We start from the raw sequence: 144,179 nt of genomic DNA, 5'->3' as shown, positions 1-144,179 counted from the left end.
ATTTTGAATATTTCTTTCAATAAAACGTCTGCTCCTCAGATGAATGACTGGTCTTTAACTGTCTTTATGATCACAGTACCAAGATTCAGACTTGGCGCATAGAAAATATTCAAAAGATAGAGATGGAGGAAGAAATGAGATGATCAGGGAAGAAAGGTGGAAACGCAGAGCGAGAAAAAAAGCCTCTGCCACGGTCTGTGCTTTGTCTGATTCTTTATTTATCAAATTAAATGAAAAATCTTTAAGGCACAGAATCTCTTAAACATCAATAGACTACATTTTATGAATTCCTAGCTTTTAGGAAGAATTCATCTTATTTTTTTTTAAAGCTTGACTTTAATTAATAAGCCCTGAAACCAATAGGGGATCTCTGAAAAGCAGCAGTAAACTGTAATCAAACAATAGCCTAGAAAGCATTAATTTTAGAAACCACAGGCCTTTCTGTATTTCCATTAAAATAAATACTATGATCTGGTGTTTTTCTAGTAGTTTTCAAAGTCAAATTGGCTTAAACTTCAGGGGAAAAAAATTATCTCTCACCACACAAAATACATTTTATATTTATTTTTTTTCAGTTCAGCAAAATGTAATTTAGATTATTTTTTCAGAGGAAACCTTAGATCTAGATTCTTACATAATTATCTAGAAAGATCTAAATAAAACCCAACTTTGCCTGATACAGTGAACTGTTTAGCAATTGCAGTCTCAATACCATATTTTTTTAAGACACATTTTATTTGCTGAAAATTGCTCATACCCCCAGGGTTAGCGAATACATCCCTCTAAAGAAAGATACCATTTCCAGAGTAAAATAATTTGCTGTTCTTTTCAAATCCTTATATTTAATACATAAATTTTGCTTTTTTAACCTGAGCTTTTAACTGGCCCAGATGTGACATATTGTAGTTCAATCACTTGATATTTAAATATTATTATTTAGTATTTAAAATTTAAAATTTAAAATATTATATATTAATATCAGATAATATATATGTTATATATTATATATTAACATTAAAATTACATACTATACATGCAGTGCTCATTAGACCTATACTTTTTAGATTTATTAGATTTAGATCTAATATTTTTTAAAGTTGTGATAGTGCCTTATTTATTAGAACCTTAGACATTTGCTATATCTAAAAGTAAATAACCTAGATTCGACTACAGCTTAATTAACTAGGTAGATTCTTCTGTGGTCCATGATATCAACATTCGTTGATAAACCACTATTATCAATCGTATCAAACCTCTGTCATTTTTTCCCCTGGGCTTCTGAAAAACCAAATACAAAGTATCCTCCTATACTACTGAGCAGAATTAGTCCTAAAGATCTTCTAAGCTGAAAGAGAAAATATAAAACTTACGGTTTCAGGAACTTGAAATTGAGATAAAAATGCCAAGAGAATTAGTATCCAATTAGTAGTTTTCTTTTTTTAATAACAGTAAAAATTAATACAACATAATTTGTTAGTGAGAATTTAGCTTTAGGGCAAGCTTTGGCATCTGCAGTAAATTTATAGTTTGACGGGGAAGCTATCTGATGTAAAAACATTGGGATTCAGAACAAAAGGTCAAGAAGGAATTCTTGAGAAGTCTTGAGTGCAAACGAGTGGTTTTATTAAAGCATAGAGCTAAGATCAGTGGGAAGGAAGAGCTACACTGAGGTTGTGAGGAGTGGCTGATTATATACTTTCAAGTTGAGAGGGGATTAGGGAGAGTACAAACCTCCAAGGTATTCTAGAAACCAGGTTTCCAGGACACTGAGGGGCTAGCTATTGTTATGAAAAAGTCATTTATTACTGACTCATAAAAACTCAGTCCTGAGACCCTTCAAATGTGTATGGGAGCCATACTCTTCGAGAATGGTTGCTAACATATATCTTGGGAGGCAGAGATAAAGGAAGTTTCTCTCCTCCTACTTGAAGGACTTGTCAAGGGGCTGTAAGAAGTAAGGAAATTTAATGTTTTTCTTTTGCTTTTGTTTCCTACATTCACTATCTACTTTGGATACTGCTGTGAAATTTGTGCCCCACCAAGATTGATGTCTTGAAGCTCTAACCCCAAAAGTGATGGTATTTGAAGGTAGGGCCTTTGGGAAGTAATGAAGGTTTAGAGGAAGTCCTGAGAGTGGAGCCACCTTGATGAAATTAGTGCCCATATGCCAATAAGATCCTGGAGACCTCCATCTCTCCAATATGGGAGGATGCAGCAAGAAACCATCTGCAAATCAGCAGGAGAGTTCTCACTTGATGCCAAATCTCCCAGCACCTTGGTCTTGGACTTGACATACTCTGAGAACTATGAGAAATGAACATTCATTATTTAAGACAACCAATCTATGGGATTTTGTCATAACAGCCTGAAGAAAGACAGATACCTGAAAAGCAAGTACCCCTTGGTGAGAAATATTGGTCTGTTCCTTAACCTGATTTTAGTGTTCTCTGATTCAGTGTCTCTTAACTCGAACTAGTGTTTCTAAAATTCCTCTGAATCTGTTACCCCTATACCCTTATTTGAACTCTCTTCATATTAACCATTTTCTTTTCTAAGTTTTCTGTTTGACATCATTCATTTATTTCTTTCTCTTGTTCCTTTTTCCTTCCTTCCATCCTTCCTCCTGTATTTTGTTCCTCTGTCTTTTCCCTGGCGGCTTTCCTTGGCTTTCTTCACTTGGAGTAGTCATCTCAATGGAAGTAGAGGAGCATTTTAAATCTCCAAGTGGATGTGAACATTTATATTCATCATAAGAGGGTGCAAGTAGTGCATATGTTCAAATAAAATTGAGGAATGCTGATGGAGATTCTACAGGCTTGCTTCATCTCTGTTTTCTCTGAAGAAGCTCCAGTTCCAATATTATGATACTCCACACTGCATCTTAAGGGCTACCTCACTTCTATATGCCCAAATCCTTGTCTTTCTATTAAAATAAAATGGAAATTTTAAGGAAACCAAGTGATGAGACTGAACAAAGTTCTTTTCATTTTTTTATTGATTATCAAATGCAACAACAAAGAAAACTCTAATATGATATGTACAGTTTTTAGCCCTCTGACTGAAAAGGGAATCTTAATCATCTGAATACTCCTCTTCCTGAAGCAGGTCATCAGCAAATGAGGGAAAATGACAATAAAGGGAAGGCCTTGATTTTACAAAGAGGTTCCTCAGGTTCTGCAGGCCTACTGTTAAAGAAATGGAGATGGAGAAGTTCTGGCCCATTTAATTATGTTTCCTGGGGCAGAAATTGTGGGCACATGGTGAAATTCAATTATATTCTCTGCCCAAGATAAAATCCAATTATAACCTCTACCCAATGGTAAAATCCCATCAGTTTTCTTTTGCTTCATTTAGGATACAAAGAGACAACTTTTTCTATAATCTATTTATAGAGGCATACACATTTACAAAAGAAAAAAAAAGGATCTTAAGTAGGATATTTGCATTTGTTAGTCATTCTCCTCATTCTCCTTCTGGGCAGACATTCAGCCTTTCTTAACTTGAAAAGTGCTTAGCAAATTTGGCTGCCTTTTATTAACATTAATGGTCACAAACCACTGAAATCCCCTGCCCAGTGATGAAATCCTATCAGTTTTCTTTTGCTTCATTTAGAATACAAAAAGATGAATTTCTCTATAATCTATTGATATAGGTACACACATTTTAAGAAGAAATTAAAGATTGCTCTAAGAAGGAAAAAATATCACCATGTAGTATCTGATGTCTCTCAGAAATCATTTGTGAACTTTTTGTAAGGATCCATTATAATGTAATGACTCTTGCCTTACTGTTCAGTTAGAGAAAAGATATTTAGAAAATGTTAGATTCTTCAAGCCAACATTTTTTTAAAGGAATATGCTAAAATTTCTATCAGATGATACTTATACAACTGTGTCTTATGTAAGCCATGTTTCTTATGATTTTTTTTAATCTATCTGCTCCTCATTAACCCTTCAACAAACAATATGCATTATGGGCAATAAAAAATTTCTGTTGAGAAATTTGGTATAGAAAAAAATTTAAATATGCTAAAATACAGGCCCATCTCTATATGTCTACTGATACAGTTTTGGAATATAGGTGAGGCTTTTTGGGGCAAGGTCAAGAGTGGACTACCAAGAATGAATTCTTTGCAGATATGGTAAAGGGGAGACAAGGAAAAGGAGGTTTCAAAAGGATTTTCATATGATAAAGAGGACCTACAAGATACTGGAGGCCATTGTCAAGTTAAAGATTGTTTTCTTTCCAGAGAGGCATTAGCATTAAGACAATGGGAACTTCCCAAAGAATGTCACACATATCCCACCTGGGCAAAGGTCCTTTGTGTGGTGGCAGCTCAGGCTTGGTCCTCAGCTAGCCCTCTCTTCCCCATCAATTACCGTATATAGAAATTCCTAAGGAAACCACTGAAACATCATAAATGATGAATATTTTAACAAAGTTGCAGGGTATGATAGGTTGAATAATGCCTCCTAAGAATTTCTATAACTTCAAAACCTATAAATATGTTACCCTATATAGCAAAAGCAAACTTGCATATATATAATTAAATTGAAGATCCAGAAATGAGAGTGTACTCTGGATTATCCAGGTGGACCCAACATAATTATAAGGGTCCTTATAATAGGGACCCAAAGAGGTCATAATCAGAGAGGAGATGTTAGGATGGAAACAAAATCAGGAAGAGGAGAAGATGGTATGCTGCTGGTTTAGGAGTTTGAGGAAGGGGCCATGAGCCAAGGAATGTAAGTGACCTCTAGAAACTGAAAATGGCAAGGAAAAAATTGTTCTCTAGAGCCTCCAGATGGAGAGCAGCACTGCAGACCTATTTTAAACTTCTGACTTCTAGAACTATAAAAAGTACACTTGTATTCTTTTAAGCCTCCAACTGCATGAATTTTACAGCATAAATAAGAAACCAATATGCAGAATATAAGATCAATATATAAAAATCAGTTATATTTCTATATATCAACAATGAACAATGTGAAAATGAATTTAAGAAGAAAATTCCATCAACAGGATAAAATAATTTTAATAAAATGAATTCAAAATGTATACTCTAAAAAGTAAAAAATACTATTGAAAGAATTAAAGAACTAACTAAATGGAAGGAAACTTCATGTTCATGGATCACAAAACTTACTATTGCTAACATGGTAACATTTCCCAAATAGATCCATCAATCAATGCATCACTATAAAAAAAAAAAAAGGTGGCTAATTTTCAGAAATTCAGAAATTCTAAATACATATGGGAATATAAGGCACACAAGCTAGCCAAAACAATATTGAAAAAGAACAAAGCTAGAATAAACACACTTACTGATTTCTTTTTCTTTCTTTCTCTTTCTTTCTTTTTCTTTCTTTCTTTCTCTTTCTTTCTTTCTTTTTTTTTTTTTTGAAGATTTTATTTATTTATTCATGAGATAGAGAGAGGCAGAGGGAGAAGCAAGCTCCATGCAGGGAGCCTAATGTGGGACTCGATCGCAGGACTCCAGGATCCCGCTCTGGGCTGAAGGCAGGCACAAAACCGCTGAGCCATCCAGGGATCCCCACACTTACTGATCTCAAAATTTACAACAAAGCTACAATAATCAAGATAGTCTGGTACTGACAAAGGACAGATATGTAGACAATGATAAAGAATTGAGATTCCAGAAATTAACCTTCACATTTACAGTCAGGTAATTTTTTTTTTTTATGATCAGTTGATTTTTTTAAAGATTTTATTTATTTATTCATGAGAGACACAGAGAGATTGGCAGAGACATATATATAGAGAGAAGTAGGCTTTCTGCAGGTACCTCAACCACTGAGGTACCCAGGTGCTACTAATCAGTTGATTTTTGATAATGGTATCAAGAAAGTCCAATGAGACAAAAAAAACTTTTCAACAAATGGTGATAGAATAGCTCAAAGGAATTGGGATCCCTGGGTGGCGCAGCGGTTTGGCGCCTGCCTTTGGCCCAGGGCGCGATCCTGGAGACCCGGGATCGAATCCCACATAGGGCTCCCGGTGCATGGAGCCTGCTTCTCCCTCTGCCTATGTCTCTGCCTCTCTGTCTCTCTCTGTGTGACTATCATAAATAAATAAAAATTAAAAAAAAAAAAAAGGAATGAAGTTAAACTTCCTCACACCGTACACAAATTTTAAACAAAGATGAATCAAATACATAAATATAAAATCTAAAACTATAAAGCACTTAGAAGAAAACATAAGGGTAAATCTTTTGACCTTAAGTTGGGCAAAGCCTTTCTAGATATGACACTAAAAGTACAAGTAAGAAAAGACAAATTGATCAAAATTTGAAACTTCTGTGTTTCAAAAGATACCATGAAGAGAAGGAAAAGGGCCCACAGAATGGTAAAAAATATTTGCAAATCTGATGTGGGACATTTAACTAAAATATATAAAGAACATTTCTGACTCAACAATAAAAACTAAATAACCCAATTAAATAATAGGCCAATAGTCTAAACACACATCTCTTCACAGAAGATGAACAAATGACCAATAAGCACAAGAAACAATACTCAATATTATTATCCATGGGGTAAATTAAAATTAAAATCATAACATACCAGTTCAACCATGCTGGTATGGCTTTAATAAAAATTACAGATATCAACAAGGGTTGATCACGATGCAGAGAAATTGAATCCTTATAAACTGCTAGTGGGGTTGTAAAATGGCTGATAGTTCCTCAAAATGTTAAACATATAACTATTATATGATGCATCAATTCTACTCTTAGGTCTATATCCAGAGAAATGAATACTCATGTCCACACAAAACTCATATGCAAATTATCACTCTACACTATTTTTCATGACAGCCATGTGAAAACAATCCAAATGTCTGTCAACTGATTAATGGAGAAATAAATGTGATACATCTGTAAAGTGTAATTGCATTCAGCTATAAAAAGGAATAAAATGCTGATACTGGAACATGGATGAACCTTGAAAACATTAGGTTAAGTGAAAGAAACATATCAGATAAGTCTACATGTCATATGATTCTGTTTATACGAGATGTCTGGAATGGACATTGAATAGATGATTGATAATTTAGGGGTGGAACTTGTGGTAAGGGAAAAGGGGGGAGTGCCTGCAAGTGGGTACAGGGTTTCTTTGAAAATGAGGAAAATGTTCTAAAATTAATTGTGGAAAGTTTCACAACTGTATAAATGTGCTAAAAATCATTGTTTTGTATATATTTTAAATTGGTGATGTGTGCAATATGTGAATTATATCTCAATAAAGCTCTCCTTCTCTCTCTCTCTCTCTCTCTCTCTCTCACACACACACACACACCCTAGCAGGAGAGGGAGAAAATACCTAAGAAAGTAAAGAACAAAAACATGAATATTAAAACTTGAGCATCTGGGCAGCCCTGGTAGCCTGGTGGTTTAGTGCTGCCTTCAGCCTAGGGTATGATCCTGGAGACCTGGGATCGAGTCCCACGTTGGGCTCCCTGCATGGAGCCTGCTTCTCCCTCTGCCTCTCCCTCTCTGACTCTCCCTCTCTCTCTCTGTGTCTGTCATGAATAAATAAATTTTAAAAATCTTTAAAAAAAAAAACAAAAAACTTGAGCACTGTAGCTCTGGTCATTTAGATCTTGTTCTATAGGTCTTAGGTATAGACCATCTATTTCATATGTCATCTCCTTGATTCAAGGATCTTGTTGAAATCCATCTACTCCAAAAGATAACTTGAATCCAAAACAGTCCCCAAATCATTATTTTGAAGTCTCTGATTGGGGTTGCTTTCCAGGGATTCAAAGGTTATTTATGTCTCATTAATTTAAAGACTTTGATCCAAGGATCAATACATTGGAGGTTTACTGCTGTGCTAGCTGTTAACATTGGATCATAAGAACTTTTCCATTGGAGCTCTAGGGCTTTTGCTCATTTCTCTTTCAGAGCACCTATTCTTCAGGTTTAAGGTCATGCAAAGGTTTTTAAGATCATAATGGAAGTCTGCTCATACCTGTGGATTATAAGTCTGGATATGTCACAAAAGTTCCTTGTGACATTTGACCATGTCTGCTTGCAATAGGTTGGAGACTACAATTAGAAGTCATATTCCTGGATGAGTATGTAGACTAGCCTGTTATTCAGCATAACAGAAGAGTCAATGAACCCCAAAGAAATTAGTAACATTGCCAATACCCTTAGGTTATGGAATTTTTAAGGATTCTCTAAGAACTTTCCTTATTTTAGTTTCTGAATCCCACTTTTTTCTTTCTTAAATATTGAATCTAATATATAAAGTAAAGTTTCTGAGGGTGTGATTCCAGTAAAACAAGTATTCCCATCACTTTAAAGATGGGTAAGAATTCTGCAGCCTGAGAACACAAAATTAAGTGATATTTTTGTGGTCAATTCAATGGTGGTCAATTTCATGTAAAAAAAAATTAAGATTCCACTTAAGGTTCTCCAGAGCTGCCAAGAAATTATCATGAAGAGCTCCTGAACTAATTACACTTGAACTCTACTACATACATGGCATTTGGAGTATCATGGAGCCGGGATGTTACTGGGTACTACAATGCACCATGATGATCAGTCATAGCATTTCCTTTAGCTTTCATGTTCTTTTTTTGGTTGAAGTTTTGGTATAAGTTTCTATATTTAAAATCACTATCTACTAAGAAAGCATTAGAGTATCTAAATGTCGTCTAACTTTGGGTTTTTTTTTTTTTTTTTTTTACTTTTTGGGGTTTTTGATGAGCTCAGTAATATTTTTTTTTATTTCCAAAAGCACCCCAAATCTTAGACTAATCCACTGGCATGCATCCCATCCGTATATATATTAACCATCTAATATCTAACTAACTGGCAAGTTCTGGTGAGTGAAATGAATTAATGCCATTTGTCATTTTTTGACCTCTAGAATGGAGTGAGTTGATATTTTTCTCTTTCAGTCTTAAAATATCTAGATTCATCTAGAATTAGATCTAATTCGAATTAATCTAGATTTTTCTGTTAAAGATAGAGTTCTAATAAATCTGGGATCTAGATAGTTCCTATATTGAACCTAAGCAGTCATGAGTTTCCCCTTCTTCTGTTAATGAAAGAAGAGCAGGATTAAATGTATTACAACAATGAATAGAAGTATGTGAGGAAGAAAGTAATAGAATTTCACAGGAGATAAGCCTGAGAAATGTTATGAATTATCTGCAACAAAATTTGCATAGCATGAGGGACCATTAGATATAAGACTTTAAAGCCAAGGACCAAGTGACCAGAAGATGCACTAGCTTAGCTGATTCTCTTATTGTGCTAAAGCAAGGTAGGTGGGCTTTTGCTACTGAGGCAAGAAGAATGCTGTGGTAAACTGTGGTCTTAGATGTTTCCTGTAAAGCTAACACTTCACCTGAAGAGCTTGTCCTGACTACCCAACATGAATAGCTAAAAGATCTTATGATAATAAGGTAGGCAGAGGAAGGTGTAGTTGAAGAACTAATTTTAAATTGCAAAATCCATGCATATTTTTAGTTTCCAAAAAGAAGTGTTAGCGAGTGAAAACTTGGTTGAGCAATACAGAACTGTAGCAATTTCAAAAACAGCAGGGATCCATTTTTTGTAGTAGTTAGTGAGACCCAGGTACATTTTTAAATGTCCCTTAACGATTGACCTTAAGAGAGTTTTTAAAAGATTAACAAGGTTATAATCAGTTGAGAAAAAGAGATTGACCTTCTTTAGATAAATCTACCCAGAGTCAAGCACTTGGTCTGTAACTTTTCTTTGAAAATTTTACATTTTTTAAACCATCTTGGAAAGCACCTCTTCTCTAGAACACAGCAGAAGATCATGATTGGATAAGGGTACAATTACAGGGAAATTTAAGCTTCTTAAGATTCTGGTTAAGGACAACTTAGAGTAGGAGGGTGTTGCAGTAAACCCCCGAGACCTAATGTCCAGGTATATTGCTGAGCTTCTAATGAAAATGTAAATAGGTATCTAGGGACAGTTAAGAATGCAGAACAGAAATCTACAACTAGAAAATATAGAGCCTCAAATGGGACCAAAAAATAAGTTTAATTCTATAGGTATATGAGAGATAACCATATTCATAAAAATTGTACATCCTCTCATATACAGTGTAATGATTAGGAGATGATGAGTATTATAAGGATGGGTACAGAGTATGATATCCCTTCTGCTGCTGCTTTTGATTTTTGTTTTTAGACTTTCTTTAGCTTCTGGTATTAAAGGATATTGTAAAGGCTTGGTTATTAGAGGTTTGGATGGAATAATATGAGTTTGATGGATCTACTGTGTATATATTTGTACACAAGGAGTACTGCACCTCAATGAAATCTTCAATTTGAATTTGGTATAGATACAAGGATACTGATAAGTCAACATGCAAATTTACTGTTACCTACTTAAGGGAGGAGACCTCAGGGACTAGGAGGAGGTGCCTAAAAGGAGAGATTTTAATGGAGCAATATCATTTGCACGTAGATCACTTCCTATTAATTTAGCAGGAGGAGAAACAAATATCTCTCAGCTAAATGTCCAAGGACGGTGGTTGCTGACTGTAACATGAAGAGAGTTAAAGGTTGTTAGGAATTGGGCCCTGAATTGCTCATTGTCACCAGGACATAGCTTGTGTAATAGTGGCGAGGTTTAAGGTTAATTTAGAGAAACTTCCCTTTTGAGTTGAGGATAAAGTGAGATACTGTGCATTTGATTTCTCACCAGATTATTGGCTCCTGACTCTGCAAAAAGACCACCAGCATAGTCTGTTGATTAAGCAATATTGAATTCATTAGACTTATTGCAATAGGGACAATAGGGGTAAGACATCAGGAAAGAAATTTATGAAATCTTGGCAAGTGGATTCAAATAGATTAAGGTAGATATTTCCAGGTGGGTGTCTTAATCCACTTGGGCTACTCTAACAAATTACCACAGACTAAGTGGCTGAAACAACAATTTATCTCTCATAGTTCTGGAGGCTGGATGTCCAGGATCAGTGTATCTGCATTGTGCAGGTCTGGACAGAGCCCTCTTTTGGTTTGCAGACTGCTGACTTCTTGGATCTCCCCATGTGGCAGAGAGCAAGGAAGGGAAGGTAGCACTCCCCTGGCTTCTAAGGGCTCTAATCCCAACATAAGGCCTCCACTCTCCTGGTCTAGTCACCTCCCAAAGGCTCCACCTCCTAACACCATCTCACTGGAGGTTAGATTTTCAACATATGAATTGGGAACGGAATCCATTGTAGTAGGGAACTGATTAGGATTTGTAACAACATAGTTTGTCTCTATGCATACAACAAGGGATTGAGCTGTGCCTTCATAATTGAACTGGTCAGCGCTTTGCCCCGCTGAGCAAATTCGTGTTGGTAGGGAAGTTATTTGCCCATAGATTTACATGCTTACTTAGGTAAATCAGTTTTCAGAAATTTCTTGAAGTGAACAGTATAGTTTTTTATTAGTCTTATCTTCTGGGTAAGAATTTCATGAAACAAAGAATTCTCAGTCTTGATAGTTAATAGATGTAGACTCAAGTGTTCTCAGTTCTCGTTTGCATTCTTCTCTATTTAATAATAATTACATGAAAGTTGAAGTAGAAATTGATTACCATACTTAAACATTATATTCTACTGACAGTGATGGAGGCATTAATATCTGGTATGTGATCTATACAAGTAAAAATTCACCAAAGAGTGCTTTAAATTTAGTATATTTCAATAAACTCTGCAAGGTTTAACCACCATGACCTACTTGTATTTATCTACAATAGTTTCAGAACCATTTGTAAACTCCTTATGGAACTTAGGATACAGCTTTGACAGTTAAAGTTTTGTGGTTTTATTATAGCTAGATATAAGCAAATAATATACTTTGATTAGAGAAGTTGCACAGCTTCTTTGAATTGGTTTAGTACCCAAATACACAAATGTACCTGTTACGTTAAGATTTTTTCGTTTTTAAATGCATATATGGTTACATATACATGTAATGTTGAAAAGATTTATGGTTAAGGTAGAAGACACTAATCAGAACATATTTTATCAGTAAAGTTAGTTCTTAACAAACTCTATCCACTCTCCAAATCCTATTTCAAATACTACTCAAGACTACAGCATTCCCACAACGTAGTTAATACCTCCAACCTTCATGAAAGTTTCTTCTCTTAGCATGTGGGACCTCACACTTATTGTGTTTATTCTCTCACTGACTTTCCTTCTAAGTCTCTCTGACTCCATCTCTTCTAAACTATCTTAAGTAGAGATTGGAGTATGCTCTCAGGCTTTTTACATACAATGCTTCCTTCTCTTTCAGAGATGGATTTACTTTATATGGGAGTCTCTTCCCAGTGACAGAGACCCAGTAATATGTTCACAGGGTTATACAGTTTTTGTCAAATTTGCAAAAGTAAGATGTTTAAAGCATTACCAGATAATTGTTGTCTCTTCCCAGTATGATTTCCCCTATAATTTTTGTTCTATTTGAGGTTCCTGGAGTAGCCAAGCACATTTTAGTGGTATAGCTAAGGGGAAGAAGGCTGAAATTACAAAGCAAATTACGTAAGAGTAATCACCCCCTTTCCTACAGTTTTGTTTTCTCTGGTTTCAGTTATCTGGGGTTAATTGTGGCCTGGAAGCAGATCTTCCTCCTTCTGACATATTAATAGAAGGTCAAAAGTAGCCTAGCACTATATCACAATGCCTGTGTCATTCAGCTCACTTCATCTCATCAGGCATTTTGCCATCTCACATCATCACAAAAAGGATGAGAAAGGTACTATAAGATATTTTGGGAGAGAGAGAGAAATCATATTCACGTAACTTTCATTACAGCACATTGTTATAATTGCTCTATTTTATTATAGTTAATGTTGATATGCTAATATCTTACTGTGCCTAACTTACAAATTAAATTGTATCATAGGTGTGTATGTATAGGGAAAAATATGGCATAAACAGATTTTGGTACTGTTCATGGTTTCCAGCATCCACTGGGAGTCTTGGAACATATCCCCTACTGATAGTGGGGGACTACCATAATTTGATTTTAAATTTTAAATTTATGTTTTGTTGATTGTGGTTGAGGGACTAAAATCTAGCTAAGATTTGGGAACTCTTAGTTGGGAAAATACCATTTACCTGCAATTTGGACACATTTTGGACTATTTCAAAAATACAAGTACAGATTCCTGATTTGAACTTATCTAAAAGACATCTCTTTTGTCATATTTAAATTTACTTATTGAAGAAGTGACAAAATTCAGATAAAATTAAAAGAATAGGAAAATCTGTAAAGATGGTTAATGAAATCAATAGAGATTATTCTGACTTCAACAAGTGAATTGCAGCAAGAAATGTTTCATATTCTTCATTCAAGAAATGTTTGCATTCTAAAAGCAAACATAAATTTCAAGTTGAAATAAAAATTTGGATTTTGTTTAATAATCTAGTTAATGAAAAACAATGAATCATACAAACACATAACACCTCCACTGACAAAGATAACATAAAATATATGACCTATTGCTTATAATAAGACATCGACAGCCAATTGATTACTGAAATATTAATTCAGAGTAGGCTAGCCACTGCAGAAGAGTAGTGAATGTTGTTCTAAGGATCTCAAGATCTATGTTCCACCCAGAGCAATATCCCTTCACCTGCTGGCCAACTTATTGTCTGTCCCTATTTATAATGCTGAAATACAAACAAAATAGACTGCTTAGGATATTGAGAATTTATGGAAAATAGATGAAGTATTTTGAACTCTTTAAAAATGACTGGACTCGATATTGTGGCAGGGATTTGATCATATCAGTTTAATTGGTTGTTTGTATCTGGATATATCCTAGACAATGGGTCAGCTAAATTTTCTGTAAACTGTGAAAGTCAATATTTTATGCTTTATGAGCTATAAGGCCACTGTAATGTGAAAGCATCTATAGCCAATATGCAAATAAACAAGCTTGACTGTGTTCCAAAAATACTTCACTTATAGACACTGAAATTTAAATATCATACAACTTTTATGTGTCATAGAATATTAATCTTTAAAAAAAATGTTGTCATTTAAAAGTATTAAAACGATTCTTAGTGTGTAATTCATTCAAAATCAGGCAACAGATTTGATTTGAGAGCCATGGTGTGCCAACCCCTATTATAGGGCAAAATAAATAACTAAATAAATAAATATTGGGGAAAAATATTTAGTGCAAATGAAAATATGAAATGCTCTGATATCTTATAGCTCATATATAAAAAAGCATTTGAGATTTATTTTTCCACATATAAATACAATTCTGAAAATTACAAGTAAAAGCTGGTGAAGCTTGGGGAACCTGGGTAGCTCAGTTAGTTAAGTGTCTGAATCTTGGCTTGGGCTTAGGTTATGATCTCATGGTCAGTTGTGAGATCCAGCTGCAAAGTTCTCCTTGCTCAGAGCAAAGCCTACTTCAAATTCTCTCTCCCTCACCCTCCCTCTCTTCTTCTGCTACTCCCTTCCCCACCCTCCAAACTCACACATACTCTCTCTTAGATACATAGATAAAAACCTTTAAAAAACGTGGGGGAGGGAATGAAGCTAAAAGAAACTTAAAAAAAAATTTGTTTTAAATTATTGTTTAAGTTCCTTAATCATGTTAGAGGAAAATTACATTTCCTCTTCCCATATAAAAAAATAGTTCAAAATTGTTGTCATATGAATATGTGATTAAAAAGTATATAGCTAAAATATGGGGGGAGGGTGGTATAATAGAGGTGGTTAATTAATAAAAATCTTATTTTTGTGGATTTTATGATGTTTGCAGTATTTTATTTAACACCTAAAATTATAATTAGGGTGGATTCTAAATAATTTCTAAGTAACTATGCATTCTAATATTCTAAATTCATTCTAAACATTCACATTAACTTAAATTTTAATTTATGATTATATAGTCCCTTCTTAAGAAAGTTTCTATATGTTTAAAGATTTAGGCATCATAAAACTTATACCTATTTGTACATGATCTTATTTAAGCTATAGGAATATGTATTTTTTCATGCCTTCAAAATTTGTATTTCTAGCCCTGACATTACCCTAAACTCCATATGTATGGAAATATATATATATTTCTTTTCATAGTATTTGTGACTAGTTGGAGAGAATTAGTGCAGACTGATAAGGGATAATTTATGGAATCAATATAAGTACTAACAAGACGACTAGAGAGGGGTGACTGGGTGGCTCGGTGGTTGAGCATCTGCCTTCAACTCAGGGCGTGATCCCAGGGTCCTGGGATCCAGCTCCACATTGGGCTCCCCGCAGGGAGCATGCTTCTCCCTCTGCCTATGTCTCTGACTCTCTGTGCGCTTCATGAATAAATAAATAAAAACTTAAAAAAAAAAAAAGATGACTAGAGAGAGGAGGATACAAAAAAAATTATACTAATTTATAGTATAAATTAGTAGTAGAGATTAAAGCCAAATTCTGTGCAAGGTCCATGTGATCTCATTAATATCTGTGGCATTTGAATCTGGATCAGAAATAAACCACTTAGAATGGAAAATGGGCTTGACAACCCTTCTTCTAGAAGTTCTCTGAGCCCTGGGAAGACTGCCTCTGGATGTCATTATCCATCACAAGTAATTATTAACTGTCATAGAATATTCAGGAACCCAGACACATCCCTGATTTGCAGATTCCATAGGATAAATCTTGAATCTGGTCCAATATTGGGCTTTATTTTAAAACCAAGTTCTCTGATAAACTCCAGAATTCTGTGATGGTGTTAAATAAGACAGACAAGAGAGTAGTATACTGGACTAAGTCCAGTAGAATGAACCTAACAAGAAAGTAGGGCCAGGACCTTGACAGGAGCAGAGGATCTGGGTACTGTATGAGGCCAAACCTGAACATTTCTTTTCTTTTCTTTTTTTTTTTTTTTGAACATTTTAAAAAAATATTTTATTTACTTATTTCAGAGAGAGAGAGCACAAACAGGGGAAGTGAGAGAGAGAAGGGAGAAGCAGGAGAAGCCGGCTCTCCACTGAGCACGGAGCCTAATGTGGGGCTCCATCCCAGGACCCTGAGATCATGACCTGAATTGAAGGCAGATGCTTAAGCAACTAAGCCACCCAGGCACCCCTTTTTTGAACATTTTCAAATCTAGGCCTTCCCACCCCATTTGCCCATCTCTTAGAATGCTTGAGTATTCTGAGGACAAGAAAGTCAAGGTAAAAAGAAAGGACTATGTCACTAAGGTCTCCCAAATACTGAGAAGCCCTGTATTAGGGCTGCTGTAATAAAATATCACAGACTGTGTGATGTAAACTTATTTTATCTCCACTGTGGAAATAGAAGTCCAAGATCAAAGTGTTTGCAGGTTTGGTTTCTTCTGAGGTCTCTCTCTTTGGCTTGTAGACAGCTGCCTTTATCCTGTGTCCCCACACGGTCATCCCTCTATGTGTGTCTATGTCCAAATCTCTTCTTATAAATCCATAAGTCATACTGGATTTAGATCCACCATAACAACACTATTTTAACTTAATTACCTCTTTAAGGTACCTATCTTCAAACACAATCACTTTCTCAGATACTGGTAGTATAGGCTTCAAAATATGAATTTGTTGGAGGGAACACAATTCAGCCTGTAACCAGATCCTGTAAGTGGGTAAGGAGGATCAGAGGAAGCCCTCTTGCTATGGCAGCAGAGGAAGAGCAGCAGAAACCACTGACAGCACAGGAGTCTGCAGAGTACGGGCAGTGAACTGTGGACAGTTGAAGATCAGCTATTCGTGGAAAGCAAGCATATATCGAACTCACAGGCAACACAGAAATAGTAACTGGTGGAGCAAAAGAAAGGCAAAAGATGTAAACACGAAAGCATCAGGACCAGCTCAGGAGCAGCTCTGATCACATGGTAGGATCTACATCCAGCTTCTCCCAGAGGGAATTATAAAGTAGAAATGCTAGAGGAGGCCAAGCTTCCACGCAATCAAGCAAGCACGATGCTCAAAGCACTGAGATTTGGAGTATGACTATAACTGCAACACGTTTCTATTCAAGGGTGTGTGAGGCTGGGGAATCTGAGTTACCTACACTTTTGCATATAGTCATTCTTAACAGATGGGCTTCTTTTGTGCTCTTGTGATGCTAGCAGCATATTTCCCAAGTTCTGTAAATTGACTCAGGTTCTGCAAGTCCAAATTTTGTTTTCTTTGCTAATAAGTTCCCACAGAATTTGTCAAAATGAGATAACCAAAAATAAATTTCTTATGTTGGAATTGCAAAAATTAATCAAAGTACTTTATATTTCATGGCTCATATGTAATTAAATAGGAAGTCTGGTCCTAGTTGGGTTTTTCTTTTCCAGAGTAGTGAGTTAGCATCAGCATTGAAATGATCACCTTAAGATTTTCATTGGGGTTATAAAGTCTTTTAAAAGGGCTAGATTATATAGGTGCATGCTTGATTTCAATAAACTTTTCAATAATTGAAAACTACATTTAATTTTTTAAAATTTTTAAAAATTTATTTGCTTGATAGAGTGAGAGAAAGAGCACAGAGGGAGAAGGGGAAGTGGACTTCTCACTGAGCAGAGAGTTAGATGTGGGACTCAATCCCAGGACTCTGAGATCATGATTGAGCCAAAGGCAAATGCTTAATCGATTGAGCCACCCAGGTGCCTCTAAAAACCTACATTCAAAAAACTGGTATATTAACCTGAAAAACATGGACATACTTTCAATTCTGTGTAAAGCCAGTCTGGCATCCCTAGCATGATTTAATGTTAATCATGTCACTTTAATATTGAATTTTCCAATATTATTCACTACTGAGACTACTTTTTTGTGCCCAAAGACTGTCCTGAAGAGTCGGAATAATGTAATAATCAAAGACAATGGCTCCAGACACAGAATGTCTGTATGAATCCCAGCCCTGCTTAACCTCATGGAATTTCTGTGAAGATTAGGTGAGATAATATTGTAAACTACCTGACATGTAGTGAATGTTCAATAAATTTTAGCTGTTAATATAATGAAGAAGGAGAAGGAGAAGGATGAAAAATGAGGATGAAAAAGTCACTGGTTTATGATGAGTTTCTTTAAAGTGACTCTTACAGTCAGAGGATGGAGGTAGGAAGCCAGGATGCTGATTCCCAAACTTGGTCCTTGCTCTTTGCTAACAAGCATATACACCTGCAGAGGTGTCATCAGGTATGAGATATCTCGCTCTTATAGGCAATTGCCATGATATTCTCTGGAATATCTTCAAGTGATCAAGCAAGTGTCCAAATGCCCTCTGGAACAATCCATCTGAGGAACTTGTAATTACTGACAGATGGTATTCTTGCAGTGTCTATAACACCACATATTTAATGCACTACATTTCAATTCATTTCTTTGTACAATGTTTGAGGTGTGGGAATATGGGTAGGAATAGCTCAGAAATATGTGGATAGATTTAAATATGTCTGTATCAGTCTCTGGATTTCTTAAACAACGACCTATCATCCATATTCAATCAGAAAACCATAATTAAGGCATAAACTTTGAGCTGTTTCAGTAAATCACAGTCTGTATGCCAACTTCATCCCCACTTCTAACCAGGCACTCACAAATTCGGGCACTCCCTGATTTAGTGGGATACATCCATAATGTCAGTGGCTCAAGTTGTAACAATTTGTGGTAGTAAAACACGTATAAAGGTAAGCATCTCCCCCAGAAATTGAAGCTGCCTCCCTGACCTCATTATCTCTGTAATCCAGTGAGAAAACCAGACTGCATGATAAGCTGCATTTTGTGTTATTTTACATTTATTACCTGTATAAATAGATTCATCTGCATGGATTGTGTCTGTGAACTATTTTTTAGTAGCATTATACAATACACTATATTTAGGTATATTATACAATATGTAACTAAAGTGACACTCAGGATTGCTTTCTATGATATAGTTATGGAAAAGGTGTATATGGTTGCCATCTGTGTTCAAAGATAACATAACTCATTCCTGGCAATTCTGTAAAACAACTAAAATGAAACCCAAGGACAGTCACTCCTCTTTGTGTGCCATCGAGCACCTGCAAAATCAGTAATGACAACATGCACCAGGAGCAACCAAAGCTACTGAAGCAGAAAAGAACTTAATTAGCCCATCCTATTATCTCAAAACCTCTGAAAAAGAGCTTTTATGTGATCTCTCCTGATTTGCAAATCATGTTTTTCTTTTTAATTAAAACATTACTTAAAGAAAAACACTGCGTGCACATGGGCACACACACACACACAATTTTACTACCAAGTGCAAATCCGGAAGAAGTAGCCAGTGCTGCTTCCAGCAGGCCACCATATTGCAGGGGCAGCAGGCCCAGCAGGCATTACTCTCTAGCAGTAAATACCACCCTCCTCCCCACTGGGAAAATGACCCAACCAGCAGGAACAAAATCATGCTCTCTCAGCATCACCTCATCCAATTCTATCATCTCTCTCCGCATTTTTACCACTGCCTAAGCCTAAGTTGTCTTTTGAAAATTCCTTTCTTTACATTTACCTCTAACAAAGATGTCCTTTGAATCTTATCAAACTTAGCTGCCAAATATAAATTTGGGTGCATCCAAGGCAAATATTTGTTGGAATATAAGCCTATGACTGATTATTTAAACACAACAATTCTGTATGGCATGATCCAGTTTTTCTGTCCTTCTACTGCTTTACTGATATGATTTATTAAATATTGTACAAGCCCAGATGTCCCACCAAAATAAAACTCATCTGACTGAGAAGAAAACACTGACTTGTAGAAAAGGTACTTTAGGAAATGGTTAACTACCTTTAAAAAAATATTTTGCTTTAGAAAAGGATCTGGCATGCTGAAGTTTAAGTATATAGAACAAAGAAAAGCAGAGGTCCTCCTGATTAGAAATAAAGTCTATGTAGACATGTGTGCATTGCCCCTGGAAATAATTGGCCCAGCAAAACTGGTAGAGGAGTTTCTTACTCTTCCCTGGAGAATTTGTTTCTGTTCTTTTCTTCAGTTTCAGCTTTTATATTTTTGTATAGATAGATACATCTGCATAGATTGTGTCTGTGAACTAATTTTTAGTAGCATTATACAGTTTCAATTTTTGTATTTTGGGGGGACCTGCATTACCTTTTTCATATTTTCTTCCTACTTTGATTTTCCCGAAGCCAATGTAGGCAATTTCTTTTTCTTTTTCATCATCAATCTGACCTATCACCTCTAGTAACCATGTAACCATGTTTGTTCTTTATTGTTGGAGTCTGTTTCTTGGTTTGTCTCTCTTTGTCCTTTGTTTTTTGTTCTGTTTCTTAAAATTCTACCTATGAGTGAGATCATATGGTATTTGTCTTTCTCTGACTGACTTATTTAGCTTAGCTTTGTACTCTCTAGATGCACCCATGTTGTTTCAAGTGGCAAGACTTCATTGTTTTTTATGACTGAATAATGTCCCATTGTGTATATAAACCATGTCTTCTTTATCCACTCATCTATCGATGGATACCTGGTTTGCTTCCATAGTTTGGCTATTGTAATAGAGGAGATTTCAGTGATAGCAATGGTGGCGATCATGCTGGAAGAGGAGTGGAAAGAACAGGCAAAGTCCTCCACTCCTCTCTCTGCTCCAGCTCTTGCCTTCCCAGCCCAGCACTGATCCTCCTAGGGACACTTCCTTTCACTGCCTTGATGCATCCTGATCCTGATTCCATCTTCTATACCCCATTCCCTATACCAAAATGACATTAGAATATGTGTGCCCTTATTTTTCCCACAAGGTTGAAAGGGGAAAAAAGGGAAAAGAGAGGAAGAAGGAAGACAGAACTGATTCTGGTTACCTATTATTACTATTTGGTAAACATAAATCTTAACCCCCTCCCCCCCACAAAATCAAAAGACCCCTGTACATGCTCAGGACAAAACCATAAAGGAGTGACAAACTCTGGGTCCTCAGAAAACAATAATGAGTTCTGGCTCTGAAGAGACCATGGGCACAGGCTTTAACACTGATCAGACGCTTTGTCTATACCAACTCACTGTCCTACCAACAAGATGTCTTTATGTTGCATACTGTAAGAAAAATATGAAGGAGAAGGGGGATATTTGAAAAAAAAAAATTGACCCGCAGGGAAACCTGAGTGGAGCATCAGCGGTTGAGCATCTGCCTTCTGCTCAGGGTCTGATCCCGAGTCTAGGGATCCAGTCCTGCATTGCGCTTCTCTGCAGGGAGCCTGCTTCTCCCTCTGCCTATGTCTCTGCCTCTGTCTGTGTGGCTTTCATGAATAAATAAATAAAAATTTTTTAAAAAATTGACCTGCATTTTGGTGCTGGTTTGGAAATAAAATCACTATACATAATGTGATTTCAATGCAAAAATAGTCTTTAAAAGCTACCATTGGACCACACCTCATTCACAAATTGTTGACTATGTACAGTTGATCTTCTGTTCATTCACTGATCACTGTTATATGGCACAAGGTAGGTGATAATGACCAGAACACACAAGATCTCATCCCCAAGGAAGGAAGATGACACAAGTGACCTCAAATGGGGTCTAAGTGAGTTGTTGAAGTCCCAGGGAACATCACTTGGTAGAAGAAAGTGATTTATGTTGCTGGCTTTATACCTTGGACATATAAAAGAAAGGTCCCACTAGAAAAATAATACTGATAAAAAAAAATGTGTGTTCTCTTGAGGATTCTACTTCACACAGGAAATATACAACCCTGATAACTCCCCTTTTATTGTATCATATCTATTCTACCATTTAATTCATCAGTTAAGTTTTAATTTTTTTCCACTTCAGGTTGTGTATTATAGAATCTTAAATAATATTAGGCAATATAGAAATTTGCAAATTTCTCTTTTCGTAGAATTGTTCTTAAAATTCATAAAAAGATTTTTGTGACATAATTTTCTAAGTAGAATGTTGACTCACAGAACACATAGGCTTCTGAGGCTTATTTTTCTCTCAAACCTTCACAAATTCTGACTATTAGGATAATATTTTTTTCTCATCTTTGTTTTCCCTCATCTCCCACCAAATATAACAGAAAAGCAATGAAGCCACCCTTGTCAGGGTGATTTATAATACGTAACTATTGCTTCCAACTGATTTTTGTTCCATATTCTTTAAAATATCAATACTGATGTAGATTTATATGGCACCACAGGGTTTTCTTGAGTGTGAAACTTCTACTTCTGTTTGCATTGTCCTAGATGATGACAAATAGAAGCAGAAAAATGTTCACCTTTAGCCTAGAAGGCTAACCTATAGCCTGCATAGTTTCGATAAGAATCAAATATGTACTGGTTGCTACCTTTTTAAAGGGTCTCATGACTGCCTATACATCTCACCAACAGTTAATATTGCATGATAAGCACTAGAGAAATTTTACAAAAGTAGTTTTATGAGTAGAAATTTAACAAGACTTTTACGATCTAATACTCCCTGCACATCTCCTCCCTCTTAAGCCCTAAGCATATAGCCACCAGCCTCATACAGTGAAAGTACAGCTCTTTGTGGCACAGGTCCTGTTCCCTACTTTAACAAAAGCTCCTTTTTGCACCGAAGATATCTCAAGAATTCTTTCTTGACTGTTTGCTCATGGACCTACATCACTAGTTAAGACCAGAATGCATTATTCCCAAGTATCTTTTTAAAACACATATCAATACCATTGATAAACTTCACCACATTGGAATCTAAAACCTTAATTTGATTTGATTCTAGACTCATTAGATTCCAGGTTGTTTCAGACTGTGTCCATCACTAAACTGCTGGTTGGTCCTTTAACCAGTTTCAGAACAAATCTGGTTACACAGCCTGTAGTAGCCATCAGAGCACGAGACCAGCTGACACCTTAAAGGAGCAGACCCTAGGCCTGGCTCAAGGCCTTACTGGGGCTTTGCTTCATCTTTACTTTGGCAAGACAGCTTCCTAATGCTCTCAGTTTCTTCATGAGTATAATCATGTTAGCCACAGCCACCTCACCATCTGCTGAAGGAAACAACATAAAATAATAGATTACTCTCTGAGTCATTAATCAAAGCCTTAAAAACCTTTTTTTTTTCTTCCCTTGGGCTAGCCATAATGAAATTATTCTCTTACGTTAAAATTTATTTTTCTGCAAATGAGGGTAAATTTAAATTATAAAATACTGGTTGCTATAGAGTTTGTATGCACATCTCAGAACTGAAACTGCACTTGATTACTTGCAAGCTAAGCAATCCAGATTCTATGTCTTCACTTTTCTGTTTCCTTCTAAGTAAAAAGCAGAGGATAACTAAGTGAAATGACCAGCCCTTAACAAATGCTACTTCCTTCCCTCCCTGTGGTGTCCTATCTCTTCTTTCTCTCTCCCTTCCTCTGCTGTCTCTCCACTCCTTCAAAAAAGCATGTTGATTTCTTAAATTCTGCTGAATTAGTATGATCCACAATGTTTTGGGAAACTTGCCATTTAAAATAAAACAGGTGAAGGCAAACCATAAGAGACTCTTAACTAGGGAAAAACTGAGAGTTGCTAGAGGGGAGGTGAGTGGAGAACTAGGGTAACTGGGTGATGCGCACTAAGGGAGGTACATGATGCAATGAGCACTGGGTGTTAGATGCAACTGATGACTCACTAAATTCTGCCCATGAATAAGAATACTAATAATACACTAAATTGAAATTAAATTAAAAAAGTTTTAAAGATTCAAATTTGGACAACTCAAATTTATAAGTAAATAAAACTGTATTATTGTCTAAATAAATGAATACATAAATAAATAAAATTCTTAAGGGAATGGGATCTCTTCACCTGGCAATGACAGTTCCCAACTATCTTCAGCAATTGAATATTCCTTTTATTAAAAGGATCAGGTGTAAAATGTTTGTAAATTGAACATACAGTTATTCTTTAGGTCAAAGAAAAAAACAGTCAAATAAATAAGGCATTGATTTCAGAAATGTAGTCCTTTTTATCATATTTACATGTTTTGTAAATGTCATAGGAAAGAATTCACTCAGAAAGCTAGTGCAAAATCTGTCATTTGGGCTATGCCCCATTTGGGCTAGTCATTTTTAAAAAATATTATTTATTTATTTATTTGAGAGAGAGAGAGAACAGAGGGAGAGGGAAAGAGAGAAGCAGACTCCCCACTGAGTGGAGAGCCCAATGTGGGGCTCAATCCCAGGACCCTGAGATCATGACCTGAGCTGAAGGCAAACACTTAACCAACTGGGCCACCCAGGTGCCCCAGGGCTAGTCATTTTAAGGGAACTTAGGAGTCCATCTATTCAAAAACATTCCCTAGCTCCCTCCCTTTCTCTTACCCATACAATATACTAGGTGCTGGGTCTGAGGTAGGTACATGCTTGATGTAAATTTTTAAAGCCCACACAATGTGAACCACTGATACCCTCAATCTCACAGACCAACCAGGGACAAACAGACAAGTAGTCAAATAAAACACACATATGATGTACTTGGCAGAAGTAAGCATCTGGACACTCAGCCCATAATGAACAAGAAGGATGGTCAAGGGAGGCTTCCTGAGGGAGATGACATGTGTATTGATTCTTAAAGGACAAGTAGGAGTAAGATAGGAAGAGAAGTAGCATAAAGACCTTACAGATAGACAAAACAGTGTATGAAGCAAAATAATCGGAGACTGTTTTGAGACTAAGACAGGAATGGAAGCCTGGAGAGGATAAGCCTAACTAAGCCATTGGGATTTATCTTCAGGACAGGGAGGTGATTAAGAGATAGAATAGTGCTAGCCCAAAAAGGGAGAAAGATCCTGGTGCATGTATGCGTATGAGTGTGGTAGTTTTCTTTTTCTACTTGTTTTTTAATTGTGGTAAAAATCAACATTAAATTTACCCTCTTTATGCTTTTCAAAAATACAGCTAAGTAGTGTGAAGTATATTTGCACTGTTGTGCAATAAATGTCTGGAACTTTTTCATCAAAACTGAATTCTCTCTACCTGTTCAACAACAGACCACAAGAGAAACTTAAACAGAGAAGTTTATTTCTTACAGGCCCTGGAGCAAGTACATGACATTCCTCAAAAGGCCACATGGGGGTGTTGAGGCAGAGTGCAGACCAAGAGAGAGGCAGGACCTGGGAACATGTGTTTATTAGGGTGGCGTGCTTTGGGGTTGCTGGATTAGGGCCAGATGGGTCAATTTAAATAAACCAAGAGAGTGCTGCATGGGAGGCTCCCAGGGTTTATAAGTGACCCATAGAGCATATAACACTGGAAGATGGTGAGACTCTTTATCACAAGGCTGCTGGGGAAGTCATGTCAGGAACTTACATTTACTGGTGACTCTGTGGGCTGCTGTGCATGCACTTGCATGAAGGGCTTGGGGTCAGTTTAAGGTGCTCCCGAGCCACTTAAGGAAAGTAAATGGATGACGAGACAGCAATACCAAGGAGTAGTTTAGCTAAACTCTCCATACATATGGGAGCATTTGACAGGATTTCTTTCATTTTGAAGGCTAATATTCTGTTGTATGTATATGCACACCACATTTTCTTTATCCTTTTATCCATTGGTGGACATTTGGGCTGCTTCCATCTCACGGCTGTTCTGAATAATTCTGTAGTAAAAATGTGCTCATTGAATTCTTTTGACTACTACCCAGAAATGTAATTGCTAGATTATATGGTAATTCTATTTTTTTTTTTTTTGTGGAATCACCATACGGTTTTCCATAATAGCTACACCATTTTATTTTTATTTTATTTTATTATTTATTTTATTTTGCACCATTTCATAGTCCCACCACCAGGGCATAAAGGTTCTAATTTTTTCACCCATTCATCAGTTGATGTACACTTAAGTTGTTTCCATACTTTGGCTATTGTAAATAATGCTGCAATGAACATGAAGGTCCAGGTATTTCTTTAAGATATTGGTTTCTTTATTATAAATGTATACACAGAAATGGAATTGCTGGATTGTATTTCGTTTTTTAACTTTTTTGAAAAATTTCCATACTATTTTCCATAGTGACTATACCGATCTATATCCTCTCTCACAGTGCACAAGGATCCCTTTACTTCATATCTATGGCAGTATTTGTTATCTCTTATCTTTCTGATAAACCATTCTAACAGGTGTGAGGTGAGATCTCATAGTGGTTTTGATTTGCATTTCCCTGATGATTAGTGACGACGAGCATCTTCACATGTACCTGTTGCTCATTTGTATATCTTTGAAGAAATGTCTATTTAGGTCCTTTGCCCATTTTCTTCATTCTGTTTTCCTATTAAGTTGCATGAGTTCTTTATATATTTTGGAAATTAACCCCTTATCAGATATATGACTTGCAAATACTGTCTCCCATTTGTAGGTTGCCTTTTCATTTTGTTGGTTTTCTTTGCTGTACAGAAGCTTTTTATTTTGATACAGTCTCACTTGTTTAGCTTTGTTTTGTTACTTTTGCCTTTGGTATCTAATCTAAAAAATCATTACCAAGGACAATATCAAAAGGATTATCCCCTGTGTTCTCTTCTATGAGATTTACAGTTTTAGGTCTTATGTTTAAGTCTTTAATCCACTTTGAGTTGATTTTTGAGTATGGTATGAGATAGGGAACCAGTTTCATTCTTTTGTATGTGGCTGTCCAGTTTTCCCAGCACCACTTATTTATGGGACTATCCTTTCCCCATTATATATTCTTAGCTTTTTGTCATAAATCAATTGACCATATATGTATGGGTTTATTTCTGGACACTATATTTTGTTTCATTATTTTATGTGTCTGTTTTTATGTCATTACTATATAACTTTGGAGTGTAGTTTGAATTCAAGAACTGTGATATTTCCAGTTTTGTTTTGTTTTGTTTTTTTTATTTCAAGATTGTGCTGGCTACCTGGGGTCTTATCATTTCATACAAATTTTATGATTGTTTTATTTCTATGAAAAATGCCACTGGAATTTTAATAGATATTACATTGAATCTGTATACTCCTTTATGTAATATGGACATTTTACAATATTAATTACTCCAATTCATAAGGATGGAATATCTTTCCATTTCGTTGTGTCTTGTTCAATCTCTTTCACCATTGTCTTATAGTTTTCTGAGTATAGATCTTTCATCTTTTGGTTAACTTTACTCCTAGGTATTTTTTTCCACATAATTATAAATGGGATTGTTTTCTTAATTTTTCTTTCTAATGGTTTATTGTCAGTGTTTGGAAATGCAACTGATTTTTATATATTAATTTTGTATCCTGCAACTTTACAGAATCTTTCTTTCTTTCTTTCTTTCTTTCTTTCTTTCTTTCTTTCTTTTTTTTTTGTCTTTAGGGTTTTCTTTTTTTTTTTAAGATTTTATTTATTTATTCATGAGAGATACAGAGAGAGGGGCAGGCAGAGACATAGGCAAAGGGAGAAGCAGGCTCCATGCAGGGAGTCCGATGCGGGACTCCATCCCTGGACCGTGGGATCACGCCCTGAGCCAAAGGCAGATGTTCAACCGCTGAGCCACCCAGGCGTCCCTCTTTAGGATTTTCTATATCATATCACCAGTAAGTAGAGACAGTTTTATATCTTCCTTTCTTATTTGAATGACTTTAATTTCTTTCTCTTGCCTAATTTCTCTGGTTAGGACTTTCAGCGCTGTTAAACAAAAGTAGTGAGAGTAGCATCATTGTCTGGTTCCTGATCTTACAAGAATGCTTTCAGCTTTTCAGCATTGAGTATGATATAATCTGTTGACTCATCATATAGGGCATTTATTGTTTTGAAGTCTATTTTCTCTATACCCAGATACCACTACATACCTATTTTGGCTAAAGTCTGGAACACTGACAATGCCAAATTCTTGGGAGGGTGTAGGGCAAGAACGCTCCTACATTGCTAGCAGGTATGCAAAATGGTGCAGTCACTTAGCTTGCAGTGTCTTGAGACAGTGTTCTTATCATATAATCAGATAATATAATATCATATAATATAGAAGTCATTGCTTGGAATTTGCCCAAAGGAATTGAAAACTATGTCCACACAATAAATCTGCATACACAATATTTGTAGAAGATTTATTCATGATTGCCAAAACCTGGAAGCAGCCAAGATATCCTTCAATAGATGAATAGATAAGTAAATGGCACATCTAGATAATGGAATATTATTTAACTCTAAAGAGAAATGACCTATCAAACCATAAACAACATGTAGGGAATATAAATGTATATTGCTAAGTGAAAGAAGCCAATATTAAAAAGATGGCATACTATATAATTCCACTTATAAGACATTCCAAAAAAGGTGAAACTATGGAGACAGTAAAAAGATCAATGGTTCTCAGGGGTTGAGAAAGAGGGGGAATGAATAGATGGAGCACAGTGGATTTTGGAGGGCAGTGAAAATATCCTGTATGATGCCCTAACAGTGGATACACATGATTATACATTTGTCCAAACCCATGGAAAATACACCACCAAGAGGGAGCCCTAAACAAACTCTGGACTTTTGGTGATGATAATATATCATTCTAGGTTCATCAATTGTAACAAACTAAACCATTTTTGTGGGGGATGTTGATAGAGAAGAGGTATGCATATGTCTAGGTAGGGAACATATGGAAAATCTCATACCTTCCTCTCAGTTTTGCTGTGAACCTAGAATTTCTCTAAAAAATAGTCTTTATAAGAATTGAATGTTACCATACAGATGATCTGCTTGAGTTTTCAGTGCATTTCAATAAAATGTACACAAAATGATCTCTCACATTCCATCATTGTGATAAAATTCCTCACATGTATGATAAATGGATTTTTAAATATAATGTCCCCCAACAAAATATAAATTAAGGACATAAAGGGAAGAACAAAATAATAAAAAGTTGAGTATTGGAGGCATCTGGAATATTAGCTAAGCATCAAAAGATTCCTTAAATCCTTAGGTTTCTAGGGTGTGAATGTTCCCTATGGATATTTATTTTCTGCTTTCTCTTTTTCAGCAAGGCCACCAATGAGACATTTACCAAAGGCAAGACTGATTTTGAAGACAATTTGCATATAACTTTCTTTAAGTAGTAAAATAATCAAATTGTACGTCAAGGATCATAAAGAGATTCTATTATTCTATGAGTCACAGTTGTAGTAACAAACCAAAAACACCCTGACCAGGGCTGGTCTCTCTTTTTAAAAGTTTTTTTTTTTTAATTTATTTTTGTTCTAAGTTTTTATTTAAATTCTAGCCAGTTAACATACAGTACAAATTAGTTTCAGTTGTAGAATTTAGTAATTTGTCACTTATACACAATACCTGGTACTCATCACAAGTGCCCTCCTTAATCTCCATCACCTGTTTAATCCATCTGCCCTCACCCCCCTGCCACCCACTGCCTGTCCAGTAACCATAGGTTTGTTTTCTGTAGTTAAGAATCTATGTCTTGGTTTGCCTATCTTTTTTTCCCCCACCATGTTCATTTGTTTTATTTCTTAAATTCCACATATGAGTGAAACCATATGGTATTTGTCTTTCTCTGACTGATGTATTTTGGTTAGGATGATACTCTTTAGCTCTATCCATGTCCTTGCAAATAGCAATATTTCATTCTTTTTTATGACTGAGTAATATATATATATATATATATTTTATGACTGAGTTTTATATATATATATGTTCATCATATATATATATTCATCATATATATATATATATATATATCCATGTTCATCAGGGATATTGGACTGTAGTCCTCTTTTTTAGTGGAATCTTTGTCTGGTTTTGATATCAGGATAATGACCTCAAAAATACAATATATATATATATATATATATATATATATATATATATATATATATATATCCATTCATTGGTCAATGGACATTTGGGCTCTTTCCATGATTTGACTATTGTGAATAATGTTGCTACCAACATCAGGGTGCATATGCCCCTTTGAATGAGTATTTTTGTATCCTTTGAGTAAATACCTAGTAGTGTAGTTGCTGGATGGTAGGGAAGTTCCACTTTTAAGTTTCTGAGAGATCTTTATACTGTTTTCCAAAGTGGCTACATCAGTCGGCATTCCCACCAACAGTGTAAGAGGGTTCTCCTTTCTCCACAACCTAGCCAATACCTGTTGTTTCCTGTGTTGTTGATTTTAGCCATACCGATTGATTTAAAGTGATATATCATTGTAGCTTTCATATGTATTTCCCTAATGGGGGGAGTGATGTTGAGCATCTTTTCATGTGGTTATTAGCCATCTGTATGTTTTCTTTGGAAAAGTGTCTATTCACGTCTCCGGTCCATTTTTTAATGAGATTATTTGTTTTTGAGTATTGAGTTTTATAAGTTCCTTATAGATTTTGGATACTAATCCTTTACCAGATATGTAATTTGCAAATATCTTCTCCCATTCTGCATGTTGCCTTATAGTTTTATGGATTGTTTCCTTTGCTGTGCAGAAGCTTTTCATTTTGATATAGTCTCAACAGTTTATTTTTGCTTTTGTTTCCTTTGCCTCAGGAGACGTACCTAGAAAGGAGTTGCTGCAGCCAGTGTCGAGATGTTACTGCCTATTCTTCTCTAGGACTTTCATGGTTTCAAGCTTTACATTTTAGACTTTAATCCATTTGAGTTTATATTTATATATGGTGTAAGAAAGTGATTCAGTTTCATTTTTTTTGCATGTTTCTGTCCAGTTTTCTGAACAGCATTTGTTAAAAAGACTCTTTTTTCCACTAGATATTCTTTCCTGCTTTGTTGAAGATTAGTTGAGAATAGAGAAAACTCTATTCAACCCAGATTCATTTCTGGGTTTTCTTTTCTTTTTTTTTTTTTTTTTCATTTCTGGGTTTTCTATTCTCCATTGATCTTTGTATCTGTTTCTGTGTCAGTACCATACTATCCTGATGACTACAGCTTTGTAATATAACTTGAAGTCTGGAATTGTGATACCTCAGGTTTTGCTGTTCTTTTTCAAGGTTGTTTTGGTTATTCAGGGTCTTTTATGGTCCCATACAAATTTTTGGATTGTTTGTTCTAGCTCTGTGAAAAATGCTGGTAGTATTTTGATAAGTATTGCATTAAATGTTTATATTGCTGTGGGTAGTATAAAATTTTAACAATACTTGTTCTTCCAATCCATGAGTGTGGAATATTTTCCCATTTCTTTGTGTCCTCTTCAATTTCTTTCATTAGTATTCTATAGTTTTCAGAATACAGATCTTTTATCTCTTTGGTTAGGTTTATTCCTAGGTATCTTATGGGTTTTGGTGCAATTATAAATGGGATTGATTCCTTGATTTCTCTTTCTGCTGCTTCATTATTTGTGTATAGAAATACAATACATTTCTGTATGTTGATTTTTGTGTTCTGGATTTTGCTGAATTCATGTATGGGTTCTAGCAATTTTTTGGTGGAGCCTTTTGGGTTTTCTATGTGGAGTATCATGTCATCTGCAAATAGTGAAAGTCTGATTTCTTCCCCGAGACTTGGATTTCTTTTATTTCTCTTTGCTGTCTGATTGCTGAGGCTAGGACTTCCAGTACTATGGTAAATAACAGGGGTGAGAGTGGACATCCCTGTCTTGTTTCTAACTGTAGAAGAAAAGGTCTCAATTTTTCCCCATTGAGGGTATTATCTATGGGTTTTTCTTTATTATGTTGAGATATGCTCCCTCTATCCTTACTTTGTTGAGGGTTTTTATCATGAGTTGGTGTTATACTTTGTCAAATGCTTTTTTTGCATCTATTGGAAGGATCATATGGTTCTTATCCTTTCTTTTATTAATGTGGTATATCACTTAGATTGATTCATAAATATTGAACCATTCCTGCAGCCCAGGAATAAATCCAACTTGATCAGTTAAATGATTCTTTTAATATACTGTTGGATTCAATGTGCTAGTATTTTATTGAGAATTTTTGCATCCATGTTCATCAGGGATATTGGACTGTAGTCCTCTTTTTTAGTGGAATCTTTGTCTTTGGCTTTGATATCAGGATAATGCTGACCTCAAAAATACAACTGGAAAAAAAAATACAACTGGAAATTTTGTACCTATTCATTGTTGTTTTCCTCTCCTGCTGGCTTTAGGTTTCATTTGTTGTTATTTTTCTAGCTCCTTTGGGATCAAGATTAGATTGCTTATTTGAGATTTTTTTTCTTGCTTGTTGAGATAAGTCTGTATTGCTTACTATTGTCCTCTTAGGACCACTTTTGCCAGATCATAAATGTTTTAGACCAAGGTGTTTTCATTTTCATTTGTTTCTATGTATTTTTTTAATGTCTTCTTTGATTTCCTGGTTATCCATTCATTCTTTAGCAGTATGTTACTTAATCTCCATGTATTTGTGGTCTTTCCAAATTTTTTCTTGTGGTTGACTTCAAGTTTCAACCACAAGTTGTGATCAGAAAATATGCCTCGTATGATATCAATCTTTTTGTACTTGTTGAGGACTAATTTGCGACCTAGTATGTGATCTATTATTCTAAAGAATGTCCCATGTGCACTCGAAAAAAATGTGTATTCTTCTGCATTAGGATGAAATGTTCTGAATACATCTGTTAAGTCCATCTGGTCCAATGTGTCATTCAAAGCCATTGTTTCCTCATTGATTTTCTGCTTAGATGATCTGTTCATTGCTTCAAATGGGGTATTAAAGTCCCTTAGTATTATTATCAGTGAGTTCCTTTATGTTTGTTATTAATTGTTTTATATATTTGGGTACTCTCATGTTGGGGCCATAAGTATTTATAATTGTTACATCTTGTTGGTTGATCCCCTTTATTGTGATATAGTGGCCTTCTTCATCTCTTGTTAGTTTTTTGTTTACAATCTAGTTTATCTGGTATTGCTACCCTGGCTTTCTTTTGATGTCCATTTGCATGATAAATATTTCTCCATCTTACCACTTTCAATCTGTAGGTGTTTTTAGGTCTAAAATGTAGGTGTCTTTAGGTCTAAAATCTCTTATAGACAGCATATAGACGAGTCTTGCTTCTTTTTTCTTTTTAAAGATTTATTTACCTGAGAGAGACAGTAAGAGAGAATATGCCTGGGAGGAGGGACAAATGGAGGGGAACTTCAAGCAGACTTGACACTGAGTGCAGAGCCCAATGCTGGGCTTGACCTCACAACCCATGAGATCATGACCTGATCCAAAACCAAGAGTTGGAGGCTTAACCGACTGAGCCACTTAGGCGCCCAGGGTCTTGTTTTTGTTTTTTTGTTTTTTGTTTTTGTTTTGTTTTGTTTTGTTTTGTTTTAATCCATCTGACACCCTATGTCTTTTTATTGGAGCATTCAATCCATTTATATTCAGAGTAATTATTGATAGATATGTATTTATTGCCATTGTATTACTTATTTTGTCATTGTTTCTGGTGATGTTCTGTTCCTTTCTAGTCTTTATTGTTTTTGGCCTTTCCTCCCCCCAACCCCCACCCCCCACCCCCACCCCACTCAAAGAGTCTCCTTCAATATTTCTTGCAGGGCCAGTTTAGTGGTCACAAGATACTTTAGTTTTTGTTTGTCTGGAAAACTTTTTATCTCTTTTTCTACTCTGAATGAATAGCTTTGCTGGATAGAGTATTCTTGGCTGCATATTTTCCCATTCAGTTCTTTAAATATATCATGATACTCCCTTTTGGCTTGTCAATTTGAGACATCTGCAGCTAGCCTTATAGTCCCTTGTAAGTTAGAGACTTATTTTGTCTTGGTGCTTTTAGGATTATTTCTTTATTGCTATAAATTACAATTTTAATTACAATGTATCTTGGTGTTGGCCTGCTTTTATTGGTCTTGATGGGAGCTCTCTATGCCTCCTGGATTTGGATGTCTTTCCTTCCTCAGAATCAGGGAAGTTTTCTGCTATTATTTCCTCAAATAAATTTTCTGCCCCTTTTTCTCCCTCTTGTTTTTCTGGAACTCCTATGATATGAATGTTAGTATGCTTGATGGAATCACTGAGTCTGTTCTTGTGTTCCATAATTTGTCTGTTCTTGTGTTCCATAATTTGTCTTTCTCTCTTTTGTTCAGCTCCATTATTTTTCATAATTTTATCTTCTATATCACTTATTCATTCCTCTGCTTCTTCCCTCCTTGTGGTCATTACATCCAGATTGTTTGGAATCTCAGTTATTGTATGTTTCATTTCTGACTATTGGTTTTTAACTCTTTTATCTCTATGGTAAGGGCCTCCCTGAAGTTTCCCATTCTTTTCTCAAGCCTGGTGAGTATCCTTATGGCCGTTGCTCTAAATTCTGGATCAGACATATTATTTCTATGTGTTTTGATTAGATCTCTGGTCATGGCCTTATCTTGTTCTTTTTTGGGGGGGGGGATGAATTCCTCCGTCTTGGCATTTTGTCTAGGTCTCTGTCTCCTGTGTGTTAGAAAAGCCTGGTACATTTCCTTCTCCTGAGAGTAATGGCTTTATTAAAAAGAGGTCATCCAGGGTCCAGGGCCTGGCACTTTAATGAATGTCTCTGAAGTGTGCTACATGTGCTGTGGCTGCTCTATCCTTCAGGACAGTTATCTGCAGAGCCTCTACTTGCCTGCAGTGGAAAATGTTTGAACCCTGGCTAGAGTGTGGCCACAGGTGTGGTGTGGTCTGCCTGTTAAATGAAACCTGATGCTACTTCCACTAGAACTGAAGCCTTGCAAAACTCTATTCAGTAGAGGATATATGTGCAGGGGCTTGTGCTGGTCTTCAGGGAGAGGGACCCAATGAGCTGGTCCTTAGCATATTTGCTCTATAAAGAAGCAGCTGCAGAGCTCAAGGGGGTGGGACTTGGTTAAGCAACCTGTGTTGGCATTGTGTTGTTTACTGAAGTGATTTAGGCTGAGGGACAGGCAAGGGAAATTGTGCCAGCCATCTCCTTTGACCCTAGAGAGGGAAGTCCGTTCTTGCTGCACTCAGGGGAGCACTTTCAGAAGAGTGAAAAATTTCCCCTGGTGGGTCACAGGTGTTTTTCAGATAGCTGATTTCACACTGTCTGTGTCTGGGTCACTTGCCTGGAGTATTGCAGTGCACTTGGGGCTCTATCTTAGCCAAGCCTGCTGACTGTTCAATTCCAAACTTCAAGGACCTCGTGTGGCAGGAACCTGTGCTGGCCCTCTGGTGGAGGGTCTCACCATGCTGGCATTGATGCAGGTTTGACTGAGAGGGGCAGTTACTCCAGAGTGCAGGGGTATGGATTTGGAATAAGCAGGCTAAAGAGTGGTGTCCAGGTTAGCTGCCCTCAGCCAGTATCTCTGCACCTATGCCAAGGGGTGGGGGAGTATAATGGCACCTGCCAGTTCTTTTGCCCCCTGAGAGGCAATGCCACCTCTTACAGATGCACTCCAAAAATAACAGTCTCTCCCTGTGTACCATAAGCAATCCCCAGATGATGCTATCTGCCCCAGTGGTTGTTTGCCTGCCTTCTCTTCAGGAGTAGGGCAGTGTCCTCAGGTCTCTACCCCAGCCAAGCTTGCCAACCTTTAAACCTCCAGGCTTTGAGCTCCATTGGTTGCAAAAGCTCATGAAAAATGTCCCTTCTCATTTTCCCAGTCAATGGCTTTGGGGAAGTGTTCTTGTACAATTGCCTGCGTGTTTCTCTTTCTTTCACTCTCTCTCTCCTCTCTCTGTGACCAGGGATCCTTCCCCTCCACAGCATTTGTAAAACTTTTCTCCCCCAAACCACATCTGGGCACCTCCTCCCTTCCTCTGTGCAGCCTCTTTCCCCTCCCTGTAGCTGTGCAGTTTGTTCTGTAAGTTCTCAGGTAGGTTGCAGTGGTACGCACAATGATCTGAGAGTTACCTTGCTGTGCTCTAGGGATGAGATGAGCATAGGGTCCTCCTATTATGCTGCCAACTTTATCCAGCAGCTGCTTTCTGACTTTCAGAGACTTCAGCCTTTCAAGACATTCAGGCATTGCTTTGTTTGTTTGTTTTTATGACCCACTCCAAAGGGCAAAAGGAAAGAAATTTCTTCTTCTAAGACAGATAAGGCAAAATTCACAGATAAGAAATTTTGACAGTGTTGCCTGTGGCACAGGCAGCTCAACCCAGGCAAAGACCCCTCTATGTGGGTTTTATGAGAAGATCACACTGCTAAGCAACAGAAAGTCTCAGATTGAATGAGCAATGGCACATAGGTTGTGGATTAAAAGTGGGCACAAAATCACCAAGTGTGCTGAGTTTGACTTCTGTACCATGCCTTGTACACAGACGTTAATGTTGCTCACCACTAGCTAATACATCCTCCAAAGTTGGATGTCTCAGTTAAGCCAAATTTCCTCATAGAAAAGAAACCATGCGAAGTCAAGGAGGAGAAAACAAAATACCCCACTCTTCTTGTATCATGAGGCTAATAAATTGATAGTATCTGTATTTTTTTAAAATTTTTATTTATTTATGATAGTCATACAGAGAGAGAGAGAGAGGCAGAGACATAGGCAGAGGGAGAAGCAGGCTCCATGCACTGGGAGCCCGACGTGGGATTCGATCCCAGGTCTCCAGGATCGCGCCCTGGGCCAAAGGCAGGCGCCAAACCACTGCGCCACCCAGAGATCCCGATAGTATCTGTATTTAATTTAAAAAAAAGTTTAAAATTGAGTGTCAGAAAGCTCTTAACTGACCTTGTGCTCTGAGAGGATCTTCAGGCCCCTTGAACACCAGGTAATTATAATCCATTAGTCTAAGAGCAATAGATTAAAAGGCATAAACAAGGAAAGTATTAACCATAGAGATATGAATATCTGTTTATCTCCAGGTATATCCTTAGCAAACATTTCATAGACACAATCTGTAAGTCTTCACACACAGAAAAAAAAAAAAAAAGTACTCTCCCATACAATAAGCTAAAGACACATCCACTCACTTTTACCTTTCCAGTAGATAATCTGTTGGGGGAATCCCTGGGTGCCTCAGTGGTTTAGCACCTGCCTTCGGCCCAGGGTGTGATCCTGGAGTCCTGGGATAGAGTCCCACATAGGGCTCCCTGCATGGAGCCTGCTTCTCCCTCTGCCTTTGTCTCTGCCTCTCTGCCTGCCTGTCTGTCTGTCTGTCTCTCTCTCTGTCTCTCATGAATAAATAAATAAAATCTTTTAAAAAATAATCTTTGTTGAAATTAATGTATAATAATAGTGTCGGATTCTTATGCCTACATTTATGTTCCACGGGAAAGTCATGGTTAGCTGAAGTTTTTGAAACGGATTCAGAGGACACCAAGTGTGAAGTATCTGTGGAGGTTTTGTATAAAAGGAATAACAAAATAAAAAAAAGAGAATTCACTTTCATGAATAGTTTCATAGGTTCCTAAAAATAATTTTATAAAGTGAGCAAAAATAAAGCTGCCAGATACTTGTTATCACTCTCAGAAAAATGCCATTTGTAAAAGAGAACTGATAATATTCAGGCTTGAAAAAGGAAAATATCAAACAGGGTTTCATGCATGAAAGATAACCCTGCATCAGTGAATCAATTTCAAGCCAAAAAACTGGATTTTAGACAGAACTGCTACTCATGTATAATGTTTGAGAAAATTTCTGGGTGTCAAACTATGATCATTGTTAATCATTAACCAGAGAAAATAATTAAATCATCTCTGGGGATACATTTTCTGAGGTGCAGCTACATTTTTCTTCATGATTTTATGTAAGATATATTACTCCTTGTAAGTTCCATTTACCCAAGTATGAAGGGAGTACCTACTGGAAAGCTGCTAAAAGGAATGAGGAAAAACGCAGAGAGTTCTTAACAAGGTCCATGGTAGATGGCAAATAATCACTAACCTTAGATATTGTTTCTTCAAGTCAATCACTAGATAGAAATTTCTCTAAGGCAAGCGTGGGCCAGCATTTTTCATTTTCAATAAGGATAGCACCTTGACAAATGTGTTACCAACAGAAAGAGATGTAAGGATTTAATCCTTGCAAATAAAAATTGTGTCAGATTCTTATTATAATTTTGCAGATTTCCAAACATATTGACTAGAATTTCAGTTTAAATTTGTGTGTGCTTAGTTCAACAAAACCTGGGTTGGACAAATAGATACAATTCAGAGGAATGATTGACTTCTTATTTATTGATGATGTTTCTGAAATGCTCAACTATGTAATCAGGTAGGGATTTAACTAGAACACCCATTCAAGGAGCATACTACACACACAGGACAAAAAAAAAAACAAAACAGAATTTTTTTGCCTTCTGTGTTTTTATTACTATCTTTATAGACAATCTTTGAAGAGGAGCAATTGAGTATTGTGGTATAGGAGCACCTGGGTGACTCAGTCGGTTAAGCATCTGCCTTTGGCTCAGGTCATCATTCCAAGGTTGTGCAGTTGAGCCCCAGGTCGGGTTTCTGCTCAGCAGGAATCTGCTTCTCCCTTTGCCCTGCTTGTGCTCTCTCTGTCTTTCTCTTAGATAAACAAATAAAATATTTAAAAAATAAAAATAAATTAAAAAAATAAAGATTGCAGTTTATCTCAGAACTATAAAATTATTGATTTTCAGCTCTGCTTCCTATCTTTTTCCACTTCAGGCATGCATAAGTTTGGTTGAACTACAAAAGCAATTTTTTTTCCTCTTGTTAAAAGGTGAAAACTCTACAACCCGAGACCCCTTAATTATTAGAAGGTATAAAATGGCTTCATTTTATTTATAACAAAAACACAGTCCAGGCTTTATGCTCTGAACAAAATATAAGAGTCAGAAGGGTTTGAGTACCAGTTGATACAGTCTATCCCAGAGCATGCAGCTTGGCTAGAATAAGGGTTCAGCTAAGATACTATCCAAGCCACTGACTTCCAGCAATTTTGCTAGTCCATTTGATAACTCTCCTTGCTATCACTGGCTCTCCAAGTACCTAGGAATTTCAACTCTAAGAACTGTGGCCTTTACCTGCCTGACTATAGAAAAATACCAGGATCAAATGAGAAACCTTGGAAAAGCAGCTGAAGGAATGTAACTGGCCATTAGAAAGGAACAGAAAAGAGAACTCCTGAGCCTAGACCAGCTGAACTATGGTCATTTGCTAGTAACAGTGTAAGGGAGTGAAGCAGGTGGGCAGGGAGGAAAAGGAGATTTGGGGGCAAATTCTAAGAGTCTAGAAAATCCAATACAATTGAATGAGAAATGTAATCAATCCCATTTAATGTGTGGGAGTTAATGCTCATGGGAGTGTATATACACCCCAAGGTTACTAAATGTTTAAGGAAAGTTAGTTGAAGCCCTAAGCCATCTGCTTTCTTGTTCCCTTTGACACTTGACATGCCAGAGCCCTTTCTGCCAACTGTACCCAGAACCAGAGATTGGAATTTGGACACATCCTGATATTCATTCTCCTCGAAAAAATTTATATTAAACACTTTGGACGGGATGGAGTACACAACTCTTGATCTTAGGGTCATGAATTCAAGCCCTACAATGGGTGTAACGATTCTTTAAATAAATAAATATTTTTAAAAAACACTTTTGGACAGAGATTTAATATATTATTTTTAAAAGATCTATTCTTTCCCCAGCAGTATACATGACATGGAAAAACCACTTAAGCTTTTTTTTTTTTTTTTTTCTTTTTCAGAGGTGTGATTGATGTGGTAAATGTCAGGTGGAGTTGAAATGATGGGGTTCAAATATACACTTTAGGTCCAGCATTCAAGTGACAGCAATCAGGAACCAAACCAGGCCTGCACTACGATAAATTTGAAGAAAGGAAATATAGAAATATCTTGTAAATGCTTTCATTTTCATTTATCTCTTTTAAATTCTAAAGAAGAGATTTAATGAGACAATGTACACTTTCAACAGCCACTCTTATGTATTGTCCTAGTAAACAATGTAATCACATTACATCCATTAGAGTCTTGCAGCAATGATGAATATTTACACATTTAAAGCAATTTGAAACAATAGAGTGGAATGTCACATCTTGTTTACACTGTAATGTGTTTCCTTGATGCTCTGTTGATGAGATGAAGATGTTATTTTTGAAAATAATTTTGGACTTGTTTTTGCTCACATGAAGATACCAGAGTGTTTCATATCTTACATGCTTCTTTCATTTCACTAACCTGGTTCTCACATCAGTCACAAACCTGGATTATTGCAACCCTTCTGCAGATGGCTTCCAGGAAAGCGATAAAGCCATCCATCTCGCATATTGCTATTTGGGGGATGTCACTATTGTTTGGATTTTGGCTGCCTGAAGGTATCCAGAATACACCACTGAGGCATAAGGATCATTTTTGAGAGGAAGACATTTGAGAATCAACAGACACAGAAGAGCTGTGTGTGTGTGTTTCTGAACCTCACTTACCTGCCTAAAGGCAGAATCTTCCAAAAGAACTCAACTGTCATAAATGCCCTCTCCGGGGGTTTCCCAACGAGGGAAGATGGACTCCTATCATCAGAGAAGTCAGCACTGGAATTTAATAAATCACTTAAACAGACATTGTCATAAAACTATCATATCTTCCAACCATTCTCCTTAGAGCCCATTTCTCTCACCTGAAAGTCATTTTCTTTCCCTTAAGTGTCCTTTCTCCCTCCTCCCTTCCCCTAAGGTCTAGAAGGCCCCAACTCTAGCTGCCTCTTAGAGTCACATTTTCTGTGAGAGCCCACATATTTATGTGAACGAAGTTTGTCTTTTCTCTCGCTAATCTGTCTTTTATCATTTCAACTTGAGGTTCACCAATTCTGAATCTGAGAAGGTAAAGGAAAAGTCTTTTCCTCCCCAACAACCAGCTCCACAGAGACTTTGGTTATCAAACCCAAATTTCTCCATGATATTAAAGACCGTTTATGATCTGCACCTGCCCTACTCAACCAACCAAATTCATCACTTCGTCCCACGCATAGACTCTTGATTGAATGGAGCCACTCATATTTTTGTATATCAACCTACAGAATTGTAATTTCTGAACATTTGTTAGTGGTAATAGAGTTTACATTCTTCCCTTTCTACTCATCCATTAAAATTATGTGGGACAAGGCACTTTGGTGCCTTAAATAACCCAAGTTTGAACCAGGAAATAGCACTGAACTGTGAATTTCAGCTGCCACTTCATTACTGCAATACCTCAATGGCTGCGTTAGCTCCGATTCCATCAGCGTGACTTACTTGATACTTCTTTTAGGGGAGCTAGTTGATTAAGTGCCACAGAACTCACATATGATAATTTATTAATTATTTGAGAAGTGCTAACTCTGTCTTCCTACATAGACCATATGTGGACGTGAAAAAACTTGCAAAGAAAGGCAAACATTTATTTGGGATTAAAGAATTGCAATTCGGCCAGCATAGATTCGGGTAGATATTCAAATTCTGTTCTCACCTGTAGGGTGAAAGCAATGGTTTTTAAGGGTAAAAGAAAAGGGGCAGATTATAAGAGTTGAAGAAAAGGGAAAAAAAATAAAAGTGTTTCTGTGAGTGTTAACGAGCTAAGCCACTCTGAGTTAGGTGTTGATTGTCTGCTGACTTTATCTTCAGAAAGTCCACAACTGTGAGTCTTGTGATCAGGTTGTCTGTTCTCCTGCTAACTTCTCAAATAGCTGCTTAAAACAGTTGCTGTTTTATCCAGTCCAAAGGGTACGGCCCAGTTCAAATAAAGCCTGGTAGGGCAGTTTCTCTGCAGTTGGTTGCTCCAACTATGTTTTAAAAAGGCTCCAGCCATGTCACTATTTCACAGTGGAATACAAAGTAATAATATCTACACTTTTATGAGTCTGTCATGGCACACATCATGAGGTTGAACAAAGACTAGGTGCTTATTACATACTTTTCACTTATGAAATAATCATAAGTGATTATTGGTTGATTGTCGGTTGATGTTAGTAAAATAAACAGAAGAAGCTAGATGACCAGGGTCCAGAGATAAAGATGTCTTCGGCTGCTAATCAGTGATATCCTGCTTATCTATCCTTTCTCTTTGGGAGAATTAGATCATGGCTTTTTAAACTTTCAACTGCAATCTTGAAAAGATTGTTGAACAGCTCTGGTTCATTCATGTGCAGATTTCTAGAATACAGTATTCAATGTACTTACTTTTCCTCATGATTTTCTTAATAACATTTTCTTTTCTAGCTTACTTTATTGTAAGAATACAGTATATAGTACATGTAAGATACAAAATATATGTTGATCAACTATTTATGTTATAGGTGAAGCTTCTGGGCAACAGTAGGCTATTTGTAAATAAGTTTAGAGGGAGCCAAAAGTTATACACAGATTTTTGACTGTGTAGGTGTTGTTACCTCAAACTACCACAGTGCTCAAGCATCAACTGTATTTTTTCCACCTACATGTTTTTTTTTTTTAATTATAGGCTCCATAAAAATGACCCAAATTCCTTTAACATGTCCTTAGTTCTCTTTCTTTCCTTTTCAAAGGAGGTATTGTTTCTAGAGAAGATGTACTTCCAAAAAAAGATTGCTATCTTTACCTATTCATGGACACATTGCAAATCCAGTGTCCGGATTTGACCTCAAAGGCATTGTATTCCATTGAAAATCATTGATTTTTATCAATCAGATTTAATGTAAATGTTTCTCAGAATGAAATATAGTAGATAATTTAAATGTAATATGCTTAAACAGGATGTAATGCTCACCTCCAAAGATTACATAGTAATAATATGGTCAATAAATTATAATTACTAACTAAAGCTTTACAGTCAAAGTACCGGAAAACAAATGAGACTATAATTGTCTAAGACTGACAGAATAAGCTTTAATTTTTTAATGTCTTCAGAAGATTTAAATCTAAAAATCAATTATACAGTCTATTTTAAAACAAGCAAATAAGTAGACAGATGGTAATGTCAAATTTACTCTAAGAAATTCAGTCAAGTACATTTGGGAGGCTCTTAGGTAATTGCTCTGAGTTTCTAGAACATAACAGATTCTCTCCATACTTCCCGGGGTGTTTTTGTGCTTTGTTTTTGTTTTCGTTTTTATTTAAATCACTGACAAACAGGACACTGGAGTCATTGTAACCCTTCCTACATTGTTCTAGTAGTTTTTATCTGTTTTGATAAGATCCTTGAGCTCACTGCTTTCTGGGCACAAGTGTTTGAATTAAAAAAAAAAAAAGTGTGAGAAGAAATACTTCAGGCTAACATAGGTGCAGAGAATACATAGATTTTTACTTTTTTTTTTTGAATAGATAGATTTTTTAAACTTCTGCTTAATCTCTAAATTGGTTGCATGACTAGGATGAAGAACAGTTCTTCCCAAGACAAACATGAGAACGTGCTTGAAAATGCTTATGCCAAAAGTCAACTGAGTAGACATTGCTAAGGGATTCCCAAGCTGGAAGCAACACTGACGATGTTAGTCCACCTTACCACCTTACCTGATAGAGGAGGAAAGAGCTGTGGGCTGGGGCTCACTGATATCCAAACTGGGATTAACATCCAAATTTCTGGTCCCAGGAGAGTGCTAGTTCCTCTCCCTCTCCATGTGGAGTTAGAGAGGCATTTCTCTTAAAGTATATTATGGAACCCTTTTGTGGGAGTGCTGAATTGGTCATAGAAATTGCTCATTTATTTTCCGAACCACTTCTAAATGGGTGTGAAAAGAATATACAGAAAGAAAAAAACTTAGAAAGCTAGAACTAAAAGGATACTCTTAGTATAATTGCATGTTTAAACAAGTAATACATTTGAATGATTTAAAAGCTCAAAACAAAATAAATAAATATAGATTATTAAATCTCTATCTTTTATAGCTTCTGGACTTCATTTTCTTTTAAAAATGTATTTATTTATTTTAGAGAGAAAGTACATGTGCAAGCATGCAGTAGGGGGAGGGCAGAGGGAGAGAATCTCCCCACTGAGTGCAGAGCCTCATACTGGGCTCTATCTCAGACCCTGAGATCATGCCCTGAGCCAGAACCAAGAGTCAGATGCTTTTTTTTTTTTTTTTAAGACTTATTTATTTATTCATAAGAGACACACAAAGAGAGAGAGAGAGAGAGAGGCAGAGACACAGGTAGAGGGAAGCAGGCTCCATGCAAGGAGCCTGACATGGGACTCGATCCTGGGACCCCAGCATCACATCCTGGGCTGAAGGCAGGCGCTAAACTTCTGAGCCACCCAGGGATCCCCCAAGAGTCAGATGCTTAACCAAATGAGTCACCCAGGTGCCCCTATAGCTTCTGGACTTTAAATCATAGTAGAAAGGCCTTTCCAGTCCAAGGCATAAATGATTTACTCATGTTTTTTTCTAGTGTTTGAATAATTTCATGTTTTGACATACCCAGCTTGGGATGCCGCTGTCACCACTTTTGAAGTTTCTGGTGTCACAGTTCTGTTTCTGGTCTTTCTCTAGTGCTCCAATGATATCTGTTTATACTTATGGTAGGGCCATTTGGCTTTAATCTTTGAGGCTCAGTATATGTAAATATGTGAGAGATATGGTCCCTCGCAGTTGCTCCCCATTTAGATTTTCTCTAATTTTTGTCACTTTATTTTGTACATGAAACTGAGACATTGATTGTCTAGTTCCAAATAAAAACTTGATATTTTTATTGAAATAATAAATTTCTATACATTTATAAACAACTGACCTTCAGCTTTGGAGAGCTGCTTTCCATGAACATGATGTGTGTTCCCATTTGTTCAAATCTAGTTGGGGTTTATCAAAAAAGATTTCAAATTTATCTTTTAGTTATCACACATTTCTCATTCATCTCTGTTGCTCTTCAAAATGTAGTTTTCTCTTTAACTATATGGTCTAGTTTGCTATTATTTGTGTATTTGAAGGCTATTGATTTTTATATAGATAATTTATGTACTGCTACCTTAATTGCTACTTAATTTATTGTTTGTAATAATTTTTTAGTTGATGGATTTGGAATTTAGATAATCATATGATCTACAAATAGAGGTAGTTTTACCTCTTCATTCTAATTGTTATATCTCCATAATTCTGTACTTCTAATTTCACTGATGAATACCACCAATATAATGTTAAAATTATATTGGAATTTTATATAATTCCATTTTATATAAAGTTATATTGGAATATACTGGAATAAAATCTACTTGGTTTTTATATATTATTTCTTATGCTATGGAATTATTTTTTGCACTGCTATTCTTTTTTTTAATTTTTATTTATTTTAGTCACAGAGAGAGAGAGAGAGAGAGGGGCAGAGACACAGGCAGAGGGAGAAGCAGGCTCCATGCACCGGGACCCTGATGTGGGATTCGATCCCAGGTCTCCAGGATCGCGCCCTGGGCCAAAGGCAGGCGCTAAACCATTGCGCCACCCAGGGATCCCTGCACTGCTATTCTTAAATAATACCAATATATAAATTTCCTTATTATATGATCATTATTAGAATTTGGTATCTATATTATGCCCACTTTAAAAAAATAGCAAGTTTTCCTTTTGTAAAGCTTTAGGACAGTTTTAGAAATTGTGAAATTATCTGCCTTTCAAAGATTTGGTAAAATTACCCTGTGAAAATCTCTTGGCCTTCTTGTAATTTCAAAGTCCAAGGAGTAGTTCCTTGAAAATTTTAATTTAACCTTCTTTGGAAATAAATATATTTCAGTTTTTCATCCTTTATGGAGGCAGGTTTATTATAATATATTTTCCTAGGAAAAGGTTGTATGCAGAGTTTCATTTGTTTTCATTGAGTTATGAAAACAGTTTCCTGATTTTTAAAAAATTTCCTGTCTCTATGATTATTTATCCTGTGAATTTAATTTTTTGTGAGTTTGAGCTTTCCCCCTTTGTAATGATTTGGTTTGTGAATGGTGTATCAATCTTTATTATTTTTGTGCAGCAAAACTCCCAGATTTTCTGCTTATTCATATTTTACTCATTTTTTTGTTCTATTGATTACTTTGTTTTATTTTTCAACAATTCCTTTCTTCTGCTTTTATTTACTTAATTATACTTTTAATGATATATTTATCCAAGTTCTTAGTTTATTTTCCTTTGTTTTCTTAAACTTATATGAATGTTAAAGGCTATGGATTTTCTGTTAGTATTACTTGAAATTTTTCATAGCTTTGGTTACATGCTGCTTTCACTATTGTCCTTTTCTAAAATTTCATTGCTTCTTTTGTATTTTCAATCTTATCCAAGTTCAAGTTATTAGAATATTTTCAAATTTTAGGTGAAAGGCCATTTTTGTTTTGAATTGTGAAATAAAATTATGGTTTTTTTACATTGACATGAAAGAATGCTGTCTGCACTAATTCCACTTTTTAGAATGTATTAGTATATTTTTCTGTCCTAATGTAAGTTCAGTTTTCATGAGTATTAAATATATACTTGAAAATAAATTTTCTTATCAATTATGGCAGAAAGTAAAATATATTTAACTGCCGATCTAATTGCTTGCTTATCTCTTCTATGTCATTACTTTTTCTTAGCTGTTTGATCTTGGATTAAGAATAAGAGTTTATAATTGTTTTGAAAATTAATTATTATTTCATAAACTTCATTATTTTATTTGATGCACTGATATTCAAAACTGTCACATCTTCATTACATGACTTACACATTTCAGCATAATACCTCTTTGTTTCAATTAATACTTTTTACTTGACTTATAAAATAACAACATATACTCACATTTATCTGCTCTCATTTATCTGGGATGCCTATGTACATTCTTTTATGTTTAACCTTTCTGAAGATGTGGTTTTATTTTATTTTTTTAAAAGATGTATTTATTTATTCATGAAAGACACAGAGAGAGAGAGAGAGACAGAGACACAGGCAGAGAGAGAAGCAGGCTCCTCGCCGGGAGCCTGATGCGGGACTCGATCCCAGGACTCCAGGATCACGGCCTGGGCCGAAGGCAGACACTCAATAACTGAGCCACCCAGGCATCCTGAAGATGTGGTTTTAGATGTGCCTTTTGAAACAGAAAAGAGTTGAGTCTTGCTTTATGATTCAGTCTGAATATCTCTTTATTTTTATAGTTTAGTTAAACCCACTTAAACGTATTGATATGACTGATATGTTTAATCTTGGCTCTGTCATATTATTTTATGTTGCATATATTGGTCATTAGTATGCATGCTTTTAGGGGTTTTCATTATGTAAGCTGTTTTCTATGTTTTAGTTCTTTTTAGTCCTAATTCAATACAGTTTGTATTTTTTTCGTTCTTATAGTAACTTTTGTAGTTATAGTTTATAGTCTTAATTCCCCCTTTCATTGGATAGAATGTATTTATTCTCTATAAAGAGCAACTAGAAAATTAGCTGATCATCTTTTTTCCTTCTGCCCAATTAAATAGCATTATGTTTCTCAGAATTTACCTTTGTCCTCTTAAACATGCTGAAATTCTACTACCTGACTGGGTAATTATAGAGGACAGTCTTTGGCTCCCAGCTGTTATGTGTGAGGCACTGTGGGCTTATTCTACTTTCCATCATCTGTCCCTTTCCTCCGTGCTTTATTAGTTGTACTATTTCTGCAACAGGCAGAATACAGAGCATCTCTACTCTAGTTTGTAAAGTTCTGTCACAGTGGGAAATTAACCTGAGTATGCGATCAATCGCTTCCGATGCACACCAAGCAGCCTAACACATGGCTGCAAACAGAAAGGATTACAGCTAAAAATTAAGTCACTTGAATCCCATGTTTATTTAATCAATGTAACACATGCAAAGAGAAGCAAAGGGAAAGGACCAGTGAGTTCACACACTTGGGAGAGGGTACAAGAAGACCTCACTCCCTAAATCCTGTGTTGTGCCATGTTGCTGACTGTCACTTTGGCTCTTCCTGGTGATGGTGCCATAAGAGCAGGAGTTGAAGACCACCCAACAGGGGCAATTATATCTGGCCAATAGCTAGCCCCTAAGCCGCTGAGCAATGGTTCATTTCTTTCTGCCTGTCTCCGCAGAGGCTCTGCTGGCGTGCAGTGGGTCTGACCAACAGGTGCCAACCCTAAGGCATGAATATTCAATGCCTCATGAATGCTGAGCCAACACTGGATCCTTTCACGCCTTCTTATCTATGTTCAAGGCACATATGCTCTATTTCCTTTACTGATGTTTAACAGAGGCTCAGAAACTTCTTGCATATGTATTATATATACTTTGTCTTGTTTGTTAATGCTCCTGTCACACATTACGTTCTCATCCCACATTTATTTTAGGATTACTACTATCTCTTCATTGGCAATGCCACTGGTCCTCTACTAGATTCCTCAGAAAGTACTGGTGGGCCACAGTGAGATCTCTTTCCAGTCTTTTCCCTTCCTCCAGGGCCCACCTGTTTTTGCTTGTTATTTGGTACAACGTTCATGGTGGGGTCGGAGACTTCTCAAAATCTTCTGGTGCAGCCTTAATCTTAGGTGCAGGTGTCATGGCCCCCCTTCCGGAGAAAAGACTTGGCATGGCAGTGAACCTTCATCCTGTATTGTGGGTAGACCTTCGAGCCCACCCTACCCTCTAATAACTGGTCAGCATCTCAGTTGCTTGTTCTTAACCCCCCAGAGCCCAGGCAGTCTACCATTGGCTCCCCTGAAGGGAGAGAATGAACATGCTCTGGAGTTCTCATCACTTGCTTACTTGGTGGCCTGGAGACCACTGTGCTCTGATGAGCTTAACAGGACAAAGTTATGATTTTGTAGTTCACCCAGCTTTGTTCATTGTTAAAATGGTAGCTATATTTTTACTGGCTTTCTACACTCAAAGTCTAAGAGCTACCTTTAACCATGGAAGTTTTATCTGTTTGCTAAAAAATACAAACATTTCCTTATGGTTTCTATTCTTTATTTTCTATCCTCTTCCCAATCTTTCCCCAGCCCCTTCCCTCAAATGCACACTATCAGGAACGAGGCATTCTCATGAGGCATTTTGTCTTGAAACATCTTAGGAAAGTCAGATAACCTGTCATAGATTTCAGCATTCGTACAGAACTATGTGGTGGCAAATGGATATGGTAATAGAAAGTTTTGGACAAAGTAACAGAAATAGAATTGATAATGGCACTGTATCTTAAGGTCTGAACTTTGAGAAATTTCAGATGGACACTAATATTTTTTGCACTTTCCCTGATAGCTTCTATGCAAGGAAATCACTGAACGGTCAGAGTTTGAAAAGTACACTAAAGAGAATTACATAAACAGGTGATTAAACTATACCACTGAATTCTTCATGTATGTTTCTAAAGTGCAGAGAAATGCTCAAAAATATTCACCATTAATAGCTTTGTTCTGTTGCTTCACAATGTATAATTAATATTTATATAGGTTACCTACATTAATAAGATTTGGAAATGGGTAATTTCTTTATGTTAGGGGAGAAGACTTCCAGAGCATTCATATTTTATGTAAATTTAAATGCTATATAGTTGAGGTTTGATATATAAAAATTATCTTATTCTATGCATAACTTTTGAAATACTAAAAATATTCTAATAGATTATTTCAAAGCCATGGGATTCAGCAAATTATAAACTGTGTTTTGTTTACTACCAGAGAACAGCAGTGTATTCATTGGTAAAAAGATCTTCAGTATTTCTATTGGGAATTCAACTTGAATTAGGATATTTTGAGGATTTTTTTTCATCTATATTCGTAAGTTGTATCAGGCAAAGGTTTTCTTGTGATGTCTTTGTCTGGTTTTGATATCAAGAAAATACTGGCCACAGAATAAATTGAGAAGTTCTCCTTCTATTTTCTTATTGACCTTCTACATAGTAGTTTTATCCATTATTTAAAGTATTAAAGTCTACAACTATTATTGATCAATTTGTTATTTCTGTCTACAATTCTGACAGCTTTTCTTAATGGAGGGGGCTTTTTAAAAAAAGTTTATATATTAGTAATTCTTATGAATGTATTCCTAATTTCCCTGGTATCATTATAAAATGTCTTTCTTTGCTTCTAGTAACAATCTTAGTCTTTTTTTTTTTTTCAATCTTAGTCTTAAAGTCTATTTTGTCACTCCAGCTCTTTTGGGGTTACTGGCTTATCTTTCCAACAAGCAAAACTTAGTGACAGGTTGATGTATTTTGCTGTAGATTTCCATGCATTTATCCATTTATAGTTTGTTCAGCATCTTGGTTGTGTTAATGTCTTTCACCAAATTTGGAAATTCTGTGATTATGACTATTTCAAATATTCTTTCTTCCCCTTTGTCTCTCTTTTCTCGAATCCTCATTGTGGATATGTCAGAATACTTCCTGGTGTCTCACAGGTCTCTGAAAGTCTGTTCATTTTACTGCAGTCTTGTCTTAAAGTTCCTCACACTGTATAACTCAGTTGACCTAGCATCATGTTCATGTATTCTTTCTTCTGCCAGTTCAAATCTTCTACTGGGCCTCTCTGGTGCATTTTGTTGTCGTTACTATCCTTTTCAACTGTAGAATTTCTATTTGGTTTGTTTCTTAATCATTTCTATCTCTTTATATATATATATATCTTATGGTGAGCCATAATTCTTATATTTTCCTTTACTTCTTTAGGTATGGTTGTGATTATATTTGAACATATTTACCATAGAAGATATTTTTCTAGTAAGCACAACATCTTGTCTTTCTATAGACAATTTCTTCTACTAACCGTTTTCTTCTTTGTGTCATATTTTCCCATTTCTTTGCATGTTTTATAATTTTTTAAGACTGGATATTTCAAATATTATAAAGTGGAAATTTCAGAAATCATATTCTCTCTAGCATTTAAAATTTTTATTTTCTTGCTGCTTGTATTGTTGTCATTGTTGTTGTTGATGTTACTGTTTTTGTGGGTTTCTTGGTGATTTTCCTGGACTAATTCTGTATAATCTGCATTCTTTGCTATGTGCAGCAACTGATGTCTCTGCTTGATTGTGTAGAAGCCAGCAAAGGACTGACAGATCCCCTGAAATGCGTTAGACCAAAAACCCTTCTATCTTTGCCAAAAGGTTCAGGATGAGTTTGGGCACACACCTTCAATGCTCCAGCATATAGTTTGCAAATTCTCCATTAGCCTTCACTTCCTGTTTGTACACAACCTGTAAGTTATTCAGGGGTGGTTGATTAGGGTACCCTCATGTGTTTCTTGGTCATGCAGAGTCTTGTACCTGCATATGGCTTTCTAGATTCTCAGGAATGTGCTAGAGCTTTTTAAGACCCCTTATAATCATCTCATTCTCCAATTATTCATTTTAAGCTTTTTCAGTGAACATATTAGCCTCAACTCTGATGGTCACCTCAAGTAGCTGTGAAGTTCCATGACTGTCACATCTTTAGGGTAACATGGTAAACACAATCTGAGTCAGGTCAAATAAAGATAAGCCCTGAGAACTGAGCTTTTCAAGGAGTGGCCATATTGATCCGACAGTGACCATTCTCTGAGGTGAGGCTTTCTAAAGAGCTCCAAAAACTTCCTTCCCTTCTAGTGCCTGTTAGGTTGCTCATTTTCATAGCTACCTTAGTTGCAAGGTTGTTTTCAGGGATACTACAGGGCAGGGGGCAAAAGGCAGCAATAAAGCAAGAAGTGAAAAATACCACAAAGCTCACAGTTCTTACAGAGCTTCTATCATTTTTCTTGTTTAAATGCTCTTTGGGTTTTTGCCAGTCTTTCATTAATTTCCAGCAATCTGAAAAAGTTGATTTTGGCAATTGTTGCCATTGGTCACATTTCTTCTATGGGGAAGAATTGATTTGGGTAGGTCCTCACCCTGCTATCTTGAAAGTATTTCTCAGTATAAGACAGTTTTACAAAGCAAATTGCATCCTCAGTCATTTTTGTTGTTGTTGTTGTTAAATATTTACAGAAATCTGACATGTGCTAGACATTTGGTAGTGATCAAATAGACTATCTCATGGATCTTATAGTCTAGGGTGGGAGAAAAAAAATTTAACAAATAAACATAAAATACAATGCCATGAATAGTTTATGTTTGCCCATATATCTTGTTTATAAAACTAGTAACAAAAGTATGATGGAAAAAAAAAAAAAGTATGATGGAGCATAGAATTTAGGGTCACATAAACCTACACCAGTGGACATTGATTCAAAACAAAAGCACAAGCTGTTCTGAAATCCTAAAGATGAATTACTAGAACCCTAGCCAAGATGGATAGCACATCAAGGATTATCTTGGTAGAAATTTTCCAAAATGAATAACAAGGAATCACTAATTTGAAGAACAGGTTTCTGTGACTAAATAAGGAAATATGTGATAAAAGAGAACAGACATTACTTTGTACCCTACCTCTCATGTACCATATTCTTAAAAAATTGAGCATTCTTCCTTGTGGTAATTCATGAATACAATTCTCTCTGCTTTGACTATGTATAATCTTAATTCAACTAAATCATAACACTTCCTCTTTAGGAAACTCCTTGAGAATAAGTTTCTTTAAAAAGCCTCCCTGGAATCCCTGGGTGGCACAGCGGTTTGGCGCCTGCCTTTGGCCCAGGGCGCGATCCTGGAGACCCGGGATCGAATCCCACATCGGGCTCCCGGTGCATGGAGCCTGCTTCTCCCTCTGCCTATGTCTCTGCCTCTCTCTCTCTCTCTGTGACTATCATAAATAAAAAAAAAGTCTTTAAAAAAAAAAAAAAAAAGCCTCCCTGGATTAATACTAATTGAACTTGGTCATCATTCCATTTGGGCCTACCAATTTCAAGATATTTTATATGTCATCATTTCTATCTATGATCAATTATATTATTATATTTAAAAGTTTATTTTTAAAGCATATCCTTCAAAATGTTTGTCACTCTGAACAAAAAAAAAAATGAACTTAATGGTTTCACTCTCACATTAAGAAAAATTAACATGTTTTTCAGATATTCTGAGTTTCTTGCTTAGGTCAAAAACTGAACTTATGTTTCCACATTCATAATCTCACATAATATTCAGCAAACTTGCAGATTAGATATTATTTCCTAATTTTATAAATGAGGATTTTGAGATTCAAAGGGACTCAGAGAATTTGCACAACTTCCCATAGCTTCAAAGCTTTAAACTCTTAAAGTTTAAGGGCCAGCTCTCTACCATGAAAACACAATGGGCTGGTCAAACCCTCTATTTTATAGGTCACTCCTAACTCATCATTTGTCTGGCCTGTCCCTTATTATCTTCCAGAAGTCTTGACTGCAGTGCCAAGACCAGTGTGGTTCCACCATCTAATGCTCCCATCACAATAATTTACTTATACATTTCTAATAGTACTTATGGTCGTGGTCTTCTCCTATAATACTTGTCTCTGACCTTATTCCTAGTCAAATCCAGAAACTGTTTGGTCATTCATAATGTCATTTATTTTTAAATCCTCTATAATATCCAATATTTCAGAAAAATTATATAAATTAAATTTATTATTTCACTACATTATTCAATCTCTAATTCAGAAATAATCTAATATTACTCTCTAAAAATAATTTTATTAGAATAAGCAATGACTAAAATTTTTCTATGATATAAATAGGGACAAATATTTATTTTCTACCTAGGTTTATATTTTTTAATCCAAGTGTGAATAAAAATTAGACATATGAGTGCTTTAAGTGAACTGCCAATTACTTCTTTTTTTTTTTTTCCAATTCTTTACCTCTATCATGGGACTCACTAAATGAATGAGGTCTTCTATGGAAATAAAGGCAAATCACAAATATAAACTTAAGGTAACATCATCAGTTAAAGAAGTTGCATTTGTTGTTTTCAGATCTATAGACGTTTCTTGAATCATAGTCAAAATTGTTTTAATTATAAATACCAGCTTTCTTATAATGCTTAAAAGCTTTAATCCATTACACAAATTATAAGACAATGTCCTTATTAAAAGTAAAATAAAGTCTTCTACTTTTAAAAGCCTCAAGGCAAACTAAGGTAACTAAACAAACAAAAAGATGAAAAAAAAAATGTTCTACAATCCTCAAAAAGTTGAAGTAGCCATCATTTGTTCATGTGAAAAGAAAAAGCTTTGCTATTACTAATTGCTATTAGTAATACTAATTGCTATTCATAACAATTAATTTGTATTTATTATTGCTATTGAATACTAATTAAATATATTTATTTGAATTCAGCATCATTATTAAACACCTACTTTGTTCTTGCCACTGATTAGAGCTATAATATACACTGAGATATATGAAGTAAACTTGATAACTCTCTGCTGTAAAACAACTCATTTTCAGTTTGTATTTGTTATTCCATTAGGAATTCATTAACCTTTTCCAACATCTGTTTCCTGGTTAATAAATGATGTTCACATCATGTAGGATTTGTTTATTCACTGACAATAATTCAAACACTAAAGAAAAATGGAACTCTAAGTTGAATGTTAAAAATAAATCTCATTCATTTTCTGAAGGTATGCTCTATTGTGATTATTTCCACTTCAATAAAATTATTAGTTAATTAACAACTTACAGGGTCAAGTATAATCCTGGATATATAGAAAAAAACAAAAAAAATTTTTGATCTGTTGAGTTTTATGATTTCAGTACCTAAATTCATAAAGAATTAATTTAGTGGTACACTGAATTTTCCAGGTCAATTGGTATGTTATTCTGCACCAAGACTCTTCTGCTTAATTTAGGTCACTGAAGTCATATATCACTATGCTAATTGAACTACATCTCAATTAGATACCAATGGTTGGGTATACATCAGCCTTCCAGAAGATTGGAAATCTGCAATTATTGGAAAATGAAAAATTCAGGGACTGAGGTAAGGTGTCAGGAAAAGAGGGAGATGGCACTGGTTGAGAGGGGATGGGTAAAATGTTGCCTTGTATCCACTAACCAAGTCCCAGGAATGAAAGGTTAAAGTTCAGTGAGATATTAGTATAAAATCTACAGTATTCCTTTTGAGAAGAAATAGATTCATAGAGGCATAAAGGATGGCAACATGAGTGGTCCAATGAACATGTATATTTCTTTGCTTTCTTTTAAATGCACCAAGAATCATCCTATCTCATATTGGAGCAGAGCTGAAAAATCAGCCCTTAGTTGTGCTGGAAACTCAGTATATATTTTGTGAAATCAATGCTTTAGAAACTGTCAATTTGGGGTGTTTATTTCATATATGAGGAAAAAATATCAAAAAGAAGTTTATTTCCTGTGGTTGAAAATACCATAGATTTTTTAAAGTTTTTGTAGTAATTATCTTTAGATAATTTAGACTATCTCAACATGTGTGTGTTTGTGTGTGTGTGTGTGTGTGTGTAGATCTGTATTTACAAATGTAATTTGGGGCAGCCCGGGTGGCTCAGCAGTTTAACGCCTGCCCTAGGCCCAGGGCATGATCCTGGAGACCCAGGATCGAGTCCCACGTCGGGCTCCCTGTATAGAGCCTGCTTCTCCTGCTGCCTGTGTCTCTGACCCTCTCTCTCTCTCTGTGTGTGTCTCTCATGAATAAATAAATAAAAATCTTAAAAAAAAAAAAAAAACAAATGTAATTTGTGTCCATCCACATGGTTCTTTATCTTTTGTGTTTTCTATGTAAATGGCTATTAAGTGCTAGGTACTGAAAATACAGAGATGAATAAAATATCATCCTTTTCCTTTTGGAATCTTACTCTCAAACTTCCATGGAAAAGAGTAATCTGGATGAGGAAAAACATTTTTTTCCAAAATTGTTTATTTTGTTCCTTGTTATTAAAGTACCAGTGAAGTTGTTATTAATACACTAATAATTTTATGCCGAGCTAGGATAAATCCCTGATACCTGATAGTAAACATAGAGGTGTTTTTTGCACTATTTTCCATTGTCTATATTTTTCTCTGTAACATGTAATGTAGCATATTACATATGTATTTTATACAGTGTAATGACAAATAACATTTAATGTCTGTTTAATGGTTTGTAGATTATAATCTTTGTGAGGACAAGAAGTGTGCCCCTAATTTGTTTTTATTCTGATAACATTTATATAACATAAAATTTACCATTTTAACTTATGATTTTTAAGTATTCTGTGGCATTAAGTACATTCACAATATCGTGTAGCCAACACCACCAACCACACTTCCACTCTTTGTTCCTCCCCAAAAGAAACTCAATAACTATCAAAAAATAACCTTTATTTTATCCCTTACCCCAGCCAATAGTAACCTCTATGCTACTGTCTCTGTTAATGTGTTCATTCTAGACACCTCCTATAAATGAAATGATGCAATATTTGCCCATTTGCAACTATGTTTACTTCACTTAAGCATGTTTTGAAGGTTCATTCTTGTTATAGCAGGTATCAAAATTTCATTCGTTTTAAAGACTGATTGGTATTCTATTGTATATGCAAACCGCATTTTGTTTAAACCATTCATCTGTTGATGGACATGTGAATTGTTTCTACCTTTTACTATTATGAATAGTGCTGTTATGGACATGGGTATACAAGTATTTGTTCAAGTTTCTGCTTCCAGTTCTTTTGCACATAGACCTAGAAATGGAATGGCTGGATCATATGGTAGTTTCTATGCTAAAATTTTGAGGAACCATCAAATTGTTTTCCATGGTAGCTATACTATTTTACATTCCTAACATCAATGCAAAAGAATTCCAATTTCTCCACATCCTTGCCATCTTTTGTCATTTTCCTTTTTTTTTTTTTTTTTTTTTGTTTAATAGCAGCATCCTGGTGTATGTGAAGTGGTATCTCAATGTGGTTTTGATTTGTTGTCCCTAATTTAATTTGATGCTCCAGACTTTTTAATGTGCTATTGGACATTTGTATATCTTATTTGGAGAAATAGCTATTTAAGCTCTTTGGCCACTTTAGATTAGATTGTTGGAGGTTTTTTTGTTGAATTGTAGTTCTTTACATTTTCTGGATAATAATCTTTTATTAGATATATGGTTTGAAAATATCTTCTTCCATTCTTCAGTTGTCTTTTCATTCTCTTAATAGTGTCCTTGGATTTATAATAGTTTTCAATTTTCATGATGTCCAATTCATCTATTTGTTCTTTTGTTATCTGTGCTTTTATTGTCATATACAACAATGGAAAGCTACATGCACAAGAATGAAACTGGACCACTTTCTTATACCATACAAAAAATAAACTCAAAATGGATTAAAGACATAAATGTAAGACTTGAAACTATAAAAATCCTAGAAGAGAGCATAGGCAGTAATTCTTCTGACAATGGTCATAGCAATATTTTTCTATATATATTCCCTGAGGCAAGGGAAACAAAAACAAAAATAAACTACTGGGACTATATCAAAATAAAAAACTTTTGCACAACAAAAGAAATAATCAACAAAACTAAAAAACAACCTACTGAATAGAAGATATTTGCAAATGACATATCTGATGAAGGATTAGTATCTAAAATATAGAAAGAACTTATCAAATGCAACACCCAAAAATCAAACAATCTAATTAAAAAATAGGCAAAGACATGAACAGACATTTCTCCAAAGAAGATATACAGATGGTCAACAGATATATATATATTAAGATGCTTAACATCACTCATAATCAGGAAAATGCAAATCAAAACTGCAATGAGATATCACCTCTCATCTGTCAGAATGACTAAAATTAAAACACAAGAAATAACAAGTGTTGGTGATGATATGGAGAAAAAGGAACCCTCATGTTCTGTTGGTGGGAATGCAACCACTATGGAAAACAGTATGGAGGTTCCTCAAAAAATTAAAAATAGAATTACCATATGATCCAATTGCACTACTGAGTATTTAATCAAAGATATGAAAACACCAATTCAAAGGGGTATATGCACTCCTATGCCCATTGAAACATTATTTGCAATAGCCAAATTATGGAAGAAACCCAAGTGTCTATCAATAGATGAATGGATAAGGAAGATCATATATATATATATGTATATATATATGTATATATATAATGGAATATTATTCAGCCATAAAAAAGAAAGAAATCTTGTCATTTACAACAACATGGATGGAGATGGAGCTACAGATTATAATGCTGAGTGAAACAAGCCAGTTAAAGAAAGACAAATACCATATGATTTCACTCATATGTGGAGTTTAAGAAACAAAACAAAGAAAGAAAGAAAAAAAAGGGAAACCAGAAAAATAGACTTTTAACTATAGAGAGCAAAATGATGGTTACCAGAGGGGAGGTGGATGAGGGGATGGGTGAAATAGGTGCAGGGGATTAAGAGTATACCTTTCATGATGAACACTGAGTAATGTACAGAATTGTTGAATCACTATATTGTACACTTGAAACTAATATAACACTGTATGCTAGTTACACTGGAATTAATTTTTTTTAAAAAAAGAAGTCAGTCTTACATTATAAAACAGAAAGTATCAAAATGCCTTCATAAAGTGGAACAATGTATAAACAATTGGATTTAACAACTGAAAGTGAATCTATTTCTTACAAATGAAAAAGAAAGAAAGAAAAAGAAAGAAAGAGAAAGAAAGAAAGAAAGAAAGAAAGAAAGAAAGAAAGAAAGAAAGAACGAGAAAGAAAAGAAAGAGAAAGAAAGAAGAAAGAAAGAAAGAAAGAAAGAAAGAAAGAAAGAAAGAAAGAAAGAAAGAAAGAAAGAAAGAAAGAAGGAAGGAAGGAAGGAAGGAAGGAAGGAAGGAAGGAAGGAAGGAAGGAAGAAAGAAAGAAAGAAAGAAAGAAAGAAAGAAAGAAAGAAAGAAAGAAAGAAAGAAAGAAAAGAAAGAAAGACTGAACTTTCTTCACTGAATGATCTTGGCAACCTTATTGAAAATCATTGACCAAATAAGTGAGGTTTTATTTCTGGGCTTTCTATTTATTCTATTGGTCTATATTTCAGTTCTTGTGACAGTACCTTACTTTTGATTCCTATAGCTTTTTGGCAAGCTTGAAATCAGAAAGTGTGAGTCCTCCAATTTTGTTCTTTTCAAGATTGTTTTGCCTATTCTGGATCACTTGAGTCTTATGATTGGTTTTTCTATTTCTGTAAAATAAAAAATCACTATTATTTTGCTAGGGATTGCTTTCAACCTAGAGATCACTTTGCACATTATCAGCTTAACAATCTTAAATCTTCCAAACATGACTTCATGATATATTCCCATTTATTTATGCCTTTTTAAATAGAAATCTTTGAATGCAAATCTTTTGCCTCTTCATTTAAATCTTTTACTAAGCATGTTATTATTCTGGATGCTATTGTAAATGGAAAATTTTTACATTTCTTTTTCAGATTGTTCATTGTTAGTGTTTAGAAATGTGGCTGATTTTTGTATGTTGATTTTATAGCCTCTAATTTTAATCATTATATTCCAAGAGTATAGAACGATAAGCAGGTATTGTATAGCTATTGAATAAAGTCGTTAAGAACCTAGAACATTTTCTTATTCGTTAAGTAATTTATAAGGATCAGTCTGAGCAGATGCTAAAATATATTACTACACAGCACTATCATATCAATTAAACTTTTTAATAATACATGTAAAAACAGTGAAATGCCATACTTTACACATATTTTCCAGCTTATGGTGCACAGAAATGCTATTGAACTTTACTTAGTTATCTTGCATATCTTTAGCAAGATTGTTTTAGCTTGTTTGGTTCGATTATTCTGTATATATATATATATATATATATATAAGTAATAGATATGAAATTATGAAATGTGTTCTCTTATTTTCCTATGTTTATTCTTTTCTATCTTTTCACATTACAATATGTTAACAAAAAAAATGAAAGCATGTAAAATAATAATGGTAATAGTACCAATATTATTTTGTTTCAATTTTGAAAAAAAGAGTTTGTCTTTGGATAAAATTGGCTTTTGGAAACCTATTTTGGAATTAGTGAATGTCAGGGCATGACTTTGCTACAGGGAAGAGAGGTGGTATTCTGTTCTTCCATCAGGAGGTACACAGTATCTTTTAGTGCCCTTTTTTGTGATGGTGGCATATACCAATGATGAGTGACAATGTTTTATAGCAAATAATACTGCAAAATTGTTTTGACTTTATAAAAATTTGAAATGTATATTTAAATTGTTTTATAAGCAAACAAAAATTCAAAGTAGTAATAAAAATGATTCAAAGTAAATGACAGAAAATTTTTTCTATATGAATGACATCTAGAAAATTAAGATAAAGAGCCCCATAGAAATATGAACAAAGAACAAATGAGTCACAGAATTGAAGAATAAAAGAAAAATTAATACATGAAAGGTATTTATTGTCAATAGAAATCAAAGTAATTAAATTAAAATGTAATGCTTCACATATCAAATTGCCAAAGACATTTCCAGCTCATCTTTTGCTGATAGAGTACATAAAGATACATATTTTTATCAGCTCTTTGGCTATATGTATCAAAAGTTTCAAAAAGCATTATGTCCTTTGATCTCTATTTCTCATTTGAAGAACTTTCCTAGAATAAAAATATAGAGATACCAAATATAAAGACATAAAAGTAAATAACATTCATACCAGCTTTACTAAAGTGGAGAAAATTAAGAACAATTTGAATTTTCACACTAGAAGATTCTGTTTAAATCCACTACAGTACATTATATGATGAAATATGATTAAAATCATGTTTGAAAGAATATCCAACAAAGTAGGATAAGTATAGGATACAAAGTTAAGCTGTACAAGTCCCAAGTGGGCAACAAATAGTAAATAATTATTCCAATTGTTAATTTAAGTACATGGCCTCTGTAAATTTTCCATGCGTAAGCATGTATACTTATTTCCACCAACAAACATCTGTGATGGTACCTACTAAAGAAGTGACAGTGATAGTGTCTGTGTAGACAGCTTACAGAAGATTTTTTTTCCCATTTTACACCATTTTTGTATTTTTAAATTTTCTAAAATGAACACATATTTCTTTCATAATGACACACACACACAAATGTGATTTTTAAAGAGTAGATGTTTGCAAGGCAGAAAAAAAAAAAAAAACTAAGACCATACTAAACAGAAATCAAAGTGCAGGCCCAAATATAGAAGCAACAAAGGTCATGATGCTTTCTTCAGACTGTTCTCAGAATGGCAAATTTGAAGCTTTCTACTACTCTTAATGAATTTGGAGACTTTTACTGGGTCTATGATCTATAATGACCCAAACCCTCTAAATAACAGAGAAGATACTAAGCAGTGAGTACTGAGTGTGTTTTGTAGGAGTTCAGAATTGGACTATGTCATAATTTGGTTCTAGGCCATTGTTTTTCTCCTCCCTAAGGAAAATGGCTCTTGAGCAATCAATATCTTTCAAAGTTTTCTCCTATCGCAGAATTTTCAGTTTCCCATTAGAAATGTCCAAAGCATTTCCTTTATAAAAATGTATCTATCACAAGGGAAATTTTAATAGCCTCTGAAGACTTACAAAGGGCCCAATGCCATTTGTTAAGGCCAAACAAGAATAGTTTCCGTTAATTTTAGATTGGCAAAAGATAAAAAATATTGTAATTGCTGCTTGTAGGCTCAGTGCACCAGTACACAATGTGCCGCATATATAACCAGTTAGGAACTATTTGAAATGCAGAAATTGTACAATAATTACAACACTTTGATTTGCAAGATTTCATTGTCCTTGTAGTAGTACAGAAATTACAGTGCCATAAATTGTAGTGATTCCACAGATTGATTTGCCATCACGGAAGTCATAAAAATGTAACCTTTGATTGCTCTGACATACCACTATTCACTGTTCATTAATAAAGACCTTAAAAATAAATAGCCTTCTTGGCATGAGCATTGGGAGGAGGAAGTAATAAAAAGCATTATACTGTATCCATAATTTTGTAACTCAGAATATTGCAAATAAACAAATTCTCCCTTGTAAAGGTAAAACTTAGTTAAAATTGAAAGCTCTCTACATCTATATATAGTGTTTCAAACAGTAGCTGGCGCATAGTAACTGTTTGCCAACCAGAGAATGAATCTACTTGTATGTCCTACAGCAACTCCTATTTCTGGTTTTCTATCTTCCTGCAGGACCAAAGTGAAATTTTAATTAAATCACCAGATATGGTAATTATGTCACAAAAATAAGCATCTAAAAGTGTTACATAGGGATCTATTGATCTTGACATTGTATCATTTTCCCCAAGTATTAGCTAATTTGGGCAAAAAGCAAAAAAAGAAAATAATGCTAATTTTCCAATGTACTTAAAGTATTATAATGGTTTTATACCTGATTTTTATGAAATTCAATATTAGAAATCATACAGGGATTGGGTGAGGGGTGAGGAAAAATAGGCAGGAATAGCCTCAGAGTGAGCCTTTTTAGGTCAAGAATTAATTATTTGAACCCCAGATTGGAGTCAACTCTAGATCTGAGTTATAAGTGGTCAATAACCCTTACCCCTTGAGGATCAAGTCAACTTACACATCTTCTCTCCTTAGTCTGGAGCCAGATTTCCCTCTTCTGTGTTCTTCATTTCCATGTAACTTTGCTGAAAATGTGAGTTGCCTGTCTTCAGGTCACCATAATGAGAGCTTGGATTTAACACCTTAATAATGAAAATTCTCTTAGGTAACACTAAATGTGTCACAATTCTACTGATACTTAAAAATTACTTACATATCTCCATTGAAAGTAAGTTAATTTAATTAATTAATTTAATTATTAATTTCAAAATAACGTCAACCATGAACAAATGCAAAAAGAATCAAATACCAAGTGAAAGATTACTTCCTACTAATTTCTAAGTATTTTCAGCCCTTGCTGAATTTCATCATAGGCTCTGTCTCTCTGGCATGAGGAGAAAAAAGATTGCTATAATACTTTTCTATGAGTCAAAATCGTTCTTAAAAGCATTCATTGCTAGAGTTTAATTCTCCAGAAATGGTTATTGCTGAAAGTTCTTTAAATTGGCTTTGATCCACTAACTGAAGAATAACAAAAGGTCATATTTGACTCCAATTCCATGCAACCTTCTTACCAAGTTGGGGGGAGGAAAGAAAGAAAAGGAAAAGACAACTTGTATTGACTACCTTCTATATATTGTAGACATTTTCTTAGATACTTTATTTGTAGAACAAGCTTATTGAATGTACTAGAGCTGATAAAGTACAAACTAGAAATCGCTTTCCTATTTTTTTCCCATTATTCCTTAATATACTTTATCTTTTTCACCATCACTTTTGGATAGGTCTTATCACCCATCAGTTGTTTCTTACCCACTAGAACAGTGTCATTTTCAGAAATGTTAATAGTCCAATTCAGCCTAAAACTTGACCTTAATCTCATACCAAATTCAACTATCTTCCCTGACCAGAGCTCAGGACCCCAACTGTGGTTAAAGAAATAGATATCTACTTTCACCTTGCTCCTTTTTTCCCTCCCCCTTCCATTTTCTGATCCTTTCAGAGTCAGGGCAGAGAAATGGAGATTAGAAAAAGGATGGTGAGGGAGGGATAAAGATCTTACCTCCTAGCTGGTGCTCCTTGTAGTTCTGACTCCGCAGAGAGTTCTGGCCACTGTCTCTCCTATGGCAGTTGTCCAAGGACTGAATCTCTTAGGGAACATATCTGTGGGTTCTTTGGAATCTCTGAGGGCAGAGATCTCTGTACAGTGCTATTTTCTGACATGGATAGTATGCTCTTTGGCTAATGTCTTGCAACCAACTCTCAGAATCTCTTACTCTTAGAGCAGGTGGCCCTAATAGGTAGGGCCCTTTCAAGATGCCTACCTTCTCATATGGCATCTAATTGACCCATTGAAAATGTAGGTGTCTTTGACAAAACAGAGGAAGTACAACTGACCCCAATGCTGACTCCTCTTCCTTGTTCTGCAATTTGGAACTGTCCTACCCAGAGTGCAGACTTCAAAATGTCCCACATGAAAAGTAACACATCAGAATCTATATATACCTATATTCCCAAATTTGAGAGACAAATAGGTTCTCACAAGAATTTTTTGCCTTGTTCTGCCCACATGGCTGTGTCCAAATAGACCTATAGCTTAGCACACATGTAATTAAATATCTTAGCTTCTTTCAAATACTTTCAATCTCTAGTAGAAGGGTTTTCTTGGAACCCTCTTTCTTGGCTGCCACTCTTCTCCCCTAAAGGAATGGGAGGAGAAAAACCTTAGAACACTGCAATTTCTCCGTTCCTACAAATTCCCCTAAACATTGCCTTTACAATGTCAAATCTTCTCTCTTGGAAGCTGCAGTCAGTTGATGATTGTTGGATCATTTCTGCTGCATTTTAGAAATTCCTCTTGGACATATTAACAACTCTTGTGGCCATTTGAGACAACAGGAAAGGTCCTATCTGACACTTTATCACCAATTCAATATCTCACTTAATCTCTACAATAGTCTTTATTACTATTTTCATTTTATGGAGGAGAATTCCAATATCCTTCGAATGTAAATAATTTCTCCAGGGTCACAGTAAGTGCTCCCAGATTTTGGAATTTTGACATACTTACCTATACATTCCATCATTATCTGTGATACTAGAACTTCAGTGTATATCAGAACAACCTGAAGCACTTTTTAAAAGTATATTGCTTGACATCCCAGTGGGTGTAAGCGAAAAGCTGGAAATTTGAATTTCTGTCAGGTTTTCAAGGTATGCTGATGCTGCTGAACTGAGGATAGCACTTTGAGAAGCTCTGTTGCACCACTCATGAAAAGATGAAAGAGAAATTATGCAAGACTGTTCCTCACCCACAAAGCCATTCTTCTATACTCCATTTTTCCAGTACTTAGTATTTTTTTGGAATTTAACAAAATTTATTTCTCTAATAAAATTTTCCAAAAAAAAAAAAAAACTTTTCCAGTTTTTAATTTTCCAACTGTCGGCCTCCATTATAGATTGACTAACATAACTGCTTTTCTTTTTTATTTTTTTAAATTTTTAAAAGATTTTACTTATTTATTCATGAGAGACACACAGAGAGAGAGGCAGAGACGTTGGCAGAGGGAGAAGCAGGCTCCCTGTGGGAAGCCCAAGGTGGGACTTGATCCTAGGACCCCCGGGGATCACACCCTGAGCTGAAGGCAGACATTCAACCAGTGAGCCATTCAGGTGCCCCATCTTTTTTATATGTATTTTTTATTTGTTCCTGCTTCCAAAACTTGTGTATATAAACACAGAAGTGAAATTGCTAGATTAAATGGTAATGCTATGTTTAATTTAGTGAGGAAGCATCATACTGTTTTCCAAAGCAGCTACACCATTTTACTTTCCCACAAAGTAATGTGCAAGTGTCCCAATGTCTCCATATCCACTCCAACACTTGCTGCTTTCTGTTTTCTCAAGAAACTACTTTCCTGTAAACCCTCTAAGCTCCTTTCTCTATCCTTCTTCTCCAGGAAACATTTGAAAACAAAGCAAAGTAAGCATTTCTGCACAAAGATAGGCAGTGGTTTTACTTTCCTCTCATTGGTCATTCCCACTTTGGTGAGTATTGGTTTCAAGATCTTTTCTGAATCAAGTTTGAACACATGAACAAGGTAACAGGGAGAGTAGGAAATCCAATAAATAGAATTGGAACAACCTCTCCATTTTTTTGGTAGAATCTGGCCAACTGCCTCCATGGCCAGAATTCTCTTTCATGAAAATGAGACATAGGAGTGCTATAACCATGTTTCCAGTGTTGCGGTGAAGATTGGATTTATCATCAATAGTGATGGTGAGTATTAGATTCTAGAACATAGGATAAATCTCTAAACTCACTATTGTTTTTATTTTTCCTTTTACTGTTATATTATTACAACATCAAATGACATTAGATTCCTTTCTTCTCTTGGAAGAAAAAAAGACTAATTAATATATCTAAAGAACTACAAAATATATCTAAAAAACTTCATAATGAGTAGTAAAGCTTTGTGTATCTTTTCAGTGAGGAAAAAAGAGAAAATTGTGCCATATTTTATATTATTCTTTTCAAATGCTGAATATGGCCTAGTGTACTTTCCCAATTATATATGATTTATGACTATTTCTGCTTAAGCCATCAGGAGGATACTTGTTCAGAAAGACAACATTCAGAGTCTCTTAATTGGCAGATACTTCATAAGGCTGTGTCTTACTGCAAAAGGCATAATTATATTGTTTAGAAATGAAATTTAGAAATTTCATGGTTTACAGACTCTGTTAGGTACAATTTATAAATGTAGATAGGGTAATGGAGTTGTGCCTGAACTTCTAGATATAGACACATGAAGATGAGCAATGAAAATTCCAAATGCCTTGGACAATGATTATTCTCTTCGAGATGCTGCTGACTGGGATGATATGGGCATTTCACAGCTTCCCTTCTTGCCTGGGTAACAAAATCAAAGCTTTGGTTGTTCAGTGTCATTAATCAGGTAGAAATTGCATTGTAGATGCTCTTTGACTTCATACTTCTCAGTTATTTTCTTCATGAAGTAAATATTTTTGTTTTAGGAAATACAACTATTTCCAATTACAAGTTCCCAGAGAAATCTTCCTTCAGGAAGAAGGTTGGGTTGTGCAACTTAATCATTATAGCCTCTGGACTTCCCATTTTATTCTTCTCAGGCACTTTATTTCTCGCTGGGTCTCACACTTTGTGCTCTCTTGTGTTACAGGTTAATCCCTGTTCTCAGAGGGCTTGCTCAACACAATATAAAACTGGCATCTTAGCCACAGCCTAATGCAAGTTTTATCTGACTGTTAGCATTTCCCATAACAGAAAATCAGAAGTGAAATTACAGGGCAGTGCAAGTCACCAAGTAAGAGTCAAAAGAGAGAAACCAACATGTTAATGGTAGGAAAAGCAATTGTGCTGTATCTGAGTGCAAGTATGAGAAATTCTTCACCACATTCCAGTATTAACCCTAGAATTCCCTCTCAAATGTATTTGCACTGTTCTGAAACTTTTTACTGTCTTCCAAAATGTTAACTTCCAGTTGATAACAAATCTTTGACTGAAAATAACAACACTAAATATTGGGAAATGCCACAACATTCTTGGAACAAAAAAAATGGCTTTTTAAATTTTAAGCAAATAGTGTTGAGTATTAGTAAATGTATTTTAGCAGATCTAGGAGGTCTTAGATTTTCAAGAGATTTCAATACACCAGCTTGGAAAATAATTTCATACTTGGGATAACGTGTATCTAAAAGGTTGTGACATTCACGGGAATAAAAGGCAGTGGAGGAAAAATCAAAACAGTTTTAGCCTCCTAGACATACATCTTTTGCACAGAAAGATCTTTATTATCAATTTGTGGGACTTTGCTTAATTACTTTTTTCAGAAAAACTTCTATAGAGGCCTTGATTAAGACATATTTCCAGCTTCAGAGTCTGTTTTAATCCTCCTGAGGTTTAAACTTTTCTACTTGGTTTGATAAGATTTCTCCTTTCCTCCTTGTTAATTATATTCCTCATAATTGTTTACAATAATAGGGAATTAATGCACTTGTTTTTTTCTTCTTTTGGATAAGAGTTACCAATTAAAGACAAAGCACACATAAAGTGTAACAAAATAATTATGTTTAAATGACTGCCTGTGGTTTTTCTTTTCTTTTTTAAAGATTTTATTTATTTATTTGAGAGAGACAGAGAGAGAAGCAGGGAGGAGCAGCAGATTGTGAGGGAGAAGCAGACTCCCTAGTGAGCAGGGAGCCTGATGTAGAACTCGATCCCAAGAACCCTGGTATCAGGACCTGAGCCAAAAGCAGATGTTTAACCTACTGGGGACCTAGGTGCCCCTACAGCATGTGTTTTTTTGCATTTAAAATATAAATTGGCATTTACTGATTAATTAACTAGAGCATTCCATAGTTAGTGATGACCCTAACTGAAAATAATGTCACATTACCACTCGTCTTGTTTGACTAGGTCTTATACTCTTAAAGGTCGTCAGCTTGGGGCAGCCCAGGTGGCTCAGCAGTTTAGCACCGCCTTCGGCCCAGGGCATGATTCTGGAGTCCTGGGATCAGGTCCCATGTCGGGCTCCCTGTGTGGGGCCTGCTTCTCCCTCTGCCTGTGCCTCTGCCTCTCTCTCTGTCTCTTGTGAATAAATAAATAAAATCCAAAAAAAAAAGAAAAAAGGGTCATGAGGTCCAACCAACCAACTTGTTTAACTTACCAAGCACCTTCAACCAAGGATACCGATCTATCTGCCTAACATCACTCTATAAAATCACTTCTACACATTCTTCATCATGGAAGATTTAGGATCTAGTTGGTAAGTGGTAAGCCTGTGTTTGAAATATAACAGGAATACAGGAGCTGGATCTTAACCTGTCAAGGAAAATGTAAGACACAGAGGACCAGAGGAGAAACCATACAAAATATTGACCATTGTCTTGAAAGGACAGATAACAGATACTTGATAAATTCTTTCAGGTGCTACAATTATGGAAAGATACTGAAAACAATGAGATGATAAATAATGTTCCAGAAATTTCTTTAAAAGTTAGGGAAAATGATCAAATTTTAAAAGGTGGAGGTTAAGAGAAATAAATGCATGTGTTTGGTTTCAAGAAAGTATTGCATAAATACAGGATGGTAAAGTCATGAATTGGAATTGGCAACAGTGCTGGCTGGCACAGACATCCAATGGCCTTCAGGAATTGTCACAAAAAGAAGTGATATTGTGATATCAGAGAGACAAGTGAGTACCAAGCCAATTAGGGCTTCAGGAGACAGAGGAAAGAAAGCTAGCAGCTATAACAAGGCACTGAATAAAATTTGTTTGCAAACACATGTCGATACCTTCTGGAGAAACATGGAAACACTTGAATAAAGGAAATCTTTAGACAATAGGCTGCTCTCATGGCAGATAGGGAAACAACATATCACAGAAGGCAAAAACCTGATGATGTTTATCCAAGAGATGAGAAGGCATGAAATAGAAGAAAGGGTGGCCCTGGGGGAAATTAGTAAGACTAGATCCCTGATGGAAGTGAAATGGAGGTAGATTCCAAGGTTCACTGAGATTCTCTTTAGGCAAGACATTTCTGCAGTGCCTGGATGGCTGAGTGGTTGAGCGTCTGCCTTTGGCTCAGAATGTAATCCCGGGGTCCTCGGATCGAGTCCCCATCAGGCTCCCTGCATGGAGCCTGCTTCTCCCTCTGCCTGTGTCTCTGCCTCTGTGTGTGTGTGTCTCAGGAATAAATAAATAAAATCTTAAAAAAAAAAAAGAGTCTGCCTTTGACTCAGGTCATGATCTCCCCTTGGGGTCCTGAGATTCAGCCCCGCCTCAGGTTCTCTGCTCAATAGGGAGTCGGCTTCCACCTCTTCCTCTCTGCTCTCTCTACCTCTCTCTCAAATAGATAAATACAATCTAAAAAAAAAAAAAAAAAAAAGAAAGAAAGAAAAAGAAATTTTTGAGCCTTACCTGAGATACTTAAAAAAAGATTTCTGAAGAGTCTGACCTATACCTCCGAATATAATATCACATTTCTTAGGTGACCTCTAGAGTGGCACAAACCTTTATTCTGGAATTTTATTGAGGGAAACGCTCTGAGTCAAAGTATTGACACAATTTCCGGATCATTAGCTACGCTTTGTTGAGTACTTACTATGTTCCAGGAACTTTGGTAGTTACTATTTATTTTATCTCTACTCTTCATAAAAGTCCTAAAAATGAAGGCATTATCACCCTTGTTGAGAGAGGAAGAAAGTGAGGAGAGGAGTAAGCTCGAGACCAAAAGCACACAGGTGTTTCTCAAATCAATGCCATTCTTCTTTATTTTACTTTCTAAAGTATTTAACCAGATTACATGGTTGCTGAAAATAATATATGCCATAACTTTGTGAAAGGAGACAGTGGCAAAGCAATTTCAGTAATTAACCTTAAATCCTCAACTATTGTCATGTGGAGGTTTTACACAATCTATGTGATTCAAAACCATTAACTTCCCTGGATATTCTGTTTAGTTTTTCTGCTGGTGATGTTTTACTTTGTGCTTTTAGTTTATTACTCTATTTTATTGTCCTTCGTTTCAACATTTACTTATTTCTTTTCATATGGTATTGAGCTGCAAATTTATTCTTCAGAAAAAAAAAAGAACCCAAAATTCGTGCTTCTATAACAAGATTAAAGAGATCTGCTAAAGAAAGATGGGAGACTAAAATGGTAGTAATGGAGGGCCAGGACATGTTCAGGACTTTTGACATTTTCAGGACTTTTGAATTAAACTACTCTGAAGTTTGGTATGCTATCTAGAGAAGATATTTTAGAAGTAGAAGCCTTCAATTTTTGTTTTCCCTCAAAAATGTTTGAGAACCATAAGACTTCATTCAAAATTCCTCTCCCTTAGCCACTGAATCTGGAGGAATGCATCCCTGTGGGGATGATAAATAACTACTGACTTGGTGGGCAATTTGCAGGCAGCTCTTATCGTATTTCTTATTTATTTCACCTCACTAAAGAAGTAGAGATATTACTCTTATCCACTTTTAGCAAATGAGGTAATTGAAGCTTAGGGATTTGAGGAACTTGCCCAAGGTCAATACTCTCAGATGGTGGAGCCGTCATTCTGATACAGCTGACTGCAAAACCCATACTCTTAACTCCTACAGTTATGATGCAATGGACATTAGATATCACAAACATATATAGTGATTATAGATGAGTTGTGGAACACAGATCAGTGATCAAGGATACAAGACATCCATCAACTTAAGGCAGAAGTCGGTAAACTTGTGTATATGTAAGCACACACACAAAGAGATTTGTTGTTGATAGTGGTTTTATACAAATGTAGCCAAATACTATACATTTTTCCAAAATTTTTACCCATGCATCAAAGTCCTTTCAACACCAGCACATGTAAATCACATCATTTTTTGGATTGCTACAATTTTCCAGTGTTTCCTCAGTTAATGAAACTTCAAATTATCTGATTAGTTGTTCAATACTGCATTTAATTCATTTCCAATTGATTTTACAAAGCATGTGTATTTATCTACCTTTTCAATCCTGCAAGTACTTCTATAGGATAAATTCTTACAAAAGGTGTTCTTGAAGTACAGGTTTATACATTTAAAATATCAGTAGAAAAAATCATAATAAAATAAAATATCAGTAGATACTGACAAAATTCTGTCTATCCAGAGGTGGATATAAGTTCTCATTTTCACATATGCTTGCCAATCATAAGTTTTTTTTTCCAATATCCTATTCCAATTTATTCCAAGGATTATATTTAATTTTAATTTGCATTTTTTTTTTTTTTACTAGTGTGGCTAAGTACATTCCATCTGTGAATTTCCTTTACATATTCTTTTTCTCATTTTCTCTTTGGGTTAATTGGTTTGGCTTTTTTATCTGTAGAGCCCTTTATATATAATTTATATAACTGTGTTATATATGTTGTAAATATTTTTTCAGTCTGTCTTTCATCTTTTTAGCATAGAGCATCTTCTGTTCATCAGAAAATCTTACATTAGTTCATCATTATATTTACTATTTTTATATTGATTTCATACCATGTTCAGAAAAGCCTGCTATCTCAAGATCATAGAATATATTTTCCTAAAGTTTTTAATGTTATTGTTAGCTCTTTAATCTACTTGAAATTTATTCTTGTATATGGTGAGAAGTGTGGATATAATGTATTATCCCTCAAATGTATATTCAGCAGTCCCAATATATGTTATGAAAAGTTCTCATAATCTTAGGTCAGATTTCTCAGAAGTAGATTCTTATGCAAGTGACTTATTAAGAAAGTGCTCCTACAAAGAAGCTTTGTGGTTGGTAGGGAGTGGGAAAAGCAGGAAAGGAAGGAATAAGAAGCCCAGGGAAGCCTCAGAAAATAAGTTTCCCATCTAGAGGCACAGGAGCTGGGCTCTCATCCTCATATACCAGTGTCATTAACAGATTGCCTGGAGGGGAAATTAACTGCCAGGCACTTCTGGCTCTTGGGGCATCAAATGAAGCAGATTCAATAACCTAACAATAACCCTCTAAAGAAGCTTGTAGGTATGAACTTTTAATAGTGAAGTACACAGAACCTGGAGAACAGGCACACAGAATCTCTGGAGGGACCCAAGGAATCTGAGTGGAATATGACAGATACTGACCCTTTCTCCTACTGCTCCCTCCTTTCATGCTTCGACCCATTTGCTACTTACATTGAGTACATGCCATCATGTCACAGCTTCTCCAAAATTCTGATTCTTAATAATAATTAGGGGGAAGAAACTTGGTGGGACAATGGATAGGCCATGATTCATATTATGTCTCTTCTCTACCTCCCACTCTAGATGCCCTGTACTCTCATCTAGCATCTCTGCCAGACCAGATGTCTTGAACCGGTAGGTGCCTCAGACTTTCATCCATAAGGGATTTGAGCCTCTGTTAACATGCTCTTACCAGAATGTGGTTGATATAATGATCTCTTCACAGTGGAAATTAGACATGGAACACCAAGTGACTTCCCGATGGATTACATGAGTGATCTTCTCAAAGACTGATTCCTCCTTACTCATATTATGTAGCTGTGACTCTACTTCATAATGAGGACAAAGGTAAACTACCTCTATTAGTAAAGTAACTCCATTCTTTGCCTGTTTGCCCAATGTTATAAGGAGTCAAAGATGAGCTGGTGGCAAGTAGCTGTATATCTAATTCAACTCTTTCTGGTTTCTGAGATTAAGGTATCCTTCTTCTAGGAACCCAGACCTCTGGACCCATACAGCCTAAAGTTCTTAGGAAGAAAGCACAAATACTCCCGTGAGTCAATGAGAATAATGAGTTAGCAGAGTCATCCCAACTTCCATTCCTTGGTTTTGAGATCCAGGTATTCTGCTATTGATTATATTATTATATAATGGAAGTTATTTTTAATTCTATAACACACTTAAAGGTCAGCATCCCGACATTCTCTTTCTGACGCATCAAAACTCCATTTGCAGTAATAGGTAGATTAACCCAGGTGAAAGGAAGTCCATGCTGTGAATCCACAGCTTTCATCTCTGCCACCATTGCAGCTGTGGGCTCATTGTATAAGCAAGAGAAAGCTGAGGAGAGACCTGCTGACAATCACTACGTAAGTAAGTCATCTTGTCCAACTGGTTATTCTTATCTCCCCTGAAACATGATCTCTGATGGATAAGAATGTGAAATAGAAATCATCTCACTTTGATCTACTCCACACATCAAGCTGTGTGTCTCTACAAATGTCCAGTGTATTTTAGGACTCTTGCCTGAATTGCTTTATTTTTTTTTAAACTGAATTTTTTTACTTACTTACATACATTTAAAGTTATTCTGCCTTTTCATGGATTGATTGCTCATTTATTTTTATCAGTGAATAATATTCCATTATTGGGTGTGTGTAGTAACATTCCATGGTATTAATGTATCTGTTTTTCCATTCACCCATTGAAGGCCATCTTCATTGCTTCCAGCTTTGGGTTACTATGAATAAAGCTTTATAGATATTTACACATAGTTTTTTTCTGTGTGCATAACTTTTCAAATCAGTTGGGTAAACACTAGGGTGAAATTTCTGGATCATATGATTAGACTCTGCTTAGATTTTTAAGAGCTGCTTTCAAAGGAGTTGTACCATTTTGGGTTCCTACCTGCAATAGATTAGTTGCTATTGTTCTGTACCCTAGCTGATATTTGGTATTGCCAGTTTTCTGGATTTCAGTCATTCTACTTCTTGTTTAGTGATATCTTGTTTAATGTGCAATTCCCCATTAAATAACGATGCTGAGCTCTTTTATTTGTGCCTACTTGCCATTTCTATAACTTCTATGGTGAGATATCTGTTCAGATCTCTTTCTCAACTTTTTAATTGATCTATTTTCTTATACTTGAGTTTTAAGAGCTATTTGTATATTTAGATGCAAGTCCTTTATTAGTCCTTTATTAGTTAGTTATTAGTTGTTTTCCACAGAGCAGGAATTTTTAATTTTAATACAATCCAATTTATCAGGTTTTTTTTTTTTCTTCATGGATAGTGGTTTTGGTTGTTATATTTAATAGCTCATCATAAACCCTTCTAAAAGTTTTATACTTCTGCATTTTACACTTAGGTCTATATGACCCATTTTGAGTTAATTTTTTAAAAGATTTTATTTATTTATTTATTTATTTATTTATTTATTTATTTATTTATTTATTCATGAGAGACACAGAGAGAGAGAGAGAGAGAGAGAGAGAGTCAGAGACATAGGTAGAGGGAAAAGCAGACTCCATGCAGGAAGCCTGATGTGGGACTCCATCCTGGGACTCCGGGATCACGCCCTGAGGCAAACGCAGATGCTCAACTGCTGAGCCACCCAGACATTCCTTGAGTTAATTTTTATAAAAGATGTAATGTCTCTGCCTAGATTCTTTTTCTCTCTTTCATTCTTTTTTTCTTCTCTTTCTTTTTCCTTTTATATATGGAGATTCAATTGTCACAGCAATATTTGTTGAAAAGACTATCCTTCCTCAATTAAATTCCCTTTGCCTATTTATCTAAGATCATTTCCTTTGGTTATAAACCTAGAAGTAGGTAATTCTATTTTTAATTTCTTTTTTGATTGTATGTTTTTATTTTTACCTTCTTGAACCCTCCATACTATTTTCCATAGTGGCCCTACCAGTTTACATTATGACCAACAATGCACAAGAGTTCCCTTCTTTCCACATCTTCATCAGCCTTTTAAAATCTTTTATCTTTATGATAATTGACATCCCAAGAAGTATGAAGGGGTATCTTGTTATGATTTTGATTTGCGTTTCCCTGATGATGAGTAATATTGGGGATCTTTTCATGTATTTGTTGGCCTTCTGTATGTCTTCTTTGGGAAAAGGTCTATTCAGGTTTATATCCATTTTTTAATTATATTCTTGCGGTTTTTATTGCTATTGACTTAAAGGAGTACCTTATATTTTTTTGATATAAACCTTTTATAGAATATATGACTTGCAAATAATTTCACCCATTCGGTAAGTTTCCTTCTCATTTTGTTGATGGTTTTTTTTTTTAAGATTTTATTTATTTATTTATAGAGGTAGAAACAGGCTCCCCACTGAGCAGCGAGCCTGATTGTGGGGCTTGATTCCAGGACCCTGAGATCATGACCTAAGCCAAAGGCAGAAGCTTAACCAGCTGAACCACCCAGGAGCCCCTGATGGCTCTCTTTGCTGTGCAGAGGCTTTTTTAGTTTATCTAGTTCTATTTGTTTATTTTAGCTTTTTTAACCTGTGTTTTTGGTGTTAAATCTAAAAAAAAAAAAAAAAAAAATCATTTCCAAGACCAATGTCAAGGCCCATACTCCCTATGTTTTCTATGTTTCTGGTTTCAGGTTTTAGATTCACATTTTTAATCCATTTTGAGTTTGTTTTTTGGGTGTGATGTAAAATAAGATCCAATTTCATTCTTTTGCATGTAGACATCAAGTTGCCCCATCACCATTTATTGAAGAAACTATCCTTGGGTGCCTGGGTGACTCAGTGGTTGAGCGTCTGCTTTCTTCTCAGGTTGCAATCCCAGGGTCCTGGGATTGAATCCCACATCAGGCTCCCTGTGAGGAGCCTGTTTCTACCTCTATGTCTCTGCCTCTTTCTGTCTGTGCCTCTCTTGAATAAATAAATAATCTTAAAAAAAAAAGAAACCATCCTTTCCCCATTTTATATTCTTGGCTCCTTTGCCAAAAATTAATTGACCATATATGCATGGATTTGTTTCTGGGATGTCAATTTTGTTCTATTGGTCTATGTTTTTATGGCAACATCATATTGTTTTGATTTCTATGCTTTGTACTATAGTTGAAATCAAGCAACATCTGGTAAAGTATGCAATTAAACCCCTTCCAGGAAGAAACTGAAAAATGAGTGTTTTTACCTGCTTTTCTGCACTAAGCTCTGTAGGGACAGCCAAGTGAGTATTATGTGTGTCAACTGCTTCTTTGCGTGCTGTAGTCCTATTGAACCAATACACACAAGCCCTGTTGACTTTCAGAGCTAGGAGATTTGGGGGCCCCATCCCTCAGGTGGTAGCCTTAAAATTTGGCTATGTGGTACAAACCCTTCATTCTCTGAGAGAATCTAAGAGTTGGGAGTTCTGTCCTAATTGTATGCCACCATGCAAGGGGTTGAGTTTAGAGTGAGAGTCTGTTCTAGTTTTTCCTATTCATTTCCATATGGGAATTTTCTCAGTGGTTATGTAGGAGTCACTCACCTGGTGTCTGACTTTCTCTGAGGAGGAACTGTTCTATGTGTAGCTGTCCGTCTGATATGTGGATGAGAGGAAACTCCTATATCACCATCTCTGTACAGAGTCTCAATTTCCTTGCCTCACATATTTTGATGCTTTGCTGTAAGATACATACACATTAAGGATTATTATGTCTTCTTGCTTGAAGAATCGCCTCCTTTATTATTATGTAATGTTCCTCTTTATCACTAGTAATTTTCTTTGTTCTAAAGTTGGTTTTGTCTGAAGTTAACATAATTACTCCAACTTTCTTTTGATTAGGGTTAGCATGGTATATTTTTTCCACCCTCTTACTTTTATCTGTGTCTTTATATTTACAGTGAGTTTGTTACAGTTGGGTCACTCCTTTTTCTCCACTCTGACAATCTCTATTTTTTAATTAGGACAATTATTGATACAGATGGGTTGGCATCTACCATATAGGCAACTGGTTTTCCATTCCCTGCACTTGTTCTTCATTTCTTTTTTCTCCCTTCCCTTCTTTTTATACCATTTCTGATATAAACTGAGCATTTTACATTATTCCATTTTCTCACTTCACTTAGTCTATCACTTATACTTCTTTTAATTTTTTTTCCTTTTTTAAAAAATGCAAAATATACTGTGAATCTAAGTCACTTTTCATATAAAACTATGAAGCTTTCGGGGATAGTGCATATATCTTATAACCAAGCATTCTTAAGTTCTCTTTACCCCTTATAACATTGATATCATTCAATTTACTTATTTTTTCATATGCCATATGTGCCCTATAAATTGCTACATTATTAATTTGTTTTTTTTTTTCTTTTTTTTTTTTTTTTTTTTCATGATAAGTAATACTTTAATGTGATTTTAAAAAATTAATGTGAACAATACATGGTGAGCAAAATAGCAAAATTTTCAGATAAGAATAGTTTGGTAGGCAGGACTTTGGGCCCCATGATTTTTATTCCTCAGTGTTATGCCCATGGATTTCTTTTTTTTTTTTTTTTTTTTTAATTTATTTTTTTATTGGTGTTCAATTTACTAACATACAGAATAACACCCAGTGCCCGTCACCCATTCACTCCCACCCCCCGCCCTCCTCCCCTTCTACCACCCCTAGTTCGTTTCCCAGAGTTAGCAGTCTTTACGTTCTGTCTCCCTTTCTGATATTTCCCACACATTTCTTCTCCCTTCCCTTATTTTCCCTTTCACTATTATTTATATTCCCCAAATGAATGAGAACATATAATGTTTGTCCTTCTCTGACTGACTTACTTCACTCAGCATAATACCCTCCAGTTCCATCCACGTTGAAGCAAATGGTGGGTATTTGTCATTTCTAATAGCTGAGTAATATTCCATTGTATACATAAACCACATCTTCTTTATCCATTCATCTTTCGTTGGACACCGAGGCTCCTTCCACAGTTTGGCTATCGTGGCCATTGCTGCTAGAAACATCGGGGTGCAGGTGTCCTGGCGTTTCATTGCATTTGTATCTTTGGGGTAAATCCCCAACAGTGCAATTGCTGGGTCGTAGGGCAGGTCTATTTTTAACTGTTTGAGGAACCTCCACACAGTTTTCCAGAGTGGCTGCACCAGTTCACATTCCCACCAACAGTGTAAGAGGGTTCCCTTTTCTCCGCATCCTCTCCAACATTTGTTGTTTCCTGCCTTGTTAATTTTCCCCATTCTCACTGGTGTGAGGTGGTATCTCATTGTAGTTTTCATTTGTATTTCCCTGATGGCAAGTGATGCAGAGCATTTTCTCATATGCATGTTGGCCATGTCTATGTCTTCCTCTGTGAGATTTCTGTTCATGTCTTTTGCCCATTTCATGATTGGATTGTTTGTTTCTTTGGTGTTGAGTTTAATAAGTTCTTTATAGATCTTGGAAACTAGCCCTTTATCTGATATGTCATTTGCAAATATCTTCTCCCATTCTGTAGGTTGTCTTTGAGTTTTGTTGACTGTATCCTTTGCTGTGCAAAAGCTTCTTATCTTGATGAAGTCCCAATAGTTCATTTTTGCTTTTGTTTCTTTTGCCTTCGTGGATGTATCTTGCAAGAAGTTACTATGGCCGAGTTCAAAAAGGGTGTTGCCTGTGTTCTTCTCTAGGATTTTGATGGAATCTTGTCTCACATTTAGATCTTTCATCCATTTTGAGTTTATCTTTGTGTATGGTGAAAATTTGAAAATAGAAGCTACCTAATCAGTTAATCAAGAAGAAGTTATTTTATTTACCTTCATTTATTCCTTCTCCACCTTTGTTCCTCTCTTTCTGTAGGTCGAAGTTTCTGCATTGATCTACTCTTCACAAATTCCCTCGATTTTTGTCTGATAGAAACTTTGCTTTTTCTTTACTTCTGAAAAATGATTTCACTGGATAAAGAATTTTAGGTTGGTATTTTCTACGTTAGCACTTTAAGTATTTCAGTACACTTCCTACTTGCATGGTTTTTAATTTGAAGTCTAATGTCATTCTTATCCTTGTTGCCTTATGTTATTTTCCTCTGAATTCTCTCAAGATATTCTTTGTCTCTGCTTTTATGCAGCTTGAATGTGATATGCCTGAGTGTTGACTTTTGGTTTTTATTTTGGTATTCTCTAAGTCTTTTGGATCTGTGGTTTGGTGTCAGCCTTTAATTTTGGAAATTCTTAGCCATTATTGCTTTAAAATTTTCTTCTATTCTTTTCTTTTTTTCTTCCCTAATATTCTAATAACACTTATCTTGCTTCTTTTGTAATTGTCCCATAGTTCTTGGGTATCTTATTAATTTATTACTTTTTTAAAGATCTTATTTATTTATTTATTTGAGAGAAAGAGAAATTGCAAGAAAGAGAGCCCAAGCAGTGGGGAGAGAGAGAAGCAGACTTCCCATTGAGCAGGGAGCCAGATACAGGCTCAATCCCAGGATCCTGGGATCATGAACAGAGCCAAAGGCAGTTGCTTAACCACCTAAGCCACCCATGTACCCCTTATTTTTAATTTTTGTCTTTGCATTTTGGTTTGGTAATTTTCTATTAAAATATCTTCAAATTCACTAATTATTTCCTTGGCTGTATTCAATCACAGGTATTCTTTTCTTTTTCAATGTTTATGATTTCTAGTATTTCCTTTGAATTCTTTCTAGTAGTGTTTGTCTCTCTGCTTACATTGCCCATCTGTTCTTGTGTGTTGCCCACTTTTTCCATTAGAACAATTAGGATATTATTCAGAGTTAACTGAAGTTCTGTCTCTGATTATTTCAAAAGCTGTGTCACACCTGAGTCTCATTCTGATCCTTGCTTGCTTTGTCTTTTCAGAGTGTGTTTCTTATCTTTTGGGGTTCTTTCTTTTTTATTTTTGTCTTTTAGCATATCTTGCAATTTTGTTGTTGAAAGACAAACATGATGTATCAGAAAAGTAGGAAACAAGGCAAACAGGATTTTAGCGTGAGATTTTATGTTAATTTGGCTACGATCTGGGGTGTGTTTAATGTTTGCTTTAGCTGCAGGTGCTAGAGGCTTCAGTGTCCTCTAGTATTCTTGTTTCCTTCTCCTCTCTTATGTCTTGGGGTTTTCCTAAGAACTCCTACTTAAGTAGAGTTTGTGTCTTGCAGTTCTTTAAACCATAATCCACTGTAATATACTGGAGCCCTGTTAATCCAGGGTAAGATGTGGCAGAAATGAAGCATTCTCTATCTTTTAATTAAATCTCAGTGTTTTAATGGCCCTGAGTCCCTGGGTTGTGACCTTCAGAAGTGTTTCTCAGCTTTTAAGGTAAAACAGGAAGGCTAGAGGAGGCTAGAGCTGGCTAATCGCCTTCCTCCTGGTCAGATAAGGCTCTCCTAAAGTCTTTTCCCTTGGAGAGTAAGCCTTTATTATGGAGAATGCTCCAGGTCTATTTCAATATGATCACTTTTCATTCTGATCCTGTTGGAACAGGAGGGAATTTTTCTTCCATTTTCATGATGAGAATATGGTTGAGTTCCTGCAAGAAAAACCTATGAATATATAGAGCATCCCTAAACCTATACCACAGGAGCTGCTCATTTTCAAGCTTCAGAGCTAAAGAAAACCAAACAGCAGATTCATAATCATTCAACAAACTTTCTGGTTTTGCTGCTTTGGTTTAAGGCACTGTGGAAACGATAAGAGGTATCAAACATGATACCTATTTTAAGTATTTTAATTGGAGATGAAGGGCTTATATTCAGCAACTACAATACAGATGTTTTCAAGTGTCACCCTCAATTTGAACCTTGAGTTAATCAACTAGATAGGATGAGTACTATACAGTAGATATTTTTTCCTACTTGACTTTTGAAATTAATTTATAAATTGCCCTCCTTTAGGAAGATTCACAACAGAAAGACAGGTGAATAATCAGCCACCTAATCTCCACTATTACTATGAATAGCAGTTTTGCAAGGTATTGGGAATATACCTGATACCCCAAACTCCTTACATGGGTTTCATGCCACTCTGCCCACCCCATCTGTGTATGACAGCTAATCCAAAGCAGGACTCTCTGGGACGAGTCCACCCGGACTGCAGAGGCCCCTCTAACTATGCACCCTTCCCACTAGACAGAGGAATAACCAGTGATCCAGGCCTCTGGAAAATGCTTTGTCTAGTATTAAGAACTTTTTCTCCATCTGTTTTAGAGATGATGCAACCTTGCCATGTGCCCATTGGAAGTTTAAAGTCAAACAGACTTAGTTTTGAGTTGATTCCACTTTTTGACTTTCATGTTAATTTCCCCAAATCTCTACTTTCTCATCTATAGAATGGAGATCCATGCCTATCTCATTGCCTAGTATATGATTAGTGTTCAGTTAAGGCCAATAAATTACCTACGGGAAATATATTTCTCATTTCAGTGCTATTATAAACAGCATCATGTTAAGTAAGAAGAACAAAGAAAAAAAAAGTAAGAACAAAGGCCAAAGGTGGTTGTAGAGCTCTGTAAATGCCAAGGACCAGAGTAGATGATGTGCAGTCCCTGGTCATCATCTATCATCTAGTGGCAAAGTTACAAATAGCACTGTGCACATCTATCCACCCTACATAAGTCATCCTCATACCCTCATACCCTCATATCCTCATATAGGATAACACGAAGACCACTTTCACCACAGAGCATTAAGTTGTTAGGTCAACACATGATTCTTTCTCTCAAATGAAGTGAGGTTAACAGAAAGTCCTATTCTTTCTTAGCTTTGTATTAAAAATAGTGTAATAAATAAATAAATAAATAAATAAAGTGGAATTATACTGCATTAAACATTAGAAAAGTGATCAATATTTATTTTTGAAGTGATAGAAATATTCCAGTGTAGAAATTGTAAAGACAAATTCTCAATGTAGAATTAAGTTTCATTGTATCTTGATGATCTTGCTCCTAGGTCAGAAATAGAAAAGTCACCTAATCCACCACCCCCAGGATATCGTAAGCAGCTCCTCTTCACGATGCTCCCCACAAATTTGACGACTGTGGCCTATTTTCAGGCTGCAGCGTCTGTGCTCACAGCTTCCACAAGCTGTTCTGTTCTGAGCCATGCATAACAAACAGCAGCAACTGTTTGGGGCTTCCCATTGAACATCTGCTGCAAACAGAGAGAGACCATTACAATGCACTGTCCCATTTCCTTCTTCCTCAATTACTCAGGACTATTTTCAGTAGTTTTTCTACCACTGACATGGTTCAGGTAAATTACGCAGAGATGTGGAATTGCAACAGTTCTTTTATGTCCATCCTATTTTCTTTGTTTAAGCTGTAACTAAAAATTAAAAAGTGATAGCAGTAATTATCTCATCATTGACCCAAGCTCCCCCATGCCTTCATTCTATCCCATCCATGTTCCTCCTTCCTCTCTTTTTTCATGATCTCAGTGCTCTTTTAGAGATTTTATTTTTTGACCTATAAAAGTCACCTCATACATTATTACTTTTCCCTGTGTCCTCTAAATCACGGTGCCACATATTTTCATTTCTAGCACATTGACACAGGGCTTCTTTTATACAAATTGTATGTGTTATTGATTGATTTTCTATCTCCTTTCTTTTAATTGATGGACAAAATATAAACTTCTCCTCTGGGGCAGACTGTGCACTAGAGTCTATAAGCACTGGAGATGCTTATACTTACCTGTCTGTACTTTTGCAGCCTCCACTTCTTCCCAAAGCTCCCTCTTTGTGCACATGTGTGTGCATGCATGTGAACAAATGTACACACACACATTCTGTCTTTTGTCTGAAAGGCAGCCTGAAATCAGCTGAAGTTGCTTTCTAAGTCACTCAGCTGTCTTATATATTCTGTTCTTATTTCAATATGATCTCCTTTGTGAAATAATCTCTTCTCTCAGCTTCTGGAACATCATTCCTCTCAGATTTTCTCTTCACCATTCTGGACACCCTTTCTCTCTGGACTTTGCAACTTCTATTTTCCTCTCTCCATCCCCTAAATTCCTTGAGACTTCTTTTGTCTCTCTATGCAGTTACATTCAACCAAGGATGAATTTGAGAATCACAGGTTTCACCACAGTCCAATTAGATCAGAATGCACAAGGGGTGTGTCCTTGACATGGTCTTTGGAAGAAAGCCAGTGTGATTCTGAAAGTGCCCCTGATTGTCAACACCCTTCTGGGAAGAGTCCTCCATAGAGAGTTCATCCATTCCCAAGGCTGTTGCTGTGAACCAATATGCTCAGGAGCCAAAAATATGTCTTCTCCCTGAACTCTAAACCTACTTTACTTACGCAGTCACAGGTTTTCCACAGGCACCTCCCATTCTGCATCTTCAAATATTAACTAATTTCCTTCCTTACAAAATGATTCTTCCCTCTTTTTCTGACTAGTATCTTCCTTTATATTTCCTTATCTCCTTCTTCATTCTTATCCCCTACATCCAACCTGCCAAGCTTATATGTCCCAGCCCTAAGAGTGACAATTGTCCCCATCTCCTAACAGTGACCATCTCACCTCTCATCTGGTAACAACTCCTCAGACCTGCCCAATGACCTAATGGGTCTCCTGTATCTCCTCTTACTCCCTGACAATCCACAATGCAATAGGAATTGTCTTTCAAAATGGTCCCCATTAAAAAAAATGGTCCCCATTATCAGAAGGTAAAATCCAGGGCAGCCCTGGTGGCTCAGCGGTTTAGCACCTGCCTTTGGCCCGGGGTGTCATCCTGGAGACCCTGGATTGAGTCCCATGTCAGGCTCCCTGCATGGAGCCTGCTTCTTCCTCTGCCTGTGTCTCTGCCTCTCTCTCTCTCTCTATGTCTCTCATGAATAAATAAATAAAATTTTAAAAAATAAAATAAAAAAGAAGGTAAAATCCAAACTCATGAATATAACTACCACTCAAATATATCTGAAACGAACCTGACTGTATTACTTCCAAAGCAAGGGGGAAAAATGAAGAATCTATTCCATTTGAAGGAAATGGGGTGTTCTTGTTCTACTAGGTGTTAAGAAAAGAAATTTAGAGATCAGCTGACTTCCAGCATGAAATTTAGAGATTTATGCACATATGGTTTTCATCAAGGAACATTTTCCTTCTGCCTGAAGAACAGGCTTGAGTTCTCCTAGTACAGATGTGCTGATCATTACTGCTATCAATTTTAAATTTTTCTCTTTATTTGAAATTAACTTTGAAGTACTTTTTCACTAAGCAAAGACTTCTAGGCTGGCAGTTATTTTCTTTAAATATATTATTCTATTGACTTCTGACTTCATTAGTTTTGTTAAGATGACAGCATTTCACAACCCACTTCACACCTTCTAGGATGGAGATAAAAACAAACAGACAGATATAAACAAACAGAAAATGACAAGTATTGGCCACTCATGGAGATATGGAGAAATCAGAACTCCTTATTTCCAATTACATTGCTGGTGAGAAGGTAAATGGTGCAAATGCTTTGGAAAATAGTCTAGTAATTCTTCAAAGCATTAAACATACAGTTACCATTGACCCAACAATTCCACTCTGAGGGATCTACCCAAGATAAACATATGTCCACTCAAAACTTTGCAAACAATTTCATACTCACATTTGCAGTTTCAGAGCAGCATTGTTCATAATAGCTAAAACATAGAAGCAATCCAAATGTCCATTTGCTGATGAATGGATAAACAAAATGTGGCACAGGCATACCTCAAGTTACTTTACTTCATTTTATTGCACTTTGCCAAGTATTGTGTTTCTTACAAATTGAAGATTTGTGGCAACCCTATGTCAAGCAAGTCTATTGACACCATTTTTCCAATAACATGTGCTCACTTCATGTCTCTGCCACATTTTGGTACTGCTTGCAATATTTCCAACTTTTTCATTATTATCATATTTGTCATGGTGTCCTGTGCTCAGTGATATTTGATGTTATTATTGGAATTGTTTTAGAGTGCCACAAACTGTGCCCAAATAAGATGGTAAATTTCATCAATAAATGTGAGTGTTTTGACTGCTCCACCAACTGGCTATTCTTTCATCTCTCTCCCTTTCCTTATCCTCCTATTCCCTGAGAAACAATAGCATTGGCTTTAGGCCAATGAATAACCAACCCTACAATGGCCACTAATTGTAAGGAAAAGTCACATGTCTCTCACTTTAAACAAAAGCTAGAAATGATTAAGCTTAGTGATGAAGGCAGGTCAAAGGCCAAGACAGGCCAAAAGTGAGGTTTCTTGCACCAAACGTTAGCCATGTTGTGAATACAAAGGAAAAGTTCTTGAAGGAAATTAAAAGTACTACTCCAGTGAACACATGAATGATAAGAAAGCAAAACAGCCTTCTTGCTGATATGGAGAGAGTTTGAGTGGTCTGGACAGAAGATCAAACCAGGCACAATGTTCCCTTAAGCCAAAGTCCAATCCAGAGCAAGGCCCTAACTCTCTGTAATTCTGCAAAGGTGGTGATAGGTGAGAAAGCTGAAGAAGCAAAGTATGAAGCTGGCAGAGGTTGAATCCTGAGGCATAAGGAAAGAAGCCAGGTCTATAACATAAATGTGCAAGGTGAAGCAGCAAATTCTGGCATAGAAGCTGAAGCAAGTTATCCAGAAGGTCCAGCTAAGATAATTCATGAGGGTGGCTACACTAACAGATTTTCATCATAGACAAAACAGCCTTCTATTAGAAGAAGATGCCATCAAGGACTTTCAGAGCTAGAGAGAAGTCAATGTCTGGCTTCAAAACATTAAAAGATAAGCTGACTGTCTTGTTAGGGGCTGATGCATTTGGAAAAGTGACGTCAGTGCTCAACCTTTGGGCCCTTAAGAATGATCCTCAATCTGCTCTGCCTGTGTTCTATAAATGGAATAACAAAGCCTGGATGACACCACATCTGTTTACAACATGGTTTACTGAATATTTAAAACCCACTGTTGAGACCTAATGCTGAGAAACAAAGGATTCCTTTCAAAATGCAGCTGCTCATTGGCAATGCAACTGGTCACCCAAGAGCTCTAATGGAGATGAACAATGAGATGAATGTTGTTTTCATGCCTACTGATACAACATCCATCCTTCAGCCCATGAATCAAGAAGTCATTTCAATTTTCAAGTCTTATTATTGAAGAAATACATTTTGAAAAGCTCTAGCTGCCATTTGAAGGGATTCCTCTGATGGAGCTGAGCAAAGTCAATAGAAAACCTTCTGGAAAGGATTCACCATTCTAGATGCCATTAATAACATTTGTGATTCATGGGAAGAGGTCAACATATCCACATTCACAGGAGTTTGGAAGAAGTTAGTTCCTACCCTTAGGGAGGACTTGGAAGGATTCAGGACATCAGTGGAGGCAGTCACTGCAGAGATGGTAGAAACAGGAAGAGAACTAGAATTAAAAGTGGCGCCTGAAGATGGGACTGCATTGCTGCCATCTCATGATCAAACTCGAATGGATGAAGAGTTACTTGTGAATGAGCAAAGAAATCACTTTCTAAACTAGTGGCAGGGTTTAAGAGAATGGACTTTAAATTTAAAAGAAGTTCTACTGTGGGTGAAATGCTATCAAACAGCACTGCATGGTACATAAAAATCATTCATAAAAGTAAGAGTCACTCAATGCAACAAACTTCACTGTTGACATGTTTTAAGAAACTGCCACAGCCACCCCACCCTGGTCAGTCAACATCAAGGCAAGATCCTTCACCAGCAAAAAAAGATTATAAGTCGCTGAAAGCTCAGATGATGGTTAGCATTTTTAGCAAGGAAGTATTTTTTTAAGGTGTGCACATTGTTTTTTTTTAGATATAATGCTATTGCAATTTAATAGACTGCATTGTGATATAAACATAACTTTTATATGCACTGGGAAATTCAAAAAATATTTGACTCACTTTACTGTGATATTTGCTTTATTGCAGTGGCCTACAACCAAACCCAAAGTATCCCTGCATATACATACAATTGAATATTATTGGGCCACAAAAATAAGTTGAATAATGATACATGCTACAACTGGATGAAGCCTGGAAACATTTTACTAAGTGAAAGAAGCCAGTAGGAGAAGAACACATGTTACCTGATGCCATTTCTATGAAATTTCCGGAATAGGAAAATTGAGACAGAAAGTGGTTGCCTAGGGTTAGAATGGGGAAAGAGAATTGGACTGAAGCTGAAGGCTATAAAGTTTGTTTTTTGGAGTGATGAAAACGTTGTTTGGTTGATAGTTGAAAACCCTGTGTATATAAATTTTCAAAGTATTGAATTACACACTTTAAATGATAAATTATATGGTATGTGAATATATTTTAATAAAGCTGTTACAAAAAAATCAAGTGTATGTTAAAAATCTTGTTACATTGAAAATGTATGTCTTCTTCCATTTGACATTTTATTTTTGTCTTTGTTTTCCTGGAGTTTTATTACGATGTACCAAGATGTCATTCATACTCATTTTGTATTTATCATAGTTAAACTGTTTGTAGATCTTTTTTAGTCCATGATTGGTTGTCCTTCCGTGTTACAAAATTCTCAGACACAGTAACTTCAAATATTGCTTCTATTCAATTCTTTCTTTCACTTCTTGAACATATTTTGAACTTCTTCATTGTATTCTACTGTCATTTACTCTGTCTTGGGTATTTCTGTATCATCTATCTATCTATCTATCTATCTATCTATCTATCTATCTATCATCTATCTACTTATCTATCATCTATATCAATTATCAACCTATCTATATTTCTCATCTATTGAAACAGTTCTTAACTGTAAACTGAGTTTTTAATTTATTTTTCAAATGTAAATGTAGAATTGGATTCTACTTTTAAGAGTTTACCATTCTCAGGCACAATTTACATGTGCCTCTCCCAGGGACCGGAGTTCTAGCAATGTAGGCTCCCTTATCAGACGTAGTGACCATAAAGGGTGCAGCCCCTTTGAGGACTGCTTTACCCTGTTATTCTTATTTGTAAGAGCAAATGAGAATCTCTATTCAAAAGCCTGGAGGTTTCACCAGTCTCCTGTCATTACATTGGTGGACTCAGGCTTCCAATTTCAGCCTCCCACCTCAGACGGGAGACTGTCTAAAGCACTGTCAGTTTTTCATCTGTACACTTCCATAATTGGCAATCAGCAAATAACCCCCAAGAAACAGTCCCTTTTCTGAATTTCTGTCCTCTCTCAAATTTTGGTAGGTAGTTTTTCAATATATTCTTAGTTCTCTTGTATCTTCAAACAGGACCTCCTACCCCCAAATTGTCTACTTTTCTCAACAAGCTAAGGTATTTTGAATTTTGTAGGGTACCATTATGGAAAGCAGAAATCCCTCCCAACTTCACATCTGCTAAAGGACAAATTGTGCCCACAACCTCTAAATAAATCTTTGATATCTTTCTGGCGTTTCTTTAATGTAGTTCTACCAGTATAATAGGGTTTTCTCTTTTCTATTGCCTAATAGAATAATAAAAGGTAAATTTCTTTCTAAGCAATTTGAAAGCATCTGAGTAGATTTTAGCTAGAAATAGGGAATGAATGTATACTCATCATTGTATCCTGCAATCAGTCTTCTTCCTATGGTCATCCACACTTAGTTTCCATTGTGCATCTCAGAATAGATGATTTTGCTATTTGCCTTATTTGACACTTGGATGTACTGCATTCCTAGGAGTTTTCCTGTACTGATTCAGAGTAAAAAGGAGTATTAAGAAAGCAGAGAGGGAAAATTATCTACTTCCAATATATCACTCACGGCAGGATTTGAATATAAGTCCTATGTCACGGCTAGGGGGATAGAGAGTGAGAAAATACCCATCTGCTTCCTACCCATCTCCTGCTGTTCTTCTTGATACCTTTGTGGCCTAAGACAAGTCACCAAACTGATTTTTTCTGTTTAGTTTGAATGGGTCTAAATGAGTCATAATTCTTTTAAAAGATTAGAGAAGCACCAATTGATGTTCTCAGTGCTATTGAACATCTGCATCTCTTACCTGGTTCCATAGGTGTTTCCATGAGTAAAGTAAATCCATCAGAGCCACCAAGCTAAAAGTACAATCTATAAACCTGATTTTCATTAATTATAAATTTGTTCTTTAACTGAAATAAATGTAGAAAAGTAAAGTTTGTTGTAATATAGAGTATATAATTACACACGAGGGCAGCTAAAAAAAGTTTTTAGCAATCTCTGTTATTGTGCAAGCATGCCTTGCACCTAAATTTCATTCAGTAATCAAATACAAATATCTATAGTCATGTAAACTCTTTCAATCCAAACTCAGTAACTTAATAGATTTGGTAGTGAGAGATATAGATGTGCCTAATCAACCTGGCTATTGTCTTTTTATTTTTAGGTATCCTGTATGTAGCAAATACCAGATACTTTGATGGTTGTTCAATGAATGCTTGATGAATGAATAAGAGAACAGTTAAATTATTTAATTAATTAATCGTTCAATCTATTTATGGCATTTTCTGATTCTTCTTTTTCAGAAACTAATTCTAATTAGGCCATGTGATTACCACTTATATAAACAGATATGAAACACAGATGAAGGCATATACAGGAAGATATTTCAAAATTTTTAGAAGTTCTAGTTACACATTATGAGAGAATTTATCTCATTTCAAAGATCAAAAAGAACAATGTAATGAAATAAATACTATAGACCTCAATGAAATTGAATAAACCACACTGTTTATTAATTTTTGTTAGGTTTTCCGATACAAGGCAAAACAGTGACATGCTACCTCCAGATTCTTTCATTTTCTTTACCTTTTGATGTGATCAACAGCTGGAATTACCAGGCAGTAGAACAGACTTTGACAAATACCTGTGAAGTCTGCATTTGCAAAACTGCAAAGGCTTTCATTCACATATTCAATACTACAAATAGGTCAAAATAATAAAATTAAACTCTATTACTTCTCAGCTTTTTTCTTGCAAAATATTCTATTATAACTTCTGACCAAAAATTCAATGTAGATGAGACTAAATGCATGAAGGATTATTCCTCAATATACAAGTTCCAGGATAATAAAACAGCAAAGAATCATTTGTTTTTAGTTTAGCTTGCTTTGGGGGATAATTGTTCTATTTTAAGAACAAGTTTTTTAATACAGCCAGGAGAAAAGGAAGTGAGGCAAGTGCCTTGTTCTTTTGCAGCCAGAGTTAACTGTAGGACTGTGTTTAATTAAGTTTTATTTCCTTTCAGTTACATGGACAGAAATAATTTGCATTAAATCCTGTCTTAGAGATTATCTATGTTGACCAATTACACATCATCTATACAACTGACCCCCTCCCGTCAGCTCCCCCCACACCCTCAAGTTGTCTAAGACTTAAAATTAGGCTCAAATTTGAGAAGGTGCTAAAACTTATTTGCTCTTAAGAAAAGTCCAGGGAAAATAAAAGATCAGTAAGAGTAACAGAAATCAGAGTTTGGAAACCAGATTAAGTGATACCAAGAAGAACATCTTAAAACATGAGTAAAGAGGGTACACTTCTCAGACCAATCTAATCAGATGGCAGCACTGGGCTTTCATCCTCACCTAGTCAACCATACAAAATCTTTAGCCTTGGAACGACTTAAAAGCACTGAGCAGTTTCTTACATGGATAGGCTTCAAGTCTCCAAGGAAAAATTGAGAGTAGGTCAGTGCTAAAAGGAGAAATCCAAATAAAGTAAGGAGATACTTGCCCCATAAGATATCAAGACTCATAAACTATGGTGAAAACCAAGAAAGATGTCCCACAGACTGGAAAAAGATATGTGCAAAACCCAGGACCAACACAAAATTGTTATACAGAATATATATATATGTGTGTAATATATATATATATATATATATATATATATATATATATATATATTTAAACCTCATACAACTGAGGGCAAGAAAAGATAACCCAAATCACACATATTTTCAAAGGACACACCAAGTAATCCACAGAACATGAAACTAAGTTGTCAATAAATAGATGAAAAGATGTTCAGTCCCTGGGATAATTAAAGACTAAAGAGACTACTTTATAATCATCTGATTGATAAGGCCAATTTGAGAGTACCAAATGTTGACAAGAATGTGCAGAAATGGGAATTGTCATATAATTCTGGTGAGTGTTAAAGATGTGACCATCCAATAAAGTTAAAGATGTGACCATCCAATAATTTAACAATTGGAGTCCTAGAAACAACCACACTTATTGAAGTGGAGAAGGTATTAGTATGTTCACCATAGAGTTGGTTGTAGGAGCAGGATGAAAAGCAACAATCCAAATGTCCCTCAGGAGGGAACTGACAAGTCAGTGTGGCTTTTCTGCAGGGGAGACTAATGAAACCATTGAAATAAAAGGTCCAGATTAACTTGCAATAAAAAAAAAAAAAGTTGAAAGCATACATTTAAATATACATTTAAAAAGCAATTACTGTTTTAAAATTATACATGTAGACTATACAAATTTTATATGCCTTGTAATCTATAGTTAATATCACCCCTAGAGTACTGTGATTTGGTACACAGCATCCTCTTCATTTTATTGGTTACTAAGAAATGGAAAGAAAGGGATCTGATGGGAATGTGGTGTTAAATTGCATATATACATCTTTATTCTCTTAACTTGAAATGAAAGAATTAAAGCATAGGTAGACAAATTTTAAACCAGATTTGTCAAGTCCAGTTGTTACATAAGTCTCTGATGTTGTTTTTATTTGAAATGTTATATAATTTATCTCAATTTTAATTATTTAACAATAGAGAATAATTGCTATAGAGTTTTAATTCCTCAAAGTATTTGTGGCAGAAGATTTAGCTCATATAACTAAAGGAGGCTTTAGTATAAGGAAGGGCTTCTAAACAGTGCCATTTCCAAAAAGTCATTTACATAGGGCATGGGTTGGTCAAAGATTATGGCTGTCTATTAATTACTTAGCATTCTAATAAATATTTTAATACAGAATAATATAATTCTAAATGTTAATAGAAAAAATAATATCTATTAAGTACCTAGCAAGGTCACACATGATTTCAGAATATATTTATATTTAAGAACACTTTCACGAGTTATATCTTGCTTCCCTTTATAATTTACAGATAGAGAAATAGTTACAGCTGCCTTTGTTCAGATACAAGAAGGAGTTTGAATCCAGGTCTCTAGTAATGAAAGGTCTTATACTTTCCACAGCAAAGTAGTCCCCCATGTTATGGCACAGATAGAAATAGAATAAGAAATTAGATAAGTGGAGTGGATTCAGTAGTTGTCTCCCCATAAAATGCACATGCACCCACAACCTCAGAATATGACCTTAATTTGGAAGCAGAATCTTTGCAGATGCAATTAGTTAAGATAAAGTTATACTGGATTATATCGGACCCTAAATCCATGATGGTGTCTTATTAAGAAGAGAAGACAGAGATACAAACACATAGGGAAGAATGCCAGAGTAGGATGATGCAGCTACCAGCCAAGGAATGTCAAGGATTGCCAGGAGCCATCAGAGGCTGGGTAGAGGCAAGGAAAGACCGATCCTTAGAGCTGTGAGAGGGAACACAGCCCTGCCAGTGCCTTGTTTAGTCTCCAGAATTGAGAGAAAATAAAATTGCTGTGGTTTAAGCACCTCAGTTTGTAATACTTGGTGACAGCAGCCCTAGAAAACTGATATCAGGTAAATCTAAGACACTGAATATGTTGAAATCATATTTTATTTTCCTACTATTCCTTTCTGTGACTTCCATCTTTCTTTCAACAGAGAGATGAACATAGTTACCTACTTTTGTTCATGTACAAGGAGAAAATTTGAATTAGGGCTCTAGGAATCAAAAGTTCCTGGGCTTTCTATTGCAAAATAGTTGCCTGTGTTAATGACATAGGTGGAAACACAGTAGAATAAAGAATTGGATAACAATTCCTAATGGGTAATAAAGATGACAGCTATTAGTGAAATTTATAAAAGAAATGTTTTATTTAAGCAGTTTGTCTATGTTCTTTAAGTATTTTGTTTTGCAAAACTCAAGTGACAAGGATTTATTAAATTCATATTTAGTGCCACCATTGTAAAACAGAATCAATCTCATGTGATTGAGTTTTTGACATATATAAATAAGGTTCTCTTTCTAAGATGTTCCTGTTTTTATTTGTGGAAACTTTTGTGGATCATTCAAAATGGAGTGAATGTTTTGCTTTCAGAAACATGAAGATTATAGACTGGTATTTGGCAAATAACTTGTTTTCTCTTAAAACATAGGCAACCGCTATGTTTTAAGTCTTTGCTCAGATTTCATTGACTTCTTCTTGTGGAGAGCCAGTGATGTCCTGCTATTAGCAAGAACTATACATGGTTCATTATGAATTTGGCAAAGCCTGAATTTCTCTGTTACACATTTAGATTGAATTGGCACTAATTGGTCAATAGTCCTTGACAATAATGAGTTGAAACTAGCTTTCCTAGGGAATTATACAGATGCACTATCATTGACTGTGAAAATCCATTAGAGGTGTGATCAGATTATAGTGCTTTTCACTGATAATGTCTCAATGGCACTTCATTAAGGGGCAGAGAAAAGCCAAGGCTTGCTTTTACTAAAGAACCCTGAATTGTCATCAAAAAGTAGATAAAATAGCATATTTGTTAAGAACTTTGGAATAAGCTATACCTGGTACAAATACCAATGCATTCCCTTACAGGCTGTAAGACCTGAAGGGCAATACATTGTGTAAGCCTCAGTTTCCCCATTTTGTTAACTGGGTTAGTGAAAGTACCTACCAATGACTTGTCAACAACAGGGAAGGGGAAATGGTCAAACCCAGGAGGGGTATTTTATTTTTGTCACTGAGATTGTTTAGAAATGCTAGTGTATGTGATAATAAAAAGCAGAATGACTTTTGTCATTCTTTTCAAGATTTCTATGACCATGCACCTTCCTCTTATACTGCCCCCACCACTCATCCCTAAGCAGATAACTACGACTCACTTCAAACTGTTACTATGAGAATGAAATAGGTAATCCAGATCACATTTCCCAGAGTTCCTGTCTGTTGTAAAGGTAGAATTTAAAACATTTTATTGGGCAGCCCCCGTGGCGCAGCAGTTTAGCACTGCCTGCAGCCCACATCAAGCAGAAGATGCCTGCTTCTCCCTCTGCCTGTGTCTCTGCCTCTCTCTCTCTGTCTCTATGAATAAATAAATAAAACGTTTTATTCATCAAGATTCCAGGGTTCCTGAGAAAGACAAGACCAGATAGGCATGATTGTTTTCTGAGGAGAAGCAGGTAACTGAACAAAGCTTCCCAGGGTCTGCATGTGGCCATGAGGGTAATGTACAGAGAGTATTGACTATGGAAGTCAATGCAACGAGTGGGGTCAGCAAACAGGTGGAGGGCTGGTATTACATTCCATGGCACCTGCAAATCTCAATTAAATGCTCCACAAAATGTTTGGTTCTTGCGGCATTTTTTTCATAGAAACCAATAAGGGGATGTAATACTATGACTATGTCATACAATAGGAGCAAGATCAATAGGCAGTCAAGGAAAACCATGAGAGCAAAACCATGAGAAACAAAGGGTAGATAATTGGCTTAAATATTGCGAATACCAAGATACCTCCTGATAAAGATCATATAATATAAAAAGTAATAATTTAATAATAGCACAAACTTAAAATCTAGGTAATAGCAAAGGAAATTAAAAATGTAGGGGGAGGAGAATGGATGTTGTCATGTTACTTTCATTTTTTTATATGGGGAATTGCAAACCATAGATTGATAATTTATGTATATACGTAGATATATGTATGTAGATAATGTGTATGAAAGTATATATCTGAAAGTCACAAAGAAACTGCTAGAATAAAAACCAGGGTGGTTAACTTTTTCAGTGGGGAAAAGTGAGAAAAGAAGTGTATAATATGGATAAGTAGCAGGAAGCATGAGAAATGAAGTATAAACCAAGAGAAGATAAACTGTTTGGTTGTGACGATAAAGTAATTTGTAAGACAATACACAATTTGAGAGTCATGTTCCTGCAGGGAGGAAGCATGTAAAAATTGTCTACCACTCCATTTCTAGCTCATGAAACAGAGATTACCTAAACTGGTGCTCAGTGATTCCTGAATTGGATGTAAATAAAAAGCCAAATCCTAACAATATTCCATAGAAATTTTTTATTGCATGAATTTCAAGATGTGATTTTCTGATATTTTATGAAGTTTAGGGCACCTATTGAGAGCTAAGCTTGGCCTGGAATTTCCCTTCTTTGTATTATTATTTTCAGCATTTGGTATTAAGGCTATACCAGTCACATAAAATGATAGAGTTGTCTCCTTTTCTATTCTTTGGAAAAGTTTGGATAAGAATGCAATTATTGGGGCATCTGGGTGGCTCAGTTAAGCATCTGCCTTTGGCTCAGGTCATGATCCCAGGGTTCTGGGGTTGGGATCCGCATCAGGCTCCCTGCTCAGTGGAGAGCCTGCTTCTCTCTCTCCCTCTGTCCCTCCCCCTGATCATGCTTTCTCTCTCTGTCAAATAAAAAACAAAATCTTAAAAAAATAAAGAATGCAATTATTAACAGACCTATAAGTACAGAGAACAAATTGATGGTTGCCAGAGGGAAAGGAGGTAGTAGGATGGGCAAAATGGGTGAAGGGGAGTGGGAGGTTCAGGCTTCCAGTAATGGGATGAATAAGTCATGGGCTGAAAGGCACAACACAGGGAACATAGTCAATGGCATTGTAATAACCCTGTATGGGACCAGTCGAGGTACCTACACTTACTTGTTGTAGGTGTATAGACTTGTTGAAGCACATGTTGTACACCTGAAACTAATGTGACATTCAGTGGCAACTATATTTCAATTTTTAAAAAACGCAATTATTTCTTCTGTGAAAGTTTAGTAAAATTCTGTAGTAAGACAATGGGGCTTCATGTTATCTGTGAAGGTAGGTTTTTAACTACTCAATTTATTTAATGGATATAGGTCTTTCTGTACAGGTTTTCTAAAGTTTTTTAAATAAGTTTTTTGTTACGTTTTTCTAGGAAATTGCCAATTTTATCTAACTTAGCCATTAAGTTATTCCTAGTTGTCTTTTACAGTTTTAATCTCCATTACAACTGTAATTATGCCTCCTTTTTCATTTTCAGTATTATTTATTTGTGCTTTTTGAGCAATCACACCAAAGTTTGTGCTTTTTTCCCCCAAAAGAACCAACTTCTGGCTTTACTGTTTCTTTGTAATTAATTATTTGAGTTCTATTGCACTAATTTCTGCTTTTCCTTTTATTATTTATTTTTTCTACTTTATTTTCCTCCAGTTTCTTAAATTGTGTGCTTACCTCATTAATTGTTATTTCCTCTTTTCTGATACAAGCATATAAAACTATAAATTTCCCTTCAAATACTCTTCAGAGATCTCCAAGATGTGCTCTGTAAGGTATTGTGTGAGGTGTGTGAAAGATATTTTAACATAATAGATTTTCCAACTTCAAATTTTTTAAAGATTCCAAGATTCTGTTCTGTTTTCTGATTTAATTGCACTGTGGTCAGAGAACATGGTTAAAATGACACCAGTCCTAAGAAATGTATAGACTGGATTTTTGGACAAAGTGGAGTTCAGCGGTCAATTTTCATAAATGTTTAATGCACATCTGAAAGAGAATGCCCATTTCCTATTAGGTGAAGATTTCTATATAGTTTCATGAGATCAGGCATTTAGGTTTGGCTTTCCAAAGGTTTTGTCTATTGATAAGTTAATTATTTAAAAAGACAAATTAATTAAGGAGATGCGTTAAAATCTCCCACTGTGACTATGTATTTATAGATTTCTCCTTTCTACTCTGTAATTTTTGCTTTGTGCATTTGAAACAATATTATCAGGTTACAAGCTTGGAATTATTATAACTTCTCCTGAATTATACATTTTAAGATCATTATTTAATGACCTTAATACCTAATATTACTTTTTGCTTTGCAGTCTACTTCAAACACTGTTCTTTAAATTTTTTAATTAATTTTTATAAAATATTTATAAAATTAAATGACTTTTACTGTTTTAAAGAGTATTTTTGTAAAAATATATTTTTTTAAGTTAGAAAAAACTTTTGAGAAAAAAATGAAATAGAAATTATATCCTAATATCTGGTATTGTAGTCAGCTCCAGCTGCTATAACAAAATACCATAGAGTGTATGGCTTATCAACAACAGAAATTTATTTTTTTATAGTGTTAGGGTCTAGAAGTCCAATATCAATGTGCCAGCATGGTTGGGGTCAGGTGAGGGCTCTCAAGTGTGGCAGATGGATGATTTTTGTGTCTTCACATGGTAGAAAGAGATGAGAGAGTTCCTTGAAGTCCCTTTTGTAAGAACACTAACCCTATTTGTGAGGGCTCTACCCTCATGATCTAACTACCTCGTAAAGGCCCCACCTCTTAATGTATCACCTTGGGGGTTAAGACTTCAGCATATGAATTCAGGAGAGACACAAGCATTCAGTCCACTGCACCCAGAAATTAAAGTTTAACATATATCCTTCCAAATATTTTTCTATTTGTATAGATTGATATTAAACATGTTTATATATACACTATATTCATGTATAAAATATATATATGTTACATATAATTTTCATAGATTTTATATATAATTTCCTATGTATGTATCATATGGTACTTTACACACAGGTATATAATTTTTAACCACAATGAGATCATACTACACAAAAAAGTTTGCAACTGCCTTTTTTTCACCTGAAAATCTCCATCTTTTCATGTTTGCTTCCATGATTTTCTGGTTCCAAATCAGAAACTAATCCAGGCTCACATACTGTATATCATATTCATCTTAGAAGAGTGACTGAATAAAGTAATTAATATGGTAAATTCTCATGCATCTGTCACACTACATCAAAAAATATATATTTGAAGAAGATTTTAAAATAAGTTTCTAGAGTAAGAGGAAAAACAAATCACAAAACAGTATTTGGGTTCCCAAATTTATTATGAAATTTTTTAAATTCAGAAAACTTCATAGAACTGATTATTATTATGAGCTGAATAAGCTTCCCATACTGTCTAGTCACATCTAAGTTTGTAGCCATAGGGCCGATTGGTTCTACAAACTCCTATTACTGACCTGGGTTTATTTGTCATTGCTCTGTGACATTTCTGAAATCCCCTACCAGCCCAAAATGCATTGTCCAATGTCACTTCACACTCATGTTCTTGTACAATACATCGTATTTGAGATGAAACACTCTTTGTCTTTACATTCTCCAATACTTGGATGTTGAAAAAAATTATTATTCAGAATTGTAATTCACTTTTTGAGATGTTATGAGGCCAGAAGTTGTTTCTACACTATTGAGATGTGCCAAAGACACTGGCCCTCAAAGCCCCTGTTTTGAAGAGATAAGAAGTAAACAGAATCTCAGAAGGAATGGACTGAAGGAAAACCTCTTCTTATCAAAATTCCTCTCTGAAAACCACTTAACTAGCTCAAGAAAATGATACTTTAATCTACCCTTGAATCCCAGCACTTTGCTTTCCAGCTTATGCCCACCACTCTGATTTCATCCCATCTGCTGTTACCCTTTTCTGAAGCACTGCCAGCACCTTCTTCAGAGTCCCCATTCGGCAGAATCAGTCTCTCCTCATCCTCTTTCCTTGCTTTACTGAAACCTGTTTTTAGAAAGACCAGAAAAAGCCACTCTTTCCTTCACTCAGCCTGAATCTGGAACAAACAGGCAAGGTCTACAAATGTATTCTTCATGGATACATTCAAGTAGCTATCTCACTGGCTTCCTGCAGGTATTCCTCTGAGAGCAATTCAAGAAATCTTAATAAATAGAGAAGTAGAACATGCTCATTTATTGAGAATCTCAAGTTTGTTAAGAGGACAGTCCTTCCCAAATCGACCTATGGTTCCAGTGTAATAGCTATCAAAATCCCAGCAAGTTCTTTGTAGAGATTGACAAGCTGGTCCTAAAATTTATATGGCAATGCAGAAGACCAAAAATATCCAAAACTCTTTTAAAAAGTAACAATAATGGAGATTTGTTTTCCAAGTTTATGATTTCCAAACTTAATACAAAACTGTGATAACCAAGAGAGATGTGGTATGTATATGCAATGGGATATTATCCATAAAAAATGAAATCTTGCCAGTTGCAATAACATGGATGGAGCTAGAGAAATTATGTTAAGAGAAATAAGTCAAAGAAAGACAAATACCATATGATTTCTCTCATATGTGGAATTTAAGAAGCAAAACAAACAAGCATAGGGAAAAAAAAAGAGAAAGAGAGACAAACCAAAAAACAAGTTCTTAACTGTAGAGAACTGATGGTTACCAGAAGGGAGGTGGTTGGCTGGATGGGTAAAATAGGTGATGGGGATTAAGGAATGCACTTGTGATAAGCACCAGAAGTTGTATGTAAATGTTCAATCATTATATTGTGCACTTGAAATACTATATGGTAACTATCCTGGAATTAAAATTAAAAAGATAATTTTTTTTAAAAAGTGCTGGGGGAAAAAGGGTGTGGAATTAGCATAAGGGTAAACTTGTACATTAAATGAGAAGAGAACTGCTATCCCATAAATAGACCCCCACATAGTTAGAAAAGGAAGAAAGATAGAATCTAATTCCACGATTAGATTCTGCAGAATCAGGGATCCCTGGGTGGCTCAGCGGTTTGGCGCCTGCCTTTGGCCTGGGGCGTGATCCTGGGGTCCTAGGATAGGGTCCCGCGTTGGGCTCCTGCATGGAGCCTGCTTCTCCCTGTGCCTGTGTCTCTGCCTCTCTCTCTGTGTGTGTCTCTCATGAATGAATGAATGGAATCTTTGGAAAAAAAACTAAACAAAACAAAACACTTAAGTGAATACAGCAAAACTATATATTAAAAAAAAAGATTCTGCAGAATCAGTCGTAGTTGGACTCAGTCTTGGACTTCCCAGCTGTGTGAACCAATTAATTCCCTTTTCACAGAAACAATTTCAATTCTAGTTTCTGTCACTAGCAAACAAAAGAGACATGTATACCTGGACATTAAAAACTATGCTGGGACTCCAAATCTAGATCATTTTCTAGACTTTACTACTGATAAATTCACTGTGTCAGCAGGCTCTATTCCTTGCTACCTGTGTGGCTTTCACAGACATGCTGGCCCCCCACCTAGATTTTTCTTTCCTGGAGTATTACTTCCACATCACTCCCAAATGCTACCACTTTTTGAACATCATATGAGATTCCATCTGCATCATTGAAACTTGACTGCATGGAATCATGGATTTCTGTAACTGGATGTTTTCATTTATTTATTTTATTTTATGTTTTGTCTGTTATGAAGGGATTACAGGCACTAGAAAGAAAATTCAGGAAACTAACATAAAAAGAAAAAAGAGAAAATTTGGGGAGATTCTCCACATTCCTTTCAGAATGATGTTTTGAATGAAAAGAGGTATTGAAACCTCTTCTGAAGCTATTCAAGCCTGCTTACTATTGTAATGAGGGAGATAAAGATCCCCACTAGAAGAAAGTAGAGCTAGGATTCAAATTCATTCATAACTGACAACAAATCCCATTTTTTCTTCTCAATGGCACTGTCTTCTCTTGAAGTATTATTTTACATTTTTCCTTATTATTATTATTTTAGAGGGCAATTATTTAACCCCATAGATTGTTACTTTACATTTTTCCTTATTATTATTATTTTAGAGGTCAATTATTTAACCCCATAGGTTGTAACCATCCTCCTAGCTCTACGAAGTATCCTTCAAATGCCAGAACCTGACCATTCCTCTCCTCTTAAGTGTTAAGATACAGAAGCAAGGAACAGCAGCTGGTGCTCTGTGGACTTTGGGATATCACTGTCAACAATACCACAAGTCAATCCCAGCTTAATCTCAGCCATCACTCACATGTATTTGGAGGACTGACAGAATCTAGTTTAATTTTCCATTCCTACATACCCCAACCCCACATGTTCTTTAATTCTGATATTCTCATTCTAATGTTCTAGAATAAGCTTTCTCAAAGGGCACCATCCTCCCATAAGTGGAGAGGTGATTATTATGAGGTTAATGGGATTGCTGTTGAACCCATCATTCTTCCAAGAAAGACCTTGTGGGAGGGAGGAGCAAGATGGCGGAAGAGTAGGGTCTCCAAATCACCTGTCTCCACCAAACTACCTAGAAAACCTTCAAATTATCCTGAAAATCTATGAATTCGGCCTGAGACTTAAAGAGAGACCAGCTGGAATGCTACAGTGAGGAGAGTTCGCGCATCTATCAAGGTAGGAAGACGGGGAAAAAGAAATAAAGAAACAAAGGCCTCCAAGGGGGAGGGGCCCCGCGAGGAGCCGGGCTGAGGCCGGGGCGAGCGTCCCCAGGACAGGAGAGCCCCGTCCCGGAGACGCAGGAGCTGCACCGACCTTCCCGGGGGAAAGGGGCTCCAGGGAGGTGGAGCAGGACCCAGGAGGGCGGGGATGCCCTCGGGCTCCCTGGGACAGTAACAGCAACTGCGCGCCCAGGAGAGTGCGCCGAGCTCCCTAAGGGCTGCAGCGCGGGCGGCGGGACCCGGCGGGACCCGGAGCAGCTGAAGGGGCTCGGGCGGCGGCTCCGCGGAGGGGGCTGCGCGGCCCCGGGAGCAGCTCGGAGGGGCTCGGGCAGAGGAAGAGGCTCCGTGCGGAGGGGGCTGCGCGGTTCCAGGAGCAGCTCGGAGGGAGGGGCTCGGGCGGCAGCTCCGCGGAGGGGGCTGCGCGGCCCGGGAGCGCGAATCCACCAGCGCAGGCCCCGGAGCACAGGGCGCCGGGACACAGCCCAGGATCCGGCCTCCCCCGGGACAGGCAGAGGCCGGGAGGGCCCAGGACAGCCAGGACGCTCCTGCCCCAGCTGAGATCAGCGCCCCGCCCCGGAGCCTCCAGGCCCTGCAGACGGAGTTCCTGCCGGAGCTGAATCCAGGTTTCCAGAGCTGCCCCGCCACTGGGGCTGTTCCTCCTGCGGCCTCACGGGGTAAACAACCCCCACCGAGCCCTGCACCAGGCAGGGGCACAGCAGCTCCCCCAACTGCTAACACCTGAAAATCAGCACAACAGGCCCCTCCCCCAGAACACCAGCTAGATGGACAACTTCCAGGAGAAGCCAAGGGACTTAAAGAACACAGAATCAGAAGATACTCCCCGGTGGTTCTTTTTTTGTTTGTTTGTTTTTGTTTTTCTTTTTGTTTTGTTTTGCTTTTTGATTTGTTTCCTTCCCCCACCCCCTTTTTTTCTCCTTTCTTTTTCTTTCTCTTTTTCTTCTTCTTTTTTTTTCGTTTTTTTTTCTTTTTCTTCCCCTTTTTTTTCTCTTTCTCTTTTCTTTCCTTCTTTCTCTCCTCTCTTTTTCTCTTTTTCCCAATACAACTTGCTTTTGGCCACTCTGCACTGAGCAAAATGACTAGAAGGAAAACCTCACCTCAAAAGAAAGAATCAGAAACAGTCCTCTCTCCCACAGAGTTACAAAATCTGGATTACAATTCAATGTCAGAAAGCCAATTCAGAAGCACTATTATACACCTACTGGTGGCTCTAGAAAAAAGTATAAAGGACTCAAGAGACTTCATGACTGCAGAATTTAGAGCTAATCAGGCAGAAATTAAAAATCAATTGAATGAGATGCAATCCAAACTAGAAGTCCTAACGACGAGGGTTAACGAGGTGGAAGAACGAGTGAGTGACATAGAAGACAAGTTGATTGCAAAGAGGGAAACTGAGGAAAAAAGAGACAAACAATTAAAAGACCATGAGGATAGATTAAGGGAAATAAACGACAGCCTGAGAAAGAAAAACCTACGTTTAATTGGGGTTCCCGAGGGCGCCGAAAGGGACAGAGGGCCAGAATATGTATTTGAACAAATTCTAGCTGAAAACTTTCCTAATCTGGGAAGGGAAACAGGCATTCAGATCCAGGAAATAGAGAGATCCCCCCCTAAAATCAATAAAAACCGTTCAACACCTCGACATTTAATTGTGAAGCTTGCAAATTCCAAAGATAAAGAGAAGATCCTTAAAGCAGCAAGAGACAAGAAATCCCTGACTTTTATGGGGAGGAGTATTAGGGTAACAGCAGACCTCTCCACAGAGACCTGGCAGGCCAGAAAGGGCTGGCAGGATATATTCAGGGTCCTAAATGAGAAGAACATGCAACCAAGAATACTTTATCCAGCAAGGCTCTCATTCAAAATGGAAGGAGAGATAAAGAGCTTCCAAGACAGGCAGCAACTAAAAGAATATGTGACCTCCAAACCAGCTCTGCAAGAAATTTTAAGGGGGCCTCTTAAAATTCCCCTTTAAGAAGAAGTTCAGTGGAACAGTCCACAAAAACAAAGACTGAATAGATATCATGATGACACTAAACTCATATCTCTCAATAGTAACTGAATGTGAACGGGCTTAATGACCCCATCAAAAGGCGCAGGGTTTCAGACTGGATAAAAAAGCAGGACCCATCTATTTGCTGTCTACAAGAGACTCATTTTAGACAGAAGGACACCTACAGCCTGAAAATAAAAGGTTGGAGAACCATTTACCATTCGAATGGTCCTCAAAAGAAAGCAGGGGTAGCCGTCCTTATATCAGATAAACTAAAATTTACCCCAAAGACTGTAGTGAGAGATGAAGAGGGACACTATATCATACTTAAAGGATCTATTCAACAAGAGGACTTAACAATCCTCAATATATATGCTCCGAATGTGGGAGCTGCCAAATATATAAATCAATTATTAACCAAAGTGAAGAAATACTTAGATAATAATACACTTATACTTGGTGACTTCAATCTAGCTCTTTCTATACTCGATAGGTCTTCTAAGCAAAACATCTCCAAAGAAACGAGAGCTTTAAATGATACACTGGACCAGATGGATTTCACAGATATCTACAGAACTTTACATCCAAACTCAACTGAATACACATTCTTCTCAAGCGCACATGGAACTTTCTCCAGAATAGACCACATATTGGGTCACAAATCGGGTCTGAACCGATACCAAAAGATTGGGATTGTCCCCTGCATATTCTCGGACCATAATGCCTTGAAATTAGAACTAAATCACAACAAGAAGTTTGGAAGGACCTCAAACACATGGAGGTTAAGGACCATCCTGCTAAAAGATAAAAGGGTCAACCAGGAAATTAAGGAAGAATTAAAAAGATTCATGGAAACTAATGAGAATGAAGATACAACCGTTCAAAATCTTTGGGATGCAGCAAAAGCAGTCCTAAGGGGGAAATACATCGCAATACAAGCATCCATTCAAAAACTGGAAAGAACTCAAATACAAAAGCTAACCTTACACATAAAGGAGCTAGAGAAAAAACAGCAAATAGATCTTACACCCAAGAGAAGAAGGGAGTTAATAAAGATTCGAGCAGAACTCAACGAAATCGAGACCAGGAGAACTGTGGAACAGATCAACAGAACCAGGAGTTGGTTCTTTGAAAGAATTAATAAGATAGATAAACCATTAGCCAGCCTTATTAAAAAGAAGAGAGAGAAGACTCAAATTAATAAAATCATGAATGAGAAAGGAGAGATCACTACCAACACCAAGGAAATACAAACGATTTTAAAAACATATTATGAACAGCTATACGCCAATAAATTAGGCAATCTAGAAGAAATGGGCGCATTCCTGGAAAGCCACAAACTACCAAAACTGGAACAGGAAGAAATAGAAAACCTGAACAGGCCAATAACCAGGGAGGAAATTGAAGCAGTCATCAAAAACCTCCCAAGACACAAGAGTCCAGGGCCAGATGGCTTCCCAGGAGAATTTTATCAAACGTTTAAAGAAGAAGTCATACCTATTCTCCTAAAGCTGTTTGGAAAGATAGAAAGAGATGGAGTACTTCCAAATTCGTTCTATGAAGCCAGCATCACCTTAATTCCAAAGCCAGACAAAGACCCCGCCAAAAAGGAGAATTACAGACCAATATCCCTGATGAACATGGATGCAAAAATTCTCAACAAGATACTGGCCAATAGGATCCAATAGTACATTAAGAAAATTATTCACCATGACCAAGTAGGATTTATCCCTGGGACACAAGGCTGGTTCAACACCCGTAAAACAATCAATGTGATTCATCATATCAGCAAGAGAAAAACCAAGAACCATATGATCCTCTCATTGGATGCAGAGAAAGCATTTGACAAAATACAGCATCCATTCCTGATCAAAACTCTTCAGAGTGTAGGGATAGAGGGAACATTCCTCGACATCTTAAAAGCCATCTATGAAAAGCCCACAGCAAATATCATTCTCAATGGGGAAGCACTGGGAGCCTTTCCCCTAAGATCAGGAACAAGACAGGGATGTCCACTCTCACCACTGCTATTCAACATAGTACTGGAAGTCCTAGCCTCAGCAATCAGACAACAAAAAGACATTAAAGGCATTCAAATTGGCAAAGAAGAAGTCAAACTCTCCCTCTTCGCCGATGACATGATACTCTACATAGAAAACCCAAAAGTCTCCACCCCAAGATTGCTAGAACTCATACAGCAATTCGGTAGCGTGGCAGGATACAAAATCAATGCCCAGAAGTCAGTGGCATTTCTATACACTAACAATGAGACTGAAGAAAGAGAAATTAAGGAGTCAATCCCATTTACAATTGCACCCAAAAGCATAAGATACCTAGGAATAAACCTCACCAAAGATGTAAAGGATCTATACCCTCAAAACTATAGAACACTTCTGAAAGAAATTGAGGAAGACACAAAGAGATGGAAAAATATTCCATGCTCATGGATTGGCAGAATTAATATTGTGAAAATGTCAATGTTACCCAGGGCAATTTACACGTTTAATGCAATCCCTATCAAAATACCATGGACTTTCTTCAGAGAGTTAGAACAAATTATTTTAAGATTTGTGTGGAATCAGAAAAGACCCCGAATAGCCAGGGGAATTTTAAAAAAGAAAACCATATCTGGGGGCATCACAATGCCAGATTTCAGGTTGTACTACAAAGCTGTGGTCATCAAGACAGTGTGGTACTGGCACAAAAACAGACACATAGATCAGTGGAACAGAATAGAGAATCCAGAAGTGGACCCTGAACTTTATGGGCAACTAATATTCGATAAAGGAGGAAAGACTATCCATTGGAAGAAAGACAGTCTCTTCAATAAATGGTGCTGGGAAAATTGGACATCCACATGCAGAAGAATGAAACTAGACCACTCTCTTTCACCATACACAAAGATAAACTCAAAATGGATGAAAGATCTAAATGTGAGACAAGATTCCATCAAAATCCTAGAGAAGAACACAGGCAACACCCTTTTTGAACTCGGCCATAGTAACTTCTTGCAAGATACATCCACGAAGGCAAAAGAAACAAAAGCAAAAATGAACTATTGGGACTTCATCAAGATAAGAAGCTTTTGCACAGCAAAGGATACAGTCAACAAAACTCAAAGACAACCTACAGAATGGGAGAAGATATTTGCAAATGACATATCAGATAAAGGGCTAGTTTCCAAGATCTATAAAGAACTTATTAAACTCAACACCAAAGAAACAAACAATCCAATCATGAAATGGGCAAAAGACATGAACAGAAATCTCACAGAGGAAGACATAGACATGGCCAACATGCATATGAGAAAATGCTCTGCATCACTTGCCATCAGGGAAATACAAATCAAAACTACAATGAGATACCACCTCACACCAGTGAGAATGGGGAAAATTAACAAGGCAGGAAACCACAAATGTTGGAGAGGATGCGGAGAAAAGGGAACCCTCTTACACTGTTGGTGGGAATGTGAACTGGTGCAGCCACTGTGGAAAACTGTGTGGAGGTTCCTCAAACAGTTAAAAATATACCTGCCCTACGACCCAGCAATTGCACTGTTGGGGATTTACCCCAAAGACACAAATGCAATGAAACGCCGGGACACCTGCACCCCGATGTTTCTAGCAGCAATGGCCACGATAGCCAAACTGTGGAAGGAGCCTCGGTGTCCAACGAAAGATGAATGGATAAAGAAGATGTGGTTTATGTATACAATGGAATATTACTCAGCTATTAGAAATGACAAATACCCACCATTTGCTTCAACGTGGATGGCACTGGAGGGTATTATGCTGAGTGAAGTAAGTCAGTCGGAGAAGGACGAACATTATATGTTCTCATTCATTTGGGGAATATAAATAATAGTGAAAGGGAAAATAAGGGAAGGGAGAAGAAATGTGTGGGAAATATCAGAAAGGGAGACAGAACGTAAAGACTGCTAACTCTGGGAAACGAACTAGGGGTGGTAGAAGGGGAGAAGGGTGGGGGGGTGGGAGTGAATGGGTGACGGGCACTGGGTGTTATTCTGTATGTTAGTAAATTGAACACCAATAAAAAAAAATTGCAAAAAAAAAAAAAAAAAAAAAAAAAAAAAAAAAAAGACCTTGTGAAGGCAGGTGACAATTGTTGCAGCAGATTTAGATGTTCCTCTGGCAAAGCCTCTGTTTATCTTGATCTGGGTCATGAGAGTGTGTGAGCATTTGGTGGTAACTTTAATTAAATTTATTCACCTCCAAGTTCAGTTCCATCAAATAAAATACAGCCAAGACTTCCTAGTTACTACCAGAATTGTGTGCTGAAGAGGAGGCACAGAATGAAGATAAAGGATTGAAGAAGAAACCAAAACTGGGGAGGCTTAGGAGATGAAGCAGCTCATGACCCCAGGTCTGCTAACACATTTCATTTTTCTCAGATTTTTCTCAAAACCCACATATCCTATTCATTGTTGTAATTGGGAGCCTATGAAGTATGACTTCAAGAGGGCCTGCTTATCAGCAACTGAAAAGTTGACAAGATGCTTCATGTTCCCCTTCTATGTTCAACAATGTACTAAAACCCATGAGCCAGATAGACATTGTCTATTCATGTTCACACAAATCTGCCATGAGATGGCTTTGTAGAAGGAAGGAGAGTTCCAGCACAGAAATGCTGAGGACCTATACAGGAGGGAAGGGCTATAATGGAGCAAGAGTTCAGATAGACTTGGCCTACTAGGGTTAGTTAGCCAAGGAAGAGCCTTGCCAGGACCTGAACATTCCTCTCCTCTACTTCCAACAGCTAGCTGCTTGTCTATCCTCACTCTGCCTTTGTTCTTCCTCTCATTGTATACATTCATTTCTTAGTTGCATATGTATCATTTGACAATATGTGGCTATATCATTGAGCATGTACACATGAGATATATTTATATCTAGATCTATGTAGTACTAGACACACTAGGAATATTTTTATTAAGAAAGAAGAGAAGCAAGTGGGAATGAATCAGACCATAGGGTTTATTTCTGCTCCCACAAACTACCCATGAATCCCCACAATTCCAAGAATATGGGATGTTATTTGACCATTTGGTAGTGTGCCTGTGGCCTTCTTCATGGAAGAGGGCAGCATGCATCTGGAGATGTGTCCCAATAAGAAAACTTACTTCTCTACTCAAAAAGGTCACAGAAGTGCTAATACCATTGATTTAAAATTGTTGCTTCCTTTGGACATATATTCCATTCCTTGCTCATTCTCTTATTCTTACAGTTTCCTGTGGTTACAGTTAAAAACAATGATAATTCATTCCCTACTATCCTGAGTTCAATAATCTCATGAAATTTAGAAGGAATATTTTAGACAGCTCTGGGCTATTGATTAACTGATTCCTGGTCTGCACATAAGAACTATGTGTAATCCAAGATTATTCAAATATTAGGCCCATTTAATCTTATTTGGCTCTGTGTATAAAAGAACTCTGATTTTTCCATCAATAAAACGATTTTTAAATTTATGCCATTGACATGGAAGCATTGTGGTTCTTCATTTCTTTTTCTTTTTCTTTTCTTTTCTTTTCTTTTCTATTTTTTAATAACCTATTCTTCCCTGAATGGATCAACTTTGAAAGCCTTGCTTTGTCAGGATTACATAATCTATTCTTCTGCCATTATGATATATTGAATTTATCTGTTAACATTGTCAAAACTCAGGGCCACCCTATCATTCTTCTTATAATTATTAAAAAACATCTAAGATATTTATTTTTTAAGGTTTTATTTATTCATTCATGAGAGACACAGAGAGAGAGAGAGAGGCAGAGACACAGGCAGAGGGAGAAGCAGGCTCCATGCAAGGAGCCTGATGCGGGACCCAATCCCGGGTCTCCAGGATCACACCCTGGGCCAAAGGCAGGCGCCAAACCACTGAGCCATCCAGGGATCCCAATCTAAGATATTTTATTTCCTAGGTAATGAGAACAATTCTACATAATTAGCTATCCTCTTTAAGATATTTGGCTCATCTCATTATTTTGGAATGTATTATTGAAATCTCTATTAGGTTATTTTGTGTGGCTATTAATGTTGTTTATTGTGGAGCTCTGTTTCACTCTCATTATACATATGATCACTAGTACTATTTTGAGTATGTTTTCTAGAATTACATTACTTTGAGTAATTCTAGCAGTTCACACACAATGTAATGTGTTTAGGGAACTCTCTAAGCACGACCCCCAGATCACATCAACAGCCTCAGTGCCACTTAAGATATCATTTAAGATGCAGTTCTCAGGCCCCACCCCACACCTGAGGAATCAGAAATTCTGGGGTAGAGTTCAGCAGCCTGCCTTTTAGCAAGCCCCCTAACTCTCAAATTTGAAAACCTCTATTTTAAAATATTTGTCTTTTATCACTCTTGGTGCTCACAATACTTGTTGACTCCATGAACAAATAAATAAATCATGAAACATTAGTGCAGAATATGATAAAGCATGCAAAGCACTTATCTATTTTTATAGAAAAAACTCCAGCGGCATCAACCAATTAGGAATTCATAAAGCATTAATTTTAGAGAAAAGCACCCTGCTATGCACTGTGGAAAAAATAAAACACGTCTCCTACCATAAAGGAACCTGAATGTAGTTAAGCAGTGGACACATTTTAGAAGATGAGTGACCAAATGAGGGAGTTTATGATGATACTAAAATTAGTGGTAAAAATGATAGATGTTTTTTCTTTGCCCTGTCAACCTGTTTTAAAATTTAAGTTTAGGAAAACTATCTATTCCATAGGTTACAATAGGAAAACTTTAGGGTGCAGAAAGCAAATATTGCTACCTAGAAGGAAGGGTCCAAACACATAAGGAATGATTACATGTAACAAAACAATCTAAATGAAGGGAGCACCATGTATGAAGTTGCAACAAAAAGCAAACCTGGCTAAGACTATGAAACCATAAACATACCAGTCCAGTTAGATTGGAAGGTTTGCAGAATGGAAAAAATTATAAAATGCCACATTAAATGGGGGTGACATTAGAAAGACCCCTGAATTAATGGCTAAAGAGCTCATACACGATCCTTCAGTTACAAAGAAAAGCATCAACGATTTGGAAAATGAAGATAGCCCCCCTCCCCATATATCCTCATGTGGCATAAAGAGGGTTAGAGAGCTCTCTGGGCTTCCTTTCATAAGGCACCAATTTCACCCCCACGCATGACTTAATCATCTCCCAGAGGTCCCAGGTCCCAGCAATGTCACATTGCGGGGTTAGGATTTCAGTTTATGAATTTAGGGGGCAGGGGCACATTCAGTCCACAACATTCTGAAATGGTGAAGGAAGCTGAAACTGTTTTGTAAATATCCATAAGGATTTGTGAAAGTAACTGCTGACACTGGCAGTGAAAACAATAATAACTGCATGGCTACAGATCTGCACCCCCGTGGTCATCAATGCCAGTTCATACTCTGGAAGTGTCACTTAGAAATGATTTTAAGAGCTAGTATGTATATATCATATACATGAGATATATTATTTATAATTATATTAATATAGTATAAATTATTTCATAAAATATATCTATTATATAATTATATATATTATATTATTATATAATACATGTTAGGCACTTACCCTATGCCAGGCTCTACATTAAAAAAATTGCAAATATGTCCTCTTTTTGTCCTTGCCAGAACCTTATGAGCTATAGTCTGCGATCACTCAAAGAGGAAGCTAAAGTATGCAAGAGTAGGTGGCACCAAGGTGATACAGCAAATGACAGAGCTAGGACTTGGCCCAGTTCTGTTAGTCACTCAAATGTATGTCTTTAACCTCTCTCCTGGCATAGAACAAACAACTTCCTGAAAAATTATATCCATTCACTTATTTGATTTCTTCTATTTTACCTCAAAAAACAGTTGTAGCATACCACTACAGATAGTCTTTAGATTTCAAACAATTTGTTCATAATATTAACTAAAGAAAATCATTGTACAAGAAATTCTTTTCTAATTCTAACACTTGCATGTTGTCCCAGAACAGGCAGTGAAGATGAAGCTTTTGGAGAGCACTGTCTTCATTCAAGCCAAACACGAGCCATAGTTCTGGTCAACATCCAAATTGATGACACTCCAATCTAGAAATATCTGTTCCAACTGCTAACTAAGCTACTTACTAGTGATACATAAATTAAAAGTGAAATTTATAAAAAAAATTGAAACTGACAAAATTAGTAGGGTATTAAATTTTTTACTTACTTGAAAAGATTATGATAAATATCCCCATCAAAAGAGTAGCAAACTAAAATTCAAGTTTATTTTCTTGTCAAGTTATCTTTATGTTTAATTTATTTCAAATGTCTTTACTTCATACATTCTTATCCCTGCATTAGATACATGTCTAAAATCTAGGAGCATGTTTTAACCTTTTTAAAACTTACCTATAATTTAATTTTCTACTTTCTCTGAATCAAAAGCTAATTATTTTATTTCTTTGACTCATAGACGTTGAGAAATTGTCTTTTGCTTGAGGGTAGATGTCTACTAATAAAAGCCATGTAATGACCCTAAAATAAATTTGTTAAATGTTATCATGATTAATAGTAATTTTCAACTGAGTATAAATAAAAGTATTGTGCAAAGTGACAAAAGCTCCTCAGAAACAAAGGAAATTGTGGGGGAGGGTCTGTCTTCATGGGATATTTTCACCTGGGAAATTCATATTTTGAGAGGAAAAATTAAAATTGTGGAAACATTTATTCCAAAATTTTTATTCTAAAAATTACTTTTTGCATCGTCAAATAAAAGTACAAAGCTTAAACTTTTTGCTTTTTCTTATTATTGAGTGGAGAATTCAAATTTCTGAAGTGTCCTATGTCAGATTTAATTATACCCTTTTGAGAAAACTGTCAGAGAAACTCAGCATATAATTTAGGTTAAAAAATATTTAATTGCTTTTAATGTTGAATGTTTCAATTCTCTTGCTGAATAGGCCTATATATATTATTTTTGAAAATTGTTCATACAGGTAGTCAGATTTAATGCTTTCTACCTCATATAAACTAGTCATTTAATTTTTTTTAAGTATTTTTAAGGAAGAATTAATATATTTGATATAAAATAATAGAAATAAAACTTACTTTTTCAAATGCTATTGAGTACTTGCTCTTGGGCAGATACTATGTAAGAATTTATGTACAACCTTAAAACTATCTATTATTAGAAAAATCACTGGATTTATTTATTTATATTTACATTTATTTTTTAAAAGATTTTATTTATTTATTCATGAGAGACACAGAGAGAGAGAGACGCAGAGACACAGGCAGAGGGGGAAGCAGGCTCCATGCAGGGAGCTGGATGTGGGACTCGATCCCAGGATCCTAGCACCACGTCCTGGACCGAAGGCAGGCGCTAAACCACTGAGCCACCCAGGGATCCCCTCGATTTATTTTTATTAGTTTTTTTTCTTTTTTTTTCAGATTAAAAAAGTAATTCATGTTACTCTTGGGTAATTTGAAAAATACGGATAAAATATGGAAATGATGTTCAATATCATTAGCCATTAGGGAAATGAAAATTAAATCCCCAATAAGATACAAGATACATGGAGCAAAATCTGGCAAACTGATGAGAGAAATGGACAATTCAGCAATAATAACGGGAGACTTCAATATCACACTTGCAATAATGAATAGAGCAACTAGACTGAATATCAAATAGGAAGTAGAACACTTCAACAACACTACAAGCCAACTCATTTGAACATGGAACAGTCCCCCAGACCAAACAGTAGAACACATGTTCTTCTCAAGGGCACATGGAACATTCTCCAGGACCCACCATATGCTGTGAAGATGCCTCAGGCCCTCCCGCCAACCTAGTAGTCTTTAAGCATTAGCAAGCACTCTTAGCCCATGTGAGTGAAGAACTAAACCTTTCTTTGTATAACTATAGATCATGCATGCTTTCCTAGAGAGAATAGAGAACTTCTGCACATCACCATGCTTTCTTGTACAACCTCCCCCAGGTACCAAGAAACTAGAACTTTTTATGTGATGACTTATGAGCTCTAAGATAACTGCAGCTGGCATCATTGAGTCTGCATATAATCAAGACAGGCCACAAACCACTGCATTCTCTTAACTGATTAAACCCCTTTAAAAGGCTCAGGCCAGACAGAAACTGTAGTGGAGCTGGCCTTTGGATAAGAGTCAGCCTTCCTGAATAAAGCTCATTCTCCTTTCAAATCCAAATTTGCCTCTTGAGAATTGGCCTTTGGAGTGACAGGCAGCTGAACTTGGGTTTTGGTAACAAACTTAGCAAGCCGGCCAAATAAGCTAGCGCTTCCATGCTTGGACAAAGTGGTCAGCTGTCATTCTGATGGTCGTGGAAGACAAGCTGCTCCATGCTAGTTGACCTTGGAAGGGAGCCTGGGGATACGACCCATCCTGCAGTTTTTCTGAGACCTGTTTTGTCTCAGGGAACTCCCTGTTGATTCCAGACTGACACCAACTGCCAGTTTTACTTTTTGGTTTGAGCAGTAAGGAAAGGAGCATTTGGGGAAAATGATGAGCTTCTGGACCTAGTAAGTCCATTGGAGTGAATGCCAATGCAAATATCTCATTTATGAAGCACTGGATGCTTTTATTTTGTTGTTCTAGCTTTTTCCCATGAGAAAGGCCTGGCTCTAGGGAGAATCTAAAAGGGACTTAAGTAATGGGCACTGTACTTGGAATCTGGAACAGATCTGTCTTGGTGTGTGGGGGGATTGTGTTGTGTTAAATTTGTGTACAATGGGAGGTTCTATCTCTGTCTCACCAAACAGCCAAAGGGCTATATTTTGAATAAATGGAAAGGATACAGCCAGAAGCCCATGTCTAAGAAAAGGATGCTTTTTTTAAATTATTTTTATTGTAAAACCACTTGGCCTACATATATCAGTGAAGCCCCTTAACTTTTTCGGAATAACAAATGCTAACAGCTTCTTCTTGTCATAATTTTGTTTCTTCTGTGTTCTTTCTGAATATTTGGCAGGAGGATGGAGAATACTCCTTCTGTTCCCAAAGAAAGCCCATTAGGACCTATTTTAAATAAATGGTGAAAAGAGCTAAAAAGCCATCAGAGAAAAAGCCTGTTTTGCATCAGGGAGAGGCAGGAGACACAGATAAAAGAATGGTAGTCCAAACTTTAAATCTACCTCCAGCCTTGCTGGGAGCACCCCTGCCACCTCTCCCACCCCTCCCCTTCCTTCTGTTTCTCCAACAACACGGGCTCTCATAACCAGCTCCTATACTATCCTCAGTGGGTGCTTTAGGTACCACAAGCTCCTGCTCCTCGTCTGGTCACTATGAAGGAGCTTTAGCACCTCAAGCTGTTAGGCCACCTCTTTATGAGGTTCAAACTGAAGCACCTTCCAAATCAGCCTGAAGGGCCCAGCAGCTCCCCTTCAGATTCCCCCATGGGAGCCCCAGGGAAAAATGACCAAGAGAACAAATTGATTGACTTTTAGTGGACGCAAATGCAACATATTCAGTACTAGAGCTAATTTCAGTATGTTGGTTTTATTAAAATACATATGTTTTTAGAATTACTCACATAAAGTATAAAACTTTTATACTAAGGTTTACTAAAGGTCAAATAAGCCCGTATTATTTCTGTTGTAATTTGTCAGCACAAAGATGGCTTAAAATGCTTGTTAATCTTGTCTGTCTCATAAAGTTCTCATGGGTAATTGCTAAGACCTCTTTCAAAATCTTTGGTGATCTGAAACTTTAAAAAGTTGTGCTAAGTTAAATGATAAATTGGGTTGAATTCATCAAATACCTATGTCTTCTTTTTATTTTTTGGATTTTATTTTTAAGTAATCTCTCTATACCCAGATTGGCCTCAAACCTAAAACTTCAAGGTCAAGTGTTTCATGTGAGCTCTACACACTGAGCCCGTAGGTCTTTTTCAAATGAGATAGAATACTCAAATATTGATTACTGAACATAGCCTTTTCTGCATTGGCTTCTCACTGCAAAAATACTGAGGATACCTAGGTCTGTTGGTAAACACGCTTTATGATTTATTAAAAGGCTATACTATGGAAAAGCACGTTTCTAAAAATTATGAAATGTATTCATAAATTTGCCAATCCAAAGAATTCTGGTATAGCAGACAGTTCACAATGGTTACTACTTAATTTTCACTGGAGACTATGGTTTCTAGAAGTTAAAATTCCATTAAATGAAATTAAGCTTGATAGAGATGATAAGGAAAGCAACTCTGTATATAGGAAAGTAGGAGATGCATAAGAAAGATATAAGAAAGTATACATTTTTGTTGAGGTAAAAGAAAGCAAATTTGTCCTAAAGTGAGATTGGTTATTTAGAGAGAGAAAGTTTAAGACCAAATCCAAATGAAAAAGAAAGTTGTAGAAGATGCGTGAAGGGAAAGCTTGGGAATAAAATTGTGTGTGTGGTCAGGACTGACCAAGATTAAAACAAATGGATGTTAAAAATATACTGTCATTGAGACACCTGAGTGGCTTAGCAGTTGAGTGGCTGCCTTTGGCCCAGGGCATGACCCTGGAGTCCCAGGATCGAGTCCCACATCGGGCTCCCTGCATGGAGCCTGCTTCTCCCTCTGCCTGTGTCTCTGCCTCTGTGTGTGTGTGTGTGTGTGTGTGTGTGTGTGTGTGTCTCATGAATAAATAAAATAAAATCTTTTAAAAAATTAAAAATTAAAAAAAATACACTGGCATAATATTAACATTCTGTTTTATTCTCTGTCAAAAGACATTTTTCTTGGATTATTGGTCTGCTCTTGATAAGAAATTATAAACAAAGGGGTTTTTTTGTTTTTTTTTTTAAACAAAGTTTTTGTATAAAATATCCCCTTGTGAAAAAGTTGAAACATTTGGCTTTCTCTCCACCAAGCCCTCCAAAGTTCTGAAACTCTCAGTGACTAAAATTGGACTTACTTTTTACAAAGGAACTAGTCTCAATTTGGTGATCTTTGGAAATGAGGGTAATTTTAGAGAAAAACATTATGTACCGATAACACACCTTTGTGGATGTTAAATTCTAGTTCTGATTAGTTGTCTTTGAATGTTCATTGTTTGCCTAAGCTAGATAAGTTGAGGTAAACTTCAGAGAAACTGACACGACAGCTCATATTATAGACAATCTATGTGCCTGTTACTCTGTGGAGGAAATAACAGGACTCTATGAGCATATGATTATTTGGATAGCTGAACAATATGATGGAATCCCTGAAAATTGTGTACTCAACTATGATCTTGACCCTTTCTATGAGGATGACAAAATAACTCCTTAAAAGCCAGAACATACCTCACTCCATGGGGTTAGCTATGGGCTTGTGGAAAAAGTAGATGGCTCCACTTTCCTTATGATTGGATAGAGGACCCACTTGAATGCCCACATCCCCAGACAGGTCTTCTCCCACTTGCCAGTCATTCCTCAGAATCAGGATATTGTTAGGGCTAGATATCAGGCACAGAAGCCTTCTTGCTGGATTTATCCCTTCACCATATTCGTGAACCATCTCTCTTGATGTAAAGTTGCAAGAGGCTTTAGCCCAGCATACAGCAGCCACCTGTAACCAAACCCAACACACAATCACCCAAAAATTTGAAAAGTGGCCCTCCAAAACCAAATGGCCCTCGATGTCCTGAGTGCAGCTCAAGAAGGTACCTGTATTCTTATTAGAACAGTGTTGTGGGATCCCTGGGTGGCGCAGTGGTTTGGCGCCTGCCTTTGGCCCAGGGTGCGATCCTGGAGACCCGGGATCGAATCCCACGTCGGGCTCCCGGTGCATGGAGCCTGCTTCTCCTTCTGCCTATGTCTCTGCCTCTCTCTCTCTCTCTCTCTCTCTCTCTATCTCTCTGTGACTATCATAAATAAATAAAAATTAAAAAAAAAAGAACAGTGTTGTATCTATACCCCAAATTACTGGGAAAATGTAACTGAATTTATGAAAGATTTAGGTAAATACACCACAGCTATAGATGTCCTAGCTATAAATCCTTTTAGCAATTGGTTAAATTCTATACCATCCACATATAAATATACCTTATTAAGCATTGCTATATTTCTTGTTCTTCTTGGTTGTTTGTCTTTTTGCATCTGTCAAGCCGGAGCTAGCTTTATTTTATTTTTAAAAAAAATTTTTTTCAGAGCTAACTTTATTCATACTAGCTTGGAGACACCTCTACTGTCTCCTTCATCGGAAATGCCAGAAACAAGATTATCTCACTGCATGAGGGTCTTCCATTCCAAAATCCCTTTATGGTCCCTGATCAGCAGGAAGGAGTTACGTAGGATGATGCATGTTCACTCTTAATCTCATAGATATGGAATGAGACTGATTGTGGGAAATTGAACCTCTGCCTTGGCCCTTCTGCCAACCTAGTACTCTTTAAGCTTTAGCAAACACTCTAAGCCCAATGTGATTGGTGAACTAAACCTTTCTTTGTTTATCCAAAGGTCATGCATTCTTTCCTAAAGAGAGAAAAACACTTCTGTAAGTCACCAGGCTCTCTCGCCCAACCTCCCCTGGGTACCAAGGAACCAGATCTTCTTGCACGACCTCTCATGAGTACCAAGGAACCACACCTTCTTGCACAACTCCTCCCCCACCCCAGGCACCAAAGAACTAGCACTTCTTGTATAACCTGGAGCAGAGTTAACTCTGTAGCTGGCATCATCAAGTTTGTACATAATCAAGAAATGTCACAAACCACTGCACTCCCTTAATTGATTAAACCCCTTAAAAACTCTGGGCCAGGCAAAAATGGCTTTTGGACATTAGTCTGCCTTCTTCCCAAGTGGGTGGGCTCATGAACGAAGCTTATATTCCTTTCTTTTTTCTTTTTTTTTTTTTTTATATTCCTTTCCAATCAAAACTTCTCTCTTGACTCTTGGCCTTTCACACAACAGGCAGCCTAACTTGTGTTCAGTAATAGATGGACCATAAAACAAGCCCCAGTACATGTACAAGGATTAAAATTATGGAAATAAACCACAATGGTACATTTACATATCTACGAAATATCCAGAATGGGAAAATCCAGGAAGATAGAAAGTAAATTAGTGGTATCCAGGAGCTGGAACCAGAGGGGAGTAGGAATGGCATTTCTTTTGTGGGTACTGAAAATATCTGGATTAGATAGTGGTTATGGTCGCACAACTAAAACCACTAAGGCCAGATTGACCATCACCTGAATACTCCAAGTGACCCCAAATCATCCCATGTAGATGAGAATAGTCACCAAAGCCCTCTCTGAATTTATGACTCTCAAAATCATTAAATGTAGTGGTATGATTAATACCCTATTAATCCATTAAATTTTGGGGTAGTCCATTACACAATAGTAGATTCTGGGATATAATTTAGTATCTGTAAACAGAGTGTCACCATAAAACATCAAGACTGTATGGTAATATCTTGGGGCCAGGCAGTAGACAAAAGCCCAAAGGATCATAAGGGGATGGTGGAGGAAAATTTGAAGGGAAGAGTTATGGAAAGCTTTAAAAAAGGAACCCAAATTATATACTGGCAGAACAAGAATATGCTTCATATTATCAATTTGGCTTTCAAGATGTCTTCTAAGAATCTTAAATTTATTGTTCCAAATTAATACCATATGCAGCTGAATATAAATAAGGTCCTTTCTCATAAGGAAATTTGGCTACGTGTTTTGTCAGATGGAGTATATTATACAATGCACAGGAAGCCCTCAAAATCTTTAAAAAAAAATACAGAGACATTAGTAAGCTATTTATAATAGCCAAGAGGCGTAAAGAACTCAAATGTCCATGAATAGAAAAATGGACAGATTGTCATATATACTTACAAAGAAATATTATTCAGACACAAAAAGGAATGAAGTACTGATATATGTAATAATGTGGATGAATCCCAAAACCACTACGTTAAATAGGAAGAAACCAGATACTAAAAGTAAAATATTATATAATTCCTTTATTTAAAATGTCCAGAATAGATAAATCCAAAAAGACACAAAGCAAAAGGGTGGAGGTTCTGGTTCAAGATGGTGACATGGGAAGATCCTAAACTCCCCTCCTCCCATGGACAGGGAGCTGGGTCTACAGTTACATATGGGATAATTTACCATAAAAGAAAACTAAAGGCCAACTGAGCAATGACTATACTTTGGAGAAACTGGAAGTAAACCGCATCAAAATGAGTAGGAGAGGCTGGGACACAATCTCTCCACATAGACCCCACCCTTGACATGGCAACCCACATTGGGAGGGAATTCAAAATCTGGACTTTCCCCTAATAAGTGAAGGGTTCAAACCCCACACTGGGCAACTTTTAAGACTTGCACCCAGAGGTGAACCCCCAAAAACTTTTAGCTTTGAAAATCAGCAGGGTCATGTCCTCCCACATCTACAACACTGTAGCCATCTGAGCAGTGGCTCTTTATTTTTTTCTTAAAGATTTTATTATTTATTCATGAGAGATACAGAGAGACAGAGACAGAGACAGAGGGAGAAGCAGGGTCCCTGTGGGGAGCCCTATGCAGGACTCGATCCAAGGACCCTTGGATCACTACCTGAGCCAAAGGCAGATGTTCACCCACTGAACCACCCAGGTGCCCACCCCTGAGCAATGTTTCTTAAAAAGCTCTGCATGCTCATACTCTCCTGCTTTAGTCCCAACTCAGAGGCAACTGATTTGACTCAGACTTTAAGGGGAAGAGGTTCATTTGAGTATAATAAAGAATTGGGGGCAGCCCGGGTGGCTTCAGCAGTTTAGCGCCAACTTCAGCCCAGGGCATGATCCTGGAGACCCCGAGTCCCACGTCAGGCTCCCTGCGTGGAGCCTGCTTCTCCCTCTGCCTGTGTCTCTGCCCCCCCCTCTCAGTTTAACACACACATCTAAGAGCCTGCTGGAACATTCTTTTGGGACAGAGACTGGTGGGTGCCATCTTTGCCCTTTGATTCTGCCTTGCAGAAGGGGCCATCTTTTTGTTCTTTTCTTTTTTCCCCATAGACATCATCTTTAGGTTCCCCCTCTGCCTTGCTACGGCTAGCGGGCACCCTCTTCACACTTTCCCCTTGCTGTGCTCCAGAGTACAGTGTCTCCTGGAAGGGGGCTTTTACATCTTTGATGTCCTAATTTTTGCAGCTACTGCTGATGGGATGACCCTTTTTTCCCTGACTCAGATGCCAGAGTTGCTGTGTGTCCTGGGTCCCATGGGACTGTAACACACTGAGAGACAAGTCCAGGCAAGCTACCACTCCCAAGACGTTGCACTGCACAGCCAGCAGACTGAAATACACCCAAGTCTTTCTGTGGAAGACGCCTTGTCATTTGTGCAGGGCTTTGGCCTGAGGGCCTGGCTTCTGGTTTGACAGGCATCTAGTAGTCTAAGGAAGTGCTTTCAAGTAACAGAGGCCAGTGGACAAAATTTTTGTGCTCTTCCTCTAACTCACTCCCACTTACTGGTCAGGGAGCTGGTATTGAAAGCAGGTGGAACGGGGACCTGAGTATGTACTGCAAGAATGATGTGCTGAACGATCACTCACCACACAATGTAGAAAAAGGAAAGGGTACCAGTGAACCCATGAATCTGGGCTTCCAAAATCCCACTGCAATCAATTAAATATAAAGTAAGATGAAATGTGGGGAAGGGCTGGGAGGCAGATCAATCTCCCACATAATATAGACGTGGAAATTGCCCCATCTGTGAGTCCCTGCCTCTTCACACCCACTGCTGCAGCCATGCAAAGAAGGAAGACAAATGTTCTCTAACAAGCCCAGGACAACTCTGAAATTTGAAAATCAGTAATTGGATCCACTGGAGGCAAACACCAAGAGCTATAGCAGGAGAACCTGGTTGTGCCATGTGTCTCCAAGTTTCACTTCATAGCACCAGGTTATTCTTTGAAATGTTACACTATTTTTAAAAATACTATTTTGATACTATATTTTTAAAAATAGTATCAAAAGAAAATATAAGAGTATTTTAGTATAGAAAAAAAAGGGGGGGATCCCTGGGTGGCGCAGCGGTTTAGCGCCTGCCTTTGGCCCAGGGTGCGATCCTGGAGACCCGGGATCAAATCCCACGTTGGGCTCCCGGTGCATGGAGCCTGCTTCTCCCTCAGCCTGTGTCTCTGCCTCTCTCTCTCTCTCTCTCTCTCTCTCTCTCTGTGACTATCATAAATAAATAAAAATTAAAAAAAAAAGAAAAAAAGGGGGAACATAGAGGCATAATCATCGTTGATTAAGAAGAATCTTTCTGACACCAAGGCCAGATTCCACAAAGGAAATGATTGATAAAACTAACCTTTATAAAAACTTGGATGTCTATTTGGCAAACAATCTCATGGGGAAGCTAAGACAAATGGAACTCTGAAGAAAGGCTTGCGATACATATAACAAAGGGATAATACATTTGAATTGTAAATTCTTCTTACAAATCAATAAGAAAAGTATGAACACCCTAAAGAAAAATAGGAAAATAGACATCTATTGTCAATCGTCATTAGACAAAGATATTCAAGTTAAAATAATAAGGGGATGTGGGATCCCTGGGTGGCGCAGCGGTTTGGCGCCTGCCTTTGGCCCAGGGCGCGATCCTAGAGACCCGGGATCGAATCCCACGTCGGCTCCCGGGCTCCCGGTGCACGGAGCCTGCTTCTCCCTCTGCCTCTGCCTGTATCTCTGCCTCTCTCTCTCTCTCTCTCTCTCTCTCTCTCTCTGTCATGAATAGATAAATAAATAAAAATAAAAAAAAAATAATAATAAGGGGATGTAATTTATACATCTAAGAGCACCGAATATTTAGAGATCAAGAATACCTTTAGTGGATGTGCTTGGGGAACTGTGGGCTGAATTCATATATATTTATGGAAATGTAAATGGCTATAATCTCTCTTAGGAGGAAAGAGGCAATCTAAATGTCACATGCATATCCTTTGCCCAGATTGGGGATTTTTCCTTAAGCAATAGTTGGATAATGCATAAAAATATACATTAAAGTATAGATGATAAAAAAAATGTTTATAATAGCATCAAATCGAAAAGCCTCCATGGCTCTCTAAGTATATATCTGTGTGTGAGACAGAGATACTAAAATGGTACTGATCTTGTGACTTTGGAAATATGGAACAGGGTAAAGGGGAGAGAGAGACTGGTGGTGGGGGAGGGAAGCGTAGTTAATACAAGGGTTAAAATTGCCTGTCATTTTCTATTCTCTACTTCAGCGTTCTTTGGACTATTTACAACAAGATTCTTTACTTCCTATCATGAAAATAAAGGCATTCCTTAAAAGAATGATAAATTGGGAACAAAGCTCTTCTTAGGCTGATTCTTTCTTTATGTAGAATATCAATAATGCCTGGCTTTATACCACTTTTAAGTCCTAAGGAGCTGGTAAAAGCACAAGTCCAGATTGTAAAAACCAATGTTTGCAATAAACACTTAAAGAAATTTACATCTCATCTTGATAGTATAACAAATGAAACTATCAAAATAATTGGCTCCAAAGAAAAACACATATTTTATGTAATTTTAAATAGTGCTTATGAGCTAGTTTTGCATATCTTTTTTTTAATATTTTATTTATTTATTCATGAGAGACACAGAGAGAGAGGCAGAGACACAGGCAGAGGGAGAAGCAGGCTCCCTGCAGGGATCCTGATGCAGGACTCCATCCTGGGACTCCAGGATCACACCCTGGGCCAAGGGCAGGCACTAACTAAACCGCTGAGCCACCCAGGGATCCCCTAGTTTTGCATATCTTATAGACAGTTTAAAATATTTAAGCTATATTTTACTTATTTTATTATGGTAATTATATATATATATATATATATATATATATATATATATATATATATATACAACTGGTTATATATATGTATTTGAAATTCTATAGCCAGTAAAAAAAGAAATTCTCCATTACCCCTTCCCACAGGCCCCTGACAGCTACCATTCTACCTTCTGTTTCCATGAATTTGACTATTTCAGATATCTTCCGTAACCAGAATCATGCAGTATTTGTATTTTTGTTGTTGGCTTATTTCACTTCCATAATGTACTCAAAGTTCATCCCTGTTGTAGAATGTGTGAGAATTCCCTTCCTTTTGTTACCCTTCCACATAAGGGTAAATGATATTTTACTGTGTGGATGTACTACTTACTAGATAATAAAAGGAATGAAATATATGAATATGCAAAAGCTTTAATCAAAGACAGTATGTTGTAGAAATAAAAATATTCCACAGACATTGAGAGACAGGGGCTTTAACTAAATAGATGAATTTAGTTTTTGGTTTTCAATATTTAGCCTACCAGTTACAATATATAATGACATCTTTCCATACTTCCCAAGTTTTTCTTAGAAAAGTTTAATCTTCCCCTAGTTTTAAGAAAAGCTAATATTCATAAAGATTGTTTAAGAATACCAGTATGTAGAAATTACTAGTGTAACTCAGACTTTAAATATAAAATGCTGCAGGGGTACCTGAGTGGCTCAGTTTTCTGACTCTGGATTTCACCTCAGGTCATGATCTCAAGGTCAGGAGCTCAAACCCCTCATCTGGCTCTGCCTTAGACATGGAACCCGCTCAAGATTCTCTCTCTCCCTCTCCCTCCATATGACTCACCCCCACTCCTCCCAATTGTGCTCTTGCTCTCTTTCTCTCTAAAACACCAAAATAGAATAAAATGAAGTAAAACAAAATAAAAAAAATAAATGTAAGATGTAACATTTCAAGTAAATATTCCAAGGATAGACCATAAAATAAAAGGCTAAGCCAGCAAGAATATAAACATGAATATAAAAAGAAATGAAATTTCTTCTTTCCAGATAGTTTTCCAACAGTAATTCATATAGCAGATAAAATACTTACATGTTTCTTGGGTAAATGTTATCAGATATTTACATATGGTTTCTATATTTTTCTTGTAAACAAGTATATTTTACATTTCGCCAGTATTTTCATTATACTTTTACATCTCTTCTCTCACTTTGTCTACTTCAGCCCCAAAGACTCTAGGATACTTATTATCATTACCATTTTGCCCAAGAAAATATTTATGTACATATTGGTTAGGTTATACTCAGTAATTCATGTGTTCATAAATTCATCCAAAAATATTTAATTTAGCATCCATTATTGGCCCATTATTATTTTGGTGGGCACTGAGAATACAAATTTGAATGGGAGAGTCTTATTTACAGCACATTATTCATGCTGAGGTTCACTTTAGTTGGTATACTTAACCCTTACACTCAACCATATATTCAACACTAATTAACACTAATGTTGGGCTTATCAGATTAAACCATTCATGATATATTTATATAGCCAGGTGCTGTAACAGGCATGCCAAAATCAGTGATCAGGAGACAGACATTGACCCTACCCAAAGTGAATTTTCAGTATAATAAAGAACACAATTATTAAACAAGTCTAATAGTTGTAATATATATTATACTATTATATATGTTATATTTTTATGTATCATATATTGAAGGGGAAGTTATATAAATTATGTATCATATATGTTTACATGCATTATATATCATGAAAGGGGAGTACAAGTATTATCTGAAACTTTCAAAACAATTATAGATTTCAAGAAGGCCCCAGGAGTAAATAATGTGTTAGCTAAGACTAGTCAGTAGTTAGCTGAGTGAAGAGTAAGAAGGATTGAAAGGTGGAGAGTATTCTAGGGAGAGGGAGGAAAGAGTGTGAAATAACTAGAAAATACAACATGGCCAGAGGGTATGAAGAGGAAGGGGTGCCTTCAGGAAGCAGAAGAGGAAAGCAGACGTAGTTTACAAAAAGGGTCCAGGATTTCAAGGGAAATGGGAAGACTTTCAGGGATAACAGTGAAATAATATAATCATATTTTCATTCTTAGCAAGGTCACTCTGACTGATGAATGGAAGAGAATTTAGACAACCAATATTTAAGCATGAGTACTTTTAGAATGGTATGACTTTGGGTCCCAAATGCTCAATTATGATTTTGACCAAGTTATTTGCTCTCCTTCAATCCCAGTTTTTTCATCTGGAAACTCCAGATAGCAATAGTGCTTACCTTACATGGTGTTTCTGAGATCTCATGAATTAATACGTGGAAAGGCCTTCTAGCGCAGAACATGACAATAGTGAGCACTCAATGTTACCTCTTATTTCTAAATTACTGGGCACCAAAAATAAATGATTATTCTCTCAAATCCCCAAATCCTCTAGTGTAGTCACTGGTTACCTTAGAAATCTGGCCTATGAGTTCTTTTCTTTTTTCTTAATTCTTTGTTTAAATTCAATTTAGTTAATATACACTATATTATCGTTTCTGGGGTAGAATTTAGTGATTCACCAGTTGCGCATAACACCCAGTGCTCATTAATACCCTCCTTAATACCCATCACCCTTTTTGAACTTGGTCACAGTAACTTCTTCCAAGATACATCCATGAAGGCAAGAGAAACAAAAGCAAAAATGAATTATTGGGACTTCATCAAGATAAGAAGCTTTTAAACAGCAAAAGAAACAGTCAACAAAACTAAAAGACAACCTACAGAATGGGAGACGATATTTGCAAATGACATATCAGATAAAGGGCTAGTATCCAAGATCTATAAAGAACTTATGAAACTCAACAGCAAAGAAACAAACAATTCAATTATGAAATGGGCAAAAGACATAAACAGAAATCTCACAGAGGAAGACCTAGACATGGCCAACAAGCACATGAGAAAAATGCTTCCCATCATTGGCCATCAGGGAAATACAAATCAAAACCACAATGAGATACCACCTCACACCAGTGAGAATGGTGAAAATTAATAAGGCGGGAAACCACAAATGTTGGAGAGGATGTGGAGAAAGGGGAACCCTCTTACACTGTTGGTGGGAATGTGAACTGGTGCAGCCACTCTGGAAAACTGTGTGGAGGTTCCTCAAAGAGTTAAAAATAGATCTGCCCTACGACCCAGCAATTGCACCCCAAAGATACAGATGCAGTGAAACGCCGGGACACCTGCACCCCAATGTTTATAGCAGCAATGGCCACAATAGCCAAACTGTGGAAGGAGCCTCAGTGTCCATCGAAAGATGAATGGATGAAGAAGCTGTGGTCTATGTATACAATGGAATATTACTCAGCCATTAGAAATGACAAATACCCACCATTTGCTTCAACATGGATGGACCTGGAGAGTATTATGCTGAGTGAAATAAGTCAATCAGAGAAGGACAAACATTATATGTTCTCATTCATTTGGGAAATATAAAAAATAGTGAAAGAGAATAAAGGGGAAAGGAGAGAAAATGAGTGGGAAATATCAGAGAGGGAGACAGAACATGAGAGACTCCTAACTCTGGGAAACGAACAAGGGGTGGTAGAAGGGGAGGTGGGTGGGGTGTGAGGGTGACTGGGTGACAGGCACTGAGGGGGGCACTTGATGGGATGAGCACTGGGTGTTATTCTATATGTTGGCAAATTGAACTCCAATAAAAAAAAAATACCCATCACCCAGTTACTTCATCCTCCTCTCCAGCAACCCTCAGTTTGTTTCCTAGAGTTCAGCATCTCTTATGGTTTGCCTCCCTTTCTATTTTCATCTTATTTTATTTTTCCTTCCCTTCCCCTACACTCATCTGCTTTGTTTTTTAAATTCCACATGAGTGAAATGATATGGTATTTGCCTTTCTCTGAATTATTTCACTTAGCATAATACCCTCTAGTTTATCCATGTCATTGCAAATGGCAAGATTTTTCTTTTTGATGGCTGAGTAATATTCCATTGTATATGTATGTATATATTATATTCATACATGTATATAATACATATATATGTATATAACACATCTTATTTATCCATTCATCTGTCGATGGACATCTATGGTCTTATGAGTTCTTACAAATAACCTAACTCTGAATTTTTTTTTGGATCAAAACACATTGATTTTTAAAAGTATACTTTTAAATTTGGCTAAACTCACAAATTTTAAGTTAATAACTGAAATAGTGGTGCTTTAAAAACCATGCCTAATTACACTGGCATAGTTGTGGAGTTATGGGTGACACCTAAACAGGGACATGTAACTGAGAAACCCTCAGTCACACTCTCCCATCAGCCTGAGGAAAAGAGGATGGAAGAGGCAAGCAGTGTTTACTCAGGATTAAAGAGTTATTATTTAGGGAGCATGAGTTCACTTACATACCCAAATAGTGTTCCCACTTACAGGGTGAAAGCAAGGGGTTTTAATGAGGAAAAACATAAAGGGCAATTATATGAGTGAAATAAAAGAAAAAAAAGTTTTTCTATGGGTGTTAACAAGCTAAACTACTATGGGTTACACATTGATGGTCTTCTGATTTTATGTGCAAAAATTTCAGAACTTTGGATCTTGTAATCGGGATGTTTGTCCTCCTGCTAATTTTTCAAATAACTGCTTTACACAATTGCTGTTTTGCCCAACCCACGGATTTTGGCTCCTTTCAGACCAAGGCAAGAAGGATAGTTTCTCTGCACTGCCTGCAGCAGGTCTATTTTAAAATGGCTGTGGTCATGTCAGTTTTTCACAATACTAAATAAAACAGCGGACTATCCTAAACTCCTTCTAAATTCATGCCTTATTAAAATACACTAGATTAGACAAAATCATGAATGCTATACAGCTTCAAGTGTTTTTAGAAGAAATCTCAACCTTGATTTTCAGATGGAATAATAACACATTTTGTTTGTGGGTTTTTTTACTGAATTCTCAACAATATAACTTATGCTGTACTCAGACATTAGCGTTATGATACTGCTTTGATAATGTTTTCCTTTTTCAGTCTTTGGAATCTACTTGATCTCTAATAGCTATCTTAAAAGGTTAAAATTAATAAATCATTAATGAATAAAATTATAGATAATGTTTTATAAGTATACTCAAATAATGTCAGTATTAGTCTGTTTTCTCAGAGCAAGAAAAAAGAAATTTACAGATTCATTAGTCTATGCAATCCATCATGGAATCCTCATCCTTTCCCTGTGCCCATGTGATTCCTAACAGTGCTAACAGACCTTATGTACAAGTAAGGGATCGTTAAACATTTTAAATCAATAGAGTGGCCTTTTCAAAAAGCATGTTTAATCCCTGAGTTTCCTTTAGTTTAAACATCCTGTAGAAGTTTCAATCTTCCAAAAAGCTGGGTACAATCGGTAGAATCTTCTTAGTGACAAAGAGGTAACATAATAGTACCAGGTGATCACACTAACACAAACACACAAATAAATGTCTTGTTTTAACAACTTTTACCTTCTTGGGAGAGCCCCTTTAAGATCTATAAATGTGCTTGGGGCACCTGCATGGCTCAATGGACTTAGCCTCTCACTCTTGATTTCAGCTCAGGTCATGATCTCAGGTCTTGAGATCAAAACTCCTGTTGGGTTCCACACTGGGCATGGAGCCTGCTTAAGATTTTCTCTCGCTGGCTCTCTCCACCCCTTCACATGTACTCTTTCTCTCCCTCTCTTAAATAAATAAATAAATAAATAAATAAATAAATAAATAAGATCTGCAAATGTGCTAAAGACAGCTAAATTTTTAGCTCCAATTCTCATTTAAGAAATGTGGTTTTAATATTTAGTTACATGGTAACAAGCTGATACATTGGTATAAATACTGAAATCTGCCTAGACTAAAGGAGATGTGCAAAATTTCAGAAATAAAATGGAGCCCATCAACTTCATACTAAAGTGGAAAGGATCAAGTGGTTTTCCGGATTCTCCTGCTAAACTCATCATTTTATGTGCAGTGCCATTTGTTAGTTTTTTTCCAAATGAACGGCGGAGACATAAAAAAAAATAAAAAACAACAACAACAACAACAACAACAAAAACAGCAGAGCCAGGCAGTAGGTTTGAGAGTGCTTTAATGGGGAGCCCTCTCCGGGGAGGTTCCATGACTCGGAGAGGTGGCCCAAGTCAGGGAAGTCGCACCCAGGTGGGGGAGTGTGGGGGTTTTTAAGCCTTATTGGTTCCGGGTCTGGATCCAGGTGGATCCCTTGCCAAATTAGGCAAAGGAACACCATGTCCCTAGGTAATGGGGGGTGGTCCCTGGCTGGAAAGTCCCGGGGGGAAAGTTTCGGTTTCCTGCCTAGGTTTGGATTTACTGAAGGTGACGTGGTGGTCACGGCTGCCTTGGCGGGAAGATCAGCCATTTTGACCCAATTTGAGATGCCCGCCATTTGGGGTGTCCCTGTCTCTCAGCCAGCCCAACACCATTAAAGATTTGGATGTGCTGACTTTGGGAAAAGGCATGAGGGTTGCCTTGAAAACACATTGTCACTCCACTATCATCCATACACTAGACATGAGAATTCAACCCAATCCCCTGGTATGGATGCTGAGTTTAGTTTCCAAAGAGAAGGAGGACATATTTCCTCAAAATGATACATTTTAAAAGCTTTGATTTTGATGTAAGATGTGATTAACACAATTAAAGTAGAGCCTCCGCACCCCACATCATCTCTTTGTATTAGAGATAAGGAAACAATGGCCATAACTTCACTTCTTCTGAATAAATTAGTGGCAAAAGCAAAGCTATTAACTATTATAAGTAGCCACTAATCTTTCACAACAGCGCTTAGCTGACTCACATTGAGTTGTCCCAGAAGAGCCCCTTAACAATTTTTCCTGGAAACCAGGACTTCTCTTAACACTTGAACAAAAATGATGGCAATTCCAAACACTGTGACAGGATCAAACGGGACCTACTTGCATACAAATGGTTTGACTAGCTGCAGCAGAAGAATAGCCTACACAACGCCCCGCACTTAACACCTGCGATGGAGATAATTGCATGGTTTTTAATACATATTTTCAAGTTCTGGCGAAGCTCACTGTCCTTTGAAATAAAGGCTTAGGAAAAGAGCAGATACTTGGTTCTATATCAATGAAGTCATTTTTCAGCTTTAACTGTCAAATTAGATTTTTGCTTGAGTTGTCGGCAGGGCAATTGAGTTGCAAACCAGGCTTTGTCAAAAGAGGAATTGTTAAATTACTTTACCATTTAAAGAATGCATGCCTACAGCAATCTGGTCAGAGAGTTTCTCCAAATATATAAAGAAGATACTTCTTTCTCCTATGAAGTCTACACTATGAAGTTGCTGCCCACGGCTAAGAGAAAGGATTTCAGGAGAAAAAAAAATTCATAGCCTGATGACTTAATCCTAAGAGATCGTGGAGAGGGGAGATAGAGATGGAAATGGAGGGAGGCAGGTATCGAGAATACCACCCTCTCCTTGTCAGATACTACCTCTGTGGTAGGAAAGAAGCTATTAGAAAAGCATAAAATATCAAGGTCAATGGCCTGTTTCGCTTGTCAGACTGAAGGGAGGGCTAAACACCATGAGAAGGAGCCTTGCACCCAGCCACTTCCAACTCCACGTGCAGTGACAGCTCACAGAGACAGCTAAGGGAAACAGAGAGATACACTGACAAGATGAGCACTGGGTATTATACTATATGTTGGCAAATTGAACTCCAATAAAAAATATATAAATATATATATGACATACATATATATATTTGAAAAAAAAAAAAAGAAACTGAGAGATAACAATGTGAGTAAGTGTGCCTTGTCCCCGGAGCCCACATGCCACAGTCAGGAGACCCTGCAGGGAACTCTGCAGGAACTTCACGCAGGAGATCTTATTAAGATTTCTGGGGTACCCTCAGAGGCAGAGCAAAGGAAAGAAGTCAATTTTCTATGTGGTTTGCAAGACAAAACCCAAGTATATGCTGTGTACAAAAGAAGACCTAATACAAAGCAATTCCACATGTTAAAAGCAGACAGACAAACGGATCCCAGGCATAGAGAGACAATAAGAAAATAGAAGTAGCAATCCAGATATCAGACAAGTAGAATTTAAGCCAAAAGCACTAAATGTGATGAAGAAAGGCACCTTTTAATGCTAAGAGCTTTAATTCACAATAGTGATATGACACTTAGAAATATTCGTATCCTCAGTAATATAGCAATCATCCTCTGATGCAAAAAGTACAAGAGATTCAAAGAGACATAGAAACATAACACACTAGGGGCACCTGGGTGCCTCAGTTGGTTAAGCGACTGCCTTCGGCTCAGGTCATGATCCCGGGGTCCTGGGATCCAGCCCCACATCAGGCTCCTTGCTCATCAGGCAGCCTGCTTCTCCCTCTCCCTCTGCCTACTGCTCAGCCAACTTGTGGGTGTTCTCTCTCTCTCTCTCTCTCTCTCTCTCTCTCTTTCTGTCAAATAAATAAATAAAATCTTACACACACACATACTAAGAGGAGACATTCACATACTACTCTCAGCAAGACAGGAATACGTAAGCAATACAATCAATTAGGAGACTTCATATATACACATTGAAATTTAAGAGAGTTACATACTCATGAAAAATTCACAAAAATGGATCATCTGCTAGGCTACAAGGAAAACATTAGTGAAGTTGCATAATGTAGAAATATTACAAGAAATGGTTCTCATTGCAATGCAATAAATTCAGAAAGTATTAGTAAAAACCAAAATAAAAATGGTACTTTACCCTGTATGTTAAAAACCTATTAAATAACTCTTAGGCAACAGAAAAAATAAGATGAAATAACAAAATTTCTGTTAATAATAATAATAATAATCCATGATCAGGGGAAACACAATAGTACTAAACAGTTATCAGTAAAAATGAAAGAATGAAAAAAATATATTAAATGCTCATTTCAAAAAAGGGAATAACAAAACCAACAAAGAAATTCTAAAGAAAAAACAAGGAAAGAAATGGTGAAAATAAATGAAGGAATAAATTAATGAGGTGGAATATATAAAAATAGTATATTTAATTAATAAATTGAATTCCTGGCTTGAGGAAGAAACCTAACAAGAATAGACAAAACACTTGCTTAAGGAAGCCTTGTTATGTCCCCCTGTCTCCAACCTCTCCTACTTTCTTGCTATAATTCACACCATCCCTGAATAATAAGCTTTGTGCCCTAGACTTCATGGCCAAAGGGCTCTATAGGAAGAACAGATTGGAGGGGAGACCTAGATTACCAAAATTAAAAAATGCTAGAGTAATGATTTAAGAAATATTATCTCCTTTTCATCAAAGGACAGCCTCAGCTTCAAACTGTGACACAGACTGACGATCTGAGGTATGGAGAAGACAGAAAGACACACACATAAGAGAGGGCCATGCTGTGTGGACTTGAGAAGTGTACAGACTCCCTAGAAGTAAAGGCCAGGTGTGAAAAACCAGCATACCCACCAAATTTGACTGCAGTGACTGCATCCAGGGCGTAGAAGGATCTTGGGAGCAACAGTTTCACAAAACAGAGTATTACTGCAGAACTACCAAAAGAGAAGACAGCTGACACACTGTGGGTATTATGGTTATAGCATAAAGCATGCATATTATAAAAAGTATTATCAGTTTTGCATAACATAATAAAAATAGGAATTTGGGAGAAAAATAAGTAGGTAGCTTATATATCAGGAGGATATATAAAAGGGCTGATTATCTTCATAGGATGGAACCAATCAATATAGTAAAATTGAAAGCTATTATTAAAGATAATACAGTTGACTCTTGAACAATATAGGGGTTAGGGACGCCAAGCCTCTGAGCAGTCAAAAATCTGCATATAACTTTGGACTGTTGACCAGAAGCCTTGGTGATAAATACACAGTCAATTGATGATTTTGAATGTAATGTTTTACATACTTTATCCCTACAACAAAAAAGTTAGAGAATAGAAAATATTATTAAAATCATAAGGAAGAGAAAATACATTTATAGTACAGTACTATTTTAAAAAATGCATGTGTAAATGGACCCACAAAGTTCAAACTTACATTGTTCAAGGGTCAACTGTAATTCTAAAAATTAACTTTTTCCATGACCTTTTTTCCTATTTGTAAAGGGATCTCATAAGAACTAAAATTCCCTAATGCAAATGAAAATTTATCTAAAGCTCAACATATGTCATATTTTCACTTTAGTTTCCTGTCCTTTGAATTTGAATAAAAATGAATTTAATGCTTTTTAGACTTAAAAGAGTTTTATATTATTCTTGTAAATTACTTCTCTGTTTCACATGTATATGAATATATGCAGAGAGAGATCAAGCCTTTTCCCCAAGATGCTAATGATGGCTAATTTGAATAGAATTTTAGAGTTTTAAAAATTGTATTTTTAAATGCTTTATAATAAGCAAGAATAATTTTTGGCAAAATTAAAAGGGTACATTGTATTAAGTAAAGTTTTTAAAAGCAATAATATTACAGTTAAAATACTGTTTAATTGTACATCCCCCAAAGTAAAAACTTTGGCTCTACCAAAAATTATAAAGAGATTAAGAAAACAAGTTACAAGAGTGGTAGAAATAATATTTACAAACCATCTATCTGACAAAACTTGTATCTAAAATCTAAAATACATAAAGTACTCTCAAAACTCAACAGTAAAAGAAAAGGTCCACTAAGAAAATCAGCAAAACAAATAGTTCACCAAAGAAGAAGGCAACCAACCTATAGGAAAAGATGTCCAATATCCTAAGCCATTAGCCTTAGCCTTCCCATTAGGGAAATGGGAAACTAAAATAAGGTATCTATCAGAACAGTATAAATAAAACATAGTGACAACACCAAACGCTGCTGAGAATGCAGAGGAGCTGGATAACTAACCCATCTGTTGCTGGTGGGAATATAACATGGTATAGCCACTTGGGGAAAAATATTAAAACACTAAACTATCATATGAGTGAATAATTACACTCCAGGCATTTGTCACAGATAAATGAAGACTTGTGTTCACACAAAAACCTATCTATGAGTGTTTATATCAGCTTTATTCTTGAAAACCCAAATTAGAAATTACCCAAATGTGCTTCAAAAAACGATTAAACAATTCATGGTACATTCATACCATGGAATACTACTCAACAATAAAAATGAATGAGCTGCTGATACAGTGCAGATGGGTTCCAGAGAAATCATGCTGAATGAAAAAAAAAAGAAAAAAGAAAGCCAATCTCAGAAGTCTCCATGCTGTAGAGTTCTATTTATGTAAAATTCTCAAAGTATTCAATTATAGAAATGGAGAACAGTGGCTGCCAATGATTAGGAAGAAAATGTGCCTGGCTATGAAGGAATAGCACAGAGAGCCTCATGGAGGTAGAACAGCTCTTTATCCTGATTGTGGTGATGATTATAGGAATCCACACAGAAGATACACATGCTTGTACATGTAAAATCTGAATGAGCTCTGTGGGTTGTACCAATGCCAATTCCCTCATTTTGATATTGTATAATAGCTATGCAAGATTTTACCACCGGGGAATTGGGTAAAAAGCACCTGAGACATCTTTGTACATTTTTTTGTGACTTCCTGTGAATCTGTAGTTATTTCAAAATCAATTGTTTAAAAATATACAATTCAAGACACAATCAAGTGAATCCATGTATTTTGAACATATAAATGGTGCAATATTTGAAGAAGTCAAGATAGTTTTAACAATTCCTGCAGCAGATAGAATGGATGATTTCAAATTAATGCAAAGCAAGGCCTGTTAGAAATGTCAGAAGAAATTGATAAATCATTAAGGAAAACGTGAACATGTATATTAGACAGTAAAAATTCCAGTATAAAACAATTGTCAGGATGCTTGGGCGGCTCAGTTGGTTAAGCATCTGACTCTTGGTTTTGGCTCAGGTCATTGGGTCATAAGATTGAGCTTCCCATGAGTCTCCTTACTGAGCATGGAGCTGGCTTGAGATTCTCTCCTGCCCCTATGTCACACCCACTTCTGCTCTCTCTCTCAAAAAAAAAAAAAAAAAATCAGAATTCAAAGCATTTGCATCATGTAACTAATTAGGTTGATTTAATAGACACACATTTTCCCAGGGCACCAGGGTCACTCAATCAGGTAAGTGGTTGACTCCTGATTTTGGCTCAGGTCATGCCCTCAGGCTTCTGAGATCTAGCCCCATGTTGGGTTCCACAGTCAGTTCAGCCAGAGTCAGCCTGAGATTCTCCCTCTACCTCTCTCTCTGCCCCCCTCAATTCATGCACACTTTCTCTCTCTAAAATGAATAAATAAAATCTTGAAAAAAAATTGACTTGCATTTTCCTAATTGTTGTTCTTTTGTATGCTGTCATGAGAAATGTAAATAGTTTCCTGGTCAGGAAGGTGTGGAAAATTCTGTATACTTCCATTTTCCTTTTGGAGAAAAATATACATTTCTGTGAGACACAAATCCCTTTATAAAGAGTGAATAAGTAATATTGAAATAGACCTCAAAGCTTTATTCCTGGTAATAATTGTTGGGATGCCTTTAAAATGCATCAGGTAGAGAGGTTATGGAACAAGCCACAGATACACATTAAAGTTCAGTGTCACTAGATGCTGTATGGAAGTGTTGAATCGCTAAATTGTACACCTGAAACTAATATTACACTGTATGTTAACAGAAATGTAAATAAAAACATAAAATTACAGTGTCGTACACTTGTATCCAAGTGAGATTTAAGACCGTTTAAGGCATTTGAGATCTTCTGTGTTTGAAAGCATGAGGTGAAGAGGTCTCCATTCACATCTCATCTCATTTTAAATTCATGACAAATACAGTTTGATCACTATTCCTTTTAATTTTGGTAGTAGTTTCAGGGAAACAATTGACAGCTCAGATGGGGAGCCTACTACATTAATAAACACAATTATAATCGACAAATGAATTATAATTGGCAAATCTATAATGAGAAATACAAAATACTTCTCTTAGAAAAGCTACAAAAGGTAAAAGTAGTCAAAAGTATTAAAAAATAAGTAAGAAATTAGGCAAGGTTACACTTTTTAAATGTAAGATGTTTATGAGCTATGACTCTTTTTTTAAAAGATTTTATTTATTTATTTGAGATAGAAACGGGGATGGTGAGAGAGAAATGAGCAGAGGGTAGAGAGAGAAGCAGGCTCCCCACTGAGCAGGGAGCCCCCAGTGGGGCTCAATCCCAGGACTCTAAGATCAAGACCTGAGCCGAAAGCAGATACTAGCCAACTGAACCACCCAGGCATCCCTGTTATTTTTTGAAAACTTGAAAATTAAAAATCAAAATGTCCTTTAAGTTTTCTTATGCATTGCATGTAATAAAGTCCTCTCTCAATTTAACTATAATCTAGCTAAAAACAGAAACAAAAACTCAACTTTGTTATAAAAGTTATGATTTTGGTAGATTCTCATTAAAGACAATTTTTTGAAACACAATTTATATTCACTGTGTGCTAACATTTTTCCTATAACTGTTTTAAGGTTCTCTCACTCTATGATGTCTGGAGTTTAGCTATGCTACTTCTTGGTACTGCTACCTGGTCATCTGTTCTTCAGCCTGTAGGAATCTTAAACTGACCCTAGCCCCTCATGCAAGCTCATGCCCCCAGCAGCAGCCCACAGAGTCACGAGTAAATATAAGTTCCTGACATGACTTCTCCAACAGTTCTTGGAATAAACAGTATCCCTGCTTCCCAGGCCTTTCATCTTGTACACTCCTTAAAGAAGACTTCTGTGGAGTTTATCAAACACCCAGCTCTTTTGGTGTGAATTAACCAATCCAGGCTTAGCCTGTGAACCCCAAAGTACTCCATCCTAAAAAAGGCAAATGTCCCAGGTCCTGCCTCTCTCTCTTTGTTCTCACCCTGCCTTGATCTTCCCCAATGGCTCCAGTAGGTGCCAGCCACTTCCCTCAGGTCCTGTATTAAACCTCTCTCTCAATTTTCCTGTGTTTTGTGTTGAACCACATGTGACCATTCACCATGGGGCATGCTGTGCTTTACTTTACAAGTATTAATTTGACAGATTCATAACATGTGTGATAACTGAGTAAAACTCTTTGAAACTGTCAAATCTGAATATTAATTACAGATTTTTTTTAAGATAAAGCATAAGGAGGGTAGGGATAGAGGGAAGAGAGAAAGAGAGAGAGAGAACCTTAACAGGCTCCACACCCAGCTCAGAGCTCAATGCAGAGCTTGATCTAATAACCTTAAGATCATGACCTGAGCCAAAATCAAGAGTTGGATGTTTAACTTGCTGAGCCACCCAGGTGCCCCTAATTACAAAATTTTTATAGAACATGTACAGAAAAGTAATTTGTTTTATACAAATTTTAGGAAAACCTATAGATTTGGATTTATCATGTTTTTGTATATATGTTCTACTCCCTTGAATTACCAAATTATTACTCAAGACATAGAAACTGATTCATGGCCACTCTTTCAAAAGGCACTCAGAGAGCTCTATGCTTCCCCTTCATTTGTCTTATCACCTCTGGAATTCTTTCCACTTGCCTTTAGCTCCAAAACCCTGGAAATGTTTCGGGGCCTAAATAATTGGGTTCCTTTGATTTTTTTTTTTTTTTTTTTAAATTTGCTCAGCATGACAGGATCCAGGTCTCCTCAAGGCAGCCAGACTACTGATTGTAAGAGAGAAACTCCAGGTTGGAACACAGATTCTGCACTGAGATTACCTTCAAAATAATTCCAGCTCCTCCATTTATCAGTCTTAGGAAAACCATTCTCTGACCCTGCGTCCTCAAGGTGAAATGCAGACAATAAGTTAATAAGAACACCCTTAACCCTCCTCCTTACTAACTACATCATAATTAATATCCTTAATTAAGTACATTGGAAGCCCTTATAGTACCTAGTACATTGTAAATTCTCAACAAACATGAGAGACGGGACAGTACAAAGTTGGTAGCATTACCTTAAGATTTAAGATCAACTTCTTCTTTATTTCATCACTGATAATTTAATTTCAGTTTTCTTAAAGATTACTAATCCATTAGAAAATTCAGCCTACATGTCAAAATATTATCCTATAGAATCAAGAGGTCATCCTACATATATTTAAAATTCACAAATGCTCAAGTTTATAAGTGTAGAAGACAAAATCATAGAATTTTACAGGCAAATCAGACAATTTTTATTATCTTTCCATGATTCCATGTTGGTTCTAAGCTTTAATTTAGTTCAATTAAGCAGTTTTTAAGGATACACAATGTATCTTTATCCCTAAATCACTCCATTAATTGTATTGCAAATAGCCATCTTCTACACTGGCATTGCAAGCTGAGGGGAAAATGTAGTCTGCAAACCCCTGCTTCTGGTGACCAAAGTCCTAGCCTGTGAAGTAGCGGACCTGGATTTGAGCTAAATACATATACAATTTTTCACATGCTTTCTTGTCCATGGCATCATGAGTGCTAGAAGACAACATTCTGCAGACACCAAATCAAGATTGGTCTTGTTCCTCGAAGCCAGGTGCAGTCTCAGCTTTTTCCCACCACCCATCCCATGAGAGTTACTTTGTCATGGGCACAAAATCTAAAGAGTACAGGCTTTATAGCATCCTTCTCCCAGGAGAAGCCCGCGGTTCTTGCTTATCCATGAATAGCCAAGCACCTGGCTCATATGGAGTATGGGTAAGGGTGCATGGCTGCCAGCCTGCCCTGCCATGGCTGCACACCTAAACAATCCCCAGTGGTATTCGGTGATGGCCACTCCTTCCTGACATGTATATGTCTGTGTGTTCAATATGAGAGACTATAGCAAATGTAGCAGTAGCCACCAACATCAAGCAAATACTTCTATTTATTCATTTAAAAATTACATCTATCATTCACTAAGCCCTTGGGACGCAGCAGTGAAAAACTAGACATGTGTCCTTTGTCATGGAGCATACATTCTAGAAGGAGTAAATAAACAAATATTTAATATGTCAGGTAGTGTCACAGAGTGTAAGGAAATCAACGTGGTAAGAGAGGCACGGGCAGATTGGGTTGGGATGGGATTCTCAAGGAAGGTGGCATTCCAGCAGAGGTTGGAATCAGGTAACAGAGCAAGCCATGTGAATGTCGGGGAGGAGGAGTAGGGGCCAGGCAGAGGGAAAGAAAACGCAAAATCCTGGAGGCTGTAGTCTGCTTAGGTTGTTTAAGGAAAACCAGTGAGGCCAACATAGCTGGAGTGGGTTGTATAAAGAGCAGAGGGAGATGAGGACACATTGTATTGGCCATCACAGGCCAATGTGAGAACTCTAGCTTTTACTTGAAGTGAGATAGTAAGTGCCTAGTACCAGATTTTGAACAGAGAAGTGACATGATCAGATTTAAGTTTTAAAAGAATCTTTTTAGCTGCTATATGAAGAATAAATTATTAGAGGCTGAGGGCACAAGTAAGGACACGTGGTTCATTACATTTGCATCTCCCATAGCCTTCTGGGTTAGGTGTGTATAAATGCATTCATCTACTTACATGTGCCTCATTAGTCACATTTATGGAATGCTTGTGTGCCAGGCATCACGCTGCACACTGGGGCCAGAAAGGTGATTCAGCACAGTTCCTGCTATTTACAGACTTATTTAAGGGATGACACTGATTTAAAAATATAACATGCAGAGTATAGGTGCTAGAATCGAAGGTTGTACCAAAAATTATTAGAGGAATAATCATTTCTGTTATTATTCCCCTCTATTCAAATCATTCCAATCACTCCTTTAAGGTAAAGAAGAAAACCAGGGCTGTGCACCAGAAGTGCCAATAAGAAACAGAAGGGAAGAGAAGATTCCAGCAAGCCTCCAAGTGCACATGGAATGTAGCCATGCAAACTTCGTCTGAACAGATCTGTCCACATTTGGAAGTTAATCCCTAGTGAAACACAATATAGACATGATGGAAAAAATAAAGAAGAACAAAGGAAAGAAAGCACAATGCCAGTGGCCCTGAGGTACAGCCCCGCTTTCCTGCAGAAGCCTGAGAAAGGTTTTAGAAAATGATTATGTTCTAAATGGTCCTGGAAGACCTCTGTGAAGTAGGAGCAAGCCCCACTGAAAATACAGGCTGAGATGAACAGTCAACAGATAGGTTTTCCTACATTATATCTTACCAGTTTAAAAGAGTAAATGGATCTTTGCAAGACTTCATTAAAGGGCTCTGCAAAGATCAGAGACAACGAGGGATAAGTAAAGTGGGGCCCGCGGCAGCACTAAGGCAGCAGATGTGTTTCTGACATGGAAAACTGGTAACAGACAAAGACGTGCCAGGTCACTATTATAAAAATGAAAATTGGCTTGAGGAAAAAAAATGGATATTTGATAAAAATTGACAAAAGGCCAAGTATTAAGTGTGATGAGGACAAATGTTTTATATTGATAAAAAAAAATACACTTTGCAGAGATGTTGAAAAATGTTAATGACTGAGCACAGCGTTGAAATATATAAGGCAAATATCTTTAAAAATACAAAGAGAAACTGGCAAACCATGACCAAGGAGGAAGAAAAAAATCTCTCTCAGAAAATGGCAAGTAAGCTGGAAAAAAACTGACCATATAAAGATTCAAATATCACAAATATCTCTCTTGCTGTGATAGATATATATAGAAATGTGTACCAAACAAATTGAAAATACATTCTCTTCAAACACCACGGAATACTGGCAATAATTAGCCAGATGTTAGGTTACAAAAAAATTCTAAAGGAAAAAGTGCTTAAAGCAGAAATTACACAGCCCAATTCTGATTACAATGTCACAAAACCAGACAGTAAATAACCAAAGGCTAGCCCCGAAGAAACTTTCCACTCAGAAATGTTAAACCATTCTTCTAAATAACTCCAGATGAAGAAAAACTCCAAATTAAAATTAACAACCATTCAGAAGTGAGAATAACATACCATATATTGAAACACAGAATTTGAACAAAGCATTAATCAAGGAAACTTCAACTATGAAGGCATTTATTTGATATTAAGAAAATGAGGAAATAAGTGAGTAGAAGAGTCAATTCAATAGAGAAGAAAAAGAGCAATAGTCTAAACCTAAAATAAACTGCATTAGCTGGGAGTGAAGGGAGGAAGCTCTGGCGCCAGGTTGCCTGGGATAGAATCCTGCCTCCACTGCTCCCCAGCTTGGTCCTCCATGGAGTTTGCTGATCTCTCCATGCCTCAGGCTTCTCATCAGTGAACCAAAGGCTCTCCTAGTTTTGTTAAAGGATTAAGTGAGATAGTACAAGCCAATTTCTTAGCAGAGTGTCTGACATATAGTAAGCATCAAATAAATATATGCTTTTTTTTTAAAGAGGAAGACAACAATGTAATTCAATTAGTCAAGGACTCATTTTCTAGTGGTGCACATGGAGCAAGAGTGGGTTCTATTTTCTGTAGATGAATCACCCTTTACTGAGATCTTATATCCTCCAAGTATGCTGCAGTGGAGTGCACATTGATAGCAGAGCAGTCCAGAAAGTTCAGTGATGTCTACCAAACATTTAGTGAGACAGTCATGCTAATCCTCTACAGACTCTTTCAGAGGCTAGGGAATGAACATACACACTCCAGCAGTTCAATTTATGAAAGGAACAAAACCTTGATTGCAAAGTCTAAACAGTCTTATTTTTTTATAAGACAAAAAATAGACTGATCCCCTGTATGAACATAGATGCAAAACTCTCAAAGTATCTGCAAACCAAATCCATTTATATATGAGAAGATTGTATGAGTGACCAAGTTGAAGATGCAATACTGTAAAATTCTCCCCAAATTGATTTATAGATCCAATGAATTATCATCAAAATCCCAATAGGTTCCTTTGTGAAATTGTCAGCGGATTCTAAAATTTATATGGGAATGTGAAGGACCAAGAATAGCTAAAAGAGAAGAAAAAGGTGATGGGATTTGCTCTAATGGACATCAAGATTTATTTTTACACTGCAATAAGTAAGCGTATGACACTGGGTGCAGAGTTAGGCAGACCTGAGACAGAGGTGAGAACCCCCAGATAAACCCACACACAGAGACACTTGATTTTAGACAAAGACGGTACGGTAAAGCACTACATATGGTCTTCTGGATAAACAGGGCTGGGAAATTCTGTGTGTACATATTGAAAAACAAGAAATAACCTCTAATTCACATCTGATTATTTGATCTAACAATGTAGGAGGTATTCCTTACATTATCAAAAGCAGTTCTCACTGCAGAATGGGCAGAGTGCCCGGGGAACAGTGATCAGCAGCAGCCCAAAGATGAGCGGGATGGTTGCACTAGCAGCCACAGCTGCCACCACCCAGATGATCTTCCTTGGTGCCCACAGTGCCAAGTGTTGCAGCAGGCACCGCCATCGTCAGAACCATGGCTATGATAACTGGCACCACCACCCTCCTGGCTATACTCTGTAGTTTATATATGTGCCAGTTATGGCCAGCAACCCAGCCACTCAAACACTGGTGACTGCAGCTGCCCAGGTGGGGACTTCCATCTCTTCCACTGCCAACACATCCACCCACCTCATCATCTTGGCACCCAAGTCAGAGAATGTGATGATGGCTCAGCAAGCCCAGGTAATGGCCATGGTTATGGGTGGTATCACCAAGACCATGGGTGAAGAGCCCCATTTCTATTGCAGAAGGCAGTGCTTTGATTTCCAATCTGGGCAAAGTGATGGTGGGTGTCCAGACCAAATTGCCCCTGTCAGCTGGAACCTTCCTGAAGCTGGTTCCCTCAGCAGATGGCAAACCCACCACTATCATCAGTTCCATATAGACCAGTGTGGCTGGGACTAAGCCTGCCTTACTGGGCATTCAAAGCATGTCCCCCCAGCACTGTTAAGTCCAGCACAACCTCCATCATCAAGACCATCCCCAAGTTGGCCACGGGTGTGACAGCAGTCCTGGCATCAAGTGCCCCATCACCACTATCACCATTAAGGTGGTGACTTCAGGAAGTGGAACACCCCCCCCAAAACCAACATTGCCATCTCCCAAATTGCCACTGGCCATGGGAAGTAAGGTGGTGACTCAGGTGGTGCTAAAGGTGGATACCATGTCCACTGAGGTGTATTTGCCTGGTCACCCCGGTCACTGTATCCACTATGAAGCCCACCATCACCATGTCGATTGTGAAGAACGCCATAGGCTTCACAACCCTCAGCAGAGTGACAGGCACCATTCCCCCCAGCCTTGCCAGAACTGTGGGCCACAGCACCAGAGCCTCCCTGGCCAAACCCATCACCACCTTGGGCACTATTGCCATCTCCTGAAGCCAGGTGATCAGCCCCATTGCCATTACTATGTTGGCTGCACAGATCACACTGACAAGGGCTGGTGAGCTTACCACCCCCACCACCACCATGCAGCCTGTCACCCAGCCTACCCAGGTACCTCTGATCAGTCTCCATGGGATTAAGTCCCAGCCTGTTTATGACCTCCCTAGGTCTGTTCTAGCCTCACCTACTATAGAACAGCCCTTGACCAGTCACTATCACTGACTTGGTCGAGGGTGACAGCCCAGCACGGTGGCATGCAGCCTGGCATGATGCTGGTGTGTTACAACCCACCCTGTGAGACCCATGAGATAGGTACCATCTATATACCCACCACTATCACCACCCCCATCGGGAGTGTGGGCAAGCTTGAGGGTAGGCAGCAGCCCTCTGCCTGCCACTCCTATGAGATGCCCTAGAGCACCTCCACTGGTACTACCAAGTCAGTGAGCATTAGTACCCTGCTTCTCAACACTATCCTCTCCCATGGGACCCTGGAATCCAGCTTGGATGTAGCAGCAGCCCTTACTATCACTCCCTAGGCCAGCTTCATTGATAGCTCCTTTCCTGACACAGAGGGTATGCCCCAATCCTCCTGTGAGACACATGAGATAAGCTCATGTACATGGCCATGCTTGTCACCTGTAGCATATGTCCCCATGTTGAGGGTTGCAGGAAACCAGGAAAGCCAGGTCCGGGGCCAAGCTAGCCAGCAAGCCACACCCTTCCTTTCCAAAAATAAAAACCATTGCAAAGAACTCGAAGGCCATCGAAAGGCAGCTCCCCCTTACCTAGATTCATCTCCAAAACTCCTTCAGTTCAGGGACACCAGCCCCCAGGCCCAAGCAGCCCCCACACCCATGCACCTACTGCCCACTCAGGATCACTAGCCATCCTCCATGCTCCCTTCCTACTTCTGTTTTGTTTTGTTTTGTTTTCTCTTTTTTAAAAAATTCAATTTAATTAACATATAGGTTAATTAGTATATTATTAATTTCAGAGGTAGAATTTAGTGATTCATCAGTTGCATATATCACCCAGTGCTCATTCCATCAAGTCCTCTCCTTAATGCCCATCACCCAGTTACCCCATCCCCCCATCCACCTCCCCTCCAGCAGTCCTTAGTTTGTTTCCTAGTTTTAAGAGTCCCTTATGGTTTGCCTCCCTCTCTGTTTTCCTCTTATCTCGTTCCATATTTTGGCTATTGCGGACATTGTTGCTATAAGCATTGGGGTACATGTGCCCCTTAGAATCACTATATTTGTATACTTTTTTTTTGGTTTTTGTTTGTTTGTTTGTATACTTTGGAAAAATATCTAATAACGCACGCAACTGCTGGGTCATAGGGTATCTCTATTTTTAACTTTTTAGCAACCTCCATACTGTTTTCCAGAGTGACTGC

General features: G+C 36.7%; 1 pseudogene; it reads left to right on the top strand.

Moving 5' to 3' along the window:
* Nucleotides 1–65,987: 65,987 nt before the first annotated feature.
* LOC140616575 (host cell factor 1-like) lies at nucleotides 65,988–143,667 on the top strand (annotated as a pseudogene).
* The last annotated feature ends 512 nt before the right edge of the window (nucleotides 143,668–144,179 follow it).

Source organism: Canis lupus, chromosome 24, assembly GCF_048164855.1.
Source record: "Canis lupus baileyi chromosome 24, mCanLup2.hap1, whole genome shotgun sequence".
Lineage (NCBI taxonomy): Eukaryota > Metazoa > Chordata > Mammalia > Carnivora > Canidae > Canis > Canis lupus.
The sequence above is the reverse complement of the archived record's forward strand: the minus strand, read 5'-3'. Positions and strand labels throughout refer to the sequence as shown.